The 144,179-nt window shown below is 44.5% G+C and overlaps 1 protein-coding gene and 1 long non-coding RNA gene across 5 annotated transcripts; one reads left to right on the top strand and one right to left on the bottom strand.

The window, feature by feature from the left end:
- Nucleotides 1–24,370: 24,370 nt before the first annotated feature.
- On the bottom strand, nucleotides 24,371–35,485 carry LOC116882592. Of its 3 annotated transcripts, XR_004385670.1 has the most exons (5): nucleotides 35,303–35,485; nucleotides 30,408–30,478; nucleotides 27,936–28,055; nucleotides 25,920–26,215; nucleotides 24,371–24,919 (listed from the first exon to the last, which is right to left on the bottom strand). It is a non-coding gene; the product is annotated as an uncharacterized LOC116882592 (long non-coding RNA). The 3 variants fall into 3 exon arrangements; XR_004385669.1 differs by lacking the exon at nucleotides 35,303–35,485 and having other exon boundaries at nucleotides 24,372–24,919; nucleotides 30,408–30,529; XR_004385671.1 differs by lacking the exon at nucleotides 35,303–35,485 and having other exon boundaries at nucleotides 24,375–24,919; nucleotides 26,090–26,215; nucleotides 30,408–30,529.
- Nucleotides 35,486–57,743: 22,258 nt separating this feature from the next.
- EDARADD (EDAR associated death domain) lies at nucleotides 57,744–120,124 on the top strand. Of its 2 annotated transcripts, none has more exons than XM_032883112.1 (6): nucleotides 57,744–58,102; nucleotides 67,898–67,956; nucleotides 71,657–71,696; nucleotides 83,287–83,345; nucleotides 107,936–107,981; nucleotides 119,593–120,124. In XM_032883112.1, the coding sequence occupies exons 1-6, from the start codon at nucleotides 58,039–58,041 to the stop codon at nucleotides 119,973–119,975; spliced, it is 651 nt and encodes a 216-aa protein (XP_032739003.1). In that variant the 5' UTR covers nucleotides 57,744–58,038; the 3' UTR covers nucleotides 119,976–120,124. The 2 variants fall into 2 exon arrangements, with proteins under 2 accessions (XP_032739003.1, XP_032739004.1); XM_032883113.1 differs by lacking the exon at nucleotides 57,744–58,102 and adding an exon at nucleotides 59,205–59,250.
- The last annotated feature ends 24,055 nt before the right edge of the window (nucleotides 120,125–144,179 follow it).

Below are 144,179 nucleotides of genomic sequence, written 5' to 3'. Positions count from 1 at the left end.
TATATGTAGAAGAATGAAACTCGACCATTCTCTTACACCGTATACAAAGATAAACTTGAAATTGATAAAAGACATCAACGCCAGACAGGAATCCATCAGAATCGTAGAGGAGAACATAGGCAGTAACCTCTTTGATATCAGCCACAGCAACTTCTTTCAAGATATGTCTCTAAAGGCAAAGGAAACAAAAGCAAAAATGAACTTTTGGGACTTCATCAAGATCAAAAGCTTCTGCACAGCAAAGGAAACAGTCAACAAGTCAAAGAGGCAACCAGGTGCCTGGGTGGCTCAGTGGGTTAAAGCCTCTGCCTTCAGCTCAGGTCATGATCCCAGGATCCTGGGATCGAGCCCCACATCAGGCTCTCTGCTCAGCAGGGAGCCTGTTTCCTCCTCTCTCGCTCTGCCTGCTTCTCTGCCTACTTCTGATCTCTGTCTGTCAAATAAATAAATAAAATCTTTAAAAAAAAAACCAACAACAACAAAGAGGCAACCCACGGAATGGGAAAAGATATTTGCAAATGACAGTACAGACAAAAGGTTGATATCCAGGATCTATAAAGAACTTCTCAAACTCAACACACACAAAACAGATAATCATATCAAAAAATGGGCAGAAGATATGAACAGACACTTCTCCAATGAAGACATACAAATGGCTATCAAACACATGAAAAAATGTTCATCATCACTAGACATCAGGGAGATTCAAATTAAAACCACCTTGAGATATCACCTTACACCAGTTAGAATGGCCAAAATTAGCAAGACAGGAAACAACGTGTGTTGGAGAGGATGTGGAGAAAGGGGAATCCTCTTACACTGTTGGTGGGAATGCAAGTTGGTGAAACCACTTTGGAGAACAGTGTGGAGATTACTCAAGAAATAAAAAATAGAGCTTCCCTATGACCCTGCAATTGCACTTCTGGGTATTTACCCCAAAGATACAGATGTAGTGAAAAGAAGGGCCATCTGTACCCCAATGTTTATAGCAGCAATGGCCATGGTCGCCAAACTGTGGAAAGAACCAAGATGCCCTTCAACGGATGAATGGATAAGGAAGATGTGGTCCATATACACTATGGAGTATTATGCCTCCATCAGAAAGGATGAATACCCAACTTTTGTAGCAACATGGATGGAACTGGAAGAGATTATGCTGAGTGAAATAAGTCAAGCAGAGAGAGTCAATTATCATATGGTTTCACTTATTTGTGGAGCATAACAAATAACATGGAGGACAAGGGGGGATGGAGAGGAGAAGGGAGTTGAGGGAAATTGGAAGGGGAGGTGAACCGTGAGAGAATATGGATTTTGAAAAACAACCTGAGGGTTTTGAAGGGGCGGGGGGAGGGAGGTTGGGGGAGCCAGGTGGTGGGTATTAAGGAGGGCATGTATTGCATGGAGCCCTGGGTGTGGTGCAAAAACAATGAATACTGTTATGCTGAAAAGAAATTTAAAAAAAAAAAAAGAATCTGTATTTTGGTTTGTCTCTTTTTTCTCCTTTATGTATGTATGTTTGTTTCTTCAATTCTGCACAAGAGTGACATCATATGGTATTGTCTTTCTCTGACTGACTGATTTCACTTAGGATGACCTTCTCTAGTTCCATCCATGTGGCTGCAAATGGCAAGATTTCATTATAATTTTTTGCCTGAGTAATATTCCCCTGTGTGTGTGTGTGTGTGTGTGTGTGTACACATCTCATTTCTTTTTTTTTTTTTTTTTTTTTTTTTTTTTTTTTTTAAAGATTTTTTTTATTTATTTGACAGAGAGATCACAAGTAGATGGAGAGGCAGGCAGAGAGAGAGAGAGAGAGAGGGAAGCAGGCTCCCTGCTGAGCAGAGAGCCCGATGCGGGACTCGATCCCAGGACCCTGAGATCATGACCTGAGCCGAAGGCAGCGGCTTAACCCACTGAGCCACCCAGGCGCCCCTACACATCTCATTTCATTCACCACTTTATCAACAGACACTTGGGTTGCTTCTGTATTGTGATCTTGTAAATAATGCTGCAAGAAACAAAGGGGTGCATGTATCCTTTTGTGTTCTTGTTTTCATGTGCTTTAAGTAAATACCCAGTAGTGTTGCTGGATCCAGGGCAACTCTATGTTTAACGCCTTGAGGACCCTCCATACTGCTTTCCAGAGTGGCTGCAGCAGGATGCTGTTCCACCAACTGTGCACGAGGGTCCCCTTTTTGCCACACCCTCCCAGCACCTGCTGTTCCTTGTTCTGTTGATGGGAGCCATTCTGACAGTATGTGGTAATATCTCATTATACTTCCGGTTTGCATTTTCCTGAGCTTGGGTGATGGTGAAACAGCTTTTCATGGGACCATTGGCCATCTCTATTTCTTCTTTGGAAAAATGTCTGTTCATGTCTTCAGACTATTTTTTAACCGGATTACTTGTTTTTGGGGTGTTGAGTTGTATCCATTCTATATATTTTGGACATTAGCCCTTTATTGCATAGGATATTTGCAAATATCTTCTCCCTTTCAGTAGGTTGTCTTATTATTATTACTTCTTCCTAGTTCTCCTGTGTGGAAACTTTTTATTTTTTTATATAGTCTCAGTAGTTTATTTTTGCTTTTCTTTCCTTTGCCTCAGGAGACATTCTAGAAAAATGCTGCTTGGTCCATGTCAAGAAGTTACTGTCTGAGCCCTCTTGTAGGGTTTTTATGGTTCCAGGTCTTTTTTTTTTTTTTTTTTTTTTTTTTTTTTATATAATTTTATTTTTTATAAACATATATATATATATATTTTTCCCCCAGGGGTACAGGTCTGTGAATCTCCACGTTTACAAACTTCACAGCACTCACCATAGCACATACCCTACCCAATGTCCATAACCCCCCCCCAACCCCCCTCTGCCCAGCAACCCTCAGTTTGTTTTGTGAGATTAAGAGTCACTTATGGTTTGTCTCCCTCCCAATCCCAACTTGTTTCATTTACTCTTCTCCTACCACATTAACCCCCCATGTTGCATCTCCTCTCCCTCATATCAGGGAGATCATATGATAGTTGTCTTTCTCCGATTGACTTATTTCGCTAAGCATGATACCCTCTAGTTCCATCCATGTTGTCGCAAATGGCAAGATTTCATTTCTTTTGATGGCTGCATAGTATTCCATTGTATATATATACCACCTCTTCTTTATCCATTCGTCTGTTGATGGACATCTAGGTTCTTTCCATAGTTTGGCTATTGTAGACATTGCTGCTATAAACATTCGGGTGCACGTGCCCCTTCGGATCACTACGTTTGTATCTTTAGGGTAAATACCCAGCAGTGCAATTGCTGGGTCATAGGGTAGTTCTATTTTCAACATTTTGAGGAACCTCCATGCTGTTTTCCAGAGTGGTTGCACCAGCTTGCATTCCCACCAACAGTGTAGGAGGGTTCCCCTCTCTCCGCATCCTCGCCAGCATCTGTCATTTCCGGACTTGTTAATTTTAGCCATTCTGACTGGTGTGAGGTGGTATCTCATTGTGGTTTTGATTTGTATTTCCCTGATGCCGAGTGATATGGAGCACTTTTTCATGTGTCTGTTGGCCATCTGGATGTCTTCTTTGCAGAAATGTCTGTTCATGTCTTCTGCCCATTTCTTGATGGGATTATTTGTTCTTTGGGTGTTGAGTTTGCTAAGTTCTTTATAGATTCTGGACACTAGCCCTTTATCTGATATGTCGTTTGCAAATATCTTCTCCCATTCTGTCAGTTGTCTTTTGGTTTTGTTAACTGTTTCCTTTGCTGTGCAAAAGCTTTTGATCTTGATAAAATCCCAATAGTTCATTTTTGCCCTTGCTTCCCTTGCCTTTGGCGATGTTCCTAGGAAGATGTTGCTGCGGCTGAGGTCGAAGAGGTTGCTGCCTGTGTTCTCCTCAAGGATGTTGATGGATTCCTTTCTCACATTGAGGTCCTTCATCCATTTTGAGTCTATTTTCGTGTGTGGCGTAAGGAAATGATCCAATTTCATTTTTCTGCATGTGGCTGTCCAATTTTCCCAACACCATTTATTGAAGAGGCTGTCTTTTTTCCATTGGACATTCTTTCCTGCTTTGTCGAAGATTAGTTGACCATAGAGTTGAGGGTCTATTTCTGGGCTCTCTATTCTGTTCCATTGATCTATGTATCTGTTTTTGTGCCAGTACCATGCTGTCTTGATGATGACAGCTTTGTAATAGAGCTTGAAGTCCGGAATTGTGATGCCACCAACTCTGGCTTTCTTTTTCAATATTCCTTTGGCTATTCGCGGTCTTTTCTGGTTCCATATAAATTTTAGGATTATTTGTTCCATTTCTTTGAAAAAAATGGATGGTACTTTGATAGGAATTGCATTAAATGTGTAGATTGCTTTAGGTAGCATAGACATTTTCACAATATTTATTCTTCCAATCCAGGAGCATGGAACATTTTTCCATTTCTTTGTGTCTTCCTCAATTTCTTTCATGAGTACTTTATAGTTTTCTGTGTATAGATTCTTAGTCTCTTTGGTTAGGTTTATTCCTAGGTATCTTATAGTTTTGGGTGCAATTGTAAATGGGATGGACTCCTTAATTTCTCTTTCTTCTGTCTTATTGTTGGTGTAGAGAAATGCGACTGATTTCTGTGCATTGATTTTATATCCTGACACATTACTGAATTCCTGTACAAGTTCTAGCAGTTTTGGAGTGGAGTCTTTTGGGTTTTCCACATATAGTATCATATCATCTGCGAAGAGTGATAGTTTGAATTCTTCTTTGCCGATTTGGATGCCTTTAATTTCTTTTTGTTGTCTGATTGCTGAGGCTAGGACTTCTAGTACTATGTTGAATAGCAGTGGTGATAACGGACATCCCTGCCGTGTTCCTGACCTTAGCGGAAAAGCTTTCAGTTTTTCTCCATTGAGAATGATATTTGCGGTGGGTTTTTCATAGATGGCTTTGATAATATTGAGGTATGTGCCCTCTATCCCTACACTTTGAAGAGTTTTGATCAGGAAGGGATGCTGTACTTTGTCAAATGCTTTTTCAGCATCTATGGAGAGTATCATATGGTTCCTGTTTTTTCTTTTATTAATGTGTTGTATCACATTGATTGATTTGCGGATGTTGAACCAACCTTGCAGCCCTGGAATAAATCCCACTTGGTCGTGGTGAATAATCCTTTTAATGTCCTGTTGAATCCTATTGGCTAGTATTTTGGTGAGAATTTTTGCATCTGTGTTCATCAATGATATTGGTCTGTAGTTCTCTTTTTTGATGGGATCCTTGTCTGGTTTGGGGATCAAGGTGAGGCTGGCCTCATAAAATGAGTTTGGAAGTTTTCCTTCCATTTCTATTTTTTGGAACAGTCTCAGGAGAATAGGAATTAGTTCTTCTTTAAATGTTTGGTAGAATTCCCCCGGGAAGCCGTCTGGCCCTGGGCTTTTGTTTGTTTGGAGATTTTTGATGACTGTTTCAATCTCCTTACTGGTTATGGGTCTGTTCAGGCTTTCTATTTCTTCCCGGTTCAGTTGTGGTAGTTTATAGGTCTCTAGGAATGCATCCATTTCTTCCAGATTGTCAAATTTGTTGGCATAGAGTTGCTCATAATATGTTCTTATAATTGTCTGTATTTCTTTGGTGTTAGTTGTGATCTCTCCTCTTTCATTCATGATTTTATTTATTTGGGTCCTTTCTCTTCTCTTTTTGATAAGTCTGGCCAGGGGCTTATCAATCTTATTAATTCTTTCAAAGAACCAACTCCTAGTTTCGTTGATTTGTTCTATTGTTTTTTTGGTTTCTATTTCATTGATTTCTGCTCTGATCTTTATGATTTCTCTTCTCCTGCTGGGTTTAGGGTTTCTTTCTTGTTCTTTCTCCAGCTCCTTTAGGTGTAGGGTTAGGTTGTGTACCTGAGACCTTTCTTGTTTCTTGAGAAAGGCTTGTACCGCTATATATTTTCCTCTCAGGACTGCCTTTGTTGTGTCCCACAGATTTTGAACTGTTGTATTTTCATTATCATTTGTTTCCATGAATTTTTTCAATTCTTCTTTAATTTCCTGGTTGACCCATTCATTCTTTAGAAGGATGCTGTTTAGTCTCCATGTATTTGGGTTCTTTCCAAATTTCCTCTTGCGATTGAGTTCTAGCTTCAGAGCATTGTGGTCTGAAAATATGCAGGGAATGATCCCAATTTTTTGATAACAGTTAAGACCTGATTTAGAACCAAGGATGTGATCTATTCTGGAGAATGTTCCATGTGCACTAGAGAAGAATGTGTATTCTGTTGCTTTGGGATGAAATGTTCTGAATATATCTGTGATGTCCATCTGGTCCAGTGTGTCATTTAAGGCCTTTATTTCCTTGTTGATCTTTTGCTTGGATGATCTGTCCATTTCAGTGAGGGGAGTGTTAAAGTCCCCTACTATTATTGTATGATTGTCGACGTGTTTCTTTGATTTTGTTATTAATTGGTTTATATAGTTGGCTGCTCCCACGTTAGGGGCATAGATATTTACAATTGTTAGATCTTCTTGTTGGACAGATCCTTTGAGTATGATATAGTGTCCATCTTCATCTCTTATTATAGTCTTTGGTTTAAAATCTAATTGATCTGATATAAGGATTGCCACTCCTGCTTTCTTCTGATGTCCATTAGCATGGTAAATTCTTTTCCACCCCCTCACTTTAAATCTGAAAGTGTCTTCGGGTTTAAAATGAGTTTCTTGTAGGCAACATATAGATGGGTTTTGTTTTTTTATCCATTCTGATACCCTGTGTCTTTTGATTGGGGCATTTAGCCCATTAACATTCAGGGTAACTATTGAGAGATATGAATTTAGTGCCATTGTATTGCCTGTAAGGTGACTGCTATTGTATATTGTTTTTGTTCCTTTCTGATCTACTACTTTTAGGTTCTCTCTTTGCTTAGAGGACCCCTTTCAATATTTCCTGTAGAGCTGGCTTGGTGTTTGCAAATTCTTTCAGTTTTTGTTTGTCCTGGAAGCTTTTAATCTCTCCTTCTATTTTCAATGATAGCCTAGCTGGATATAGTATTCTTGGCTGCATGTTTTTCTCGTTTAGTACTCTGAATATATCATGCCAGCTCTTTCTGGCCTGCCAGGTCTCTGTGGATAAGTCTGCTGCCAATCTAATATTTTTACCATTGTATGTTACAGACTTCTTCTCCCGGGCTGCTTTCAGGATTTTCTCTTTGTCACTAAGACTTGTAAATTTGACTATTAGGTGACGGGGTGTGGACCTATTCTTATTGATTTTGAGTGGGGTTCTCTGAACCTCCTGGATTTTGATGCTTGTTCCCTTTGCCATATTGGGGAAATTCTCTCCAATAATTCTCTCCAATATACCTTCTGCTCCCCTCTCTCTTTCTTCTTCTTCTGGAATCCCAATTATTCTAATGTTGTTTCGTCTTATGGTGTCACTTATCTCTCGAATTCTGCCCTCGTGGTCCAGTAGTTGTTTGTCCCTCTTTTGTTCAGCTTCCTTATTCTCTGTCATTTGGTCTTCTATATCGCTAATTCTTTCTTCTGCCTCATTTATCCTAGCAGTGAGAGCCTCCATTTTTGATTGCACCTCATTAATAGCTTTTTTTATTTCAACTTGATTAGATTTTAGTTCTTTTATTTCTCCAGAAAGGGCTTTTATATCTCCCGAGAGGGTTTCTCTAATATCTTCCATGCCTTTTTCGAGCCCAGCTAGAACCTTGAGAATCGTCATTCTGAACTCTAAATCTGACATATTACCAATGTCTGTATTGATTAGGTCCTTAGCCTTTGGTACTGCCTCTTGTTCTTTTTTTTGTGGTGAATTTTTCCGCCTTGTCATTTTGTCCAGATAAGAGTATATGAAGGAGTAAGTAAAATACTAAAAGGGTGGCAACAACCCCAGGAAAATATGCTTTAGCCAAATCAGAAGAGATCCCAAATCGTGAGGGGGGGGGGAAGGGGATAAAAAGAGGTTCAGAAAGAAAAAAAAAATAAAATAAAAAAGAAAAAAGAAACAAATAAAAAAAAGAAAACCAATAATGAAAAAAATATAAAAAGGAAAAAATATATATATATTGGATAAACTAGTTAAAAAAACGTTAAAAAAGAAAAGGGTAAAAGTTTAAAAAAAATTTAGCAGAAGAAGAGAAAAAAATTGAAAAAGAAAAAAAAATTAAATTAACTGCAAGGCTAAAGAATCATGGGGAGAAAGCCATGAGTTCCGTGCTTTGCTTTCTCCTCCTCTGGAATTCCGCTGCTCTCCTTGGTATTGAAACCGCACTCCTCCTAAGTGAACTTGGTCCTGGCTGGGTTTCTTGTTGATCTTCTGGGGGAGGGGCCTGTTGTAGTGATTTTCAAGTGTCTTTGCCCCAGGCGGAGTCGCACCACCCTTACCAGGGGCCTGGCTGAGTAATCCGCTCGGGTTTGCTTTCGGGAGCTTTTGTTCCCTGAGTGCTTTCCGTAGAGTCCGGAGGACGGGAAGGAAGATGGCTGCCTCCCAGTCTCCGGCCCGGAGGAGCCGAGAGCTGGGGTCCCACTCCTCAGTGCGCCCTCAGGGAACAGCGTCCAATTACTCCCGTCTGCCTGGCCTCCGGCTGCGCTCCGAGCTCACCGAGCCTGCGACCGGTTCAAGGTAACCCCGAGCTGAGAGTCACTCCTCGGCTCCGTCTCTGTAGCCGGCTTCCCCGTTCTAATACCTGCGAGCTCTGCGACACTCAGACACCCCGATCCTTCTGTGACCCTGCGGGACCTGAGGCCACAGTGGCCCCGCGTGGGCTTCACCCCAGTTAAGCCTCTGGAGCGATGTCCCTCAGCGGAAAAGACTTTTAAAAGTCCCGATTTTGTGCTCCGTTGCTCCGCCGCTTGCCGGGAGCCGGCCCCTCCCCCCGGGGTCTGTCTTCCCGTCCCTTTGGATTCATTTCTCCGCCAGTCCTACCTTTCAGCAAGTGGTTGATTTTCTGTTTCTAGAATTGCTGTTCTTCTTCTCTTCGATCTCCCGTTGGATTTGTAGGTGTTTGCAATCTTTAGATAAGCTATCTAGCTGATCTCCCGCAACCTGAAGTAGTCTCAGCTGCTACTTCTCCGCCATCTTGACTCCTCCCTGGTTCCAGGTCTTTCACTGAGGTCTTGAAACTGTTTTAAGTTTATTTGTCTGTATGGTGTAAGGAAGCAGAGTAACTGCATTCTTTTGTGCGTGGCTGTCCAGTTTTTCCAAAACTGTTTGTTGTAAAGACTGTCTTTTTCCTTTTTGATATTCTTGCCTGCTTTGTGGAAGATTAATTGGGCACAGAACTGCGGGTTTATATCTGAGCTTCTGTCCTGTTCCCTTGGTTGGTGTGTGTATTTTTGCGCCAGGACCATCCTGTTAGGATGACTACAGCTTTGTAGTAGAACTTGAAATCTAGAATTGTGACTCTTCCAGCTTTGTTTTCCTTTCTCAGCATTGTGTTGCCTGTTCAGTATCTTTGCTGGTTCCATACAGATTTTTAGGAGTGTTTGCTTGAGTACTTTTTGTTTAACTTAAATTCAATGAGGCAACTTAGAGTGCATCATTAGTTTCAGATATAGTGTTCAATAATAGATCAGGTGTGTGTAACACCCAGGGCTCATTGCATCCCATGCCCTCCTTAATGTCCATCACCCAGTTACCGCATCCCCTAGCCACCTCCCCTGCAGCAACCCTCAGTTTGTTTCTGTAACAAACCCAACAGTTTGCTTCTGTACTGAAGAATCTCTCATGGTTTTTCTCCCTTTCTGATGACTTCCCATTCAGCTTTCCCTCCCTTCCCCTCTGATCGTCTGTGGTGTTTCTTCTATTTCACATAGGAGTGAACCCATGTACCAACTGTCTTTCTCTGATAGACTTATTTTGCTCAGCATAACACCCTCCAATTCCATCCAGGTGGATGTGATGGTAAGTCTTCATCCTCTCTGATGGCTGAATAGTATTCTGTTGTAGATATGAATCACATCTTCTTTATCCATTCATCTGTCCATGAACATCTGAGCTCTTTCCATACTTTGGCTAGAGAGGATAATGCTGCAATGAACATTGGGGAGCAGGTGCCACTGTGTCTTGGGGTAAATACCTAGTAGTGCAATTGTTGGGTCATAGGGTAGCTCTATGTTAAAGTTCTTGAAGAAACTTGGTAACATTTGGCAGAGTGGCTGTACGAGCTTGCTTTTCCACCAGCAGTGTAAGAGGGTTCCCCTTTCACCATGTCCTCACCAACATTTGTTTTTCCTGGCCTTGATAATTTTAGCCATGCCAGCTGTTGTAAGGTGGTATCTCATTGTGGTTTTGATTTGTATTTCCCTGATGCTAAGTGATGTGGAGCACTTTTTCATGGGTCTCTTGATCTCTTGTATGTCCTTTTGGTAGAAAGTTGTGTTCCTGTTTATACCTATGTCTTAATCTAGGATAGGGGTGGCCCCAGGAGCATGGAAGGTGTGGTTTGCTTAAGTGTGGAGACCTTCACAGATGTCTGAATTGAGGGCTAGAGTTAAGGAGAGTATCGTGCTCAGGCTTTGCATTCAGTATGGTATGGCACTATAAATAAGCAGGGATTGGTTCAAGATTTCATTCAGATTTCTTCTCTAAATCCTTTCTGCAGTTCCAAAAGGCATGATTTCTGACTTTGTTGTAGGATGAGCCCTCTGCTTCGCTTAGGTGTCCCCATTCCCTGGGGATCTGGAGCCAGGCCTCTGGGCATGGTCCTTTAAAAAGGGTTAGGGTTGGGGCCTAGGATCATGGCAGGTTCAATCTGCCAGCTGTGTGGCAAGACTCTGAAGGGCTGAGATCAGGGCATGGTCAGGGTGAGTGTCAGGCTCCAGGTTTGAGTCCAGCCGGCACTGAATGTGGGGGTTGCCTTAGGTGGGCATGCAGATTTCTCCTGCTCTGAATCATTTCCAGAGTTCCAAATGGCATGGTTTCCTTCTGAGTGGCAGGTGGAATCCTCTGGATTTGCTCAGGTGTCCCTAGTCCCTGGGGCTTTGGCACCAGGTCTCTGGGAACAGACCCCTCTGAGCCCAACCTAGGGTCAGGGTTGGGGTCAAGTTTACGGTCAGGGTTTAGGGTCACAGGTTAGGGTCAGGGGTTAAGGTTAGGGGTTTGGGGTAGGTTCAGGGTCAGGGGTTGGGGTAGGAGTAGGTTTAGGGTTGTGCTAGGGTTAATTTTTTTGTCTTTTTTTTTTTTAGATTTTATTTATTTATTTGACAGAGAGAGATCACAAGTAGTCAGAGAGGCAAGCAGAGAGAGAGAGGAAGGGAAGCAGGCTCCCCACCGAGCAGAGGGCCTGATGTGGGGCTCGATCCCAGGACCCTGAGATCATGACCTGAGCTGAAGGCAGAGGCCTTAATCCACTGAGCCACCCAGGTGCCCCTTTATTTGCCTTTTAATACAAGATGTCCATGCTTAAATAAGACATTTTCTTAGAGCATTTTTATAGTGAGTAAGGTTAGCATGTAACCCAAATAGTTACAGAGAAGAACCAAATGTTCCAAATCAACACTTTAGACAATATTTCTTGACATTTGTGTTTTATGGTCAAAATAATGAAAAATCAAGTTGCTCTGTCACTCTTCTCCCAGATGGATTCATTGGCCTGTCTTTCTGGTCTTGGCTGAAAAGCATCTTCTCAGTGGGCTTCCTTAATGGGCCTCTCTGAATAGGATGGCTCTCTTAGCCCTCAGCCTGCATTCCTTCCTACCATTGATCCATTGATTGTATCCTATGTACTTTGCAAGCTCCCAGGTGGGATTAGAGCTATACATTTGCTCTAAGTAGATATTCCATAAATATTTATTAATTCAACAAATATGGCTTTCTTTTTAATCAAAAATATCCATGTTTTATCAGTGAATTTTTTTACCATTTCAGAATATATTTGGAGAAAACTATTGTTGCATGAAAACACATCTGTCAAGGCTGTGGCTTTCTTATGTTCTGTGTCATGCTTCCCTGACCTAGCCGAGCACTCCTGACCCATGTAGGAAGATCAGCTTCAAACCTTAGGGTGAGTTCTGTGAAGGCTCTCGGGGGTGTTTGGGGGGCTTGTCCTGCTGGACACCACTGTGTCATCTGGGGCCAGATGTGACATGGGCACCCCCTCTGTCCCTAGCTGCTTCCATCTTCCTCTACCCTCTGTCATCATGTGGGTTTCCCACCAACCGTATCTTTTGCAGACAAACTCTGAAATGGCCCATGGTTTGGGACTCCACTGACACCAAAGTCTCGGTATAGCCAGTGTCAAAGGTTTCTGTGGCACTGACATGACCTTTGTTCCCAGGATATGTCCCATGAAGAGTCCCATGAGAGTTGGGGAGTCCAGGAAAGATAAATGGGTGATTGCAGCTCTAGCAAAAGCCACTCTGGGGGATCCTGCTGGAGGCCATCTCCCAGATCATCCTGGCTCTTTCACTGATTTCCAGTATGACCTGGGAGAGTCACTTCATCGGAGCTTTAGGCTCATTATTTCTAAAATGATGGAATGTTTTTAGATTAATGGATTCATTCAAGACTATGGAATGAACTCCTAGGATGTTCTGGGCAACCCCCAAGATGGATTCTATCTCAGGAGTTCTGACTCCCATCCTTCCCACTCCTATTGAGTTCCTCCATTGGACAAAATGGCTGTTCCTTGGAAATTCCCCAGAGCAACACTGGATTAGCAAGGGTCTTCAGGGTGTGCCCCCATCCCATCTGATGTGGCCAAGGGGCCATGAGCAATTCTGAACCCAAACCAAGGCTTTGGCTGTGCTCCCTTACTTGCACAAAAATAGCAGTGCCTGGGTCAAGCCTTCACTGCAACAGCTGAGCTGACTTAGTGAGGACCTTGCCCAGGACACTAGCCCCCATGATGCCACGAGGGCACTTGGAGTCCACAGTTATGTCATGCAAAGCAGCAGGTGATCTACATCCGGGTAGATGATGCAAAGTATAGTTTCACAGCGAACATGATGAAAAACATTTAAATGACAAAATAGTATGTACTCTATATGATGGCAGTGATGGTAAAAGTCAACAATGGTGTCAGAAAGGGGAATGGGAGTTCCAAGAAGCAGGCTGGAGTAGTAAGGGGATAGGGGGTGTCTCGTAGAGGAAGGGACCAGGAGGCTTGTCATGGGTTCCAACAGTGCAGTATCAGGGTGTGCTCTCTGCCTGACCCACGACCCCCAGGGGCACCAGGGACATTCTAGCTCCAGAGGATCTACAGAAATATAAATTGGCTTGAGCAGAGCCTCTGTGGTCTGTCTTGTCTGTTCCTGGGTGTGGCTCTTTCTCTGCTCCTGGAGGCTGTTGATTCTCTTTTTGTTTTCCTCTGAGCTACACTATTTTGTATGGATTCAGTGCTGTGAGTTAACACAAATTCTTCCTGCAAAGAAGTGGAATAGAAGTCATCCTTGTTTCCTTAGTAGACCTGAATAGATTCGACAGTAATAGCCTTTTCCCAGACCCCTGGGCCTTCATCTGCTCGCCAACTCCCAGATTTTAGAAAACATCTTCTATTCTTAACAGGTTGAAAGAATTAGTTTGGTTTTTTCAAAATTCAACAAAGTCACACTTTTCATAATGTATACAATAACCGGTAAACATTGAATGAACAAAGTTTGACAGGGTGAAGGAAGAATTGGCTTTATAGTGGGGTTTGCGTTAGTGTTTACTCACTGTTGCCCCCGTGTGGCCATTCTCCAGAAAGCATGTGGCTGAACGAGTTCCAACTTAACAGATTCAAGGGAGAATAAGACAGAAGGTTGGTCACTGAATTCCTTAGCTCCTAAAAACCATCCTCTAACTTTTGACCGATATTATAAATTGAGTATATCTTAACTAGATATTAGGGTTAGGGTGAGGGTCAAGTTGCATACATTAACTACAAACAGTTTTGTATGCCAATCTTAACCTGCCTAAGATGTTTTTAAAAAATAAAATGGGAGAGGATATAGTCACCAAAACACTGAGCACATGTCCTGTCCCAGGACATAGATAACTAAACATACTGATTGTTTCATCTTAGCTGAGGATCAGGAGCTGGCCGTACAGGTACTTGGCAGGTAGCATCTGTGGCCAGCTGGCCATCTCCCCCTGACACCCACACCCGGCTCAGCCCATCCTCTGCTCTGCTCAAGGGCAGCAAACAGACGGACCGGGTGCAGGTAGGACTCCCTCCTGTCAGGCATGGCTTGCTTCCAACAGGTGGAGAAGTGGGCCAGCTCACATGCACATGACATGTTCTTTTGGTTCCTTGCTCTCTGCCTCCCCTTTCCGTCACCCTGGTCCTGAGCCTTTAGATTCTGGGAGAACTTGGGTTTTCAGATTTCTGTTGACATTTTGAAGTGTAGAATTGTATTGCCTTTGTTCCCTGTGCTTGGGTCAGAGATGAAGGCAGAAAAAGTCATCATACTCTGAAAGCAGAGTATGAAATATCCAGTGTGCTCTGCCCCCGGCACCTCAGGTTTGAAAGCAATGGCAAACTACGTACTTCATGTTCTACACAGTCAGCTTTAGGAACTCACGGATGCATGTGACATGAAATTGTACTGAAAGAAATCTCATTACTGAAATTTTTCTTGTAGAAGACAGTTTAGGGACATGGCCCCTCACCCGCCCTGTCATTTCCGGTCTGGCCAATGTCCAGTCACACTGACATGTGTAGCCACACAAGGGCACAACTGTGACATCCTGCTGGAGCAATCCTGGTCCCTCTGCCCACCGTTCTGACCAACCCTGCACACTCCCAGTCCTCCAGAGCATTCCCTATGGTGACATAGCTGTGTTCACCCTCCTGGAGCACTCCTGGGCCCCTGCCCCCAGTCTGGCCAACCCTGCATACCCCCACTTCTCCCGAGCATTTTCTGTAGTGATACAGCTGTGATCACTCTCCTGGGGCACTCCCGGGCCCCTGTCCCCCAGTCTGGCCAACCCTATACACCCCCAGTCCTCCCGAGCATTCCCTATAGTGACACAGCTGTGATCACCCTCCTGGAGCATTCTCTGTCCTCCTGGGAACCTGGTCTGGCCAACCCTGCACACCCCCAGTCCTCCTGAGTGTCCCTGTCATGGCACTTGTCACACAAGGCTGTCCTTTATTGTCTCTTGTTCTGTCCTTTCTGCTTGAAGTAGATCTCTCTCGCAGACGTCTGGCTGGATGACAGGTGGATGAATGGTTTCAGGATCTTTTGCCCTGGAAGAGCAGGCGTTGTTCAAAATCCTGATGGGCAGGGGAGTCTCTGTCCCTCTGTGTGCCCCCAGCCTCAGTGAAACATAGTGTCTAGGACAAGGGACTTGGGAGTCCTCCCAGATGAAGTTTGTTCTATGAAGGTGGCTTCCTTCTGAGATCACAATGCGACCACATTGCGTGCCATTCCTGTGGGACAGAAAGCATGCTACTGTATTATATCCTCCTTGCACACTGTGGCTAACAAAGGGGAAGCACATGCTCACCCTCACAAGTTCACACTTACACCTCTGTTTCTGAGCATCACTATCATGCACAGTGAATTCCTGTTGGGCTGCAGACATGTAGATGTGCCATTTAAGGTTTAAATAGAGGAGGATGGAGATGGAGTTCTGGCTAAAAGGATGGAAGTCCTTGCCTCTGGGGGTGAAGAAATTACATTTTACCCAGAAGGCGCTATGTTCTGTTCAAAGAAGTGACATGATCCTAGGATCTTTGAGATCAGGGATCGACACAGACTTTTCCATAAGGTCTTCTGTAAAGATTTTCTGTCAGGTTTGCTGTCCATGTGGTGTCTCTGACAATGACTCCACTCTTGCACTGTGGCTTGAGAGCAGCACCATCCATAACTCATGTTCCAGCCACACTTGATTGACAGAATACAGGAAGATGTCCCATTTGGCCCATGGGTGATAGTTTCCCACACTCCAAATCTGCAACATGATGGATGATGGGGGAGAGGGCTCTTCTTTTCCAGTGGCAGAGTGGGAGTACACTGGGATATATCCTGACTGACACTGGCCCCTCCACTTGAAAGGAAAAAAAGAGGATAGTGAGATTGGCCAACAATGAAGGCCTCAAGAATTCTCCTGCCTTTCTCTGTAGGCTTCAAGTTTGCCACAAGACGTTTGTCTGTGGTTGAACTCCATGTAGGTATTGTTTGGCTGAGTCAGTCCCCACTGCCTGGTGGGTATATCTTGCAGGTTATATACCACACAGATGGTCATCTTGTTCAGGCCAAGACCATGAGCACATTTAGGGTTCTCCTGAGTTAGCAGAGGATGTAGCATGTGTGGGCTTCAGGACAAGTCTGATTCAGCCCTCAGCAATGTTATGGAGCATCTGGCTTCCTGGGCCCTCTGTGGCACTGGCACAGGCCTGGCTGAGGCCACTTCTGCAGTCATGATGGAAAAACCCCCTGGCCTGGGCAGTTCACCCCATCCTTGGCCCTACAAGCTAAGACCCAAGGTTCCTCCCACCTCATTGGCTGGGACCAGGCCACATGCCCATGAGTGAACCAATCCCTGGAGCCAGGGAGTGGAGCCATGGAGGTTGGCACATGTTGTTAGAACCTCTGTTGTAATGACTTTTCTAATGGCTGTGGTGGCCAAGATCTTATGGGATGCATCTGTTAATAAAACGAATATTAATTTCTGATAGTAAGTGGGTCCAAGGTGCTGGCTTAGCACCTAGCACCTCAGTCCCAGCACCTCAGTACTGCTGTACTTCTCTGCAGAGACAATGGCTGAGGAGCAAAGTGGATGGAAACTGGCCCAGAGTGCACAAGGGAAGTGTGTGTGTTTAGGGGATTGGGGATAATAGCTCTGACCAAGCTGTAGTTCCAACTTACCTAGGTTCAAGAAGGTGCAGGGAATCCGTGGTGTTTCACCATTCATCATTTTGCAGGTGGAGAATATGCCTTTGCATAGAGTCTGGCAAGACTTGTTCCAAGTCTTCTGTAGTTGGTACGGAAGTCGGGAAGACAGCACCCTCCATCTGCTGGGATAGGCATGAGAGGCTGAGTGCTCTCAAGAAAGTGTCTGGCTTTCTGTGAGCCTGCACACAGGCCTGATGAGGACAGTTCACGGTTTTGTCCTGAGGAGGGAGTGGTGCCACATGTGATCCCGGGAAGGGGACAGACCTGGAGTCCGCTGTAGAGCTACTTCATGGGAGTGGGGGTGATCTGAAGTATCCACCCCATGAGATATCTGTCCTTTATTGAGTTCTGGGTATGGTTTCTGTGACTGTGTCCTAATGGCTGGGATTTCCAAGGAGCGGGATTTTTTGGCTTCACTATAAGAGTTGGTCCTCCCGGACTGGGCAAGTCCCATTTTGCTGCTGAGAATTATGTCTCCAGCGGTTGGAGTGTGTATTACAGGCCTAGAGGTCAATGGTGGGGTGGGTGGTTACAGTGGTCAGTAGACTATTGTTATTGATGATTTTTGTAAGTGAAATCTATAGGATGATATGTTAGATCTTATGGTTAGGGATCCACATTAGGTGCCCATAAATGGTGCTTTTTCTGAATTTCATATTTGGTATCTTTTTACTACTTCTAATAGCCCTCCTTGTACTTGGTATTCCAAGGAGCAATGCATTACAACATTGCCTGCATTGTGTTGATGAGGATTTGAGCATGAAAAGGTTATCAGTGCTTCCACAAGTTGTACACTGGAACAGCCAAAAAATAAAATTTTATTTTTGATACTAAGTAAGAAATATCCTGCTGTGATTCTTAGTTTAAACCAGGGGAGGGGTCCTCTTTTGGTACTGGTAATGATTACCATAGGCCTTCCTAGGGAACATTATCAGATTCTATTGGAAACTTGGTCTTTGTTTTTGTGGAAGAATCAGGAGTCAACCAGATTTTTGTCTCCTGTCTCATTTTCCATGATAGTTCCACAATATTTGGTTTCACACCTCTACCATTGTGAAATCTCAACTTTGGCACCAACTTGCCCTTCTCTGTCAAGGGCTGAGAGCCAAGTTTGAGCCAAGACAAGAGCCGCTTCTGGGTGACTGGGAGACTCTAGGATCAGAATGCTGTTGGTAGGGAGTTACTGGGATCCTAAATTCCAAACCAGCTCTTGACACCCAGATGAAATACATTTCTTTTTTTTTTTTAAGATTCTATTTATTTATTTGACAGAGATCACAAGTAGGCAGAGAGGCAGGCGGGGGGTGGGGAGGAAGCAGGCTGATGTGGGGCTCGATCCCAGGACCCTGAGATCGTGACCTGAGCCCAAGGTAGAGGCTTAACACACTGAACCACCAAAGCGCCCCCAGATGAAATACATTTCTGACTTAGAAACTTCAGATAAAAATTTTGTGTCCATGATGACAACTGAAGAAAATGTGTCATCCCTAAACCTAACCTTAACCCCTAACAACGCTGAAACCTAAGCTGACCTTAAAGCCCAAACTAGAACCCTGAATCCCAAACCTGAAGCAGAACCCAAAACCTGGACCTGAGCCCTGGATCCAAGTCCTGAACCATGAACCCAAACCCTAAACCAGGCCTCCAAGTCATGAACCACGAACCTAAATCTCAACATGAAGCCAAACCCCAAATTTGACCTTGAACTTTATCTGTATCTGAACCCTGAGTCTTAAAGCCTAAATCATAAACTTAAAGCCCTAAACTCTAACTCTGTTCCCTTGCCCTTCACTCTAAATCCTCACCCTGACACTAAACCCAAAGCCTGATCTAGAATTCTGACTAAAACGTGAACCTGAACCCAAATTCAAACCCTTCATCACACTTTGCTTATGCAATTGCCATTGATGGATATTTGGAGTTTCTACGTTTTGATTCTTGTGAACATTGTTTGGGTTGGGGGCTAGGGTTAGGGTCTTGGATTGGGTTCAGGTCCAGGCTTGAGACCAAGTTGAGGTCAGAGTGTGGGTCTGCATCAGGCCATGTTCAGTGCCACTGTTTGGGTCAAGGACTGTTGTAATTCCACATTGTTTCCAATTCATTGTTCCTTAGCTATTTTTGGAGAAGTTGGGGGATATTGGGCTCCATGCAGCTTGAATTTCCGGAATGAAATGGCTTCAGCTGGATCCCGGGAGTGAGCAGGACCTTCCACTGAAGGGTGAGCTCCCACAGTCCTGCACTGCCTTCCACCGCCTGAAGAGGGCGCCAGACCCGAGCTCCTGCCCTGAGCCCAGGCTGCGCAGCCACAGCTGGGACCGGAGCCCCGCCTCCTCAGGACCCACTGTGGAGACTTCTGGAGAATGTGGGGCGGCCCCCACCCTGACAGGACAAGCTGAGGAGGGTGTGGGTCTGCATCCACACTGACAGGACCCGTTGTGGAGGACACGCCCACACTGACAGCAGTCCAGCCTCCTAAGGACCCAACGCTGGAGGAGGTGAGGAGAAGCCGCCTGAGTGTGGACTGGCAAGCGGGTACGTGGTCTCAGGACCCCACAGAGGAAGGGCGCCCTGTGTAGACACTGGGGCTTCTGTCGTTTTGTGTGCGGTGACGTGGCGTCCTGCTGTGCTGTGCGCGGGGCTGTGGGGTCCCCCCTTTCTGGGCTCGGATGCTCCTCGGTCCTCCATCTGTGTTTGTGTGCTCGCGGATTTGGTTCCTGGGGCTCCTCAGATGGTCTGCAGTCAGGGAGCGTCCGCCTGCCTCGGGCCTTGTGCTCCCCCCACCTCGGCCCTGTGGCCTCCTACCAAGTCCACGCCCACTCCGGGCTGGCCCGGAGTCCAGAAGTTCAGGAGCCACAGCGCGGACTCTGTAGACAGTTTTGGAGAGTAGGTATTTTCCCAGTGTGGGTTCTTTCCTGAGCACAGTGCCTCCCCATCTCCGTGTGTCTCCCTCCTTGTCTGTCGTCATTGTTGCAGGGCTGTCAGAGGACAGGTCTGTCACCTCCTTGGTTCAGGGGACTCCATAAAGGTGTAAATGAGATTTTTCTTTTGGATGCAGGTGTAAATGAGATTTTTCTCTGTTGTCTCTTTCTGATGGTTCCTTCCGAGCACGTAGAAATGCCACTGATTTGTGCATATTGATTTTGTTCCTTGCAAGTTTCTTGAATTTATTAGTTCGATTTGCCTAAAACTCAAACTGCCAGTTATTTGACCAGCAGCGTGGGTTTATTTGGAAAGAGCAGAGAATGACAGTCTGGGCTGAGCAAGCTACGGTCCCATCACAGGCAAGTGCGAGAAACAAAGGAGAGGAACATTATTTCGTGGAGGAGGAAGAAGTTGGGAGGGGTGCTTGGAAGGAAAGTCCCCTGGAGAAAGGCAGGGGTTTGGGGTGATGGAGAATTCTCACCAGCTGAGCTGCAGGCTCCTACAAAAAGTCAGGAGATGAACCTCCAGCTTCCCCTGTGGGGCCTGGAATTGGTGAGTCTCTCCTGTAGGGGATTGCAATGTGGGGTCTGTAATGGGCACTGAGCACCAGGCGCCCCCTTCCAGCCTTCCCTTCTGGCGTCCCCAGTCCACTTTACTGGGGCTTCCCTTCCTGCTTTTGCACAGTTCTAACCAACTTGTGGTGGAGCGTTGTGGAAAACTGGAATTCCAAATCCACTGCTTCTACTGCACCCAAGACACGGGGGCCCATGATTTAATCCTCACGAGTCTCTTGCTAACATGTGGCCTCTCCACGTTGGGTGACCTGGATCTGGGAGGGCTTGGCCTCCATCCCAAAGTCTGATATCCTCTCTGCTTCTGTGTCATCGTGCTAACATGGATGTTTGGAAGAGTCATTTCCTCTGCGGTGATTTCAAAGTGCAGTTAGCTTGTTTATAGCAGCACAAATACGTGCTGTCTCCACACTCGGATTCCCCAACCATCATTTACCACGTTTGCCACTTCACATGGGATGCTTCAGTGTGTTTGACCCCACAGCAGGATAATGTCCTGCAGAACCACCCCATAACTGAAATGAGGAGATCATTACAGAACCCATCCAAGGGTTAGTGTTAGGGACTAGGGACATGGCAGGACTGACCTGAAGACCCCATGGAGAGCTGTCTGGGTGGCTGAGTTGACAGTGTAGGTGAGGGTGAGTGTCTGGCTCTGGCTTTGTGTCCAGGGGTCAGCTCAGTGTGGGTGTGTCCTCAGCTGGGCATGCAGATTTCTGCTCCTCTGAATCCTTTCCGGAGTTCCAAATGGCACAATTTCCTTCTGGGTGGCAGGCTGAGTCCTCTGGGATTGCTCAGGTGTCCCCTATCCCTTGTGCTCTGAGGACAGGCCCCTGGGAATGGACCTATCAGAACCCAACCATGGCTTAGTGTTGGGGCCTAGGGGCATGGGAGGACCCATCTGAAGGCTCTGTGGAGAGAGAGCTTCCCGGACTGCTGAGCTGAGGATGTGCGTCAGGGTGAGTGCCTGGCTCTGGATTTTTTGGACAGAGGTCCACTCACTGTGGGCATGGCCTCAGGTGCACATGCAGATTTTTTCTGCTGTTCATCCTTTCTGGAGTTCTACATGGCATGGTTTCCTTCTGGGCGGCAGGCTGAGTCCTCTGGTATTGCCCGGGTGTCCCCAAATTGTAAGGCTTCTACTGCAAGGCCTCTGGGGTCAGAACCCTGAAAACCAAACCAAAGGTTATGGTTAGGGCCCACCACATGGCAGGCCCGATCTGCCAGCACTTTGTCCATCTATCTTGGGTTGGAGTTGAGGGATTGGTTCAGGGTGAGTGTCAAGCTCCAGGTTTGCATCCAGGGTCCTGCTGAATATGGGGGTGTCCAGAGGTGGGAATGCAGATTTCAGTTCCTCTGAATCCTTTCTGGAGTTCTACATGGCATGTTTTTTTTTGGGGGGGGGGTGGCAGGGTGAGTCCTATGGTGTTCCTCACTGTCCCCAATCTCTGGGGCTTTGGAGCCAGGCCACTGGGGACAGACCTCTCAAGACAGAATCTAGGCTTAGAGTTTGTGCCTATGGGCATGGCTGCACTGATCTGAAAGCACTGTGGTAAGGATCACAGGGTCTGAGTTGAGAGCATGGTTCAGGATCAGTATGAAGGTCTGGGTTTGTGTCCAGGGGACCGCTGAATGTGGGGGTGGTCTCAGATGTCCAAGCAGATTTCCTCTACTCTGAATCCTGGTTTCCTTCTGGGTGGCAAGCTGAGTTCTCTGGGATTCCCCAAGGCTCCCCGGGGAGAGGGTGAGACAAGACCTTGCAAGGGCAAGATACTTTTTACAGTAAAATAATTCACCAGATGGGCTGAACAGCAGAAAAGATACAGCTCAGGAGTAAACCAGTGAACAGGAATATCATGCCGAAAACTTCTTTGAGAACACAATACAGAGCAAGGGAAGATAGGAGAGAAAGCTGAGATATAAAGGACAAACCCTCCAACTTTCCAACATCATTCCCTACTCATTTATTTCCAGTGCCGTCAGCTCCTTCCCAGCCAAAAATAAGTCACCTGAGCCAGCCTTTTTTCTTCCTGAGTTTGGGGCACTGCAAAGCCCACCAGAGGGGCCTAGGGCACCTCTGCACCTGCTGAGCTGAACCCATTTGTACCCCAACAGTGAGCAGGTACCAGCCTGGCCTTCTGGTGCCCCGTGGTCTGTGGTAGTCCTTCCTTCTGGACCCTGCTTTGCTGCTCTTCCTTCCCTAACCCTGGTCTCAAACTAGGGATTGCTCCTGGAGGAGAAGCCCAGGGAGATGAGGCTCAGGAGGGCCTCCCTGCCTGGAATCTCCGTGTGGGGAGTGCACAGCCCACACATTTTGCCCAGAGACTTGCAAAATGCAGAGAGGCAGATTTCTTTTCTCTTTTTCTCTCTCTCTCTCTAGCCTCACACCAACCAAGAGTTCTTAGAACTTTCTTCAATGACTTCTAGGTGTACCCTGGCCACTGTTTCCACAGAAAGGCCACTTGAGCATGACCAAACACATGTATAAGCAAATACATTTTTTTAAAAAACAACAAGCCAATGCACACAAACCTTTGACAGCAGCAAGACGCTCAAGGGACTGGAGTCCCTACCTTGGGCAATAGTGGCAGAGGCCAGGTTCTGCCACCCAGGACCCTGGACCTTTGGCAGTTTCCACGATTGCAAATCTAGACATCCAGAATCCTGAGGGACAACCTACTAACTGCAAAAGAGCAAAAATTCATCAGGATTCAGAGAGTGGAAATCCATTTGTACTGGAAAAGAAAGAAGCAGGCTTGCTGTGAATCCAGCGGGGAGGACAGGCATAGATAAAGGCTGCTGTATGAGTCATGGAAACTATTGTTTCTCAAGGATGCTGTCTCTGTTAAAATGCTATGAGGACTCTGTCTTGGGGAACTCCTGCTTTCCTACCAGTGATGCCCCCAGATTCTGCTTTGCTAGTCCCATGGATTCCTGGGGATACCCAGTTGCTAAGCTACACTGTCCTCATGACAACACTTGTTAATGGACTGAATGTTTGTGTCTTGCCCCAATTCAGATGTTGAAGTCCTAACCCTCAAGGAGTGTCATCAGGAGGTGTAGGCTTTGAGAGGTGATGAGGTCATGAGATTGGAACCCTTGTGAATGAGATAAAAGCACTTCTGAGAAAAGACCTGAGAGATTGTTCTGCCAGCTGTCAGCCATGCAAGGCTACAACAGGAATATGGGCATCTACAGATAATGAAGCAGGCTCTTGCTAGATATCAGATCTCCCAGGACCTTGCTTTTGGTCTTCTCAGCCTCTAGAACTGCAAGGAATAGTAAATGTTTTGCTGTTTCAGCCACCGAGTCTGTGATCATTTGTTGCAGCAACCTGAACTGAATAAGGCAGAACCCAAGTCCTGGTTAATCCCTGCTTCTACTCATTTCCCCTCCGAAAGAGCTTCTAATCCAGAACTGACCTCTGCTTTCCATACACCTGCTTTAGACTCCTTCTGTGAGAGCCCAGACTTTGTAAAAGATGCTTCCCTCCTCCCTCATGGCAACCAGCATTCTATGACTCCTGAGGAATGTCCTCCCTGACTGTATTGAATCAATAAATCTGATTTTGATACTGGAGTCCCGGGATCGAGTCCCTCATCGGGCTCCCAGCTTCATGGAGAGTCCACTTCTCCCTCTGACCTTCTCCCCTCTCATGCTCTCTCTCTCACTCTCTCTCTCTCTCTCAAATAAATAAAAATCTTTTAAAAATCTGATTTTAACAGGCCATAAGCTTGTTCTTGCTGGTCTTTGGAAGATTAGGCATTAGCCCTTCTGAGAAAGTTCTGAATGGCTGCTTCATGAAGGGGTGAACTGTGTCCCCAAAGTCTCTTTTTGCTGCCTTCTAATCACAGATGCTGAGACAAAACCTCCCAGGTGCTGGTTTCTCACAGCACTTAATGCTTTGGCTTTGAAGTTCCTCACTTGACAGTTCTGCTTTAATCAGTTTGTGACAAAACAGCCAATTGGTGCTGGATGCAAAGTGCACTGATAAAGTTAATATCAGGGAACAATTTTTCGAGTGTCAAGCGTGTGCATGTGTGTGCACCCACACATCCATGTGCTATGCATTATGGTAAATGTCTGACAAGAACCAAAATATCAAAAAGTCAGGATACCCCATTAGCTGATATTGTTATTATCCCTACGTCCTAAACTATGAAAAACAGGGTCAGAGAATAAGAAGTGGTGAAGAGAATCAAGATTTGAGGCAGTTCAACTTCACAGCCAGCCTTAACCAATAAGCATGTACACCTGTGTCTAGTTTCAGCTCTGCATAACCTTGCCATAACCTTGGATAAGCCTTTCATCTCTCAGGTTCAGGCTCTTGGTCCAAAGAGGGAAGGGGCACAGGTTGAGTACCTCCAATGGGACTTCCTGGCAGGCTTGTTCATCCAAGCATTCCCGTTTCAGTTTGAGGAATTGAATCTAGTCTTTGTTTTACCAAAGGCCAAGCTTGTCCAGTGTGTCCATGCCACCGGCCAGCAGCATTTGTCCACGCCATGTAACAACTGAGCAACATTCATAGGAATGGGGAAGAAAAGATGTCCATAGGTGTTGACAGATGTTCTGCATGAAGGGACAGGAGCTGGGGCCATCACCTGCTGTTTCTAGTGGCCTTCTCTGTTGAGTTAAAATAAATGGCAATTATTTGCAACAACTTGGATGGAAGTAGAGGGTATTACACCAAGGGAAATAAGTCAGTCAGAGAAAGACAATTATCATATGATCTCACTCCTATGTGGAGTTTAAGAAACAAAACAGAGAATCATAGGGGAAGAAAGGAAAAAAATAAAACAAGATGAAATCAAAGAGGGAGACAAACCAGAAGAGACTTTTTTTTTAAAGATTTTTATTTACTTATTTGACAAACAGAGATCACAAGTAGGCAGAGAGGCAGGAAGAGAGAGAGAGGAGGAAGCAGGCTCGCCACTGAGCAGAGAGCCCGATTCAGGGCTCGAACCCAGGACCCTGAGATCATGACCTGAGCTGAAGGCAGAGGCTTTAACCCACTGAGCCACCCAGGTGCCCCTCAGAAGAGACTCTTAATCATAGGAAACAAACTGAGGATTCTTGGAGGGGAGGGGGATGGGTGGATGGGGTAACTGGGTGATGGACATTAAGGAGGGCATGTGATACAATGAGCACTGGGTGTTATAAAAGACTGATGAATCACTAACCTGTATGTCTGAAACTAGTATTATATGTTAATTAATTGTATTTAAATTAAAAATTTATTTTAAAATAATTTAAAAATTAAGTAACAATCAAATCATGATCAGAGCTATCTAGCAGGGAGTATCAGATCTAGCAGTCAGTTAAATTTAAGGGGCTTGCCAAAGTTTAGGAGAGTCACATTAGGTCATTTTCCTGTGTGGGGAAGTCTTCAGGGGCAGTTCCAAAGACAAAGATTATTAATATTTCTCCTTCCCCCATTCCTCCTAGAGCCAAGGATGTTTCCTCCACTCACCCACTGGCCCTGTATGTAGGTGTTGCTTTCTCTCTACCAATCACAAGATCAGTGAGTAGCTATAACGTCACCTTTTCCAATATCCCCCTACCCCAACCTTTTGTTTTTAATGGCCATGGGCAACAGGGACAAAGGCATTTTTTAAAAACGTACAGAGATCTATTATGCTCTACTACCTTGGCTCACATGGGCCACTGCAAAGGCATTCTGCGAACTGTGTACTCAGATGAGTGGTCATTATCTTCAAAAAGGCAGGGACTGTGATAGACACAGGAACCAAAAAAGCAAAAATTAATGGACCATCAGAATAATGGAGTACCAACACTTTTTCGTCCTTGGCTTGAATCCTCAAGGCCCAGTGTCTCAACAGAATTTTCATTTTGGTCTCATCTGACTCACTTGTCCACCCCTGGGCCAGTTGGCAGTTATACTAAGAACTGGAAATTTTTCTTAGAAGAGGAAAAGAGTATTTGTCAGGTAAACCCAAAAAATGTCCATTATAGGAAATTAGGCCTTTTGTCATGGTACTCCATTAGCACCCTCTTGACCGTTAAAAATAAATTTGTGACACCCGTTAAAGACAGTAAGGAAGATTTTATTCAAGGGATGCTACTACGATGGGATTTTATTTTATAGTATGGGAGAGAGATCTGGCTCAGCTCAGACAAATGGAGATTTATAGCTAAAGAGCATGGTGGGGGTCACTGAATGTAAAATTAAGATGGAACATCAAGGGTAAGGATGAAGGGATTCTGGCTAAACCATATGGACAGTAATATTGTTGAAGGAAGGATAGGGTCATAAAATATTGAGAGCAGGGGATAAGGAATTTTTTAAAAGATTTATTAATATATTTTAGAGAGAGGGAGCAGGGGTAGGGAAAGAGAATTTTAAGCATACTCTTCACTGAGCATAGAGCCTGATGTGAGGCTTGATCTCAGGACCATGATATCATGACTGGAGCAGAAACCAAGAGTCAAACGTTCAACCAACTGCACCAACCAGGTGCCCTGGGAATAAGGGATTTGATCAGATATTAAGCATTGTAAGATACTGAAGCACCTGGGTGGCTCAGTTGGTTAACTCTCTGGCTTTGGCTCAGGTCATGATCTGATCCCAGGATCAAGCCTGGCATTGGGCTTCCTGCTCAGTGGGGAGTGTGGTTCTCTCTGTCCCTCTGCTACTCCCCCTGCTCATGCTCCCTCTCTCTGTCAAAATAAATAAATCTGGGGCGCCTGGGTGGCTCAGTGGGTTAAAGCCTCTACCTTCGGCTCAGGTCAGGATCCCAGGGTCCTGGGATCGAGCCCCGCATCAGGCTCTCTGCTCAGCAGGGAGCCTGCTTCCTCCTCTCTCTCTTCTGCCTCTCTGCCTACTTGTGATCTCTGTCAAATAAATAAATAAAATCTTGAAAAAAAATAAATAAATCTTAAAAAAAAAAAAAAGAGTGGTAAGCTACCAGGGGTGAGAGATAAGGAATTTGATCAGATATCAAGAGTAGGATAGGATATTGCTGAAAAATTGACTAAGCAGGTTTCTTGCTAAAACTGGGCTACGTGGGCAGAGCCTGAGGTCAAGGCCTGGACAGAAAGAGGACTCAGAAGAACCTGACTCAAGTCTGGTCAAGGAGAAAGTCTTCATCATCCATGACTCATTGTATTTTCTGCAGTCACACATTTTACTAATTCTTTTATCAGACATTCAGTGAACAAGAAACATGAAAACAGCAGCAATAATAATAACAAATGTAAGCTCTCTAGCAGAGACAAAGGCAGTACAGGAATCCGCCTCATCAGATTTAGAATATACATGACTCCATGACCGAGTTACTACCACTGTTTGACTTCACTGTTGAGATTAAGATGTAGTGTAGAGGATCAGAGGGAAGGGAGGGAAAACTGAATGGGAGTCATCAGAGAGGGAGTCAAACCATGAGGCACCTTTAACTATAGGAAACAAACTGAGGGTTGCTGGGGAGGGGAGGGGAGTGGGAGACATGGAATAACTGGATGATGGGCATTAAGGAGGACACATGATGTGATGAGCACCAGGCGTTATCCACAACTGATGAGTTACTAAAGTCTGTCTGAAACCAGTGATATACTATCTAATGGCTAATTGAATTTAAATACCTAAAAAAGACACTTAAAAAAAAGATGTAGCATAACCCACAATATCCTTTGAGTGGAAGAATGTGCGGACTTTCCACACCTCTGCTGCCCAAGTCCCATGGCTAGCAGCCACATGTGGCTAATGACCACTTAAAAGGTGGCCAGTTCAAATGGAGAAATGCTGTAAAAGCAGAATAAACACTGGCTTTCAAAGACATATTGTAACCAAAGGTCAGAGAGTATTGCCACCCTCACATCGCAAACATCACATGATTTCTACAGCTAATGAGAATGGGACCCAAGATGGGAGAGGTCAACCTGAAAGTCCATGATTCAGAAAGAACATGGGGAAGAAGGAGTTACAATCCTGGAGTGGATGGGCTGAGGACAGTCAGAATGCCTTTGGGGGGGGGGTGATTCTGTATACAAACAAAGAGAATTCACTGGAGATGACATCTGTATGCCTCACATTTTCAAGGGAAAATTATGAAAAAACGTATAGACCCACAGCCATAGTTTAATTATGTTTGAAATGTATTCAGACCTACTCTAGTCAGTAAATTGCATACTTTCACATTTAGCTTCTCAGTTTTCTCTTCGGCTCCTCCCATTCTTGAAATCCCTACACAAATCCCATCTCTTGCCTAAGGACCATAAACTACCTCACTATCAAAGGCCACAGTTCATTCATTCGATTCATTCAAAACAACCTAATCTTGAGTGATGTCTTAGGCGCTCTTCTAGGGACTGGTGACAGGGTGAACAAAACACGTAAAGATCTCACTTTCATGGAGCCTATCTGGTATTTAGGGGAAAATCTTTCCTTATCAACATGAAAAGACTTATTATGGATGTTGCTTAGAATTTCAGTTTTTTTCTTGATGATATCTCAGGTGATCATCTTTGAGGTGGTTCTCCTGAAAATCCCTTTGGGGGGTACTGATTCGACTTTCTGAGTCAGACGCTTTCCTAAAGACAGGGGTAACAGGAAAAGTGACAACTGTCACTCTTGCATTAAGAACAGGGATCACAATCCTTGAAACAGAGATACGCTGCTCAGCTGTCAGAAAGTCCACAAGGCTCCAAATGTGTGTGACCAACTAATGGAACCTGTCACTCAGAGGTTATCATCCTGAGAGCAATGGGAAATCCCTCTAGTTAAGGACTCTCCTTGACGGAAGCTTGACAATGGCCTTGATTCATTTACTATGATGTTTAAGTAATTATACACATTAAGAAAAGTGCACAAGGCACTTACATTTCCATGATACCATCAAGGATATTGTTATTCTATTAAAATGTTACATCTAGAGCTGTAACGTATAGAGTAGTTAAATCAATCACTATGTGGTACAGGTGAAACTATTGTAACAGCCATACTTCCATAAAAAAGAAAAAATTTTTGTGGTTTCTGATCTAGGAATCATCCAGTGAATAATTCTTTATCAGTGTACAGTTACCGGGCTAAACATGTAATTTATTTGTACTTCTGAGGGTAAGCTGAATTGTGATCACTGAGCCAGCTGTGTTCTAGTAACTACTCATTTACCCAACATAACAGATATAAGAAGGTAAAAGGCTTCTAAGGAGACTGATGATTTATATTTTGAACCTCATCTTGGCAGGTATAACTTGCAATTTGTGCTTAGTGATAAGATTTCTGATATTTACTTTCTCCTTCCCCTGGCAAGTCAAGTTAGTTAAAAAGTAACTAGAATTGAGTCCATTGTTTTTCTTAAATGTTTACAGAGCTATAGAACTCTCAAGCTTTCTTTACTAGACAGGATTAGATCGCATTAGTGATAAAGATCAGAATGATTTAGATTGCTAAAGTGAGAGCTGTCTGTCAATTTGGAGAAAGCTCATTTTTATAACCAACAGATTGGCTGGGCTAGAGATTAATGAGTGCTATGGGTGGGGTGACGAAAGTGATACAGTCAATGACCTGTGGAATTTGTTCTGTAATTTCCCTGCTCCTCTGTTCCTCAGAACGTCTTCTTCAGTACCCAGCACTGCCCATAACTACATTCAGAAAATCACTTTACAGAACCGGGTTATTTGTTTTGCTTTTTTTTTTTTTTTTTAATTTTTAAAACACTTTATTTATTTACTTGACACAGAGAGAGAGAGAGCACAAGCAGGGGGCGCAGCAGAGGGAGGGGGAGAAGCAAGCTCCCTGCTTGGTGGGGTTGCACAGGGGCTGGAGAAGACAGAATGGGAAGGGGACAAGGAGAACAGTGGGTTTCAGCTTCTTGGAAACAGAGCCCACATCTATCTCTATGTTTATCTCACTGCTATAAACCCAGGTCACAGCACAGTGCCTGCAGCAGAGTCATGGAAGTGCTCCAGAACTGATAACTATTGTATTTATACTACTAAAATTCCCTCCACAAAGGGCCAAGTGCCATAGCTTCTCCCAGTTCCCCACACTGAGCGCAATGAAGAATCAAACTATCGGATTAAAGATGGTGAGAGGCGTTTTCAGGACCCAGATCACAGGAGCCATATTGTATTGCAGGACCAGGGGTCTTACCAGTGACTAGGTATTCACTCCTTTTAAGAGGCTAGCTCCTTGGATCTCCCTCTTCAATCCTCTGAACCTGTCTGGCATCAGAAACAAAAGTAAACATTACTTATCGCCCTTGTTTATTTCTTACTATTATTTTTTAGAGAGGAAGGGAGATAAATCACAAGCAAGGGAAGCAGCAGGCAGAGGGAAGGCAGGCCCCCTACTAGAGCCTGGTATGGGATCCATTCCCAGGACCCTGGGATCATGACCTGAACCAAACGTAGACGCTTAACTGAGTAAGCCACCTAGGCATCCCTTATTGTCCTTCTTTAAAATTTAATGCATTCTCTCTCCCTCTCTCTCTGTCCCCACTCTGTCACTTATACACGCACAATCACAGAGTCACAGACAATAGCAAGATATTTCCCATTCTAATTCGCTAAGGCACTATGAGCTTAAGCTCAACAGAATCACTTTGCCAGCTGCTGCTCTATTGTGTCCTGACCCCTTCTCTGTCCCCAAGCTCGATCTATGACTCAAGTGTCATGGTGGTGGCTCTTTCTGCCCTCCCTCCACAAGGCTGTCATCAGCACACTCTTCCCCATGGCTCCACTCCCAGGCACTGGCTGCCTTTGGCCTAGTGGGTCTGCCCTCTCCTAGAGCCTTTCCACTCTCCCTGAGGGGAAGAGAACCCTTACTTCTCCCCAGTGGCTGTCACGTGTCCACTATATATTGTGACGATCAGCCCGATTAAGAGATTGGGAACTAAAAGACCTGCTTCTGGTTATGGATAAAACTAAGTCTGGGGCTTGGGACATGTGACAGCAGCACATGGTGGTAGAACTGAGACGGTTAGGGAGTTAATCTGCATTTTCACATCTGGTCAGCAGCAGAACAAAGAGGACACACCAGATCTCCTATCTCCCAGAACAGTACTCTTCAAGTAACTTACAACACCATCCTTCTCCAGCTTTGGGAGTGGCACTTTTCCAACCCCAAAGTCTTGATTCTAGGCAGCACTCTGAGAGATATTCCCTCCAGAATCACCCCTGGCTGGAAGCAGTGGTTGGCCAAGGCCTCCCAAATATCTTCCCTTCAGAGTTGCGCTTGCGTCAAACTCAAAACTGTGGCACATACGGGACTTTCCTGTTGGCCTCTAGCTCTAATGTCCTATTGGACTTCAGAGGTGCTCTTTTATACCCACTTACCTTATAACATCACTGTGTGACTCCTCTAGAATTCACTCCATGGTTTTTCTCCTATACTGACTGTTACGGACTGAATTGTGTCCCCACAAAAGTCATATATAGAATTCCTAATCTCCAGTGTGCCTCTGGAGATAGGGCCTAGAAGGAGGTACTGAAGGTTTGATGAGGTCACGGGAGTCCTAATCTGCTAGGACTGGTGTCCTCATAAGGGGGAAACACATGAAAGCACTCTCCCTACCTCCCCTCTGGGGGCCCACAAAGAAGAGGTCATCTGAGGGCACAGTTGAAAAGATAGCGATCGGGGCGCCTGGGTGGCTCAGTGGTTAAAGCCTCTGCCTTTGGCTCAGGTCATGATCTCAGAGTCCTTGGATCGAGTCCTGCATCGGGCTCTCTGCTCAGCAGGGAGCCTGCCTCCTCCTCCTGTCTCTCTCTGTCTGCCTCTTTGCCTACTTGTGATCTGTCTGTCAAATAAATTTAAAAAAAAATCTTAAAAAAGAAAAGATAGCGATCTACAGGCCAACAAGAAAAGGCTCACTGGAAACCAACCTTGCTGGCACCTTGATCTGGGACTTCTGGCCTCCAGATCTGTGAGAAAATACATTTCTGTCATTTAAGCCCCCCAGCCTGTGCTTGGTATAGCAGCCTGAGTAGACAAAAATATACTGATAAAGCCTTCTTTCAAGCTTTGGAGAAATTTTCTATGCACTGTGCTCCATGCTTTTGGGTCTAACCCTTCTCTCCATAGCCGTTGCTAATATTTGAGCCAGAGAAGTCATAAATACTAGGAATGTTGGAATTGGATAGGGGATCAATAACCATCTAACTCAGTATCCCCAGCTATGAAGAATTAACACACACACACACACACACACACACACTACAAACATGGTTATCCCACTTAATTACATCGGTGATTTCTTGATACCCAAGCCCAAATGCCAGCTCCCCTTCGGAGTACTAACCTCACTATATCCCTGTGACCAACCCACCTCCATGCAGACCCAGGACCTTATACCTCAACTCCTGCCAAGCTAACGACAAAAGTTTATGATTCAGGTCCTACCTCTCCTGCTTTATTCATGACCTCTTTTTTTTTTTAAAAGATTTTATTTATTTATTTGACAGAGATCACAAGTAGGCAGAGAGGCAGGCAGAGAGAGGTGGAGGCAGGCTCCCTGCAGAGCAGAGAGCCCGATGCGGGGCTCGATCCTAGGACCCTGGGATAATGACCTGAGCTGAAGGCAGAGGCTTAACTCACTGAGCCACCCAGGCGCCCCTTCATGACCTCTTAAAGTCTAGCGACCCCATCCTCCTCTTCTTTCCAAAAAACAAAACAAAACAAAACAAAACCCACCGCTTCCTGGGAACCTTTCAGATGTTTTTTACCTCTACAATCTACTGGAGGATAACAATGTACCAGAACCCTTGAGTGACCGTTAATGCCTACTGGTCACATTGTGTATGCTACGTAGGACCTTATTCTGTGTTCTTAACAATCATGGCTTTGACTTGTAGCTAAAGGTGGACTTTAACTAGAGTCTCTTGTGCAAATACCTGAAGCAGGAAGTCCCCTGCCCAGTGAATGAGGCATGCAGACTTCCAGAGGTCTTGAGGTCCTCTCTTCAAATATACACATTCACTTTGAACAGACATGCCCTCCCCGAGGGAAAAGACAACCATCCAAAATCAGCGTGTGACCTCAGAGAGTTGCTGCTAGATTGCAGGCAGTGTTAGCGTCCTCCAGTTTGTTGGCCTCTCAGTGCTAAAAATCCCCGTTTCTAGGAAAAAATATACAGTGGAAAAAAGACAGTCTCTTCAATAAATGGTGCTGGGAAAACTGGACAGCTATATGTAGAAGAATGAAACTCGACCATTCTCTTACACCATACACAAAGATAAACTCAAAATGAATAAAAGACCTCAAAGTGAGACAGGAATCCATCAGAATCCTAGAGGAGAACATAGGCAGTGACCTCTTTGATATCAGCCACAGCAAATTCTTTCAAGATATGTCTCCAAAGGCAAAGGAAACTAAAGCAAAAATGAACTTTTGAGACTTCATCAAGATCAAAAGCTTCTGCACAGCAAAGGAAAGAGTCAACAAAACAAAGAGGCAACCCACGGAATGGGAGAAGATATTTGCAAATGACAGTACAGACAAAAGGCTGATATCCAGGATCTATAAAGAACTCCTCAAACTCGACACACACAGAACAGACAATCATATAAAAAAATGGGCAGAAGATATGAACAGACACTTCTCCAATGAAGACATACAAATGGCTATCAGACACATGAAAAAATGTTCATCATCACTAGCCATCAGGGAGATTAAAATCAAAACCACATTGAGATACCACCTTACACCAGTTAGAATGGCCAAAATTAGCAAGACAGGAAACAACATGTGTTGGAGAGGATGTGGAGAAAGGGGAACCCTCTTCCACTGTTGGTGGAAATGCAAGTTGGTGTAGCCACTTTGGAAAACAGTGTGGAGATTCCTCAAGAAATAAAAAATAGAGCTTCCCTATGACCCTGCAATTGCACTTCTGGGTATTTACCCCAAAGATACAGATGTAGTGAAAAGAAGGGCCATCTGTACCCCAATGTTTATAGCAGCAATGGCCACGGTCGCCAACGGACGAATGGATAAGGAAGATGTGGTCCATATACACTATGGAGTATGATGCCTCCATCAGAAAGGATGAATACCCAACTTTTGTAGCAACATGGATGGGACTAGAAGAGATTATGCTGAGTGAAATAAGTCAAGCAGAGAGAGTCAATTGTCCTATGGTTTCACTTATTTGTGGAGCATAACAAATAGCATGGAGGACATAGGGAGATGGAGAAGAGAAGGAAGTTGAGGGAAATTGGAAGGGGAGGTGAACCATGAGAGACTATTGACTCTGAAAAACAATCTGAGGGTTTTGAAGGGGCGGGGGGTGGGAGGTTGGGGGAACCAGGTGGTGGGTATTGGAGAGGGCACGGATTGCATGGAGCACTGGGTCTGGTGCAAAAGCAATGAATACTGTTATGCTGAAAAGAAAAAAAAAAATTTTTAACATCAAAAAAAAAAATCCCTGTTTCTATACACAAGCTTCCTCTCAAAATTCTAACCAATTAATGGAGGCAACTGGGTAATTTTCTATCGACATAACAGAAGTCCAAGGCTATGTATTTTGAAACAAACAATTTTGTCCTCTATTGGGTTTGCTATTTTAGTAGAATTATGTGTAAGAGAGGCAGTTAGAAAGAGCTTTTGCTGTATAAATTTAAATTTGAACTTATTCTAATTTTGAACTTTATTCTCTTCCCTCTCCCTGGAGAATTTCTTTCATGTCCTTTTTTTTTAAAGATTTTATTTATATATTTGACAGAGAAGACATTGCAAGAGAGGGAACAGAAGAAGAAAGAGTGAGAGGGAGAAGCAGGCTTCCCACCAAACACGGAGCCCGATGTGGGTCTCAATCCCAGGACCATGGGATCATATCCTGAGCCTAAGACAGATGTTTAACAACTGAGCCACTCAGGCACCCCTTGTTTCATGTTCTTAACAGAATTGAGAGTTTTTATATAGAATATGGATGGTCACCATGATTCTATAGTGCCTTGCTTGACCGAGATATAAAAGTATACAAGCATCAACTTTCAAAGGATTACCTCCAGCAAATTCTTATGTTTACCATAATGTTAATTTTTAAAATTTACTTGTTTAGATGCAGTACAAAAAATAGATGTTTGTTATTTTTGTAGCAAATTATTACTGGTTTTTCATTCATCTTTGAGAGTCCTGGTGAAGATGTTTGGTTCCCCTTGAAGTACTGAAAAGAAGATACTAAAAAATATTTGGGGGTGACTGGGTTGTTCAGTCGGTTGAGTGGCTGCCTTTGGCTCAGGTCATGATCCCAGGATCCTGGGATCGAGTCCATCATCAGGCTCTCTGCTTAGCAGAGAGCCTACTTATCCCTCTCCCTTTGCCTGAAGCTCTGCCTACTTGTGCTCTCTCTGTCAAATAAATAAATAAAATCTTTTTTAAAAATTGGAAGGGCTCCTCAGACACTCTTTCTTACCATCCCCATTTGTACATAAGGAAAGGCGGTGCAAACCTGGAGGGAGGAGGCCAGAATGAAAATTAAAGAAATGAAAGAAAGAAAGAAAATGAAAGGGGAACTGGCTGAGAGACTAGAACTGAAGCTTCACCAAAGTATAGCCTTCCAGGAAGTAGAAAATGGGATGTTTGCTTCCAGCTTGGAGAGTATGGGAGCTTGGGTAAAAGAAACAAGCAAAGTCCCGATGATCGAGGCTCTGGAGGAATGGGGTGGGGTACCCAGGTGACCAGTAGGTTACAAACCCTGATTCTACCCATTTTCGTTAAAAAGAAAAAAAAAAAAAACAAAACCTGCAATTCATCTTCTTCATCCCCCTCCCTCCTGCAAACAGAGTAAAAAACAGTGACTCTTGAGGTACATAAAAATGAGTGAGACATAAACCAATAATCACAAACGTTTCAGAAAAATCAAGCCACGGAAAAAAAGAACAGCTTTAATATGTTTTATCCTTTCTTTCAAGAGAGAATATGCACCTAAGGGGAAAAAAAAGTGCTAGACATTAACATCCATGTAATTAAATTAATCATAGGGATCAGCCAGAATATCTTATCATGAAATGAGAGCAGGCAGTTATGAAAATAATTAGCCAAGATCTTGGAAATACAAATAGCAACCGCAGTAAAAAGAAACCTTTCAAAGAGATGGGCTGAATAGCAGAATGAGCACTGCTTAAAACCAAACCAGAGAGATGGAATATCAAGCTAAGGAATTCTCTAAGAAGTCAACCCAAGGAAGAAAAAGCTAAAAGCTCTGAGTGACAGGTAAGGAATTATAGAAGACCTAAAAGTTCCAGCAGAGGTCTACAGACATCCCATGGGTTTGTCATCTTTCCTGCTTATCTTCTCAGCCAAAAGTAAAGCACCTCAGCGCGGATGGACTTTTTCCCAGTTATTGTTGGCTTCCGGCTCGGAGTCTCAAAGTGCTGGTTTGGGCCGCGGGATTCCCCTACCAGCACCTGTGACTTCTTCAGACAGGCTCCTCCGGAAGCCCAGGACCACCAGCAGCTTCAGCGCTACCCAGTCCCTAGCACTGAGCCTCCTAAGCTAACACTTGGTTACACTCTACCCGTCGAGAGCCGATCGGAGGCGACGTCCCAGGACTCGAATGAGTCCAGCCGCCAGATGCCAATTCAGCGATGAGAAAGCTCCTGAGCTCCAGGAAGCCGCACGGGGACGCTGAGCCCCAAGGTCCCTGCATCATGGTCCCGCCCCTTCACTCAGACCCCGCCCCTTTATCGGCCACGCTCCATTGGAGCGCGGGGCCTTGTGGGAGTTGTGGTCCCCGCGCGGCCGCGAGCCTCCTGCGGGAAGGCGGGGCTGGCAGGTGGAAGAACCCGGGAACTACAGCTGCGGAGGACGCCTCCGCGTTCCCGGAGACTCGGGCTCTACCGCGGCCAATTAGGCAGGACCACGTGAGTCTCCAAAACAAGAGCAGGAGCGGGCCGCGCGCCTTCCCCTAGGCCCGCCGCCCTTCCCGCCCTCCAGCTCTCTCGCACTCCCTCACTCCCGCGAGCCCCCTCTCAGGTTTGGAACTCAGCCCTTCTGACCCGCACCTGCAACAGCCTGGCCAGGATTCGGCTCGGAGCGCCCAGAAGTAGGGCTCTTCTCCTACCCGTCGCCCTTGACCTCCTACCTCCCAGGCGCTTACCAGCCACGCCTCCAGGGGCCTGAGAACTTTTTCCACGTGGTGCGTGAACAGTCTAGGACTCACCAGCTTTGGGGTTTTTGTCTTATTTTGTTTTGGGGTTTTTTGTTTGTTTGTCTCAGATCATTGTTCTTTGGTGTAGAGTTACTTGAAAGCCATTGTTTCATCTCTCTTGTCTGTTTCGGGGCATATTTCAGGCTAGATAATGAATCGAGTCCGTATTACTGTAACTTTGCTGGAAGCAGAAAGTAAGGGTAGCTTTTTTTTGGATACTATCTTAAACATAATATAAAACCAACAGATCAGGATTCCAAACAATGCACCAGATTTCATACCTAGTGCCTGCTGATGAAATGATCCGTTTAAGTGTTCGCTATATTTTCGGCATTGGGGCTGGTAACATCTAATTTTGTGCGTTATACAGAATTTTACATACACACGGTAGCAATATTTTTCAAACGCCATACTGGGACGATTAGATTGCGATTCTTAGGCTTAATATTTAATAATTCATAGGAAGAGGACTGCTCAGACACTACTCTAACTACACATTTACTGATTCTGGTAGAAAAATGGAGAAAACAAAAGAGTTAAGACTCCTTCCCTTAAAAATTGATGGTCCATATGGTTTTAAAATTAAATACACTAAGATGTTATTTTCTTTTTAGAATCCTGTCCTTCACATCAATAATCTTTCACTACAAGTTCAGGTTACTTTTGTATTACTAAAACACATATTGTTAAGGGGGGGGGGGGGGAAGCTGTCTCCCACTGAGTGTGAGCTAATGAGTATAACAGCTATTCAGGTGATACCAAAAATCCATCATGGTTCCTCATTCCGGAAGAAGATTCACTGCCTTTGATGGGGAACAATAACAAGGTCATTCTGGAGGTGGAATGCCTGGCGATGGTTCCTCACTGGTCTGTCAAGCTTCAAACAGGGAAAGAATTCCTTACTGTAAGATGCCAGGTTTCACCACTGTCCCAGCTGCTTTTCTTGTAGCCCCTACACAAGTTTTGGATCTTCCTCCTTCAAGGACTTCTCCCTCCAGCCCAGTTCTCAAGAGCTAAAGGTTGCTCAGCTCCCTCGAAACTCCCTGGTGCCAGCTTCAGGCACGGGTCCTTCAAGCAAAGTCCTTAGTGACTCTCAGCACCTACTGCTCTCCTCTCCTGGTGGTATCTCCGGAAGGGGTCTTCTCTAGCTCTTCTAGCAGGAGATGGGCACTTCTCATCTGCCCCTGTTGCCAGACCAACCTTACCTATCCTGCAGGGTCAGGTCAGCCTGACTTTTTATCTTTTGTTCTCTTCTGAGTGGTTAGTTTGTCATAGATACCATGCTTTGCTTTTGTCAGGACTTACCCTGAACTATCAAAACCTTTTCTTGTGCCAGTGAAGCCTAAGAAACATTCCTGATGAGAGAACCAGGAACTCAAACAGATCATATTTATCCTGAATGTTCTGTCCAAAATGAAAAATACATTTCTGAGGAGCCTCAAGATCTCTGAGAAGGGAAGTTTCACCAACTCTGTCACGTAGTGGCATCAACTCCGATTCTGTGTCGATTTTCCTCCTTTCCCAGCTAGTAATTCTCTACCTCAGAAAGCCCACTCTCAACCGTTTCCTCTCTCAAAGGCAGTTGCTCTTAGAGTCTGCACATGGCACTTGGTGCCTGCTGGTAGTTGGCTACTGCCCTCTGTACCTTGGGTCTAACTGCTTCGGGGCGTCAAGACGAGAACGTCTCTTGTTCTAAGACTTAAGATAGTTTGGGGCACGTGGTAAGCAATAATCACTTTTTTTGTTGATCCAAGTGTTCGACCTTTCTTAATTATTCTAGTACCACAATTTACTTGTTCTAAGATTTGTCCTCCCCCCAATTTTAATATCTCTTAAGGTGGCACTCACCTTGCACTTGACATATCCTAGTTTAACTGACAGCATTTCTCTTTCTTAGTCAAACATAAACTATAGTGCATCTTACCCTTGATGAAAGCTAGGATGCAATTAAATACTCTATTATGGTTACGATTCTGCTATTTTAAATCCTCCAGTGGCTCCCTGTGCCCCCACAGTGTAGTATCTCACCTCCTCAGCATAGTATACAAACCATCTCACCCCCAATGTTAACCCCGGGGCTCAGCCTCCATCCCCAGGTGATGCTGCCAGATCAGTTGTCAGTTGTCATGAACTTGCTGTAGTTTCCCAAATGCACTGTGCTGCCTCCTGGCACTTTGAAACTTGACACATTCATCCTCATTCTTCTGCTTTGCCTTTGTGTATCACCTCCCCTGAAAATCTGTTCCTAAGTGGCTTTTCCCAGCTCCAACCTACCCTTGGCAGTCTTTTATCTCCCTGTGGTAAAGCCTGTCACACTGTACCACGGACATGCCCGTTGTCCCCCTGAGAAGAGAAAAGGGGCAGTGAGGGCCCCCGAGCATTTGCAGTTCTAGTGCAGAGCCCCATGCCTGGCTTGCAGGAAATGCCGGATCATGAAGACAAATGGAGATCATCCTCTGGCTAAAACCAACTCTTCTTTGCCTACCACAGGGTCTGGATCAATAAATAGCAGCCGGTTATTATTGCTGTTTTTCTAGGGATTTTTTCCCCATATATTTCCCAGGTCTTTACTCTTTTTTATATCACTTTAATTCAGGCTTCAACCACTTCCTAGTCAGATCAGGTGAAAGCATTTTCCTTCCCGTACCCTCGATGTATTTCATACCTAGTTATTTTTAATCAATGTGGATTTGCTGCATCAAATAGTTCCTTCTTCTTCAAATATAAATATATAAATATATTGATCAAGTGACTCGCATGTCTTAGGAGCATGTCATACCTTTAGTGGCAAACTTGAAATCTTGGCCATTGGTTTTGATTTTTGTTTTGGTTTGATTTGGTTTGGTTTTTATAATTTTAAAAATCCCTTCAGCCCTTGGCTCTGTCTGACCTAACTGCTTTCAGCTGTTTCTGCAACCAAATTGTCCTGGCAGCAAAAACTCTCATTGTTGTCAGTGGCGCCCCCTTCTGAACACTTTGTTAATAAAAAGCTTTTCTTTTCTTTTCTTTTTTTTTTTTTTTTTTTGGCTATGATAAATGTGTAACAACGATGAGGTATTTCAAAGAGGTGAATCACAGATAAATTTCTCTAAGGGTTGGGTGAGGGTTACTCAAAAAGGAACTTTACAAGGCTCTTAAAGATATTGATAATCATTATAACTTAACGTGACTTATTGTTACTGTGCTCTTAACTGGTCAAACACTTGTTGGCTTCCAGGAAAGACTAACATAGTTCTAGATGGTTCTAGTGGCGTTCTAGCACAGGGTCTCATGAGGCAGGGATTCTAGCCACTGGCTGTGCAAGGCATGAGGCCTGTTAGTGATTCTATTTCTTCCTCTGCAGAATGGGCCCCCAGGACCTTTCTACCCAAATAAATAATGTGGTGATTGTCTCAGTGAGTTGTACTTTTGGTTTAAACAACCAACTGTCTCTTAAAAGGACTTTTTTTAAAGTCCTTTTAAAAAAAAAAAAGTCCTTTTAAAAAACATCTTTTTTTGTTTTTTTTTAATCCCATATGTTTACTTCCATCCTGGAACTTTGTCGTTTTGACCTCTCCTGATTAAAATATTCTCTCCAAAATGTCAGTTATTTGCAGGTACTTGCACTGTAGACATTCTTTACATATTTTTTTAAAAATCCATTCATGATCCTTAGTGAAAATCTCGGGAATCTGAAAGACTACCATTTGCTATTCATTGAATAGTTACTGTCTCCACTAAGTGACAGGGCTTCAGAGAATGTGAGCTGACAAGAGATGTAGCCTTTTTTCCACTTTCTGCTACCATGTTCATTTCTTTGTTACTCAGAGGAGCCTTCTTTATAGAAACATATTATCCAATCTTTTAAAAGTCATAAAGCTGAATTTAAATTCTGTCCCTTCATTCCCCACAACACTTATAAAGCCAAGAAGTATTGGATGGGAAATAATTTTGTTCCATTTTTTAAGAGCCCATAGATGGCATTTTTTAATGTTGTGTTTTTGCGTTTTCATCACTATTTATGTTACTTCTACTTCATAGATAAACAATTGCTAACGACAATGTGAACTTCCTACAAATGTGCAACCAAAATCCCTAGGTACACATTACTCAAGGTCTTTGTTCCCTTTAAACATTATTTCCCCCTTGATATGCATTCTTGTTTTGTATTGTATTGCATTATAAAGTTGTTGTTTTTCTTTTAACAGACTGTATTTTTTAGAGTAGTTTGGGGATCAAAGTAAAATTCCCTTTCCCCACACACACACAGCCTTCTCCATTATCAACATCCTGTACCACGGTGATAATTTGTCACCTTCACTGACCCTACACTGACACATCATTATCACCCCAAAGTCCAGAGTTTACATTAGAGTTCACGCTTGGTGGGGCGCCTGGGTGGCTCAGTGGGTTAAGGCCTCTGCCTTCAGCTCAGGTCATGATCTCACGGTCCTGGGATCGAGCCCCAGATCAGACTCTCCGCTCGGCAGGGAGCCTGCTTTCCCCCCAACCCCTGCTTTCTCCGCCTGCCTCTCTGCCTGCTTGTGATCTCTGTCTGTCAAATAAATAAAATCTTTAAAAAAAAATCTGTTCTCATAGAGTTCACTCTTGGTGTAGTACCTTATGCATTTTGACAGCTGTGTAGTGATACATATCTAAAATATCATCATATCATACAGAACAGTTTCACTGCCCTAAAAATCCTCTGTGCTCTTCCTATTCATCCTCCTCCTGCCCCAACTGCTACAAACCGCGGACTTTTGTACCATTTGTATAGTTCTGCCTTTTCTAGAAGGTCCTATAGTTGGAAGCTTTTTCCGATTGACTTCTTTCAGTTATTATGATGAATTTTAAGTTTGTTCCATGCCTTTCATTGCTTGATAGCCTTTTCTTTTTATCGCTGAATCATATCCCATTGTCTCAATGGACCGCAGTTTATCTATCCATTCTCCTCCTGAAGGACATCTTGGTTACTTCCAACTTTTGGCACTTACGGGTAAAGTTGTTAGAAACATCTGTATGCAGGTTTCTGTGTACACAAAGTTTTCAGCTCTTTTGGGTGAGTACCAAGGAGCACAATTGCTGGATCATATGGTAAGAATATGTTTAGTTTTGTAAGAAACTGCCCAACTGTCTTCCAAAGTGGTAGCACCATTTTGGTGTTCTCACCAGAATAAATGAGAGTTTCTCTTGTTCCTCATTGTCAAAAGCATTTTATGTTGTCAGTATTTTGGATTTTAGCCATTCTAATAGATGTGTAGTGATATATCATTGTTGTTTTAATTTACAATTCCTTAGTTATACATGTTGTGGATCATCACAGCATCTTTTCATATCCTTATTGCCATCTCTATATCTTCTTCAGTGAGGTGTCTGTTCCAGTCCTTTGCCAATTTTTCAATCAGGTTGTTCATTTTCTTATGTTTGAGTTTTAGTATCTCTTATATATTTTTAATAACAGTCCTCTATCAGATATGTCTTTTACAAATATTTTTTCTCCCAGTGTGTGGCTTATCTTTTTATTTTCTTGACAATGTCTTTTGTGAAGCAGAAGCCTTCGTTGTTGTTTTTTTCCGAAGATTTTATTTATTTATTTGACAGAGATCACAAGTAGACAGGCAGGCAGAGAGAGAGGAAGGGAAGCAGGCTCCCTGCTGAGCAGAGAGCCCGATGCGGGGCTTGATCCCAGGACCCCAGGATCATGACCTGAGCCGAAGGCAGAGGCTTTAACCCACTAAGCCACCCAGGCACCCAGAAGCCTTCAGTTTTAATGAAGCCCAGCTTATTGATATTTTTGTTCATGGAGCGTGCCTTTGGTGTATATCTAAAAAAAAAAAAATCATTGCCATATGCAAGGTCATTTAGGTTTTCGCCAATGTTGTCATCTGTTTTAGAATTGAATTATATTTAGGTCTATGATCCATTTTGAGTTAATTTTGAAGGGTGTAAGGGCTCTGTCTAGATTATTTTTTTAAGATTTTATTTATTTATTCATTTGACAGAGAGATCACAAGTAGGCAGAGGCAGGCAGAGCGGGTGGGGGAAGCAGGCTCCCTGCTGAGCAGAGACCTGATGCGGGGCTCGATCCCAGGACCTTGAGATCATGACCTGAGCTGAAGGCAAAGGCTTAACCCACTGAGCCACCAAAGTGCCCCTAGATTTTTTTTTTTTTAATGTAGATAACCAGTTGTTCTAGCACCATTTGTTGAAAAGAATATTTTTGCTTCTTTGTCAAAGATCAGTTGACTATATGACTATATTTATGTAAGTATATTTATGGGCTATTTATTCTGTTTCATTGATCTACTTGTCTATTTTTTGCCAATCATACTGTCTTGATTGCTGTAGCTTTGTAGTAAGTCTTGAAGTTGATTTTTATCAGTAAGACTTTGCTCTTCTTCAGTATTGTGTTGGTTATTCTGAGTCTTCGACATCTCCACACGAAATATAGAATCAGTTTGTTGATATCCATGAAATAACTTTTTGGAACTTTTATTGGGATTCTGTTGAGTCTATAGATCAAGGTGAGAATTACTGACATTGTGACAATATTGAGTCTTCCTATCCATGAACTTGGAATATCTCTTCATTTATTTAGTTGTTCTGACATCTTACCTTTGGGTTTTATAATTTTCCTCATATAGATGTTATAAATATTTTGTTAGATTTATAACTAAGTATTTCATTTTAGGGGGTGCTAATGTAAATGGTATTGTGTTTTTAATTTCAAATTCCACTTTTTCATTGCTAGTATACAGGAGAGTGATTGACTTTTGTATATTAACCTTGTATACTGGAACCTTGCAATAATTGCTTATTATTTCCAGGAATTTTTTTGACAGTTTTGTTCCCTACATAAATGGTCATGTCACTTACAAACAAAGACAATTTTATTTCATCCTTCCCAATCAGTATAATTTTTATTTCTTTTTTTTTGTCTTATTGCATTACCTAAGACCTCCAATATGGTGTTGAGAAGGGACACTCTTGTCTTATTCCTAATCTAGCAGGAAAACTTATAGTTTCTCACCATTAAGTGTAATGTTAGTTATGGGGGATTTTTTTGTATATGTTCTTTATCAAGAATGTGTATTCTGTTGCGGTTGAATGGAAATAGTTGATAAATGTTGACTAGGTCCAATTGACTAATGGTGTTCAACTGTGTCCTTACTGGTTTTTCTACTGGTTCTGCCCATTTCTTTTTTTTTTTTCTGATTTTATTTATATTTATTTATTTGAGAGAAAGAATGAGAAGGGAGAAGCAGACTCCCTACTGAGCAGGGAGCCCCATGTGGGACTCGATCCTGGGACTCGATCCTGGGACTCCAGGATCATGCCCTGAGCCCAAGGCAGTTGCTTAACCTACTGAACCATCCAGGCACCCAGATCCACCCATTTCTGAGAGAGGGTGTTGAATTCTTCAGCTGTAATAATGAATTCATCTATTTCTCCCTGTAGTTCTAGTAGTTTTTGCCTCAGGCATTTTGACATCTGTTGTTAGACACATATATATTAAGAGTTGTTAAGTCTTCTTGGAAAATTGACTGATTTATTATTATGTAATGCCCCTCTTTATCTCTGAAAAACTTTCTTTGCTCTGGAGTCTGCTCTGTCAGAAATTAATATAGCTATTCCTGCTTTCTTTTTATTAGTGTTAACATGGTATATATCTCTCCATCCCTTTACTTTTAATTTCTATATGTCTTTATATTTAAATTAAGTTTCTTTTTTTTAAGATTTTATTTATTTGAGAGAGAGATGAATGGGGGGAGGAGCTGAGGGAGAAGGGAAAAGCAGACCACCCACTGAGCAGGGAGCCTGATGCAGGGCTCAATTCCATTACCCCAAGATCATGACCTGAACTGAAGGCAGATGCTTAATTGACTGAGCTACCTAGGCACCCCCAAAATAAGTTTCTTATAGATAAAATATAGTTAGATCTTGTTTTTTGATCCACTCTAATAATCTTTTAGTTGGTATATTTAGACAATTAACATTTAAAGTGATTATTGATATTTTTGGATTGATAACTACCATAGTTGTTACTATTTTCCATTTAGTGCCTTTGTTCTTTGTTCCTGTTTTTATCTTCCTTTCCCTTTTGTAGTTTTTTTTTTAAGATTTTATTTATTTATTTGTCAGAGAGAGAGCACAAGCAGGGGGAGCAGCAGGCAGAGCAGGAAGAGGGAGAAGCAGGCTCCCTGCTCAGCAAGGAGCCTGATGTGGGACTTGATCCCAGGATCCTGGGATCATGACCTGAGCCGAAAGCAGATGCTTAACCAACTGAGCCACCCAGGTGCCCCACCTTTTGTAGTTTTATTCTTTTATTTTTATTTTTTCCTTTTGTAGTTTCAATTGAGCATTTTATGGTATTCCATTTTCTTTTCTTTTGTAGCATATCAGTTATATTACTTTTTAAAAAAAAACCTTTTTTTAGTGGCTGTCCTAGACTTGTGCAATATAATAATACAAGCCACTTTCAAATAGTGTAAGTAGTGCAAGTACCTTATAATAACATAAGTAATCCTAATTCCTCCCATATATCCCTTGTATCATTGCTGTTACTCTTTTCACTTATACAATAAGCATACTAAACATATATATGTACATAAGCATACATAATTAAGTACATTGTTGCTATTATTATTTTGAGCAAATTATTGTTAGATCAACTAAAAATAAGAAAAATAAAAGCTTTTATTTTACCTAGATGTATTGCTTCCCTGATCGTCTTCCTTTCTTTATGTAGGTCTGAGTTTTTTACCTATATTTTTTCCTTCTAAAGAACTTCTTTTAACATTTCTTGTAAGGCAGGTCCACTGGCAATTAATTCCCTCAATTTTTGTTAATTTGAGAAAATATTTATTTTTCTTTCACTTTCAGAGGTTAAGTTTTCAGGGTGCAGAATTCTAGGTTGGCATTTTTTTTCCCCTCTCAACACTAAATATTTCACTCCACTGTCGTCTTGCTTGCCTGGTTTCTGAGAAGAAGTTGGATGTAATTCTTACCTTTATTCCTCTATACTAAGGTGTTTTTATTCTCTGGCTTATTTTTCCTTTATCATTGCTTTTCTGAAGTTTGAATATATTATGCTTCGGTATAGTTTTGTTTGTCTTGGTTGGTTTTGGTTTTTGTCATTTATCTTGCTTGGTGTTCTCTGAGAGTCCTGGATCTGTGGGTTGGTCTCTGATATTAATTTAGGAAAATTCTCAATCATTATCACTTCAAGTATTTCTTTTGTTTCTTTCCCTCTTCTTCTGATATTCCCATTACATGTATGTTAAAACTTTTGTAGCTACATTTCAGTTCCAGAATATTTTGTTCTAGTTTCTTTTTCTATCTTCTTTACCTTTTCTCTTCCATTTTGGAATTTTCTACTGTCTTATCCTGAAGCTCTGAATTTTTGTCCTCAGCCATATCCCATCTGCTAATGAGCCCATCAGAGGCATTCTTTATTTCTGCTACAGTGTTGTTTTTTTTTCCCCCTAGCATTTAAAAAATTTTTCTTTTGAGAATTTACTTCTTCCTACTTAAGTTGTCAATCCATTCTTGCCTGATGTCTACTTTACCCATTAGAGCCCATACCATATTGATCAGAGTTTTCAGTTCTCTGGCTGATAATTCCAACAATCTTGCCATATCTGAGGCCAGTTCTAGTGCTGTTTCTTCAAATTGTGTTGCCTTTTTAGTATGCCTTGTAACTTTTTCTTGATAGCCAGACATGATGTACCAGGTAAAAGGAACTGCAGCACATAGGCCTTCAATACGCCAGCCTTTAGTAATGTGGTGGTGAGTGTTGGGGAGAGGAAGCATTCTGTAGTCCTATTATTTGGTTTCAGTCTTCTGGTGAGTCTGTGTCTCTGGACTGCAAACCTCACAAATGCCTCTAAGTCCACTCTCGCCCCGAGATGAGACAAAATTGCTAGAGTGGGTTGGAGTTGGGTCTTTCCTTTCCTCCATGTGGAAGGTGAGAGCCAGCCGAGGTTGGACATTTCCTTCCTCAGGGTTGGTTAGGCTGTGATAAAACCCCAGTAGTTTCGACTCTGGTAGAATAGTTCCTCTGAGGGGGAAGCCTTTTTAATAACAGAATGCTCTGAGTATTTCAAAATGATTCCTATTCTCTTCTTGCTACTGATAGTCACTGTGAGAACCTGGTCAAACTTATGAGGTAAAATTCCTAAAAATGTGTGGTTCCCCATCCCCCCCACCCCTTGGAGTTTTTATTTCTCAGAAATCCACACTGAGCTTTCAGCAACTGAACAATTACAGTTCAGGTTTTCCTGCCTTCCTACAAATTCCAGTGAAGGTTTCTGTATGTGGCTTTCTGTTCTGGTAGATTGTAATCTTCTATATGGGCCTGTTGGTTTCTCCAATGTTGAAGGCAGTGGTTTGCCCTGTGACCCCACTTCCCTGATGGATCTAAGGAGGGCTGTTGACTTTCCAGTTTGTTGAGCTTTTTGCTTGTTGTCAGGGAGGAGTGGTGATGACTTTCAGGCTCCATGCTGGCCATTATAAAGTTTTAAGTATTTGAAAGCAAAATAATAATTTTATTGTTGTATCAGTATACTTTTGTGATCATCATTAATGTATCATAATTCAACCATTCTATTATTGAACACTTAGGTGCATCTACTCTTCCTTTATTTCTTAGTTATACTTCAGCTGAAATGATTATCTTCACACACTTGAAATTATTCTTCTTTGGATTATTTTCTTTTTATATCCAAGTTCACATCTATAAACCCCCAATCCCAAAATCTATCAAGAAAATGACTATAACATTCATGATTGATTGGATCTTTTGGTTGGGAAAGGAGGATGGAGGAGGAGAGAGGTGAGGATTAGTTCTCTTTCAACACTTTCAAATCTTTGCACTGATTGAAATGGAAAATGTCTGAGTATCATAAGGAGTTGCCTGCTGAAACAAGTTAAGCGACACCCCATTCTCTCAACTGAATAGTAAGGAGTCCTTGGGGCTTCTGGGTGGCTCAGTCAGTTAAGCGGCTGCCTTTGGCTCAGGTCTTGATCCCAGGGTCCTGGGATTGAGCCCCACGTCAGGCTCTATGGTCAGCGGTGAGCCTGTTTCTCCATCTCTTTCTGCTTGTCTCTCTGCCTACTTGTGTTCTGTCTGTCAAATAAATAAATAAAATCTTTAAAAAAAGAAGAAGAAGAAGTAAGGAGTCCTGAAACTGAGAAAGCTTGTATGGAAATGCTGGTGATGTGCATTTCTAAAATGCAAGTTCTCAATCATCACAAAAGGAAGGTCAATTAAATTCTGTTAATCTATGAGAAATTATATTCTACAATGTGCAACTTAAGCTTCCCCTTCTGTTTCAACTGAATTAAATTTTTCTCCATGCTAATTGTGTCAACTGTAACTTAGTGATAAAAAAAGTACACGTTTCAGACACATAAGTGTCACCAGAACTCTCAAAAGGCAGCTTTTGCCTTATATTATCCTGTTATGTATAATGTTTTGTCTATCATAGAAATAAAATTGGCTTTTCAATTAAAAAAAAAAAAGTACACGTTTCTTCCTGAAACTGCTGGAACAGATGTTGGTTTGAGATGGCTTACGCACAGGTCCTCTGTACTTGTGTTTGCCTTTGGTGACCTCTATCTTCCCTCTTGGTGCACTTCCTTGCTCCTCTTCATTATTTCCTCTCTTCCTAATGCTCCCCAGTTCCCCAGAGAAAACCTGATTGGCTAAAAATAATTGACAATAGCATGAAATTATTTGCCTTTTAAAAGAGATCAAAACAGTGTGACACAAAGGAATGGTTGGTATATAATCTCAGACAGGAAAGGCTCAAATCATTTCAAATATGCTAACCACCACTTAATTGTGTAAAATGGATAAAAAATCAATTATTACATTCATATTTATGTCATAGTCTGTGCATATCCCTTGTTGGGTATTGGATATTCTTGTATTTCTATATTTTATATTTGTGTTTATTGAGCTTTTCAGGATGCAGCTAAGTTACTTGAAAAGAGTTTGATCCTTTTGGGTCTTGCTTTTAAGATTTGTTGGGTGGAAATGGGGCAGCACTCGATCAGTCCAGGGATAATTATTCTTCTAATTCTTCTCCACTACTGAAGCAAGACTCTTGTGTGTACTCTGCCAAATTCCCATGAACTAGAAGGTTTTTCTAGTCTCATTGGTAGGACTAAGCACTATTCATGGCTCTGAGTGAGCACCACTCATTGTCCCCTCTAACTCTCTGACATAGTCCCTCTAATCATCCTTTCTCCAACTCTGGGTCATTTCCAACATGAATGCCTCCATCAGTAAATGTTATGCTGACTAGTCAAGAGGGACATTCCATGGATCTCTGAGGAACCTTCCGTGAAGTCTCTACAGCATTCTGTCCTGTGACTTCTAGCTTCATCTCTTCACATTAAGGAGTCATAGGGATTTGTCTGCGTTCCCGTTCTCTGCACTGCAACTGGGAAATTCCCTTAAGACAGTAAGCCGGGACAATTATAAGAATCATCTGCTTATATCCTGGCTCTTAGCACTGACATTTTTTATCTGTTGTGTAGTGCCTTAAAAACTCTTGTTTCATATATTTTACTTGGAGTTTTTGTTCTTATTTAAGGTAGAAAGGTAAATCTGCTTCCTGTTACTCTACCTTGGTCATAAGGCAAAGTTGACATATATCCATTTTTTAAAAAAATCGTACATGTAGTTATAAAGAACATAGATTGGCTTGTGTCTACCCCTCATATCACTGTGCAACTTGTTTTATTCATTTAGAAAATTTTTAGCTTATTTTTGGTAACTTCTGTAAAATATTATATTGCATGATTATATTATATATTTATTCATCCTCCATTGGTTGCCATTTATGTTGTTTCTAATATTTGCTATTACAAACAATGCTGCAACCAACATTCTTATGCGTGCCTCCTTGTATCACATGTAATGGATATCTTAGGTCAATTTTAGCAAATTTAGCAATTTTAGGCCAAATGCTCTCCAATGCGACATTATCACTTTACATTCCCACACTAGGAAGACCTCTTTCTTTGCAATTTTGCCCATATTTGATATCGGCAAGCTTTTAAGGTTTTGCCAATCTGCTAGCTCACTAATACTTTAATTTGTATTTCTCTTATTTATTTTAAAGATTTTATTTATTTATTTATTTATTTTAAAGATTTTATTTATTTATTTGACAGAGATCACAAGTAGGAAGAGAGGCAGGCAGAGAGAGAGGAAGGGAACCAGGCTCCCTGCTGAGCAGAGAGCCCGATGTGGGGCTCAATTCCAGGACTCTGGGATCATGACCTGAGCCAAAGGCAGAGGCTTTAACCCACTGAACCACCCAGGCATCCCACTATTTCTCTTATTTTTATAAGGCTGAGCACCTTATCATATTTTTATTGGACATTTTGGTTTCTCCTAGGAATTTTCTACTTAGTTTCTATCTAACCTTATATTATTTTTAAACATACTTTAATTTGTTTAAATGAATACTGAAAACTTTTGATCCTGACCTTTTATTTTATATACATAAATATATATTATATACTATTCTATTTTATAATTAGAAATATAAATATTTTAGGGGCGCCTGGGTGGCTCAGTGGGTTAAGCCTCTGCCTTTGGCCCAGGTTATGATCTCAAGGTCCTGGGATCAAGCCCTGCATTGGGCTCTCTGCTCAGCAGGGAGCTTGCTTCCCCCTCTCTCTCTCTGCTTGCCTGTCTGCCTGCTTGTGAACTCTCTCTCTCTCTCTCTCTCTCAAATAAATAAATAAAATCTTTTAAAAATTTTTTTAAAAGAAATATATTTTATAATTAAATTTTATTTTATATTTTACTATAGTTATAAAATAGAATATTATATATTTAATTTCTCTAAGTTTGCCCTTATTGTATAATTTTTTTTATTTTTTTTTTATTTTTCATTAACAGGTAACGTATTATTTGTTTCAGGGGTACAGGTCTGTGAATCATCAGCCTTATACAATTCACAGCACTCACCATAGCACATACTCTACCCAGTATCCATAACCCAGCAACCCTATCTCTCCCCTCCCCGCTCCCCAGCAACCCTCAGTTAATGGATGAAAGACCTCAGTGTGCGACAGGAATCCATCAAAATCCTTGAAGAGAACACAGGCAGCAACCTCTTCGACCCCAGCCACAGGAACTTTTTCCTAGAAACATCCCCATTTTATAATTTTTTATTGTCTTCTGGTGCAGAATTTGAATTTATATCCAGTTAGGCTTATCAGATTTTTCTTTTATGTCTGCTTATTTTTTGGCCTTAAGAAAGCCTTTCTGGGGTGCCGGGGTGGCTCAGTCAGTTAAGCAACTGACTCTTGCTTTTGTCTCAGGGTCAAGAGATCCAGCCCCATGTTGGGCTCAGCACTCAGTACAGAGTCTGGTTAAGACTCTCTCTCCCTCTCCCCACCCACCCTTCTTTCTCTCTCTCTCAAATAAATAAATAAATATTTTTAAAAAAAGAAAGCCTTTCCTGCTACTGAAGTTATTAAGACATTCTCTCCTTCTTAGTAATTTTAGTCTTTCTTAGTAATTTTAAAATTAAATGCTTTACAGTTAGATATTTAATCTGTTTGAAACTTACTTTTGTGTATAAGGTGAGGTAGGGATATAAATTGCATTGTTCATCTCAATCCAAATATTCCAATACTATTTTTGGACTATCCATCTTCTCACCACTTTTTTTTTTTAAAGATTTATGTATTTGAGAGAAAGAGAGCATGCATCTGCATGCATGTGAGTGGGACAAGGGGCAGAAGGAGAGAAACCCAAGCAGAATCCTTGCTGAGCACAGAGCCTGAGGTGGGGCTTACCACATAGACCCATGAGGTCATGACCTGAGCAGAAACCAAGAGTTGGTCCCTTAACCAGCTGAACCACCCAGGTGCCCCTCACCATTTAAATGTCTGTCATACAGCAAATTCCCAAAAGATACAAGAGTCTGTGCTTGAAATTTTTTCTGCTCCCCTTAATCTTTTTTTACACCAACTGTTTTAATTACTGTTGCTTTATAAATCTTGCTGTCTTGTAGGGCAAATCCCCCCTTTTTGTTATTCTTTCTCAAAATTCTCTTATTCACCCTCTTATATACATTTGCAACCCGTTTCATGTTCTAAGAAAATCTTATTAGCTTGATTGGGTTTTATTAACTCTATAGATTCATTAGGGAATCATGAGTGTCTTTATAATATTGAAGCCTCTTTTTTTTTTTTTTTAAAGATTTTTATTTGTTTGAGAGAGAGAGAGCATGAGCTGGGGGTTGAGGGGTAAGAGGGAGAGGGAGAAGCAGACTGAGCCAGGTGCCTGCTCCCAGGCTAGATCCCAGGGAACTGGGATCATGACCTGAGCCAAAGGCAGATGCTTAATATACTGAGCCACCCCGGGGCCCCAATATTGATGCTTCTTGCCTATTAACCTGGTATAGCTTTCTCTTTAGTCAGATTTCCTTTTTATGGCTTTCAGGAAAGCTCTGTAGTTCTTGCAATTTTTTTTTTAAGATTTACTTATTATTTTAAAGGCAGAGGCAGAGGGAGAAAGAGCCCCAAGCAGACTCCGTGCTGAGCACAGAGCCCTTTGTGGGGGTCAATCTCACGACCCCAAGATCACGACTGGTGCCAAAAACCAAGAGTCAGGTACTTACCAACTGCACCACCCAGGCATCTCAGTTCTTGCAATTTTTAAACAATGTTATTGAATTTATCTCCAGTAAATTTATAGCTTTATTTGCTACTGTATAAATTTTTTTATAAATCTTATTTATTTATTTAATGGAGAGAGAAATCACAAGTAGGCAGAGAGAGAGGGAGAGGGAGAAGCAGGCTCCCCGCTGAGCAGAGAGCCTGATGCAGGGCTCGATCCCAGGACCCTGAGACCATGACCCGAGCTGAAGACAGAGGCCTAACCCACTGAGCCAGCCAGGAGCCCCTTTATTTGCTACTGTAAATGGGATTGTTTCCTCTCCCCCTTGGTTATTGCTGGTCTATAAGAAAGCTGTTGGGGTTCCACTTGTTGAGCTTTCTCTCTCCTCCAAACTGAACTCACTTACATTCTAATAGTTTCTCAGTTGACTCACTTGGATCTAAGCCTACCTTATTGTCCAAGCTCAGAATAAATTCTAAATGACAAGTTGTTAAAATAACTTATTTAATGATGGATGACCTTGTAGATATCCAAGTCAGCAACTTGAGCCTGTGTTCCACTTTCTGGGGGTACATGATGGATGACCTTGTAGATATCCAAGTCAGCAACTTGAGCCTGTGTTCCACTTTCTGGGGGTACACAACACAGGAAACTAAACTCTGGGGTGCTTACCATACAAGCTTCAGCTTGTCACTGATAACACCGGGTTTTCTTCTCCTCTATTCTCTTCTAGCAGCAGAAACAACAAAATCTCCTCTGGCTTACTTTAGATAGTTGGGGTTCAGGTTTTAATATAGCAAGTCCAGGGGCATCTGGGTGGCTCAGTGGGTCTCTGCCTTCGGCTCAGGTCATGATCCCAGGGTCCTGGGACCAAGCCCTGCATCGGAGCCTCTCTGCTCAGCGGGGAGCCTGCTTCTCCCTCTCTCTCTGCCTGCCTCTCTGCCTACTTGTGATCTCTGTCTGTCAAATAAATAAATAAAATATTTTAAAAAAAAAATATATATATATATAAAGTCCATCCCTCTGAACAGATTTTTCTCTCAAAGTCTGGGGCAAGAAATCAATTGTTACATATGTATTCACTAAAAAAGCAGCTGGAAGATGCTGAGTACTATGGCCCATGAGATCAAGGCACCAGCACACACTTGTGAGTGGTGAGATCTCAAGGCTGGAGGAAAATTCTAGAATAAAGTGCTCATTAGAGAGCCATACCTTTTCTCCCGTCTCCTTACCTCTCTGCACTGCCCCCTTCGTATCCATGGCATTGGAAATGTTTTTAGCAACACACCATACTGAACCACCACACATTATGTGATTCTCTTGGTGGAAAACCAAACACTGCGCAAAAACTGTGGTTTTCTAGTTCATGCTTCTGGATGGCAAATAATTCAAAATAAGCTGATAGGAGTAGCCAAGAGAGATTTAATCTTCTGTTTGGAAAAGGGCTTCTATATAAGTGAGTAGAGGAACCTTTAAGAATTATGCATGTTTAGGGGTGCCTGGGTGGCTTAGCGGGTTAAGTCTCTGCCTTTGGCTCAGGTCATGATCTCAGGGTCCTGGGATCAAGCCCCGCATCAGGGTCTCTGCTCAGCAGGGAGTCTGCTTACCCCTCCCTCTCTCTGCCTATCTCTGCCTACTTGTGATCTATGTCAAATAAGTAAATAAAAATTTTTAAAAAAAGAATTATTCGTGTTTACATATATGCACCAGAATGCTATGTCCCTTGTCAAATAGGCTTCAAATCAGCAAAAATGATAATATTTTACTTAATAAGTTTTTTAATCCCTCTGTTAACATTTTGGAATATATCATTTTAATGCACATCTGCAAATTTGTAATCACTTCATGTGAGACAACGAATGCTTAAAAAGGTAGCCAGGGGCACCGGGGTGGCTCAGTGGGTTAAGCCTCTGCCTTTAGCTCAGGTCATGATCTCAGGGTCTTGGGACCAAGCCCCGCATCAGGCTCTCTGCTCAGCAGGGAGCCTGCTTCTCTCTTTCTCTTCCTGCCTGCCTCTCTGCCTGCTTGTGATCTCTCTCTGTGTCAAATAAATAAATAGAATCTTAAAAAAAGAAAAAGGCAACCAAAAAACATTTACAGTTTTCAGACAGGAGTTTCCCTCACGTTTGGATAAGGATGCAAATTCAACTTCATAATAAATTACAGTGTATCGTAAAGATTAAATGCACTCAGGGATTGCATTCTCTCCTCCCTCCACCCTATCCTACACACAGCTGCCCAACTAATCCTCCAAAAACAACAATTTTCGTGTGCTGCTTTTCAAAACTAGCTTCCTGGCTTCCTGTTGCCTGAAAAAAATAGTCTCAAATGCTTTTGTCTGGCATTCAGGGCTCTCTATGATGGGCACCCTGGCCAACACATCACTCTGCTCATTTGTTCCACCACACACAAGTGGATCTCAGGCTAGTTATTCAGAAACCCACCTCCCCACCGACCCAGCAAAGGTCTCATGCGTCTCCTAAACTCACGGCTCACTCAGTGATGTTCTCAAAGGCCATTAGTGAGTCACATGCCAACTGCTAGAGTCAGGAGCCAGGGTGAAGTTGCCGCTGCCTAACTGCATGGACTGAAAGTGGAAACGTTGATTCTCCAGGAGAAAACTGGGGCATTATTATGAGAAGGCAGACAACAAAACCACCCAGGTCCCCTATGACTGCTTTAACACACTCTGGACAAAATTTAAGGAGATAAGCGAACATATTAACTCCCATTTTAGGCTGTAGCAAGCAAATGCAACTGAGGGAAGGCATTGTCTCATTCTGGAACAAACCATTTAGCTCCAGCTACTTTTATAAATAGATCAGACCCTGTCCAGGAGCCCACTTAGCTGGGTTCATTTGTATACAATGTCCATACCCTCAGGAATATTAACATTTTATCTCAGATTGCATTAATTTAAATAACACTTAACGAAAATGGTGTGAAATGAACAAAAACACCATATTCTGTGATGAATCAAATGAAATACATTTTCAGTTGTTTTCCCCATTTAAAGATAAAATTTCAGGGTGCCTGGGTGGCTCAGTGGGTTGAGCCTCTGCCTTCAGCTCAGGTCATGTACCAGGGTCCTGGGATCAAGCCCCACATCGGGCTTTCTGCTCAGCGGGGAGCCTGCTTCCTCCTTCTCTCTCTGCCTTCCTCTCTGCCTACTTGTGATCTCTATCTGTCAAATAAATAAATAAATAATCTTAAAAAAAAAAGATAAAATTTCTGGTAACTGTCATTATTTGTGAAAAGACACAAGACCAACAGTTTGTGTGTATGTGTGTTTTGGTTTTTTGTTTTTGGTTTTTTTCTTCCCCTTAAGGCTATAGCCATATTGTCACTAACAAAGCTCTCAAATTTGCCTGGAAGCTTTCATGCCAAATTGTCCGTCTGAGGGTAGTCACCACCAGCCAAATGGCTTTATACATCATCAGTGCCTTTCTTCCACACACATTCTCTTCCTGGTTTAAACATTAGTTACCCTGGTTCTACACTGACAGAGTATTTGCATATCTCTCCTGTCCATAAACTCCTAAAAGTTGGGGACCTCTCACTTTGGTTTCCCCAGGTCTTGACATTTTATTTGGTGCTGGGGGGGGGGCAATGGGCAGTTCAAGAAGTATGTTAATACTATCACTCAATGTATTGATCCATGCTATGCACCAACAGTGTAATAAATATCGTTCATTTCTTGTAACAAAGGCAGTAGGAACTTCTCCCAAGGGATGGAATTCCAAGGACAGAATGAAGGCAGGAAGGGAGCTGGTTTATTTGTACCTACTTTGTGAGAGACACTGGTTTAGGTATTTTTATATATACATTATGCCACTGAACTGTCACAATCCTGCAAATTCTTACATGCTTGGGTTTATATGTAGCAAGTTTAGTAAGCCACCCAAATTCACAATGACAGGCCCGTGAGTCAAATCCAGCATGCTTGACTCCATGATTGTCAAGTCCACTAGCCCCATATATCATGAGTTTGAGATTCATGAGTATGTAGGTGCTATCAGGAAATGTCAAAAATGCCCATTTCTGGGACACATGGATGGCTCAGTTGGTTAATTGTCTACCTTCAGCTCAGGTCATGATCCCAGCATCCTGGGATGAGTCCCCCATCAGGCTTCTTGCTTAGCCAGGAGCCCGCTTCCCACTCTCCCTGCCTCTCCCTCTGCTTGTGCTCTCTATCTCTCTGACAAATGAATAAATAAAATCTTTTTAAAAAATCTTGTAAAAGCCCATTTTAAAGAGTGTTTTAAAACACTGTTTGGACAGCAATAGAAGCGAAAGCAGAATGACATAATGTAACGACAGATAGTTTATATGGGAGCCTTTTGGGTACTCTGGTGGATGAATGTTTTTAAATTAGTTTTTGGTAAACTGCGAAAAAAGAAAAGCACTCCCGTTTATAGTGTACACTTTATAGTTCACAAAGCACGTGGCAACAATAAAGATAATGATGGGTTACGGTTACAATTCATAGAAAAGGAGGTACAGGGAAATTGAATGAAAGGGAATAGCAAAGTAGGTCCATAAGTCAATCTTCCTTGTAAAAAAATTAACCCGAAAGTGCATTTCTGCCACCTCTCTCCTGTTTGATATGATAAAGAATGACCACGATACATGAATTATAGTTTGGGGTTTTGAAAAGCAAAACAGCTTTATACCAACACTTGAGGTTTTTTTGCTAACAAGATCGCTCGATTTGATATGCGGTTCCTGACAACCAACTTCAGAAATAATTCCATCTTCATGAGAAGTCAGAAAGAACCACAAACCAAACCTCAAAATAGATTCAAAGAGAAAATACTCTTAAAAAAATTTCCCTTCCTATCAGAAGCAGACCAAAGGGAAGTTTATCCTCCCACTAACAAATTCCCCAGAAAGCTTCATCTAAAAGGTTGTACTTTCTTCAGACACCCAGCAGGACCTTCTTCTCTGGGCCTGGTATTTCTTCAATGGCCTGTTCCAGAGAATAAGACACTAAACTACAGAGCGCCATGGGCCTCAGAACCACGAAAGAGATGATGAGGGGCACAAAACAAGCCTCTGGTCACCAAGAGGGTATGTAGACGTTTGCTGCTTTTCTGCATTTTTCAAAGCTGAGTTTTTAGCTGGAGGCCGCTCCTTTATGATAAATTGCTGATACCGTATAGTAAAAGCTATTATATGATCTTTTACAAACCATTTCCTACCTTTGCATTCTCACGTGCCAAGACAGACACGGATTATTTAAAACCCTGAAGAGAGTGCTATTACATTTAAATTGCCTGTAACCTTCGTGTAATAGATTTATGATTGATGATAGATTTAGTTAAAATATAACTATTTTAAATATATATTCTCGGTAAACTATTCCAACCTGTGCTCACTTAAGTAACTGGTGCATAATCCCTTTTCAATTAAACCGTAGTGCTGCTTTTCTTTTAAGGACCAATTCCGCGTTTCCTAGAGAACCCCAAACTATTTTTCTAGAATGGCCGTATGCGTATGTATCAGGCGTCCTCTTTTCACTCCCTTTGTGGAGCACCTACCCTGGAGGTCATGTAATAACCAATGACCAAAAAACAACAAAAAAAAAACCATCCAGATCGAAGTTATTCGCGTGTGCCATCATGCAGCGGCAGACCCTGCCTGAAGACGAGGAGACTGCTTAAATAGATCGCGGGCAGGCATCTCAGCCGAGGCCTGTGCTGGGGAAGCTGGTTCCCGGCTTTGGGCGCGATTAGGAAGCCAGCAAAGTGACCCGAGAGGGCAGCCCGGGTTTAGGGCTGATGATCTTTTCGCAGCCAGGCCGCGCGCGGACACCCCCTCGGGGAGCCTGGGCGCCAGGCTGGGAGGCCGCCCAGCGCCGGCGCTGGAGACGCTCGGAGCCCCTGGGGGCTCCGCCCCGCGCCCCACCCGGGCCCGCGCCTCAGGAGGGAGGGGGGAGGCGGCGGCGCGGAGAAGGGGCTTTGCTAATTGCCGAAGCAGGAAGTGAGCTCGCGGAGGACGCGGCGGAGAGTCTGGGAGGAGGTGGAGGGACTGGCGGAGGAGGGGCGCGCACCGCCGCGGTGCCGTGCTGCGGCCAAGTCGGGACTGCAGGACCCACCGGCCTCGCCGCCTGTGCGCTCCCGCGCTCCAGCCCAGTCCCCGAGGCCGCGCAGTCCGGCTCGGGCGCCCGGCTGTCCCTCCCCACCCCATGGCTTCTCCAGACGACCCTCTGCGCGCAGGTAAAGTGACACCGCGCCGCGCCCTCACCTGGAGAGGGAAGCGCGGGCCGCGAGCTCACGGGGGTGTCGGGGCCCAGCCTCCCGCGACCCCCGGGGCACCGGGACCATCCCGGACACCGCGCCGCACCCGGGTCCGCACGGGGTCGGGCCGGGGACGGCGCCGCGCGAGGTGCCCCCCGCGAGCGGGCGCGCTAGTCCCCATCGTTCGGCACCCCCATGCGTGCGTGCGGAGGACTCCCCACTTCCCTCCACCCGCGCGTGGCCCCGCCGCTTTTGTTCTGGACTTGGAATCCCAGGTTGAAACTAGTCCCTCAAACCTCCCTGGCAGCAAGGAGCGCAGGGAGGGATTCTCGGTTTTTCCGACCTGGCTCTTCCTCTCTCCCCACTCACATGCCTTCTCGCGTCCCTTTCCTCTCCTCATTTTCACTTTTATTAAATGGTTTTGTTCTGTATGTTGACCCGCAGAGCTGTTTCATGAACGAATATACACGAAACCGAGAGTCGGAGCCTACCTGTGAGAGCCCACCTGTAGAGGCCTTTAATTAGAATGGTCTCTGGTTCTAGCCTCAATTTAGAATACTGCGTGTACCTGAGGACTGAGTCCAGATGTTTCTTTCATCTCTTACTTGAATTTGAAATCCTCCTCAGACTTCAGCTTCCAGGATTTCTCCCGTCCTTGCTCTCCCACAGTCTTGGCGGGGATCCGCCATGAGTGTTGAACACAGGAATGAATGAATGATATATACCCCAGATCACTGGGGCTTTTTCTTGTTTTGCTGAGGTTGGAAAGGCTAGGGAGAGACCCCTGGTATACAGATACAGAGCTGCATGCAATTGCTTAGATAAACGTGTTCCTCACTTAACTGCTTGGGCATTGAACATTCCGCCCTTATTCTGTGGCTTGAGCAGTTAGGAGGAGACAATCTGGAAGTGAATCAGAAGATGGCTGAATCCGCATGGTGGTGGGCTGGGTTTGGGAGATTTTCCTGGAGATTCAAAAGAAAGATCTAAATTCTTCCAGTGGGGAGTGGTAAACATTCTATTGATGGGAGATGGAAAATAAATTGTCTGGCTAACCTTTCCCTCCCCCTCAAAACCCATTATTTGAAAAAACAAAAAGGGAAGTGAAGGGAGAAATCCTCCCACTCCCATCCCCACTCACCTCCATAGCCACCTCCTCTTCCAAGAACCTAACAGACAAGGTGCCAAGAAGTGTTAGGCCAGATTTTACCAGCAGTGGTCTCAGATCTCATTCAAGGATCACGGTGAAAGGCATTCAAAGAGATTCAAAGGCACAGGGATCCAATGAAGGGGGACAAGTTTAAGGTTTGCCTGGTCCCCTAAAATTTAATGGCACCAGAAAAGATGAGCCTTGGGAACTATAGCTTAATGGATACAACGTGTAAAAAGCTCCAATGAGTCATGGTGGGAAGAGGCCAGGAGGGCAGCAAATACAGTCTTAGATGATGTTATTAATAGCACTACAGGGTCTAGATTTCCTGTGGTGGTGGTCTTGGCCAGCCCAGCCCCGCCAAAGTGGATACTCACAACCTAGAACAGAGGGTCTTGGAGATCCCAGCACGTGAGGCATGATGAGAGGGTAGAATGATAGGAGGTGTCCTTTGGAAGGACTGTCTCCTTGACTTTAAAAGGGAGAATCCAAATCTGTTGGTGAAATCTTTTTGGCTACAAAGAGGGCCGAGGCCTCCTAAGGTCAAGGTCTCCTTGTCACTTGCAAAGATGTCAAAGAACATATTCAGACATTTCAAAGATGTCCTCATGTCCATCAGTTCCCACTCTGGAATTCTATCAATAAGGTGAGAGTTCCTCTAGTTAAAAGAAAGATCTAAAATGACTTCCCTTTCTCATATAATTTCTGTAACCTCCAGGACACGCCCACCTACCCCTTCCAGCGCTGTAATGAAGCCACAGCTGGTGCCAATTTGTGGAACTCATTAAAGGCCATTTTCCCTTATATACACCCCCGACCAAGTTCCCATGCTCCCTCACCTGATTTCCTGCACTCACCTCCCACCTGGTGTGTTCACACCTGCACGTGCCTTTTACCAACCCCTTTGCCAAAAGGCAGCCAGAGTGACCTTTCAAAGACCTATCAGTTCCTGGCATTTGTCTACGTAGAAACCTGCACTGATCTTCTAACAAATTCTCAGCCTCCAAAGGCATCCATAGTCCTCCCATCCATCTCTTCCTACCCCTCCAACTGACTGATGCCTGTTCTGCCCCGGTCTCTCTGCCCTTCAACCACACTGCCTCCCTCTTCCTTTGGAGACCCCTCCTGGCGCTTGCCTCCAAGCACAGGTGATTCCCATTGATGGGAAGACCCTCTTCCTCTCCCCCGTCTCCCCACTCCAGTTACTCCCACTTATTCGTGAGCTCACAAGCCCCATGGTACACACTCTCCATGCAGCCTGCTCTCTCTTTTCTAGCACTGACCTCCCTTTCTAGCTGTGGTTGTGTCACGGGTGACCCTCCCCAGCCAGCCTCCAAGCTCTCTGTCCATTTAGCTCCAACACCTGACACAGTACCTGGCACGTAGTAAGCCCTGGCTAGCTTCTAAGAGCCTCACTGAGTGACTGAAAGCGTTTTTAAAAATGTCGCCACGTAGGCTTCAAACTGTAGGCAGAAAAAGCTTTGCCTGGATTGACATTTTAGAGACGTATTCGTCTAGTTAGATGTGTTCACTGACTTTACCTTGTAAAATTAAAAAAAAAAAAAAGACCTCTGTATCGGTTCGCATCTAACGAAGGCACATGTATACTATTAGACCACGTTATGAGCTTAATGGAAGGAGACAAGATTTTTCGCTAAGAAAATGTATAAGACTGTTGAGGTCATGTGGGAGGAAAATAGTCCCTTCATTAGAGCGTTGCTATCTTACTCTATCACGGCCACTAATAAAAATCTGACACGGGATGAGTCAGAATTGTCTGTCAGAAGTGAGTTAGATCTGGCTCATGTTCGCACAGACGTGAAAGCCAGGAACGAAGAAAGAGGCTTTGAAAGCCTGGGTTGAGGAGGCGGTGCAGTTCACTGCGATGAGCTAAGTGCCCAGGGCCACCGGCAGACATGCGGGCCTGTGTCCTTCCTTTGTTCTGGGGTCCCTCTTGCACCATGTGGCGAAGCTGGTGGCTAGGAGCAGCTCAGGACAGGACCAGGTGGCATCTTACCTCTCCCACCCTCCTGTGGGCTCCAGTGGGTCCCAGGGGACAGCCTTCCTTCCTTGCAAAGCCCAGTAGCACTGGGAGCAGAAACTGGGACCAAAGAGTGAGTGCCCTGTTTGACAAGCCGGACCAGCCACCTCTTCTTCAGATGCAGGGGGAGCCTTGGTGTGCTGACTTCTCCCTTCTCCCTTTCCCCTTCCCTCTCTTCCTCCCTCTTCCCTTCCCCTCTCTCCTTCCCTGGTGGTGCCCTTTCCCAATGCCCACTTCATCCCTTTTCCTTTCTTACATGCTTGTCTTCTAGATTTTCTTCTCTTTCCTCCCAATTACTTCCCCTCATCTGAATCTCCTCTCTGGTCTCTTTGTCCCCGCTCTCCGCTCCTCCTCCCCTTCCCTGGTCCCTATTCAGCTCCATCCGGACTGTAGGCAGAGCTGGACTAACACCCTCACTCGCTAGCTCGGCCACCTTCCAGAGGATTCACTTTTCGGTGGCCACCTTCCTGACCCCCTGGTCCTTTCTCCACTCGTTCAGCTATTGCTCTGAAGTCTGAGGAGGACAGAGCGGGGCTGCCGCAGAATCAGGCCAGAGGAGAAACCAAACTATGTGTGCACACTGCCCCCCGGCACTGCTGCTCTGAGAGCTTTCAGAGTCCTCAACAGGGTTAGGACTTAGGGGCTTCTTCAGAACCGGGAGTGAAAACAGCTATAGGTCAAAAGAAAAGCTATGGCCCCCACACAAAAATAATAATCACAAATGAAAACTAAGTTAACTCTGAAGTCCCAAATTCAAAGAATTGCCTTGAATCTGTCACTAGAAAGCACCCAAGGCCTCACTCTCTGGGCTCTGGTTGCCCTGGGAATGGCAGGAGGCTCTGACCCCCTTCCCTCTTTGTTCGCTCCCAAAGAACGTCCTCTGAGGTGGTCTTCGAACTTCCTCGGAGAAACTGTCTCTGGGAACTGTAGGCCCTCGGCTGCTGGGACTAATGAGGGTGATGTCAGGACCGCGCAGCTGTTGGGCAGCTTTACCAGGAGATTGTGGCTTCTGGATGCGGTCCTCGGGTCCCATGCTCTGGGTGAGATCTCGATCTTCGAGTGGAGGAGGACAGATGAGATTTCAGATTTAGAGTTGATGCTGGAATGATTAGTGCTTTGGGGGGCATTGGGTGAAGGTATTTTGCACATGGGAAGGACACGAATTTGGGGGGCCAGAGAGTGGACTGTTAAGGGCTGACCTGCATTTCCCCCAGAAACCTTGCGGCTGTCCTCATCTCTGGTACCACAGAACGTGACTTTATTTGGAACTAGAGTCCTTACAGATGCAATCACGTTACAGTGAGGTCATTAGAGTGGGCCCTAATCTCTTGTAACTGACATCCTTATGAAAAGGGAAAATCTGGGCAGAGAGATGCCCCTACTGTCAGTGGTGGGTAGTGCATGAACTTCTAGAACCCTGACAGTAGTGGAAAATAGACACAGGCTGGGCACTAGGTAAATGGGAGCTCTAGCAGAATTTCAGATGAAGATGCTGTGGACCTCAGCTTCCCGTGTCATAGTGACGTTAGCCTGAAGACGCTCTTTTGACCCTGCGACCCCCGCTTTTCACCATTCACTGACTTTTAAAGCTGGAAGGACACGTGGAGGCTCTCTGTTTACCCCTGAATATTACAAATTAGGGACAGGAATCCCAGAGAAACAGATGACTGCACAGCCCGCCTAGCTGGCTCTCACCTGTGGTCTCCAAGAGCGAAGCTGGGTGCCCTCTCCAAGGGCCACTGCGTGAGTTTACCCTGGGCCTTTCTCACACCTTTTGAGAACTGTCCAGAAGATGTGCGTATAAATTAAACATCATTCTTGCTGCCATCAGTGAGATCCTTGATGGTTAGTTGCCAGCTAATTTGGGGTGGTATATGACTTGCTTGGAGTCCCCAGTCCAGGAGATGTGAGGTGGCTTTGGGAGGAAAGGACCTACCAGGACAGCAGAGCTCCAGCTGAGGGCTAGAAGAGGGTCCCTGTGCGGCCCCAGCCTGAGCTCCCATGGTCCGCCTTTCTGCTTCGGTCCTTCCTGTGCCTCTCGTCTCATCTGATATCAGAGCCCTGCCTGTGTTTCCTGGGGCCTGTAAAAATAAACATTTTAATGCTTCCAAATGATTTGACGTCAGACTTAATAATATTATACCGTGCAGCTCCAAGAGCTCTCAGAAATCCTTTAGGACAACTTCCTCCTTCCAGACCAGTATCAAATAACCAGGGTCAGCCCTCTTCCAAATGATCTCTTCGGTACACAGCCATCCGGGCCTCGAAAACAAAGGTGATTGAGTGCAAACCATGAGGAAGACGCAGGGTCAGGCAGAGCACGTTGGGCACCACGTGGGCCTGGGTCGGTGAGCGAACTTGGCAATGATGCGCCTGGAAGAACTTCCTCCAGGGTCTGATCCCCATCAGAGGCTCCAGCAAACATGATTGAAAGTCCTGAAGGTGCCTCCCTGGCTGGTCACGAACCTGTTTCTTTTCCCAATTGCCCTTTGGCTTTGCGGCCGTGACTCAGAAAATGAGAAGCCTAAATTCATTGTCCCCTTCCCATCAGAACTTCCATCTATTATCAGAGATTTCAAACAAAGCAAGAAACTTTGGGCGGCCAGATAGGTGCTGTCATTGGCTTGGCTATTCCTGTTCGCCTGACAGGAGACATGCTCAGATGTGACCCAGAGTGGGGTCAGGGTCAGAGGGTCAGAGCGGAGCGGGACAGGGTTCCCACTTCCGGCCTCACCAGAACATCTCTCCTAGGTCCCCTGGACTGCAGGTTACAGGGGAAGGAGCCTGAGGCAGCAAGCACATACATGAGTCATCCAAGGGTACACTGCAGGCCTCATCCAAGGTCACACCCTTGGACTTGTTCAAGGTCAGACCGCTGCTCTCCATAGTGGCGTGTCAGGGAGAGCCAAGGCCTTCTGCACCCAAGCCCACTGTGCCTTCCTTTTGACTATGCTGTCAGCATCCTTGCTGCCACTCTTGGTATAATTCTGCCTTTCCCAGCAATGTCCTCTGTTTCTTTCCTCTCATGCTAGGGTTTCTGTAGGAAACAGAACTTACTTGTCTTGAATGCAGTGGGTGGTGTCTGCGTGGATCTTGTTGAGAGTTGTTTAGAAACCACCTCCCTCTTACCCCTCAACACGCACACCCCAGCTCCCCAGGCACTGCACAGCCCATGGACCTAAAATTCCACTGTTGGCACCTGCTAATGTACACCCCACACCCCTGGTGGGGGCATGTTTTAAAGTATTACTGTCCAGCTACACTTCAGTCAAAATGGAATTGCGGAGACAAGGCTGCGAGGGGCGGGAGGGGCGGGAGGAAGGAACTTGAGGTGGCCTCTGCCACCCACCCTCCCCGCAGCCAGGAACCAGAACGAGAAGGATGGAAAGGAAAAACTCAAAAACCAAACTCCATGTGTCTGGCTGGACATATCTGAAGCACACTAATATGTCGTGTTCTTTCTCATCTCTTAGCCTTCACCCGTGCTGTTCCTTCTATCTACAATGCTTTTCCCTACACAACCCCTTCTCCTGGCTCGCTTTAGCTCCTCCTTCCAGGCCCAGCTGTCGGTTCCCCTGCAGGCTCTTCTCTCCTGCTGCTCTTCCCCTCTGCCCCTGGCCCTGTGCACCCCAGGCTGGGCAGGGGCTGCCCCTCTCATTTCCATAGCATTCTGCCCTTCCGTTACTGAACTCTGAGTGCCCTGTGGTGTAAGTGCCTATTACCTGGGCCGCAGAAGCCCTGCCAACTCAGGGTGGAATTAGCACAAGTGGTTCTTACTTTCTTTACATGGATTTAAATCCATATTCGAGTCTGTATTCTACTGGGCTGCTAGGAGATTCTATCTCAGTCTGAACTGGGAGCCCTGGTGCCCTCTTTAGGGTCACACAAGGATGTGAGAAGATGATGTGCTGCTGGGAAAACCAGGGAGGCAGCTTGGTAGGCATCGATATCCTCAGGGTCTGAGCCATAGAAAACCCTTGAGCTCCAGCAACCCTCTGCTTTGGGGCCAGGCACACATCATGGGTTTCTTTGCTAGTGCAGGGAAGTCCCCTTTGTGCATCCCCTGATGTGGCCTTGCTACCTCTGGGCCCTGCCAGGGACCAGGGCATTGTCCCTGCTTGTGCGACTGCAGACATCTGTCCCCACTTCCATGGGAGGATGCTGGCAGAAGGCTGTCTCCGTTTGTCCTCACTCCTCTGGGCCACTTCGTTTAATCTCCCTAGTGATGAGGCTGTCGTAAAACAAACAGATGTTCCCTTCACACTTCACACACATTCTCTTCTGGGCATTTTCAACACCCGCCAGGCAAAGTCCTGTGGAAAGCCCAGACACATTCTAGAAAGGAGACCGTGAGGGAGAACAAACGTAAATGAATATATCAATAAATCGTCTTGATGTGCTCGTTTGGATCCCCAAAGGCATTTCCTGGGCCTGGTGCCTCGTCCACAGTGTTTACTTAATTCAGCTTAAGTTGACTCTTGGCTGTTTTAAGGCTTACACTTAGGGTTTTGTAGGTTGTGCACTACCCAAATCTAGAGGGCTGCACTCAAACAGATTTGGTTCTTCATTAACATAGTTTTCTGACAGATGTCTGGTCAGGTGTCTTGGAGTGTGAGCTCTTTTCTACTTTGAACAAATTCTTCAGATCTAGTGGTGGCCTCAACCAAGGCCTATACCTTTCTCTCTTTTTCCTCATTCGGTTTCTTAAATGCAACAAGTGATAAATAAGAAACAAAATTTTGGGAAGTGAAAAATCACTTTTTGTTTGATGATAATCCCAGGAGATTGCTGACTATTAATTTACCTAAACCACAGCCAGAAGTTTAATATTTTAAAATGATCTAAAAAAAAAAAGTACAGAGGAGTGGGAAACATGGAGAAAAGAAGAAATCTGGGTCATGTCATTCCTGCTCAAAGTTATAATCAAATTATACCAAAGAGGGGCGCCTGGGTGGCTCAGTGGGTTAAAGCCTCTGCCTTCGGCTCAGGTCATGATTCCAGGGTCCTGGGATCCTTGCATTGGGCTCTCTGCTCAGCAGGGAATCTGCTTCCCTCTCTCTGCCTGCCTCTCTGCCTACTTGTGATATCTGTCTGTCAAATAAATAAAATCTTTTTAAAAAATTATACTGAAGAGTCATGGGTACCACATCTGCATATCCATAGTTATGTAGAACTCCGAGTGTCTGTAGATCTCTACAAGTGAACTGTCTAAAATATGGTGTGGGTTTTTTTTGTTTTGTTTTTTGGGGTTTTTTTTTAAGAAAAGTTTGTCTTAATCTCTTTCTTGGTGCTATCTGACCCCATTCCTTCCTGTTTTGTTTCCAGTGACTAGGGTAGCTTGCATCGATAGGAAGACAGTTCTCAAAGGACACATCTGTGCTCTTACATTAAAATAATCTCCATTTTTTTGTTTTGTTTTGTTTTGTTTTTTACAGATCAGATGGCAAAGGAGCCAGTGGAGGACACAGACCCTAGCACGTTATCCTTTAACCCGGTAGGTTACAATCTTTACATCAGTGGTGACAACCCTTGTTATTTCTTTTTTCCCTTTGTTACGTTTTTATTGCTCAGTATTTACACGAAGATCAGAAACCCCAAAGTCAGGTTTTCCCAAGATAAATTTCTTTATCGCGGTGTTCTCTGTGATGTAATGAAGTTTGGGTTTCTCAGGGCTAAAAATGGTATTGGATTCTGTTCTTGTGATCTTCTTAGATTATATCAGGTCTTTGTATTCTTGTCTATTTTTAATACTTGTCAGTCCTCTGTTTAACTTCCCCTTCTTCAGAGTTCAAAATATTTAGTGTGAGATGGAAGGCAAAAACAGGACTAGTATAGAGTTACTGGGGGCCTGCGGGCACAGATGTTTGATTCACTCATGTTACTGCATTTATTCCCTGCAATAACCCTGTAAGGTAAGCACTGCCCATTTCACACATGAACAACTGAGACTCAGGGGTTGGGGTAAGTCGCCCACATTGGAAGCAGCCTAGGTGGGATGCAGACCCAGCAGCTGGCTTCCGGTCCCTGCCCTGCCCTCCCAGAACCACGCTGTGGCGTGTCTGCTGCTTAAGGCTTACCAAGGACTTCACATACATGGTTCTTCATCCTCCAGGTCATCAGTGAGATGGGAGGACAGCCACCCCATTGTACAGGTGAAGCGAAGAAAGTTCACAGATTCATAAAAAGTCACCCAGACAGGAGCCCTGCTCTCCTGTGTGGTACTGCCTCTTGGTTATGACCAAATCCATGCCTCTGGCAACATTACATGTGTTATTGTGCATATAGGGGGTGACACACTCCTTTAAAAAAAAAAAAAAAGTGTTTGGAGGAGAAGAACTGCACAGCCCATGAAAAATCCTGATCAATGTAGTTAGAATGATGTAAAAGACACACGTCAATATCATTAGACAATATAATTTGATGAAATGTCCTGAAGTCTTTGGTGATTCACGAGGCACCTCAGTGTTTTGAGGAGTTTGTCCTTAAGTCTTGAGTCCCCACTGCATAGTTCGTTGGGGGTAGCGTTGGGGACAAAGCTGGACACACAGTGGAAATCAAGAGGAAAACATCCTCTGTCCTTGCATTCCAGAAAGACAGAGCATGGGCCAGCCCTGGGGCTGTCGCTCCCCATTCCCTGTGCTGTCATCCTGAATGAGGGCCTTTGGCTACTAGAAGGTGCCCTCAGTTTGTCCTTCTAGTCCCCTACCCAGCACCCGACCCGCACTGCTCTTGGACTCCTGCTCTCTTCCCGCCTAGGGTCACAGCCGTCTCCACCTCCGCTCACTTCTCCGTGCCAGGGCACACTGATTTCCCCAAACCTTCCCTAGGTCAGTTTGCTGGGGCTGTCACAACAGAAGACCACACAGCGGGTGACCTAAGTGCTCCCCATGTCTGCAGGTTGGAAAGGGCAGAGCCCTTCTCGTCCCTCCAAAACTGGTGGAGAAGAATCCTTTCTCGTGTGTGGTGGTCAGCAACCCCTAGTGGTTCTCAGCTTCCAGCTGCATTCCTCCAATGTCCTTGCTGCCTTGGCCCGTGGCCGAATTCTCCCTGTGGGCGGCCATCTCTGTGTCTCTTCTCTTGTAAGGAGAGCAGTCCTGTTGAATTGAGGCTCCCTTACCCCAGTGGGATCTCATCCTCACTAGTCCTCTAAGTCTGTAGATGTCTAGCTACCCTATTTTCAAATGAGGTCCCAGGTAGAGGTACTCAGGGTTAGGACTTCAGCACATTTTTGGGGGGGAGATGCATGTCAGCCCAGAACATTCCAGGGGCTCCTGGGATGAAATCTGTGCTCCTCATCATGGCAGATGAGGTCCTCCATGACCTCATCTCAGCAGCCCTCCCGATGAGCCAGTCGTGTGTAGCTCTTTGCTGCGCCTGAAATACCCCACACCTTCTCACCTTCCAGGGATACTAACACTGTTCCATGCAGTGAGGAAAATCTCCCAGCTTCCTCAACTAGGGAACTCGTGTGCTTCCTCCCCAGCGACGCTCTCTTTGCTTCACCCTGGGGCTTTGGGAGGCTCCTTTCTCTATAGCCTAACCCCTGCTTTTTAATCACACTGTGCTGGAATTGTTTGCTTGTGTGAGTTCCTGCAAGACTGTGTTGAATGTCTTCCCATATTCAGCGCAGGACACAAAGCAAAGGTGGACAGGCCAAGCTTCCCAAGAACCTGGAATGGCACCCACCTAAATCTTTTCACCTTGCTTCCAGAATCTTCCATGTAAATTGGCTCTGTCATTTCCTATCCTCCGCTGTCCTCCTCCAGCGTGCCTCTCTGCTTCTACACTTGTCACACTTCATACCACCTGGACTTGCTCCCCTGGGCCCACCACCTGTGACCACTGTGCTCCTTCTTCTTGGTCACCCGAGTTCTTGGGCATTCTGCACACCAAGCTCAAATGTCAGTCTCTCCAGGAAACCTCCGTTTGCTCCAGCCTGTGGGTTCCCTCACACAGACTTCTGGTAGATATTTATTTAACACCGAGTCAAAATGCGGGGCTGCAAAGATCATAGTTCCTTTTTCTTAAAAAAAAAACTCATGAGTCTATCTGAGGAAATAGGCAAGTCCATACTTTAAAAACAGCCTGATAAGTGTTAGCGTACAGGTGTGTTTTCTGTGCTCCAGGGACCAGACTATCTAGAAGAATCTAGTCTCAGGGAGAATTTGACTTTAAGTTCTCCGTAACTGATGACTGATTGATTGATTTCTTCTGTGGAAGAGGAGTTCAAGGCTTCTAGAGGTTCTGAAATTTCACTGTTCAGCTCCAAAGAAACTGCAAGGAAGGAGTTTTAAAACAAAATCCTTGGTTCCACATTTGTTTGTTTTTCTCTTCTGTCAGAGGAAGACATGCGTGAGACCTACAGGCAAGTTGGAAGGTGCAGCCTTTTTTTTTTTAAGGCTGGAGGCATGAATCCAAAGGCCCAGATGGGGAGTGGGAGCTGCGCATGGGTTAGGGACAGGATAGGGAGACTGGGCACATTCCCACTCTGCTCATAGAAGTCATCGGAGAATTACCACATTGTTTAATCGGAAGTCAAAGTTTCCAGAATACCTGCATGGAGGTACCAGGAAAGAAATATGTGATTGCAAGAGCCTTTGCTATTTTGAATTCCCTCCCATGGTACTGCCACCAGCCAGTGCACTGAGCAACTGTGTACAATTGTGCGCAATGAGTAGATCTTTGTAGATCTTTGTGCGGTGGGTAGGCTGGTTGGCTTTTGAATCCTGTCCTACTCACTCCAGGACACAGCTCTACATGAGTGAGATACAGCCTGGCCCACGGGCTTGTTGAGCCAAAGGAATGCCACAGAAATGGGGACAAGAAATGGGTCTATCCCCATAATTCACGATAACAAATGCTCCTCAATTTTAAACTACAGGAAATGGGTGGGGGGGAATAGCCCAGCAGAAAAGAGAGGAAGTGTGGTTTAGCGGTCAGAGCTGAAGCAGTTTGGAAGCCTTATTCTGTTTCATGTTCCAACATTAACTTCTTGTCAACCTTGATTCCATTTTTATAGACCGAGGATAAAAACGAACAATGGGTCAGGCCTGTTGATAAATCCATGGCTAGAAACTTGCAAGGCTTTAAACTAAAATTATGACTTTCCCCAAACAAAGATTTCTTTTCACTTTGCTCTTATAACCGAACTATGTGGTTTAAAAATAACTCTCTTCTTTTGTTGGTTTCCACAGTCAGACAAATATCCCATTCAAGATACGGGACTCCCTAAAGGTATGTACACTTAATATAACTACTTGAACTTGTGATTATTTTAATGTCTTGAACAAAGCACTAGTGAAAGTCATCTCTCGTTCCTTAAAGTTGTTAAACAGAAGAAACATACTGACAGTTTAGCTTTTGACTTGTTGACTCTCTCGGGCATGGATTTTCTTATTAAAATCTACAAATTATTTCATTACAAATTATACATTAAATCCGTGTGGTGTTTTTAAGATGGATAAAATGAAGAGAGACAGTGCTCTGTGTTGCAAATGACAGAAACCTAACTCAAGCTCGTTTTAAAAAGGGATGGGACATACTGGCTCAGGATACTGCTCTTTGGATACTGTGAGGTGCAAATTTGAAGGATGCTCTCAGGCTCAGTCTCTGTGTGTCTCTCATCTCATCTCTCTGTCTTCATCTGTGTTGGCTCCATTTTGGGGCAGGCTTTCCCTTCATGGCTGGAAGGATGGTCACCAACACCTCCGGCTGTACACGGTGCCCATGGAGATGGCAGAGCAAGGGTGTGCCTTTCCCCCAGTGCCCACGGCACAATTTCTAGGGATGGATGTCATATGGGGAGTTTGGGTCACATGGCCATCTGTGACTCGTTGTTGCCCTTAGGAGGATGGAGGACGTGTGTCAGGTTTGCACCTTGAGGTTGGGTGGGGGAGGGCATGCAGTTATTCTACCCAAACCACAGGAAAGAGGCTCTGTTACTAGACAGAGGGGCAAAGGATGCTTGTCAGGCCCCAAAGCAAAACAAAACAAATCCAAAAAACCTATCTTTTGTAATTCATAGACCAATGGTTTAGCCATGGTGTAGACATGGCCAGGCTCAGCCTCTCGTGATTTCTTCTGTGGGGCAATCTGTTGTGGGGTCATCTGGTTGCCCTCTTGAGTCTTTACCTTGTGCTCCGCTGACAGGCCAGAGAGGAGGGGTGGACGGGGTGAGGGACAATCTGATCTGAGCAGCTTCAGAGATGGCAGGGGCCCCCAGCTTCCTGGAAAGGTGGGACTTCCCAGCACCTGCCGCTGTGGGTTTTCCTGGCAGTCCTTGTGACCGAGTAGCTGTAGGGTCACCCAACTGGAGGGTGAGGAGGGAGCTCCTTGCCAGGGTCCACTTGGGGTTAGGTCCAGGGTTCTGCGAAGGTTCCCCTCCCTCCAGTCCTTACTGGCTAGACACTTCTCCTTACATCCAGAAATTAAACCTCCAGTATTTCATTCCTTTTGCCGTCTGTGCATATCCTGGGAGTGGCAGTGATGTGGAAAAAGGAGACCAAAGGCCAGGTTTGAGTCCAGATCCTGGCTGTATTCAGAGAGGCTTGTGGCAAGCTCCCCTTCCCCTAGTGGTGAGTGACCTCTAAGTGTCCCGAATCCTCCAGTCCATGATTCGATTCTCCAGTTCAGCCAGAAGGTAGAAGACGCAAACCAGGCGACCAGGGACATGGGAGGTAGTCTCAGGTGGTGTGGCTTCGACTTCAGTGTGCCGTGAAGAATTATTGAGGGCATGGGGGGAGCTGTTGAAAATCCAGATTCTGGGCTCAGTGGCTTTGAAATCACCATGTGGCAGGTGTGGTACCAGGCCCAGGAACCTGTAAATGCATACCTGAGTGGCTGGGAGGCAGACCTCACTTGAACCGAAGAAGCTCAAGGATTTGGTATGTCCACCAGGGAGGCAGATAGACAAGAGAACCAATCTGTAGCCAGACCACTAGCTGGACTCTGAGTGCCGTTAGAATGGTGGCTGCACCTCTCAGGGTCTCAGTTCCCTGTCTCCAAGTGCAGGAAGGACAGTGTACTCCTCTCCTCCCAGGATGCTAAGGAGAATCCAATGAAATGAGTACAGGATGGTGCCTGACACAGGCGAGCCAGATGGTGGAGGAAAATCGGGAGAAGGAAATGTGCAAACTCAGGCTTGAGGGTTCTTTCCCAGTCCCATGACAAGAATGGCACTGCTTGAGACAACCACTGAGCTGCAGTGACTCTGAAAATGCAATGTCACAGTTTGATCTGTCTAAAAGATCTTTTTTAACACCCTTAAAAGTGATTTCCTGTTTTGGAGGGGAAAAAAAAAGAAGACTGGTTGTTTAGCAACCTGATACTGCAGTAACTGTATCATTGGGTTTCTCCTGGAATTCGAGATTCACAAAACCTTAATTAAACTGGTGAAGATTTTACAAGTAACATGACTGTGAAAACCACGTTTATGGGAAATGTGACTATATCTTCTATCCTGATTCATGGAGAACTAACTAAGCACGTGGCTTTTTTTTTTTAAGATTTTATTTATTTATTTGACAGAAAGAGAGATGACAAGTAGGCAGAGAGTCAGGCAGAGAGAGGGGGAAGTAGGCTCCCCGCCGAGCAGAGAGACTGACTCGGGGCTCAATCCCAGGACCCCGAGACCATGACCTGAGCTGAAGGCAGAGGCCCAACCCACTGAGCCACCCAGGTGCCCCAAGCACATGACTTCTTATCTCTAAAGAAATACATCATCTTATACATAATGTCTAGAAGTTTATAAACTTACTCTAAGGGCTCCTGGGTGGCTCAGCTGGTTAAACGTCTGACTCTTGGTTTCAGCTCTGGTCATGATCTCAGGGCCATGGGGTCGAGCCCCTGTGTCAGGCCCTGCTCCGCACAATGTCTCTTTGAGATTCTCTCTCCCTCTGCCCCACCTGCCACTCACTCACACGCACACATGCATGCTCCCTCTCTCCCAATAAATAAATGAATCAAATCTTTTTTAAAAACTTCAACATTTGCATTCAATAATATCTATGACTTGGGATGCCTGGGTAGCTCATTCAGCTAATTATTTGCATTTGGCCCAGGTCATGATCCCAGGGTCCTGGGATCGAGCCCTGCATCGGGCTCCCTGCTTGGTGGGGAGTCTGCTTCTCCCTCTGCCTCTGTTGCTCCTCCTGCTTGCGTGCGGTCTCTGTCTCTGTCAAATAAATGAGTAAAATCTTTTAATAATAATAATATCATCTATGACCTGATATTTGCTAGTATTTTTAAAAACCTACCAATGGGGCCAATAGCACCATTAAACATTTATGGTAATTTTTTTTATAAACATATAATGTATTATTAGCCCCAGGGGTACAGGTCTGTGAATCACCAGGTTTACACACTTCACAGCACTCACCATAGCACATACCCTCCCCAATGTCCATATTATGGTAACTTTTTATCATAAATGTTTTTAGGGGAAGAACCCATATGAATCAGTGCAGAAACAAAGTATAGATTCAAAAGCAAATATAATCTAATTAAGTCCAACCTTGGACTCTAACGTTTAAGTGAATTTTAGGGGGTCCTGCTTTCTTTAACAGAGGATTTACCTGTAATTAGCTTCAGTGGTTTCCATATGGTTAAAAAGTCTTCAAATTTTATTTTTTTAAGCAGACTAACCATATTTCACAAAATATGATGCTTCTAGTATATTCCTGCTGTCTCCACGGGCAGTATAAAACCATTCCTCACACAGTCCTGAATGGAGGGGTTCTGAATTAGCTGCTTTCACCATAAATCAACAGTGAAATCTAACACAGCTCCAATGACCAGCCTGTTTTTGAGATGAAACATGCTGCTAAACTTGTTTTCTTATCAAGAACAAATGTGTAGCTTCCACCTCCCCTGATTTTAGAGATTTCAGGGTTCATTCTGTCAGGCCTCTTTTCTGAGAGCTATTCTGGGAGAGTCTGCTGGCACTAAGGACTAATATAAGAGTGAGGTTCATTTTATTAAGGTTTTTTATTTGAGTATTGTTGACACGTAATGTTACATTAGTTTCAGGTGTAGGGCATAGTGCAAAACAGCATGGAGCTTCCTTAAAAAAATTAAAAATAGGGGCATCTAGGTGGCTCAGTGGGTTAAGCCTCTGCCTTTGGCTCAGGTCATGATCTCAGGGTCCTGGGATCGAACCCCGCATTGGGCTCTCTGCTCAGCCGGGAGCCTGCTTCACCCTCTGTCTCTGCCTGCCTGTCTGCCTACTTGTGATCTCTCTCTCTGTCATATAAATAAATAAAATCTTTAAAAAAAAATTAAAAATAGAATTACCATATGCTCCAGTAATTCCACTACTGGGTATTTACCCAAATAAAACAAAAATGCTTATTCAAAAAAAAATATATCCACTCTTATGTTTATAGCACCATTATTTGCAATAGCCAAGCTTTGGAAGCAACCTGCATGTCCACGGACAGATGAATGGATGAAAAGATGTAGGGAGGGGTGTGAGTGTGTGTGTGTGTGTGTGTGTGTGTGTGTGTGTGTGTGTGTGTGTTAGAATATTACACAACCGTTAAAAAGGATGAGATTGTACAGTTTGCAACATGAGTGGGGCTTATTTTATATCAAAGAGCTCCTGGTATCTTGTAGAAACTGCTGGCTTAAGTGTTTTTGAAAGAAATGTGACTCTTCACAATTTGAGAGAAAGTGTGTTTGGGAAAAAATTCTCATTTTTGAACCACTACTCCCAGTGAGGGGAAATTATTCCACATAAATACATTATAAAGTAATCAAGATTTTATCTCCTTTTTCTCTAGGGTTCCTGCTCTTTTATTGTTCAAAAAATTTTGTGGTGAATTTTAAGTTAAAAAGAAGTAAAGTAGACTAATTCTATTGTTGCTAAATTTGAGGCATAGGAACTCACACGTAGATAATACTTGGGATGTTTTAGAGCAATTTGTCAACTAAATGTAGAAGTAGTGGTTCAATTTGAAAAAGTGAGGAGAAAAACAAATATGAAGGAATTCACTAAAATAATTCAGAAGTAAAAATACTTGCCCTAAAACTCACAAGCCAATATGCTGTATTATATATGATCTTTCCCCTCATAGATTGAAGCATTTTGTTAATAGGCTTCCCTGTTCTAAAAGGAAGCCAAACACCCCTCCTTCTTGCATGATTTGCTGTGTCCTGGTCCTGCTCGTTCCATAAGTTCATGGCCTCCCACTCAACCTTGACTGGGACTCCTATTATAATAAACTCCCAAATCAACCATCCTTCCCCAAATTAAGATTTGAATACAGAATTGACCATCCTACACCATTTTTAAAAAAAGATTTTATTTATTTGAGAGAGAGAGAGAGAAAGCACAAGCCGAGCAGGGAGGGGCAGAGGGAGAAGCAGGCTCCCAGCGGGGAGCCCAACGTGGAGCTTGATCCCAGGACCAAGGGATCATGACCTGAGCTGAAGGCAGATGGTTAACCCACTGAGCTGCTCAGGTGCCCCCATCCTGCACAGTTTTTGTTTTTTGTTTTTTTTTCTTTTGAGGAAGGCAGAGAGGAGAGGGAAGGATATGACCACAGGAGTGTTTGGGGTACCACTTCACAAAAGTACATAAGTTCAAGTTGTCCTCACACTGGTGAAAAAAAAACATGCTTTTATAAAAATGCCAGCTGACCATTATGATAGTAGCCATTTTGAGAACCGGCGTGACTGAAATCACACGTCTGTTACTTTTTGCTGTGGTGCCTCAATTCTGTGGGATGCCTGTTGGATGTCAGATTTCCAGAGACCCCCGAGATTCCAGTTAAGTAAGTCTGGTGTGGAGCCTGGAATCTGCATTGTTAGCCAGCATGGGAGGTTCAGACGCCGGAAAGCTGGGCTCTGTCTCTTGAGACGCACAGGCCAAGGCAAGATCTCTACTGCTCTCACTTCAAGAGATACCACATAGAATCTTAGTGAAAAACTATGCCTTTAGTTTAAATTTCTCAGATAATACTATTAAGGGGTGGGGGGCAATGTCCTTTAGTTGGAATCATGTGGGAGGCCATGAACGTAGCCCCTTGTTTGAACAAATCCAGCACCCTGCCACTTACTAGGTAAATGGATGTTAAAGAATGTAAGAAAGAGATCAATCAACCAATCTCTCATTCAGTCTTAACTCTTGGCCCCCGATAAATGATTCTTTCTTCAATGCTTTATAACTCTCAGAGTTTGCATAAGCCTTTCTTTCATAATGTTCTCTATGTCTGTCAACTTTCAAGTTGAGAGCGCAGTGTTGAATTCTACAAAGGTTCCAATCTGATGGGACCAAAATCTGATTTCCACGTGTTGGTGCCGTCCTCACCACAAGTCGGGGAGCTGCAAAGTTAACCCCTGTGTCAAACAACCTAAGAATTGAGGTTTCCTCCCCAAGTCAAGTTTTTGGAAGGTGTTAAACATGGCACCTGCCTTTCAGGTTCCTTTAACTTTCTCTGGCAATCCGCACTTGGACAATAGAGCTGACGTAGCTTTGCTCTGTCCTCTAGGAGGCTGAGCTTTGAAGACATGTGTCATTCCCACTGTCTGCTACCCGCCAGGCATAGAAAAGTGCCCAACAAGCAGATGAGCTCAGTGGCATCTGCTGTGGTGTTAAGCAGAGGGAAATGTGTTTGGAGTGCCATTTACTCACCCGGCTGGACAGGGAAGGACCCTGCCCTTGGTTAGGCGGACAGCCACACATACCTGACACTGGATGGATGAGATGGACAGCAGTTTATGAGTCCCTTATCCTCACTTGGGGGAGGGGGATGCTGCAAGCCATGCAGGGTCACGTGGGGTTGCCCTCGGGAGCACGTGAAGAAGCAGGGGCTGCAGTTCTAAGGGTGGCAAGAGGACAGAGGGCCCTGGTTCCCCAGGGAGGATGTGACTGGCTCATCTGAGTAATTCTGTGCGCCAGCAGGGACCTGAAACTCAGTACTCAGGGCTGAGTGGGGACAGTGGCTTGTGTTTAGCTAGGGGGCCATATCCATGGAGCAGAGCACCGAGAGCTTGTACCTTGGCCGTTCCAAGTCCTCCTGATTTACCAGATATGAAGTCAGCACAGAATATTGAGTCTTAATCTTAGATCTTTTACCCCAGTTGACTCCATGGTGCCTTGACATCAATTTTTATCTTAGTGATGATTGAGACTTACAGGGTAGAGGAGGGCCTCTCTAAATAGCAAAACAATCACTTGGCCAGGAGAGAATGGGCCATGTGGTGTGGCACTGGGGGAGTGAGTGCCTGGCCCCCAAGGGCGTGAATTCAGACAACCAATGCTTATGGCAATAGTGACCCCAGGCAAAGGCTCTGTTTGCACTTTGTAACTAAAACAGGAATTCTGTGAGGGGCCCATTATACCTTTTGAGGTAGCCTGTTGCCTACAGAGTAAATGGAAGTTCCATCCAATGGCTCCTTTTAGAGCCAGGCATTGTGCATTCTGAGAAGTGAAATGAATGTCTTGGTCCCTATCCAGTAGGGACTCTCTATCCCCTGGTCTGGAACTGCAAGGGGATAGAGAGTGTTCTAGAAAGGCTTTATATTTGTGGTCTTACTAGAGGTAGAGACCTTTGCTACCTTGATTTATATTCTGTTCATCTGTGAGGCAAGAGATTCCCAGGGTTCTTTACTTCAGAGTGGACAAGTCTTCGGCAACAGTTCAAGAGTTTGTAAATAATAATATTAATAGTAGTAGTAGTAGCAGTAGTAGTAATAATAATAATGATAATGATAATACTGATGGGACCATTTGTTGGCCAGGCATGTAGCACTGAGATGACAGCCTGAAGTCTGGCCAACTGTGCTGACTCTAGAATCCTGTCTGTTATCAGGGACATCCTGAAAGGGCTGAAAAGCACAGGTCTCCATGAGCTCCATCATGTCTGGTGGTGGCCATCTCATCTGTAGTGTCTACAGTCTCCCACAGCTATTCGCTCAGTTGGTCTGAAGGGGGCCCCCCAGGTAACCCAAACATCTGGGGAGAGTGACCTCTTCCAGCACCATGGCATCCGGCAAGAGACTGAGGAGAGTGAGGGACTCCCCCTCCCATAAGTGGAATATGCCCGAGGGTCCAAGTCTGACTCCACTAAGCAGCAATGCCACAGAAGCCATGTCAAGCTTGTAGGGTGTTGCTTCCATGACCCAAGGCAGAATGGGCAGCAGTGCCTGGAGCCTCACAGGGACAGGGTCAGTGAGAGCCTCTATTTCCAGAAGAGCCCAGCCTGCAGCCAGCGATCACTGCTCTAATGGTATAGAGAGAGAAGGGCCTAGGAGGGTGGTTTCTTGCATCAGAAGCCTATGGAAAGCTTAGGACTATCATGGTGGTCCAGAGACTTCGGGAGGAATACGAGGAAGGAGATTGAAACCCTGACAGTGAAGGGGTTGCTGAGAATGCTCACTGTAGACTTTTGTTGGAAGGAGCCAAATTCATGGTGGACCCATTTGCAAGTAACCTTGGCAATGGGAGTAGGAGTAAGTGAAGTGTGCAAATGGGGAATGGGTTGTTTCCAGAATTCCAAAAGAACTAAAAGATGTTGGACTTGTATTAATGTGCAGTACTCAGAGGCCCCATAACTCTTTAATGGACTTGTCAGAAATGAAGCAGCCCTTAGTTTACCAGAAAAGTCTTAGGGTTAGGGTTGAACCAAGCGGTGCACTGCCCTGGAGGGCAATGTCCTGATCCCTTTCTGTGAGCTCTTTTACAATACTTATGTGGTTTGGATGACTGCATCACATGGATGTCCTCAGAGGAGGATGTGAACCTGTGAACCTGGAGAAGGGTGGGTGTAGATAAGATCTTGCCTGCAAAGTCCGTGTGCTAGAACAAAGCTGTTAGGAACGCCATGGGTATCCTGGTCACCACGTACTGGGTGCCTTTGCAGACGAAGAAGGCACACTGCAGCTGATAGGCTGCTCAAGTAGACACTAGACAGAACATATCAGCCAAAACTGTAATAGCCAGGTATTTACTCGTGACTGATGGGATAGAGTCAGTAATGTCAATAACACTGGGCATAGGGTGTAGGGCTTTCATGGATGGGACCATGGCAGTAAGGTTGCAGTAATGCACTTTGAGGTGCCATTCATTTTCCTCCAGGTTTAAGACGAGGTCGCATTCAGCTATTAAATGAGAAGCAGGAGATAATCAGCCTTTCACTCTTCAGGTCTTATATAATAAGTTTTGATCTTTGGAGGTCCTGTTTTTTTTTTTTTGTTTTTTTTTTAAGATTTTATTTATTTGACAGAGATCACAAGTAGGCAGAGAGGCAGGCGGGAGGGGGGAAGCAGGCTCCCTGCTGAGCAGAGAGCCCGATTCAGGGCTTGATCCTAGGACCCTGGGGTCACGACCTGAGCCAAAGGCAGAGGCTTTAACCCACTGAGCCACCCAGGCACCCCTGGAGGTCCTGTTTAATTTACATTGGGCCATAGTAGTTATTTGAACTGAGAAGTCTATGGGGTCCCATTTTGTTAAGTCAACTAACTGGGAAGATTTAATATGAATTCATGGGGTCAGAGCAGCCATGCCCCCATGAGATGCTCTAAGGCAGTGTGTGCTGTGACCCTGGGAAATTGAGGCCACATGGTAGTCCTCATGGTCAGGGTATGGCATGCCTGTCCTCTGTTTTACCTTCAGGAGCTCTCCTACCATGATGGGGGGTACACCGTGGTGACATTTAGTGGCATCTCCAGGTGTAACTGTAATTTGAGCCCTGGTGCTGATAAAGTCCATGAGGGTTGGCCAATTCAGATATTTCGGCAGGTATTAAAGCTAATTCAGAACCTACGTGCACACCTGCAGTGGCGGGGGGTGGTGGGCAGAGGGAGAGAGAATCTCCAGCAGACCCCAAGCTTGGTGCGGAGCCTAATGTGGGGCTCGATCTCACCACCCCGAGATCATGACCTGAGCTGAAATCAAGAGTTGGATGCTCAACCAATAGAGCCACCCACCCAGCCCTCTTTCATCTATTGCCTGTGTAAATTATTGTAGTAAACGTTGGATTTGCCATTGGGTCACACCTCGGACCTCTGTTTTCAGTTCTTTTTTCTTCCTTTTATCTCCTCCCCAGTATCCAGGTTTCTTTCCATCTTGCTTTCATGTCCCCTCCCCTTTTCTTTTTGCATCACTGGATAAACTCTGGGTGCAAGTAGGTGGGGGAACCCTCCGCTTCCTCCTCCACAGAGACTCAAATCAGTACCATGGGGGTTGGGGTCTGCCACAGCTGCCTGCCACAGGGCAGTGGTGGCTTTCTTATGGTTTTGGAACCCCGGGCTTGCGTCAGGCTCCAACCAACTCCTCGTCATGCGGCTGGGGGACCGTGGGTGGGTTTCCCCTGTAACTGAGGGTCAGGATCCTCACTGCAGACAGGCAGAGGTGGCCCACGGGCCCAGCGGGCAATGGGCTGAAATGGGTTTGCTACAGCCCTGCCTTTTCTTCATTTCTTTTATGCTTTCTCTACAGATTCCCTTGGAATATTTTTATTTCTACCTGCATAAAGCCCCAGCATTCACTTTCTGGCCATTCATGGTGCAGACTTTCTGGGGACTTCTAGGGATGGGCTGGGAAGGCTGACGGCCCACCTCATAGGGAGCCATCTCTTCCTCCAAGGAATGTCAGTCATTCTGCTTGGGGCCAGGGTCCACCTCCAGGAAGGTCCCACTGCTGAGGGGTTGGGTGTGGTCCGGCAGGCCGGCGATCCAGAATTGGTCCTTCTGCACACTGTAAACAGCTGCGCTAAGCCCAGACACACTGGCTGGGGGCTTGGCATGGGGACAACAGCCACGTGCCAAATGCTTCTTCCCCGTTTCCCCCAGTTCCTAGGCCACGGGCTGCCATGGTCATGTATCCTGATGTCCTTGGGGGTCAGGAGAGCACATGTGCCAGCAGCAAGGGAAGCCACAGTGTAGGATACAGCAGGGTCACCATTTGTGTCCAAATAGCCGCAAGCAGGGCTCCATGTTTCATTCACCCTGGGATGGTGATCTCATGGCTTTCTGCAAAACTCCCAAAGCGCCATCCCCACACCCATACTGGCCGTGTACGATCACGGTGCTGGTGCGGCTGTACCCAGGTATCCACCAGGCTGGACACAGCTGCCGGAGAGCTCTAGCCCAGCTTGTGATAGCTGGGACTTAAGTAGTGACCAGCCAGGGTGCTTCGAGTTGGAATTCTCCAAGCTCGCCTGCCAAACATCAGCAGACCCCAACAACACATCATACTGGGGGACAGACTGTGAACAATGGTTTTCACCTTGAGGATGAGGACATTTTAACTGGGAAGAGAGGACAGATGCCACAGTACTTGGGCCGTGCTGTTCCTGATGTCAGTTGTCACACCACCTCCCATTCACCCGGCTGGTGAGGGAAGGACCCTGCCCCGGGGTTAGGTGGACGGCCATATATACCTGACACTGGACAGACGAGATGGACGGCAGTTTATGAGTCCTTTATCCTCACCTGGGGGAGGGGACATTGCAAGCCATGCAGGGTCACATGGGGTTGCCCTCGAGAGTGCATGAACAAGCAGGGGCTACAGGTTGTAAGGGTGGCGAGAGGATGGAGGGCCCTGGTTCCCCAGCGGGGATGTGACTGGCTCAGCTGAGTAATTTTGTGTGCTGGCAGGGACCTGAAAATCAGTACTCAGGGCTGAGTGGGGACGGTGGCTGGTGCCCTCCCAGGCAGTGGGGTGTAGCTGAGGGGCCTTACTCAAGGCTGCAGAGAGGGCAGAGGCCTGAGGCCTTCCTGATTTCACCAGATGTCCAAGCAGCACATAATACTGAGTCCTCGTGGTAGACCTTACACCGCAGACCGTGTTCCTTATCAAGCCTGTGTCTTTTTCCCTCCCCAGCTGAAGAATGCGACCCCATTACTTTGAACTGCCCAACAGAGTCTGACGTACAACATCAGGTAAGACTTGTTTCATTTATATTTTCACACTTGGCTTCTTGCTAATCCATCTAGAATTTTTTAGAAATTCTCTGCCAGAGCTTTGAAAAAAAAGAAGAGGATTTTTAGGTAATAAAATAAGTCTGGAAATGATCTTTAAATAGCCCAGTGACAGAGTACATGCATACAACTTCTGTTACTTCCAGTAACTATGGTAGCTTTAATCCATTCTTCAAAGAAAGCATTTGTCTGTAGGCTAAACACCAGCAATGTCAATGAATGAAGGAGCAGAGCCTGCTTTCTTCCAGATGGAGTTGGTATGCTGTGAATGGGAAGCTTTTTGTAAGCCACAACAAAACTGGACAGTCTAATAACATTTTTGTAATGTTTTTATAAAACTTTACCTTTTTTCAGGAACACTTTATTTGTTTATTTATTTATTTACGGGGGGTCTTTTCCCACAACGCCAAATCTAGGGATTGTTTTCTGATTATAAAAGAATGTTTGTTATTTTAAACTTCAGATAGGACAGAAATGTATCCCCCCAAATTGAGATTTGCCTGTCATTCCATTTTTTACTTTTGAGGTACATCCTTCTAGAAGCTTCCTTGGGTCACTGTGTGGTTCAGTTACTTCTGGTACTGTCCAGCCCGTTCCTTTCCACTCTTTCCACTCTTTCAAAGCTCATTGGCAAAATTGCCCAAGGCTTCACAGCAGCTGAACTATATTTAGAGTATCAAATGTCTCAAAAAGCATGTCTCACCTCAAGATGGGCTAGTTTGGTCCTGCCCGTTCCATAAAACCAAGGTGATTTTTAGCGAGACAAATTAAAAGTTCTGTTTAGGCTTGCTTGTCAAATGTCAGTCTGTCATAAATCATTAATAGTGATGCTCTTGGGTAGTCAGATCACTTTTGGAAAAAACAAAATTATACTGTAGTTGATAGAACAGCCAATTTTAATTATACACAGCTCTCTCGAAAGTTGTCAGTGATGCTGCTTTTAACTTTGGTTTGGGGTTCTTGGGTCACCTACTATGAACATCATATTTTTATTTAGTCATCCTTAGTGTTTTCCTTGGAATTACGATCTAATGATTGAGTTTGGTGCTGACTAAATTTAAACAATTGTAGTAAACTCAAAGTATGAAATTTTCTCTTCTCGCATTCCTCAATTTGTTTAACCAAGTCTTGCTCCTCACATGTTTTGTAACATGATATAGACTCAAGGAAGAGGCAAGAATGCTACATGGTTTGTTTAGCCTGCTTTTAGGGATTTTCCAAAACCAGTTAAGATTAGGTACAGAATATACCTTAGGACACTGTTGAGAAGCTGTTTAATTTTAAGTCATAGTTCTAGCTATAAGAAGTAAAGACTCTCCTAAAAGATGAAAATAGATCTATCAATGAATAAAAGGGGCAGAAACCTATTTGAGATTTTTTTTTTTCAGTTCTGTTGTAAAAGAAACCGTCATATTCCTATGAAAAGGAGGACTGTACCTAGCTAATTCAGTTCGTTATTTCTTTGTATAATCTATAGGATTTGTTCTAACTGCTAGATATCCAGAGGATTCTTTGAAACCAACTTGGCAGTTAAAACAAAGAAAACTTACTAGGGGAGACACGTTTAAAAAAACAAACAAACAAAACCCCCACAGTCCATTTTCTAGAGCTCTGACATTAAAAGCAAGCCAAAAATATGGTCTTCAGAATATGTTAACATTTGGTGTGTGAGTGCTTTTTATCATTTGAAAACTAAAATCTACCTCTTTGAATGAAGCAGATGGAAAATAATGTGGCATCCTGGTGTGCAAAGTCAAGTCTGACCTCTCACACAAAATTTCATAAAGAATCCTTTACTTTTAGGAACTTAAAATCCATACCCCATCTGCTAGAGCCTTTCCTACTTCTGCAGTTTATTACAAGTGGCATTTGTTGAGTGGATGTTCTGAGACCAAACCTGGACTGGATGTTCTTGGGCATAAGAAAAAGCAGGAGTGGGGGCAGGGGGTGAGAGAAAACCCTCATAGAGCTTACAGACTCATTGGAGAAGCAAGGCCCCCAGCATGAGATTCTAGGTGTGGGGATGGTTCACAGGGCTTAAAAACGTTCATGGAGGGGCACCTGGGTGGCTCAGTGGGTTAAAGCCTCTGCCTTCGGCTCAGGTCATGATCCCAAGGTCCTGGGATCGGGCCCCGCATCGGGCTCTCTGCTCCGCGGGGAGCCTGCTTCCCCCTTCTCTCTCTGCCTGCCTCTCTGCCTACTTGTGATCTCTGTCTGTCAAATAAATAAATAAAATCTTTAAAAAAACAAAAAAACAAAACAAAAACGTTCATGGAACTTGGGGCAGCTGGGTGGCTCAGTCGGTTAAGTGTCGACTCTTGATCTCAGCTCAGGTCTTGATCTCCGGGTCGTGAGTTCAATCCTCATGCCAGGCTCCACACTCAGCATGGAGCCTTCTTAGAGGGGGGAAAAAAAAAAAAGAAAATGTCTGTGGAACTTTATGTTCAAGAAAACACTTTCCACAACTTTAGCCAACAATGAAGTTTCAGTTATGTGGACTACATACACAAACATCAGGCAAATGAGAATAAGGCAAAATTTCTTCCAGTCTGTGGCCAACAATCTGTGCCAAGAGGAAACTGGAGTAATAATAAAAATAATAAATATCAGGTTGCTAACTCAGAGTTAGAGGTTATAGAAAAAATGACATTCTCTTCTATTTAAGTAAAAGTTTTATCTTTTAAGTTTTAAAAACTACATGAAAGTACTGGGTTCATTTAGTTGTGACAAAAGTATTGTACTAATGAAAGGTGTTTAATAATAAAGGAATATGGGGTAGAGGGTATATAGGAACTATATACCATTTTCTCAAGTTATCTGTAAGTCTAAAACTATTCTAAAATTAAAATGTATTTTATCTCATTTAAAGTTTTATTTAGAGAGAGTACGTGCCGGTGGGGGGAGGGGCAGGGAGCGAGAGAGAGCATCACAAGCAGACTCCGTGCTGAGCGTGGAGCCAGATGTGGGGCTCAATCCCACGACCCCAAGACCTTAGCTCAAATCAAGAATTGAGAGCTTAACCAACTGATTTACTAGGCAGCCCTAGAGTAAAAATGTATTTTAAAAACCACACTAAGTAAAATTTAGACTCTAGAAAAATGCAAAACCTCATTCACAATTCCACTACTCTACTATAACCATTTTTTTTTGTCATTTGTATGTATTCCTTCATACATTTTTTTCATGTGAATGATTATAAAAACTGTTTGTAAATATATCTTGCTTTTGTCATGTGATGTTATTTCACAAACTTTATCCAGCTTGCGACATGGCTGTGCCATCAGTTTGAACGGCTGTGTGGTATTACCGTCTCTGACATGGAAGTGATTCTGGGATGCGTGTCTGAGGGCAGGACGGAAGCATCCCTGCTACAGCAGTGGTACCTGTCAGCGCTCTGAGGAGAGAGCCACTGACAAGTACTTTGCCTGGATTGAAGTATTATAAGATCCTAGATGAGGGGTGCCTGGTTGGCTCAGTCAGTTAAACGTCTGCCTTCACTCAGGTCATGATCTCAGGGTCCTGGGATCGAGCCCCCGCATCGGGCTCCCTGCTCAGTGGGGAAGCCTGCTTCTCTCTCTTTCTGCTGCTCCCCCTGCTTGTGTGTTCTCTCTCTCTCTATCAAATAAATAAATAAAATCTTTTAAAAAGAAGAAGAAGAAGAAGATCCTAGGGGATAAGACTGAAGGATGAGTTGGAGCCCAGGCCCCAGAGCTTGAATGCCAGACACAGGTGGATGCAAGGTATTGGGTGTGGGGAGTGATGGCCCAGTGGCCATATCCAGGAGCCCAGGGGGATTATAGAAAAGATGAAGGTAAATTTTAAGCCTGTAACTGGGAGCTGTTCGTACCAAAAATACAGAGAATTCAGGAAGAAGATGAGATTCATGTTGTGGGGATTAAGTTCTGTTTGTTTATGGGCTGTGAGACAAGATGTGAAGGTTTGTTAGAGGTCGGGATGTGTGAGGTTTGTGGCCATGCCCCATAAATGCTACAAAATGCAGCTCTGGGTCCTGGTTTAGGCCTCTTGCATCTTTAGGTTACAGCTGAAGCCTCAGGAGTAGATGAGACTGCCAGCGACGGAAAGAGGGGAACCAAGGATGGAAGCTTGAGGAACATGTCATGTTAGAGGCCAGAGGAAGAAAAGGAGCTCAGAAGCAGAAATCAGTCCTTGGGACAAAATGCAATTGCTAGGCTTAAAGAGTGAGTGGGTGAGGGCGCCTGGGTGGCTCAGTGGGTTGGGCCATTGCCTTCGGCTCAGGTCATGATCTCAGGGTCCTGGGATTGAGTCCCGCATCAGGCTCTCTGCTCAGCGGGGAACCTGCTTCCCTCTCTCTCTCTCTGCCTACCTCTCTGCCTACTTGTGATCTCTCTCTGTCAAATAAGTAAATAAAATCTTTAAAAAAAATTAAGGAGCAAAAAAAAAAAAAGAGTGAGTGGGTGATAAGAAAGTTCATGCAGTCCTGTCAGATTCCTTAAGGGAGCAAGGAAAAAATATCAAATTCTTATTTGAGTATGTTAGAAAGTACAGTAAAAGCTGATTCTTTTCAAGATGAGAAACAGTGGATTTTAAAGGATAAGGTATCACCAGGAGTGGAGTGATCAGAAACAGGAGAAGGAGAAGTGACAATTAGTGGGCTTGGTTTTCCTTACAGGATTAATGTTCCTCAAAAATACTGATGGATAATGTGCTTGAAGATGTTCTGTGGGGGTACCTGGGTGGCCCAGTCAGTTAAGTGTCTTACTCCTGATCTCAGCTCAGGTCTTGATCTTAGTGTCCCCACATTGGGCTCCACACTGGGTATGACACCTATTTAAAAAAAATGTTCTTTGGGGAACACCCAATATATTGGTTTCTTTCAAGGAATGTATAATCTGGCAGGGAAGATAAATGCAAACATATATTAGATAAATAAAGTTATTCAATGCACATATTGATGAGTTAGCATTATAAAGTAAGAATTTCAGGGTGCCTAGGTGGCTCCGTTGGTTGTGTCTGTCTTTGGCTCAGGTCATGATCCTGGGGTCCTAAGATCGAGGCCTGCATCAGGCTCCTTGCTCAGTGGGGAGTCTGATTCTCCCTTTGCCCCTCCCCCTCCTCATGTTCTCTCTCTCAAATAAATAAATAAAATCTTCAACAATAAATAAATAAAACTAAGAATCTCAACTTTTTCAGAGACAGGATGAAAAGAAGCCTGGATAGGTAAAGACACAAGCCTTCTTTTTAGATGTAAAGATTCTGGAAGCTGAGATAGCTGATGGCAGATTTGAGTTGCGCCTTGAATGGTGACCCCTGAGTGGGGCAGAAGGGGGGAAATCTAGTGAGGAGATTGGAGGTTAAATGGTATGTTCCGTCCATACAGCAGGGAGACCAGAGGCCATCGTGAATGAGGCAGGGGCGTGGTGGCATTTGGTAAGTTGGAAATGGATTGCGACAGGATAGATAATGCCGTATCCGGTATCTGTCCATCCGTCCATCCGTCCAGTCTTTGATACGACCACTTTCTTAGGTGCTGGGGATATAATGGTGAATGCTTGGAGCTCCAAAGTTAGCATTTGACATATCCAGCCTGGAAAGCAGAGTAGGAATGTTTCAAGATGCTCTGTAGGCAGGTAAGCTGAGAAACTCTCCCTTATGTTCTCAGAGAGTCTCAGCGCATCTCCATCAGGGAAGGGATAGAGAGGAGACTGCTGGTTGAGTTCGTTTGACAGGTAAGCAGACGTCTCTGAGCAGAGGAAGAAGCCTTGTTTCTCCCACCACCTGGGAGAAACACCTCCCACATCCCACGACTGTTAACCCAGGCATCCGGCGGAATTCCAAAGCTCCACTTTGCAAAGTGCTGCTCTGGGCAAAGCAGATTTGGCCTCCCAGACCTGGGGAGCTTCCTAGAAGAGTCTCCTCATAGAGTGATGGCACAGAACAGAGTTTTAGACAAGTCTTCACAGCAGTGGCTCGTCCAAGGGAGGGCTCGGGAGAAACACGGAGGCAATGGCGCTCATCCAGGAATGGGGTCCCCAGGGCTCAGGTACAAGACATGGAGGGTGCCATTCTGAACATCCGTGCTGGTGTCTAGGGCTGCTTTGCCACTCTGGACCCTGCAAGTCCAAGGTGGATCCTTCTGCGGGCGCTGGGGGCAGGCTCTGCACTTGCTTGTCAATGGCCATCTCCTCCCTGCATCTTCCTGCCATCTTTCCTCTGCGTGGCTCTCTGTACAGACGTCCCCTTTGCCCAAGGACACCGGTCATACTGGTTTAGGGCCCACCTTCATGACCTCATTGGAACTTGATACCTCTGTAAAGAGCCCATCTCCAAACACAGCCATGTTTTGAGGTCCTGGGTGCTAGGACCCCAATGTGTTGGATCTCTTTGTGGGGGGTACCTAAGTCAACTCCTAGGAACATTTGCAAACAGAACAAAATGAGAACAAACGACAAGATGTTTGGAAGGAGGTGAAAGGGTTTGGCATCCATCGGGGCAGATTGGGACTGAAGAGAAGGGAAGCTGGTGACTGCTGGTGACCAGGCGCATGGGGGTCACTGTCAAAAATAGGAAAACACTAATCTGAGCAGTGGGGGATGAAAACAAATTGATCTTTTTTGAAGCTCTTAAAATGTCGTGCAGCACATCACAGATGCTTTATGGGCGTGGAACTAGTAAGTAGGACTGATGAGGAACAAACGGTGTAATATTGAGTGTTTCTTCTGGTGATAGTGCTCAAGGCATTGAGTTCAGGGGTTCAGTCGTGCTCCTGCTCCTCGAGACTAGGACTCTCTCCTGCACTGGGTCAGTCCTGTTACCCAGGGGAAGGGAGTGGAGAGGCCTTAGTGAGACCACCCTGCTGGCCATCGCTGAGAAGAGAGGTAGGCCTGGTAGAGACAAGGGAGTGGGACAGGTTGTAGGAGCTCTGAGCTTCCAGAATAGGGAGAGGGAGGGCAGAACCTTCCCAAACCTAGGAGTAGATTCTAAAAGCCCCCTAGGTGATTCTGATGCACCCCACTTCCTCTCATACAAAACAAAATCACTGAATAGGAGTCATGGCATCCAGGCATGGGTGAAATTCATCTGTCCCGCAGCAAGGCTGCTGTATGAATAATTTTGGCTCACATTAACATAAATCTGCAGTTGCAGTTACTGGGAGATTGATCACAAAAGTACCTCTTACCCTTCATCCGCCATACCCTGTCGCCACCCTACCCATCTTGGCCATTTTTGGATCATCCACAAGCCTGGCATGTGATTTTGCAGAGAGAAGGGGCAGGGGTCCTTCACAGATCAAGTACGATCCGACACTGCCGGCAGGAATGAGAATCCTTAGGGACAGATTTACAAAATGCGGAAATACCTCTTAGTGACCTACAGAAAACAGATTTAAATTTTCTTACTAAAATTAGGCCCTCCTACGATCTGCTCAGCCCAGTGGATCTGGACCCTGACTGCACATAGGAATCACTTGGAGAACTTTTTTTTTTTTTTAAGATTTTTTATTTCTTTATTGGACAGAGAGAGATCACAAGTAGGCAGAGGAGCAGGCAGAGAGGGGTAGGGGGGAATGCAGGCTTCCCGCTGAGCAGGGAGCCTGATGCGGGACTTGATTCCAGACCCTGAGATCATGACCTGAGCCGAAGGGAGATGCTTAACGCACTGAGCCACCCAGGCACCCCACTTGGAGAACTTTTGTGATACTCCAGTGCCTGGCTTCCATCCCATAAAGATTCTGACTGAGACGGTTTGGTGTAGGCTTCTATCATTGCTAGCCCTTGATGCCCCGGGAATTTCACTGCGAGGCATGTAGATAGACCACGCATCCATGGCATGAGGGGTCCAGACATGCCCACAACATTAACTCTTCATTTTCCACGCATGCAGGCTGCTCCCACCGGCTGCCTCCAGGTGTAGCCCTATGTGGTGCCTCTCTCCAAATGTCCCCTTTTTATAAGAACGCCCATCCTCTGGGATGAGGGTCTTCCCTAATGACCTCTCTTTAACATGATTACCTCCATGAAGACCTTATTTCTGAATACAGTCATATACTGAGGTTAGGACTCCAATATATGAATTTGGAGCGGGGGTAAACGGGGCACAATTCAACCTTTATCAGCATTCAGTGATTTGGTGTTGATTATATTACAGCATTTATCTTGGAATCTGATACTCGGTAGGCATTTAATATGTGGGATGGACGGATGAATACCTATCCTCTAGCACCAGGGGTATTATGTATGCCAGCCGCTAATCCGTGCACAAAACATACACCCTGATTGTTTACATCCTCTTCCAAGCGGAAAGCCAGAGCTTTCCCAACTAACTAACCTCCAAATAAAAGTCATGTTCTTATGAAATGAAGAAAAGGGAAGTGTTGGGGTTGATTCCACGTTAAAACCTGTTAAACCCCTAGGGCCTGCCTGGGCCTACTTAGTCAAAGTGACTCCATGTTGCCTAGGTAGACATTTTGTTGTTTAATAAATGCCTCAGCAGTTACTGATATCAGTTCCAGGTAACTGTTGCTAAAACACGCAGGTAGGAGACATCCAATCAGCCAAAGCCACATACATAGAGGTCTGCGGTTGTGCCCTATAAAACTAACCCGTAAGACCAAGGAGGGGTCGCTCTCTTTGGAGGCGGCCCTGGCCGGTCAGTCTGACTTCTAATGCTTGGCATAGAATAAAGCTTTACATAACTTTTACTTTGTCTCAGCCTCGTTCCCCTGGCCGGTCAGTCTAACTTCAAATGCTTGGCATAGAATAAGGCTTTGCATAACTTTCACTTTGTCTCAGTCTCGTTCCTTTGATAACGGACCCGACAGAAGTATTATTTCCTCTTTTTTTCCCCTTTATGAGGATATAACGATTTTGTATGTAGTTGTAATCACACTGTACAATGTAATGTTTTTTTAAAAAAGATTATTTATTTTAGAGACAGAGAGAAAGTGCAAGTGGGAGAGGGAGAGACAATGTCAAGCCTACTCTGTGCTGAGCAGGGAGCCCAACACAGGGCTCGATCTCACGACCCTGAGATCGTGACCTGAGCTGAAACCAAGAGTCTGACTGAGCCACCTAAGCGCCCCTCCTTTCTCAACTTAGTACAGTGTCCTAAGCATTCTATGAGGTTAATGGGATGTAACCGAAAGAATAGTAATGAACATTTTTAAGGCTAAGACTTATTCCAAGCCCTGACCTGTATGAATTCATTTAATCTTCCAAATGACGCTGTATGAGACGTACTGTTACTGTGCCCATTTTACAGATGCACATTGTGACACAGAGAGGTTAAATAATTTGTTTAAGGTCACTCAGCTACTGAGAGTGGAGCCAAGATTTGAACCATGCAGGCATATTGACGCCAGACTCCATGCTTGCGGTTGCTACTGGCCTCACCACGGGCCTTGGAGCTAGACAGACCTATGAGGCCCCTGTCAACTTGAGCTAGTTGCCTGACCTCTTTGTTTCCTCCTTCCTAAAATGGGTACCAGTCTCCTGGCACATAGTAAATGCTCAATAAATACCTGGTTAGTATTGCATTTATTAATTTTTTTAAAAGATTTTATTTATTTATTTGACAGACAGAGATCACAAGTAGACAGAGAGGCAGGCAGAGAGAGAGAGAGAGAGGACGAAGCGGGCTCCCCGCTGAGCAGAGAGCCCGATGCAGGACTCGATCCCAGGACCCCAGGATCATGACTTGAGCCAAAGGCAGAGGCTTAACCCACTGAGCCACCCAGGTGCCCCTAGTATTGCATTTAAATGAACACCATACCATACCTCATTAACTCTTCACCTTCAAACTCAAAACTTTTCTCCTCACCTCCTCTCTGCACCTGAAATTTTGAGGCCCAAAGAGATGTGGACGTGTTTCCCCTCTCCTTCCACAAGTGAGAACACAGCGCTGTATAATAACATGGTGTGGACAGAGCACTCCCAGCCAAATGTTTACATCCGCCTGGAACAGCCAACCCCAGCCACTTCTCCCCCAGCGCCATTATCACACCGTCTTACCTGAGTAGGGCTCTTTCAAGATGGCTCCCATCCACTTGTCCACTTGGCCATGAGGAACTTGTCAGGGACAGGGACGGCTCCCTTGGCACTTCCTCATACCTGTAGGTGAGGACCTCCCAGGCCAGAGGGTTGGGCCTGGAGTATCTACACATCAGTCAGCTTCCGATCAAGGAGTGAGAGGCTGGTCTCCCCCTTGCTGGCAAGGGTGGTGATCCGGAGGCCCCCTCACCTGGCTTGGGTGGGCAGAAAGGCTCCCCTTCTTCCTAATGGCCGGGGAAGGGGAATAGCCACAGTGTTCACTTCTTTCAGTTCCTTCAAAGAAATCTCTTCTTACATAAGCTGAAGGTGGAGGTAGAGTAATTAATGGTCACACTACCACTTTTGGCCCCTTTGTAGCTAGTCCTTTGGGATTTACCTGGCCCCTCACTGGGGAATGGATGCATACCATTGTCCTCCACTCGGGGCCCCAGTCACAGCTCTTGAGACACTAGGAGAATGTCCATCTCATATCCTGTTATATTCTTGGCCATAGCGTAATTGCAGAGTTTCCTTATTGTGGAACTTGAGGTTGGTTCAACTGTTTTGCTCTCTGAAATATTGCTGTGGTAAACGTCCATCCCCTGCCTCTCCCGCCCCCCACAGAAGCTGCAGATTTCCTAGACTACATTTGCATCTGGATTTGCAGACTAGACCTAACAAGACAGCCCTCCAGTCTCCTCTTCCTCCCAACAAGTTATGAGAGCTCGCATCAGTTCCTAGTAACAAAATGCCACCAAATATAAAGATGCTGTTTTATCTGTTGAAAGCCTCTCAGTAACTGATTTCTTTGAAATTGAACAAAACCTTTCACAGATAAAACTGCACAGTATATTGCCCAGAGGAGATGGGCAGGGGGCCCACCCCAATTTTTAAGCCATGGAATGCCAAGTGTGCTTGTTGATAGTGTTATGCCAGGTACCCTACAAGGACCAAGACTGAAGTTCTCAACCCTTTGCAAGCTGGAGAACTGTCTTAGTTAATGATGGATGCCCAAGACATTGTGGGTAATCTTGGATCTTGTTTATTCACCAAAGAAGCAGAAGTCTTTTATTTCCAAGGACACATGTTTTGTATCTTTGGTGGGACATTCCCCCATGGCTTTGACCCCTCAACTACCATCCGTGCCTACTCGTCTTCTTTTTTTTTTTTTTTTAAGATTTTATTTATTTATTTGAGTAAGAGAGAAGAGAGCAAGCAGGGGATAGGAGCAGAGCAAGAAGGAGAAAAATTCTCAAGCAGACTTCGTGCTGAGCACAGATCCCCAAGCAGGACTCGATCCCACGACCCTGAGATCGTGACCTGAGCCAAAACCAAGAGTCAGCCACTGAACCAGCTGCACCATCCACACCTCTCCATGACTTCATTTTCGATCTCTGGGTCCTTACCTTCCTCCCAGCTCCCAGAGATCCTGACAATTTAGAACGTGGGTTTGGGCCCAGGTGTGCAGACAGACACCTTGGCAGGGTTTGAGCCCAAGGGGCCCCCAGAAATCATGTTGTTCATGGTTTCTTTTGTTTTACAGCAGAGAGAACCAGAGACCATTGATGAGGGACAGAGTTGGGACCTGTGCCTTGTCCTGGGTCGCTTCGCCCCCGTACTCCCTCCCCACCCTCAATGCCCAGCATCCCTAAGTCAGTCACAGCCGCTATCCCCAGTTGATGCTGGGCCTCTTGCCAGGGTTGATGTTTGGCTTTTCCCACAGTTCTAAATGCTATCTGTGTGGCAGCACAGCGAGGGTCAAAGCGACTAGAACAAAACTGGTAAACGATGGGGTTGCTCTTCTCTTTAAATTGGATTGAGAGGTAGTTGGCAAAATCCTTTCCAGCCGCCTCATTGCCTTGGCAGAGCCACCGATCCAGCAGACTCTGCAAACCTGAAGCAATTATGTGCATTTTAATAACAGGGAACGGACCCAGGCAGCGTTTGCTGCAGATGGTATCTGACGGGAGGTGGCCCGGCAGGCCACCACCTGCCCTCCTGCCCCGATCCGTTCAAGCACCAACAAGATCTGTGCAACAGATCAGTAAGCCCTCGGGTTTGTTCTTGGAGGGAAAGGCAGATAGTTCTGGCTGTCGGAAATACTCGGTCGGCCCTCTTTATCCCTGAGACCACGTTTGGAGAATGAGGAAGCAGTGCTGTTCGGTAAAACTAGAAAACTTTCCCTGGCACCGGAACTTGCTGTTTTTAACCCTGGTGAGAGGGACTTCCTTTGGCTTTGCGGTCACTAGCTGCCAGTCCAAAATAGAGGGCCCCTTCCTGAAACAGGCTGGGAGAGGGCTCTCAAGACGCAGCTTTCTAGGCGTTTCGAGGAAGGGGAAGGAATTTCAAGGGTGGGTTTTGCTGGGATGGAAACCACCTGTTCTGTAAATAGAAGTATTCTGCAACTCCCCTGTCCCCTGCAGCCTCTCTCCTTCCCCACCCCACCCCCAGTCTGCACACTTGATCGCCTCACCTCTACTAAGGGGTTTGGGGTGCCCCATGAGGGGAACAGATACATAAACCCCAGGAAAGTTAAACTTAAGCAATACCAGGTGAATTTGATTAGGATCTTTCAAAGGATTTGATCTTTTCTTTGTCTTGAAATGCTACATGGTTTTGCCTAAAACACATAAAGATCTGACTTTGTCTCCAAGGATAGAATTTAACTTCCTCAGGTTGTACTATCTTACTTGCTCTAGACTAAAGTTGTGTATCCAGCAAGGTGACCTTCTGCTGGCCCACCTCCTCACTCTGCTTGTGCCATCCCTGGGAACCACAGCAGGTGATGCCACATCATCACAGGGAGCGAACCCTCTACTCAACCCCCAGCACACACCCAAACTTGTCCCTTTTCCCCTCTCCCACCTCCTCCCTGGCCCTGCCTGCAGGCTCAGCTCTCTACAGCCCTCCCCTTGTCAGGCATTTCTGGCTGGAGCTGCCCTTGCTGATTTTCGGTAGAACCTGTCTTGCCTTGCCCTTGGCTGAGGTAGACCAGGACCATGTGTATCCTGTGTTTCTGAATGCCGGACACAATAATGAGATGTAAACTGCTGTCCCCATAACAAATTGATGGTGTCCCCTGCAGTCATCATTCCAGGGCCTTGAAAATGTCTTCTTTAAGAAACTTGGCCAGAGAACTCCCAACTTAGGATGGGCCAACTTAATGGTTTTTTTACTTTATGGGGGTACAAACGTGACATGTGTTCAGTAGAATTGGCACTTTGGAGTTTGGATTGGGATCTTTTTCCCAGGCTAGCGATCGCCAGTACGATCCTCTCTCCCGATGCCGGCCAGCAGCCCCAGCTCCCAGGCAGCCACACAACCACAACGGGTCAGCAGCCAACACACCAACAACCCTTCCACACCCACACAGTTCTGCTTCCCCCTGTCAGTACGGTGCTCATCCAGTGACATGAAATCTTCAACACTTTCTTATCAAGTAGGCTTCGTGTGAGATGTTCTTGCCCAACTACAGGCTAACATAATTATTCTCTCTCTCTCCCCCACTTTTTTTATTTTTAAGATTTATTTGAGAGAGGGGCGCCTGGGTGGCTCAGTGGGTTGAAGCCTCTGCCTTCGGCTCGGGTCATGATCTCAGGGTCCTGGGATCGAGCCCCGCGTTGGGCTCTCTGCTCAGCAGGGAGCCTGCTTCCTCCTCCTTCTCTCTCTCTGCCTGCCTCTCTGCCTACTTGTGATCTCTGTCAAATAAATAAATAAAAGTCTTTAAAAAAAAAAAAAAGATTTATTTGAGAGAGTATGTGGGAGGGAGGGGCAAGGGAGAGAGAGAAGCTTAAACAGACTCGCTGCTCAGTGCGGGGCTTGATCCCACAATCCAGAGATCACAACATGAGCCGAAACCGAGTCTGAAGCTTAACTGAGCCACCCAGACTCCCCGGCCAGTGTAAGTGTTCTGAGCACCTTTAAGGTCTGCTGGGCTGAGCTATGATGTTCGGTAGGTTAGCCATAGTATCGCATTTTCAATTTAGGATATTTTCAACTGCCGATGGGTTTATTGGTATATAACCCTGTTGTAAGTCAAGGAAGATCTATACTCTAATTTGATAGTCTAATTTGATGTTTTATTAACTTATTTCTACTTTTGGGGCAAGTCAAAATAATTTATTTGTGGTCAGACACATATGAGCCAAAGGGCAAAAATGCCGGCTTTCTAGCACTTAGTAATTATTTCCCTAGGAACAACATAAGAGGAATTTATTAATCACTAAATTATACACTCCCTCATTAGATCCACTCGAATTGTTTGACTTAAAGGCTTCTGTTCTCATTATCATTCAGTGCTTTATTGACTGTAATGCCTTTGAATTTCACTAGTGAGTTAGAATTTCACTTAGACTTCCCGTTGATGTGGGTGTTGGGGTGTCGTTACCCACATGCACAGTTGAGAGTGGAAATTGATACTCCAGAACAGTGTACGGCAGCATCTATTAGTCATTGATCAGGCAATCTCCCTTCAAGGATCCTACAGATATCATACAGAGTGTGTTTGAAATCGATACAAATTGCAGATGACTTACATGCCCTTCTGTAGGGACTGCTTGGATACATTTTAGTACTTTGACTTAGTACAGTTAAAACCATTTAAAAAAGGAGAGACATGGGGTGCCTGGGAGGCTCAGTGGGTTAAAACTTCTGCCTTCGGCTCAGGTCATGATCCCAGGGTTCTGGGATTGAGCCCCGCATCGGGTTCCAGCTCAGCAGGGAGCCTGCTTCCTCCTCTCTCTCTCAGCCTGCCTCTCTTACTACTTGTGATCTCTCTCTTTCTGTCAAATAAATAAATAAATAATCTTAAAAAAAAAAGATGAAGAAGGAGAGACCAATGGCCTTAAAAGATATCCGTAAGATACTGTTTTTTATTTTTTTTTTAAAGATTTTATTTATTTATTTGACAGAGATTATAAGTAGGCAGAGAAGCAGGCAGAGAGAGAGGGAGAAGCAGGCTCCCTGCTGAGCAGATAGCCTGATGCAGGTCTCGATCCCAGGACCCTGAGATCATGACCTGAGCCGAAGGCAGAGACTAACCCACTGAGCCACCCAGGCGCCCCCAGATATTATTTTTTAAAAGATTTTATTTGTTTATTTGAGAGAAAAAGAACACGAGCAGGGGAGGGGGAGAGGGAGAAGCAGACACCCCAATGAGTAGGGAGCCCGATGTAGGATCCCGAGATCATGACCTGAGCCAAAGAGAGCAGTTTAACTGACTGAGCCACCTGGGTGCCCTCCATAGGATATTATTAAATAAAACAAGTTGTCTTGTTTTATTATTATTAAATAAAACAAGTTTTATTTATTTATTATTAAATCTATTTAAATTTATTTATTTATTATTAAAATCTTTAAAAAAAAAAAAACAGTATTTTATTTTATTTATTTATTATTAAATAAAACAAGTTGTCTCAGTCTGTTAAGTGTCTAACTCTTGATTTCAGCTCAGATCTTGATCTCAGGTTGACATCAAGCCCCACATTGGGCCCCACACTGAGTGGGGATTCTGCTTAAAATTCTCTCTCCCTCTTCCTCTGCTCCTCCTCCACTTAAAAAATAAATAAATAAAAGGTGTAGACTGCTGTGATTTGGGGCTAAAATATTGTCTCAGTCTTGGTTCCTATGACTAAGGAGTCAGGAAGGACATGCCCCAGATTGTAACCAGTAAGCTCTGGAGGAGGAGATGGTCTGAGAGATTGAGAGAAAGATTTTCACATCTCTTGTAGCTTTTTAAAAAAACATTTTGGGGGCACCTGGGTGGCTCAGTTGGTTGGGTGACTGCCTTTGGTGCAGGTCATGATCTCAGGGTCCCAAGATCAAGCCCTGCATCGTGATCCCTGCTCGGCAGGGTGCCTGCTTCTTCCTCTCCCTCTCTTGCTGTCTCTCTGTCAAATAAAAGAATTTTAAAAATAAATTTTAAAAAACTGTTTGAGTAACTATTTCTTAACTTACAGTGAGGTTATGCCCTCATAAACCCATTATAAGTTAAAAAACAAAACAAAACAAAACATAAGTTAAAGATAAATTTAAGTTGAAAATGCATTACTGGGTGCCTGGGTGGCTCAGTCAGTTGGTCATCTGCCCTCAACTCACATGATCTCAGGGGCCTGGGATCAAGTCCTGCATCAGGCTCCCTGCTCAGTGAGGAGTCTGCTTCTCCCTCTGCCCCTCCCCTTCCTCGTGCACATGCTTGTGTGTGCTCTGTCTCCCAAAAACAAAATCTTAAAAAAAGAAAAAGTGGGAGAGAGAGAGAAAACACTTTTGTTAGCTTATAGTTGGGCAAGAACATCTCACACGAAGCCTATTTGATAAGAAAGTGTTGAAGATCTCATGTCACTGATTGAGCACCGTACTGACAGGGGGAAGCAGAACGGCTGTGTGGGTGTGGAAGGGTTGTCGGTGTGTTGGCTGCTGACCCGTTGTGGTTGTGTGGCTGCCTGGGAGCTGAGGCTGCTGGCCGGCATCGGGAGAGAGGATCGTACTGGGGATCGCTAGCCTGGGAAAAAGATCCCAATCCAAACTCCAAAGTGCCATTTCTACTGAACATGTATCACTTTTGTACCCCTGTAAAGTCGAAAAAACATGGACCTTTTTTTTTTAAATCATCAGTCAGGAGCCATCTGGATTTTTTATTTTGTGAGTATTTTTGGTATTTTTTTTCAAATTAAAGTCGTGGAATAACTCATCCAAACATTTGGATGGTATTTAGGCCTAACCAACTTCCAGGGGCACCCGGGTGGCTCAGTCAGTTAAGTGTCTGCCTTTGGCTCAGGTCATGGTCCCAGGGTCCTGGGATCCAGCCCCGCATCAGGCTCCCTGCTCAGTGGGGAGTCTGCTTCTCCTTCTCCCTCTGCCCCACCCCCACTGATATTCTCTCACTCTCTTTCAAATAAACAAATAAATAAATAAAATCTTTTTTAAAAAGTCCTAACCAACAACAACAAAAAGGCCTAACCAGCTTCCACGTATTGGCCCTTGGAACCAAGTGGTGTGTCTTCAGCCCACACGTAATTATACGGCATGGGAAGACGAGAGGGTGAACTGCAGCGTAGGGAGTGTATGGCTGGTCTTGCAGCCTTGCACGAGTCTGTGGTCCCGCATCCTGGGCGTCCCCCGCCTGGGATCTGTGAGTGTTAGGAATCTGGGTGGAAACCCCCTCCCTCTCCGGGACAGCCTCTGCCCCTGCATGTGCAAACCATAACCTCCCGGGAAACACTTGACGATATTTCGGAGCAGTAATCAACCACACTTCATGCTCCAGGGGAAAACCCCTCCCTCCTTCGCCTTTGAAACCGTAGTGAGGGTATGAAATGACACCTGCGCACACCCAGCCTCCAAGCCCCAGGGGCAGCCGCTCCAGGCTTTGACCCCCACTTCAACTCCAAGAATAGCAGGTCTTCCTCGCAGTTGGAGAGAACCTCCTTTGAACCAAGTGTACACAAACCCACAGGTTCGCTCTCACCCCAGCAAAGCAGTGCAGCCTTTATTCCAAATTTCTATTCTTCTGCATTTCGTTCTTTCATCCTCGATGAAACTTTCCCTGTTCCCTGAGGTCTCACTTGAATTCCTGCCCACCTTTGTGCTCCCCTGGCATTCTCTCTGTGCCTTTCTAACACGTTACTCATTCCTTGTGGTGTCAATATTTATGCTCACATCTTTGTTTCATTACCAGCTTGTAACCTTGAAGCATGAGGGTATGGATTCTTTGTCTCCATATTCCAATCTTGGATATTGAGTTGGTGCTTTAGTAAGCATATTGTCAGTTAAATACGTTTCTAAAGGCCAGTTTCTGGAATATACTTTCAAGTAAATAGATACGCCCAACTTTTATATATAGTGTACTTCAGTAAAAGTGCAAATAGTTAAATGTAGTAATCATAATTAATTTGTAGAAAAAATAATTAAGTATAAATTGCTTTAGAAAAATACAACAGGAGCCTCATAGTCTATTCCTAATGAGTACAAGTGGATAACAGATAAATACGTTCAGGAGAGTTACACGGGTACCTGCTGTGTGTTGGGAATTCACACCACTGAAAGTGGCTTGAGTTTCACTGGCTGTGTGACAGCAGAGAGTCTAGAACAGTCTAAATCCATGCTATAGAGCATTTGTTACTATTGCACACCCACTTCTTAAAATCATATTTTCAAAGCCATTTGCTAAAATATTGTCTTAAAGCAGAGAGATCAAGATTTAGCATTGGTTGTTCTCCCAAAGAAGCTACTTAAGGAATTTGCTTGAACTGGTACCTCAAGTGGGAAAGTCATTTGCATGGAAGGTAGCTCTTTTCTGACTCTTTGGGTAGAATTCAGGATTCTGCCTCCAAGTGAGCCGTGATAACTTGGTTTTGGTCTTCGTGGTGGTTTCCAGCCAGACTCAGGTGAAAATCAGGTTAACCAACCTGCTAAGTGCTTTCCCACCCAGTTATCTTTTCCCTACTTTACAAAATAACAAAGAAAGAACTCTTTATTAATTAGCTAAGCATAGACATTTAAAGATGGAACTAGACAGTCCGGAAGAGCATGTTTTGTAGAAGACTAGCTCCTAGGTACCGGTTAGTACCCTCCCCATCAATCTGTCAGCGTCTTCCGCCTCTCAGTCCATCCCCACATGGGATGCACATTCATCTCTTAGGAGAAATTTTTCCCCACAGTGCGTTCTTGGCCTTGGGGTTTCTGCTGCTGTGTGAAATCTGTGTGAGAAGTCCAGAGCCCTATGTGAGCCCTGTGTGAAATCTCCAGAGGTGGCTTCTTGTCACCTAGTGCCTTCAGCTCCAGAAGCAGAAATGGGACCTGGCAACCAGTTTATAAGCTAACTGAAGTACAGAACAAGTGTAACCTAGCCAACTTTCTGCTCAGAGAATTCTTGGAGCAGTTAACACCTTTTCCCAAGTATAAGGTAATTCCCCACTATTCAAAATGAGAAGGCTTTATAAAAGAGGGATTTTCTTTAGCCTCCTGGGATATATAAAACGTTGGTGTTCAACTTTGTGGTCTCTTCAGATTTCCTGAGGAGATTAAGAAAAAAAATTATTGTGGCAAAATACACATAATATTTACCATCTTGACCATTTTTAAGTATATGGTTCTGTGGCATTAAGTTCATTCACACTGAGCAAAGATCACCAGTATCCATCTCTAGAACTTTCTTCCTAAACTGAAACTCGATACCCATTAACAGTAATTCTCCCTTCTCCACTCACTGCCCCCCAACAATCACTATTTTACTTTCTGTCTTTTGAATTTGATTCCTCTAAGTACCCCCATATAACTGGACTCATACAATATTTGTCCCTTTGTGACTGGCTTATTTCACTTCCCATAATGGCATCAAGGTTCATCCATGTTGTAGCCTGGGTCAGAATTTCCTTCCTTTTTAAGTCTGGGTCATATTGGACATTTGGTTAACCCATTCAACTGTCAACGGTCCTTTGGGTTGTTTCCATCTTTTTTCTTATCTAGACCTTTCTTTTTTGGCACACAGATCCAACCATACCCAGAAGCTGCTCTTTCCCACAAAACCAATGGTTTATACTTGAACTTCATTCATAATTAAAACAAGGCTTTTATGCAGAAATCTTTTTTGTCATTTGTAAATGGTAGTTCTTCACTCCTGAGAAGTACTTGGAGTAGTCAGTGAGCTAACCCAAAGCATGACGTACCTAGCAGATAGTATCCACTCTGTAGCAGTAAGTCCTTGAGAAGTCTGGAAAGAATTAAGGAAGAAGAAAGCAGTAGAAGGAGAGGACTGGTTTCAGATGTTGGCTTAGAACAGGGGAGACTCATATGTGATAGGAGCCCTTGGCTCATTTCCCCCGCTGTCCTGCTTGGTCAAAGCTAAGTCTGGTGCCTGTGTGACCCATGACTGTCCTCCATGTTCCTGGATCAATTTTAATGGGAGCAGCGAGATGTCCAGCTTGTGCAACTCAGCACCATTCATTCCTTCAGGCCCCAGTCCTAGGTCCCAAGGATGCCACAGGCTGGGCCTCCGTGCTCAAGTCACAGCTCCCCCGGTCCCTTGGACTCCCATTCCCTAGAACTGGGCTTACATTAGTTTCCCATCACCAGCACATCTCCTGAGGGCTGATACTGGCCCTGTCTGCCACCAGGGATTATCTGTCCACGTTTTCTACTGGTATGTCATGTACCTCTGATATCCAGGTGGAGCCCACAGTCTCCTCTTGGAAATCCCTCACATCAGCTGTTTTCAGAACCATCACAGAACTTGCCACATCCTCTGTATCCTGGGCCTTGTCCATGAGGTGATCCTCTTCCTCCTGGCCCACCGCAGACCACTCCTCAAGGTTGGTCTGATCCTGGAGGCAAGTATTGTGCTATAGCAAGAGGCCCCCTTGCAATGATTCTGGGTTGAGTTATATTGAACTAACACTTCTGAACACAGCACCAAAGCTCAGTGATAGGCAGTGATAAGATATGTCCCACCCTTCCTGGTATGTGCCATTAAAAACATATGCACAGGACCATAGTTCAGGAATAAAGGTTGGCCCTTGAAGATGAAAAGATACCATCTCTTCAGAGATAGGAGAAAAGGAGAAGAGTGGGGACAAATACACTGGCCCAGCCCCTTCTCGGGGTAAGAGACACAAATGGGTATGAGGCCTTCAGCTGGGTGGAAGAGGTTTGGAACAACACCCAAGAGGGCCTTAAGGGAGACAGTGGAAGAAAAACCAAGCATGACCGAGGAGCAGTTGAGACCCTGCTGAGATCTTATAAATGTGGGAGTTTATCACTTCTTTTTCCCCAAGCAATAGTTAGCAGTTTAGAGCAAGATGGGGAAGGGAGGGCAGAGCTAAGGACTGGCCAGGGGCCCACAGCTGACGGACAAGCCTAGGGTGTTTATAAACACATGGCTAAGACACTGGACCATGACCGAATGGACAGAAATCCAGGTAAGGCCAGGACAGTGGAGCAGGGGTGAAGACCACAGAACCAGTGACTGAGAAGGTAAGGCCAATGAGTAGGATCAGAGGGCATGAGCGAGGCATGGGAGAGCATCATGGAGGACGGCAGCTCCTCCCCTGCTCTGGAGACCACAGACTCCACACCATATTTGTGTCTTCTTTCCTTCCTCCCTCCCACTCGCTGTCCTTTACACAGATATTATGTGTTATCTGTTTCCAGCGTGCTCATCACAGGACAGTCTGGACAAGGGCCCTTGCCTGGCAGTCTAGAGTCTAGTGCGGAAGAGAGACACTTGAACCCCCAACAGCCAGTGTAGCAAGCATCCCGTGGGGTGCACAGACAGGATGCCGTGGGAACACCCTGACAAATGACCCACCTTGGGAGTTTGCAGAAGGCTTTTCAAGAGGAAGTGATGTCCGAGCCGGGACCTCAACGATAAGAGTAGGTTAAGCAGATAGAAGGGTTGGGGGAAGGGTAGCACTGCAGGCTGACAACCTCTGTCCTCGTCACCCACCTGGTCGGAGCTGGCTTTCGTATCCATCTCTTGGCTGGAACTGCCTTCAGATGTCACCACTCATCTCCTCACCAAATATTGTCTGGCAGGACCCACAGAGCTCCTGAACTTTTCCTGGCTTGATATTGTCACCTCTTGCTTTTCTCCCTCCTCTCTGACCTCCCTTCTCTGCTTTGCCCCTCGTACCCTCCCTGCCCCCAAAACGTAGGTGTCACTGTGCTCCTCAAGGCTGTGATCCCACATTTTGCTCTCCAGCCATCTCTCTCTTCTTCCATAATCCTATCAACATCCATATTTTCTTCTCTGGCCCTGACCTCCCTCAAGGACCAGCACCATGTTTTCAGCACCCACGGACATCTGGTGGTCTTATCCATCACTCTTCCAAACTCTCTTGATTTCTTCTTCTTTGACCTTGTGACTATATCTCTACAGTGGCTCTGGCTTTATTCATACATTTCCCAGATGAGTGGTTTGGGGTCTCATTAATCATCGTGTCCAAGGCCATCTTGCTTTCCCCCACCCCCGCACCCCACAGTCACCTGGCATATGCAGGCTCCCTAACTGCCATGTTCCTGTGCTGCACACACAGCCAGGTGGCACTTCCTGCTCTGCTTCTGGAGAGAGCTCCTGAGTGACCCTCCAACCCCACCCTGTTGTCTGTGAGCTGCAGCCCAGCTCCTTAGAAGGCCTTCCAGACCTCAGTCTGGCCTCAGCATCTCCCTCTATCACCTCTCATGGCCTTTGCTTTGGACAAAGTGCCCTACAGGCACCATACTGCCACTTCTTGCCGGCTCACCTGAGCCTTTGGCTCAGTGCCCTTGCCTCCAAGTGCCCACCGCCAGATCCTCAGAAAAGCTCATCTCAAACATCTCTGGTTCCAAGAAACCCCCTGTGGTTTTTCTCTGTCAGAGGAAATGTCTCCTCTCTGTGTCTACACCTCCATATTGGAACTCCACACCATCTGCCTTGTATTCTAGTTAGTTGTGTGGGTCTCTGCTTCCCCAGCATGTGAGGGCAGGCCTTGAGGTCAAGGGTTCAGAGTTCTTAATCTTTGTATATAGGTTCCGACACAGGGAACTGGTACATACTGGGTGCTCCAGCAAGAGACGTGGAGTAAAGGCATGAGTGTGGTTTCGCGGGGGGGGGGGGGGGGGGGGCATTTTTTTTAAAAATGCAAAAAGAAGTCTCTTCTGACTTCACTCTTAGAAAACTTAACCTAAGAAGTAGTATAATAATCAGAGCAAGAACAGAGATCATAGATGTTATTCTATTATTCTGTCTCCACCGACCTTCACAAGTCATCCCAAGTCACGTCATGTCCCTCGTCTCTGTCACAGGGATGATTCTGGCCAGACATGGTCTTTGGTAAAAACGTTCTCCAGGTCATGATATGAGAGGTCACCTATGCCATGTAACGTAGTCTCGTGTGAAAGGAAAGCGCGTGGGGGAGTGGGGGCCTCCTTTGTCCCACGGAGCCTGTCAAGTTTCCACATTTGTGTCTGTCAACACCAGCTGAAGGGGCTGTTTGTGTTTGCTCCGTGCGCATTTCCAATTCGGTGGGCAGCACCGTGACTTTGCTGACAGAAGCACGCCTGCCCGGTCCTGCCACCATTGCACAGATGTGGGAAGGCAGGTCTCTGCATGACCCGTCCAACAGTGGCCCTCCCCTTGGGGAGCTTCTGGGGTTAGCCTTGTAAAAGTTAAAAAAAAAAAAAAGATTTTTGTTCTTTCAAAAACTTCTTATAACCCTGACTCCCTGTATGCACAGAGCGAGCGGGTTGCTTTTCATTCCAGTTAGGACAATGGTGAGGAGCAAGACTCAAACAGAAACAAGAAATACTTAGATTCGTTGCTGGGGGGAGGAGGGGGTGGGGATCTGGCTGGTTAAACATTGGAATGCTTCTCGTGTGGAAAAAAAAAAAAAATGAGGCTCCTAATTAGACAAATGTATCTACAGTGCTGAGACATGGGGATTTATGAGCTTGGAGGGAGGGGGAGGGCTTCTAAGACGATGAAGAGAAAACACCGTTGAAAAGGCTCGACCCCAGGGAGTTAGTGTGACTTTCAGGGCAAAACTGAGAAAGCAGAGCACCTTAGTGATGAGGCAGTTTGTGGCCACCTTGACCTACAAATGATGATCCAGAAAGCTGAGCTGGTACATGAGGTCCTTCAGGTGACCAGGGCAGCTGGACGAAAACCCAGGGCTTTGGAGTCCATGCCTGGTACTGCTTCTGGAATCCAAATAAAGGGGTCCTGCAGGCTGATGAGAGAGGCTTTCACTGTCTGAAGGTGGTGTTAACATAAACAAACATGTCCTAAGGATGGTCTCTGCTGACTTCATTGAAAACACACACACACACAGAGCATCCAGCAGGGTCAGAGTAAATCCCTCCATCGAGCCTATCCCATAGCACAGCCTTGCTTCTAAAAACAGAAGCCCCAGGAGAAGGGCAGAAACGCGGTCATCTCTAGAGATATGGACACTGTCCAAAGAGATCAAAATATGTTTTTAAAAAATTTTATAGATACATGGGGCGCCTGGGTGGCTCAGTGGGTTAAAACCTCTGCCTTCGGCTCAGGTCATGGTCCCAGGGTCCTGGGATCGAGCCCCGCATCGGGCTCTCTGCTCTGCAGGGAGCCTGCTTCCTCCTCTCTCTCTCTCTATCTGCCTCTCTGCCTACTTGTGATCTCTGTCTGTCAAATAAATAAATAAAATCTTAAAAAAAAAATTTTATAGATACAGAAACGAATTACCACCTAGACTGACAGCAAGCCCAAACAAAGAGTAAATGGGGAATAAAATAAAAATCATCCCTCATGTGAAGTAAAAGTAAAACAATAGCACATTGTTTCATCCCCTGGGGTCTGCTGAGTGCCAAACACTGTCCTGGGCACAGAGGACCCAGCACAGGGAGCAGACAGACCAAAGCTCCTGCCTTCCAGGAGCTTCTCTTCCATTCCCTTCCCCTTACAGTACTGTTGTTGAGATCCATCACCTCCTGCCCTGCCAGGTTCTGGTGGAAACTTAACTACATTGGAAAATTGATACTATCTCCATTCGCATCTGAGTATGATTCTAATGAAGGTTGCTTTCTGGTTGACAGGGAGAAGAAAACGGCTTTCCAGACAGTACTGGAGATCCCCTTTCAGGTAAAGGATTGACTCTGCAGATGTCTGGTATTCTCTGATAACTGGCATATCAGAATTAAAGATAATTTGCAAATATGTTTATCATTAACTTTGAAAGTCTGTATTACAGGTTAGAGGAACTTTCCAACCACAGGCCAAGGGGAACTGGAAGGAAATGTTAACCAGATTTCACAAACGCCTTCAAAGAGTACTTTCTCTGAACTGACCCTACATGAGGGGCTCAGCTGGGTTCTCAGTAGGAAAAGTTTAGGAGCAGGAAACAGAACAGAGAGGAGCCTCCTCTCTCAGAGTCCTGGGAGCCTTGGCACTGACGGAAAACTGCCAGGTAGAAGAAAGCCACGGGGCTGGGGCCAAGCAGTCCATGTGGGAAGAGCCAAGCCACTGCCCTCTCGGTGCAGGGGTGCTCAGTCAGCCAAAGGTCCCCTCCCGCACCGGCCGTATGCTCGTCCCTGGTCTCCTGATGGTGTATTTAACCAGGGAAACACTAAATCTGTCTCCTTCCCCACGTGTTACTGTAAGCTGGAAACTTTGGCAATCTTCAGATTTCTAATTAATTCATCATGGAGAAAATCTGGAGTGAGCATTAAAATAAGCTACCAAAAAGAATAACTAAAAAATATAAAAACCTCCCTAATGTTTTCTGTACTTTTAAAAACACATATCAAAGGATCTGAGTCATCAGGATTATGTATCTTTCTTTTTTAGGGGGAGGGTGGTGGACCCTAACACCTTTAAGATAATCTCTCCCTGATCCTACCTAGACTGTGCCCGTGTAACTCTGCTGAAAATCAGAACATGGGGTGTACAACACAACTTTCTTTATCCCCTTAGAAACATGATGTGAGCGGCACCTGGGTGGCTCAGTTCACATTCCACTCTTAATCTCAGCTCAGGTCTCAATCTCAGGGTCATGAGTTCAAGCCCCACATTGGGCTTCACTTAAAAAAAATGAAGGAAAGAAACATGATGTTAGCAACAGTTATCTCTGGGTAGTGAGATTCCAGGTGATTTTTTTCATTCAGTAGATTTTTATTTATTAAGGACCTACTGTGTGGGTTCCAGAGCAAAAGTACAGCTCTGGGAGGCAGAAGTTGGGATCCGGGTTTTAGTCCAGCCACTACCCTGCTGTGATTAGAGAAGTCAGAGGGGAAAGTGAGTTAGCTGAATTTGCAGTGGTGCCTTCCCACCAGGTTTCACATGACAGGGCCAAGGTCAGTGTCCCGTCTGGATACCCCACTGGAACTTGCCTTCCCTGGCAAGTTCCTATCCACCGCTACCAGAGGCTAGGACCTCTGGCCAGTAATTATCCCCTTTCCACAAATGCTGCAGCAGACAAGCTTCAATTAGAAGCACTAGCTGGGTGATGTGAGGAAGAGAAAGCATGTTTGCATCCAAGCAGTCAGTTTTTGTTTTCTTTCCACTCTCCTATATTTTTAAAATTCCTAACATTAGTAGATATCAGAAAAAATCTCTCCCCCCAAACTCTAACTTGTATATACAAAGTGTATATAACCAATGATCAGATGTAAACACAACATGTAAAGTAACCAAGGAAATCCACAAAAGGCTACTGAGTGACCTCGGTGGTAAGAACATGAATTCTTTTTCCCTGATGCTCATCTGAATTTTCAGATTTTCTGCAATTAGCACATATTTCTTTTCTAACTAAAAAAAATCTGTATTTAAACTCTTAAAAGACTAACACCCTATACACTAACGTGAGACGTGAGCTAAAACGAAAATGGATAAAGTATGCTATTTAGGAATATCTATAAACCTTTATAATTCAAAGTTGTTATTGACTAATGGATTAACTTTAACCAAATTTCAATTGTCTCTTAAAAAATTTTACCCATGTCCAAATGAAATGGAAGACTTTTGCAGAGAATAAACTTTTCACAGTGACCACAGGTAAATTGATTGAGAGCATATGATGCTCTTGAAGTCAAAACATTTCACACCCAGCTTGCTGCTTTGCACACGAGAGTGAGTGTTCAGGTGTTTGGTTGGATTTTTGGTTTTGTTTTTGTTTTTCATAAACAGGATGAGAGACACAGACTTAGTTTCTTTGCTCTTGGATAAACTGGCAAAAGCTGATCCGTATATTTTGGTCTTTGAGTGAGAGTAGCTCCTTAAGTAAGCTTTATTTTATCATTTTAGTTACAAACACGAATTTAGCACTTACTGTATACCAGGCCCTGTTCTAAGCACTTTAAAGATCTGCTTAGAAAAACTGCCCATGACAGCTCTAAAGTTGTCTTCCTCACCAGGTGGAGGTTACAGAAGTGATGCTGGGTCATGTGGCTGGTGCTGGGTCACATGGCTGGTGCTGGGTCCCAGGAGTCCTAAGTGGGAGCCCAGTCCCAAACACCACACCAGGCTGCCTCTCTACTAGTCAGAAGCATTGCCCGGGTAGTCCACACATCGAATGCTGAAGTGTCATACAGAGGGGTCAGGGTCAACTATCTCAGATACAGTCTTAACCTGGAACAGAGCCAAAGCCCGCGCATTACCCCCTCAACCTCCACCCCCAAAGTCAGTCTCTAAACCGCTGTAATCCTGTCCACAAGAAGCTCGCTGCTTTCCCTAGATCAGGCCCTCGGGCCTGAACTCAGAGCCTGGGTCATATTTTATTCTTGTCTTTGAAAACCTCAGTGAAGGGACGCCTGGGTGGCTCAGTGGGTTAAGCCGCTGCCTTCAGCTCAGGTCATGATCTCAGGATCCTGGGATCGAGTCCCGCATCGGGCTCTCTGCTCAGTGGGGAGCCTGCTTCCCCCTCTCTCTCTGCCTGCCTCTGTCTACTGTGCTCTCTCTCTGTCAAATAAATAAAAATAAAATCTTTAAAAAAAAAAAAAGAAAAGAAAAGAAAACCTCAGTGACCTGTGATCCCACTTATAGCTGGTTAAAACAAGCAATGTGGGGAGAATGGAAGGCACCCCCGCAGAGGGAGAGATTAGACAGACATGAGAAATGACAGCCAACGGTTTATAAACGAGGAAAGAAAAAGAATACAAACCAGAGTGACCCAGCACTAGAAAAGCACAGCCTCCTTCCCGGGGCCGGTGCCTCCAGAAGCAAACGCCCAAGGGAGGCAGAGCACGAGAAGGAAGCCCCTCATTGTGGTGTCCGGGACTAATACATCAACCCACCTGCTCTCGGCCCCTGGCCAGTTTCTCAAGGAGAACTTTCTGACGACCCTGCATAATTCAGCACTTGCCCAAACTAAACCTAATTTCCCCACAGAAATGAAGGTCAGATACGACTGTTACTTTTTTTCAAGTTGGGTCCATTACAGGACGCTTTGTTCCTATGTATGTGTGCCCTAATTTCAGAACCCGAATGGCAATCCAAACATGGCATTCTGTGCTGATTTTTTTTTCTTCAAGTGCCTTCTACACTCCGGCTTTGTTTGATGACAAAATCGAGGCATGGCTTGATCTCCGAGCCCAGATCCTTCCAGTCTGTCAGTTAGACTCCCCAGTGCTGCTGCCAACTTGATGTCTCCTTAAAAGGGTGTTTCAGGGAGAGAGAGAGAGAGAATGAAATTGTATTGTTTTTTCCCTCTGGTTAAAAGATCAAACGCCCACCAAAAGCCCTTGGGTTAGTTTCTTGGGAGATAAAAATAGTTCTTCATCATTTTCCAGCTCAGAGCATATAAACTACCTCCAGTGAAAAATGTGGTGTGTGTGCACCCTAGTGATATATCAAAGCCATAAACTGACATTTTAAATGTATTTATTTCCAACCACACTGGAAACCACACACACACACACACACACACATAGAAAAAAGGCCCAAGTTTATACATAACTGCAGAAGTGTTTGACACCACGCTGACATTTTGTTGGTATTCTGCAAGCTCCAAATCTGATAATTTATAAACACCTGGGATGGACTTATTTTACTTCAGGACCACAATATTGTCCTGTTTGCAAAGTTGCCAATAAAAAATGTTTACCGTTTAATTGTTTGAATTAACCCAAGCCCTCGTTACCCTGCCGAACGTTATTATAAATGATCTAAGAGCTCACAGTGGTCCTGAGCACACCGGAGGGAAACACCCATGTGGTAATAGTTCTCGAAAAGGCAGAGTGTACAAGATAAAACGGCATCCACCCTGCAGGGAGACACATTAAGTCAATCTGTGATCCATTGCCAGCATCCTGACTGGAGCCAATCTCTAGGCTCAAGTAATCATGACCTTTGTGAATCCTGAATCTTGTTCCAATTCACAATTAACTGTTAATTGACCAGTATTTTCAAACCCGCCAGCCCCGTACCGGACTTAGACACTGCACCGTTGGATAAGAACTTCTCACTGTCATTTTAAATGTCATTTCCACGCCTTGTCGGCAAACATTCTGGAATCCTGAAGGCTTCTTTAAAGTCTGTGTAAATGTGTGTCTGAGAGAGGAGGAAGAGTAGGGGGAGAGGACAGAAAGCACCCCACAGGAAAATCCATTCATCACCGTTGAGTGTGGGGGCACGTTATCTCTTCAAAGACTTAATCACGGAACAGACTCGCCCTCTCTCAAAGAAAAGTAGCTCTGATTCCAAAATGTAATTGTGGCAGGCCCTTCTGACTAAGAACTTACTCTGTGGATGTCTTTAAGGCAATGGTTTTCAACCCTGGCTGCATTTTAGAATTCCGGGGGGGGGGGGCCTTTAAAAATTCCCAGGTCCCTACTGCACCCCAGACCAATTAAATAAGGATTTCGGTGGGTGGGGCCAGACAGTTGGGAGTGTGGGCGGGCGTTCTGCCGGGAGGAGGAGTTCCATCTTGTGGCCAAGGTTGAGAACTATGGCTTTAAGAAAGGCTGTTGGTTGTGCTTCCTTACCCACAGCTATGAACCCTTTGTTGCCTGCCCACCATGCCATGGGATGAGGCTTTAATCGATCTCACACAATCCTTGCAACAACCTTGTGAAACAGACCTCACTGTCCCTGTTCAAAGAGTGAGGATATGGCCTCGGAGAGCTCAGTTACCTGTCCGAGCTCAGTTACCTCGGAGAGCAGAGTTGCACACCTGCGTCATGCTAGCTGGTACTGACAGTCCTTTGGCATGCCTCTACAGCGTTCCTAATCTCTGTGGTACACAGGCTACTCCTTCTGCATAGCGACCATGCATCATTCTTCTGCTTTCTATATGCTCAGCACTAAAAAAAAAAAAAAAAAAAATAGTTTTGGTTGATCTGAAATTTTCCAGATAGCTCTCAGGCTGCCCAGAGATTTCTGACTATTTCTCTATGACAGATTCTTCATTCATTTGATTGACTCAACAAAAATTACTGAGCGCCTACTGTGTGGCTGGGATGAAATGGCGACATTAGATACGAAAGTCTCTTTCCTCTTGGTGGTTATAAACTAGTTGGGAGTGACAGACGATAAACACAAATAAGGCACTATGTATGGTGGTTGGTGTGCCTTGAGGAAATAAACGAGTGTAATGGGATTTTTGCCTGGGGAGGATGCTGCTTTAGCTGAAGAGGTACACGGACACCTGAACAATGCAAAGAAGCCAGGTGTGAAAATGAGGAAGGAGGACTCCAAGAAGAAAAGCTAGCTGGTGCAAAGATCCTGAGGCAGGCCTGAGCTTTAGCGATCTAGGGACGAGTGCAGGCAGGGAAGAGCAATGGAGGAGGAAGTGAGCTGGGAGGTATCAGTAGAAGCCAAACTACATAGGGACTCTACATAGGGACTCTTTTCTTCTCAGTGTCCTTACCAAAAAAAAAAAAAAAAAAAAAAAAAAAGACCTATTATCTTTACATAAGACCTGACAAAAATGCTTTCACATCCTATATAATATTAAATTCATGAGATACAGAGATTACCATTTTCATTTTAGGGATTAGGAATCTGAAGTCTTTGGAGGGTTAGTGCCTGGAGAAGTCAAGCTCTAGGAGGTCGGAGCACTGAGATTTGATGAGCCCCAGTGACACAGGTCAGAATGAGACAGGATCAAGTGTTCCACGCCTGGGTGGTCATACGGTAGTCCTTCCATAAATGACAGTTGGTGTGATGCAGAGACACTGAGCCCTTCCTCCCCTGACAAATTCTCCCCAAGTATAAGCCGGTACTCAGACTAGACTCACAAAGAGTGAATCTCCTAGGGCTTTGGCCTCTAGAATAAGGAATCATCATACATTAATGATGTGTTCCATTCTGGCTTTGCCTCAGCAGAAGACACACAAGTCAAGCTCCAAAATATGGCAAGTGAGGACTCTCATTAGAGAATCTGAGTGACTTCTTATACATCAGTAACTTCCTTTTTGAAAGAGCCCTCTCCTCACCTCCCTCAAATCTAGGATCAATCCATTCTCTTGTGTTTTAAGACCAATGCTGAATTGGTTTCCATCCATATCTGTTTATCACCAGGAGACATCTGCAACATTCCCTTTCCTTTTAACTTTCTCTCCTCAGGTCATAAGACTCATCACACAATAATAACAAGTCAACTGGGAGCACCTGGCTGGCTGAGTGGGGAGACAGTGACTCTTGATCCCAGGGTCGTGAGTTCAAGCCCCACATCTGTTGTAGAGCTTCCTTAAAAATAGCAAGTGTCCCTTGTCTCCTGAGGAGAAAGCTAGTTCTTCCTCATTCGTTTGGCAATTTCTGAGCTTCAACTATACAGCAATCCTATGCTTGTTTTTTGAGAGACATCAAATAATAATCCCATTTTTTCCCCATTTCTGATGAAAGCTTCTTTGGTCCTCTGTCTCTCTCTCTCCCTACAATTGTTTCTTCCCCAAGGCATCACCTAGCCTAGCCTTTTATGTGCACGATTACATGATAGGTGTTTAAAGCAGGGCAGGACAAAATATATTTGATACAAAACAAAACAAAACATGTTTCTCCACTTAAGTCCGCCAGAGAGCTAATTATAGTTTATGATTCTAAAAGGCAGGTTTAAATTCACTAGTGTTGGCAGTTCATGGAGATTGCAGTTCAATAAACGGTTTGTGGTTTGTGTCACAGAAAATACGAAAGGAAAACACTGATAGATTTTTGGCACATCCTTTATTTTCAGACAAACTAATAAATGGTCAGTGTAATTGTTCAAAGAAAAGCTTCTTTTACACCAGAGGGCTTAAAGGAGCTTCACAGAAACCTTACTGATGTCTTTCTTCTTTATATTATTTATTATTATATTGTTTTTATTCTTCTTGATACCAAAGGAGAAAGCCTTGCCAACACTGAATCTTACAAAGGTGGTATCAGAGATTGCCTTTGGGCACCAATACATTTAATTCTGGACTTCAAGATTTAAATCCTCCTTTCTTTTTCTGTGACATTTAAAAATATTTTTGAAATATCCAAAGAAACACAATCATTGTAAAAAATTAGGAAATACCCATCGGTAACATTTTTGTTATACATGCTTCCAGGCTTTTTCTATGTCTGTGAATATGTATACAATATATGCTTTACATGGATATGAATGACTGTTGTTTTCTGGTCTTTTTAAAAAAGATACTATTCATTCATTTTTGAGAAAGAGTGGGAGGGAGGAGGGGGAGAGGGAGAAGCAGACTCCCCACTGGGCAGGAAGCCTGGCTTGATGCAGAGCTTGATCCCTGCACCCTGAGATCATGACCGGAGCCGAAAGTAGAGGCTTAAGGAACTGAGCCACCAGGTGCCCCTACTATAGTGTTTGTTTTTACAAAAGCAGAATTAGACATACTTTTTGGTAACCTGCTTTCTTAGCCATTTAACGGAGTATTGTTCATTTGACCCTACCTTTATATAAAAGCAAAGAAAATTGCAAGATATTCCTTATACCCTTTTTTAGTAAGAAATCACTTTCACCATTACAAAGTTCCTTTTTTAAATAAATAGACTTCTGTCCCATTATGCTGCTAACGCTTTACTTTTTTATTTGTTAAGATTTTATTTATTTGCGAGAGAAAGAGCACAGGCAGGGGGGAGGGGTAGAGAGAGAAGCAGACTTCCCGATGAGCAGGGAGCCTGATGTGGGACTCCATCCAGGGACCCTGAGATCAGGATCTGAGCCAAAGGCAGACGTTTAATGGACTGAGCCACCCAGGCAGCCCAAAGCCTTACTTCTTAATTCATCATTATTTTTTTTAATATTTTATTTATTTATTTGACAGACAGAGATCCCAAGTAAGCAGAGAGGCAGGTAGAGAGGGGGAAGCAGGCTCCCCGCTGAGCAGAGAGCCCGATGCGGGGCTCGATCCCAGGACCCTGGGATCATGACCTGAGCTGAAGGCAGAGGCTTTAACCCCCTGAGCCACCCAGGTGCCCCTTTAATGCATCATTATTAATGTGGCTTGAGAACAGCTATGTTACATAGAGATGTAAGGCAGCATTTTTAAACTCTAAGAGGTAGAGCACACTGCAGAAGGACCCAAATCTGTTCTCGGGGCATTTAAGGTGTCACAAGGAACAAGAAAACCGCGCAGAATATCTCACCGCAAGGCACAGTTAGGAGACACAGATAAAATGATGGGATTCTGAATGAGGCAGCATTCTGGGCTGGAGCCAGGGAGATTTCATGCAAGGTGGGTTTTATAGGATGGAGTAAGTTCCGCAGAGGAAGTCCTGGGAGAGGGAGAGAGAGAAGAGAGAAAACTGATCAGAGAGAAAAGGAAAGACATGGAAGTAGAAGAATTAGGAGGCCCAATTTCCCACCTGTGAAACCGACAAATATTGTTCCCTCGGTGCTGACATAGGTCAAGTGAGATAAGCAGCATCGCTGTTCCCTGGTTGGAGTGTAAATTAGTATCACCTTTATTTCTGGAAAGCAGTTTTGGGCACATGCATTGATAGTCTTAGAAAGCTTATACAAATTTTGGGTCCAGTAATCCCATTACTGGTGTGATGAGTAGAGATATGGCCAAAAATATATATGTGAGGGTCTGCATCAAATTGTTCCTCTTAGTCGTGAGAACCTGGGAAAACTTTAAATGTTCAATAGTTGATATAAAATCTGTGATTGTCTATAATTTCCAGTTTTTCTACCCTGAGCCAGTATTAGTCTTTCTTTTAATGAATCTGAGGTAGGCTCTGCAGGCCGGTTGAAGTTTGGGGAACGGAGGGGTCCTGCATGTTTGGAGTACAGGTTATCTTTAAGGAGGTTCTGGGAAGGAAGACAGGAACTGTAGCATGGAGAGCTTCCAGTGGATGCCGTGACATGGTAACTGGTTGGATACAGTGAAAAAGTCTCCGAGGACACCTAGGGAGCTATAAGTGTCTTAGGGGAGTCAGAGTGCTTTTGATGCTTAGTGGGAGACATTTCTAAGGACTGTTTTAGGTCCCCTGAGTTGGAGATGTCATCTGGACATCAAGAGGGGCTTCCCATGGTCATGGTGGAGCCCAGAATAACAGGCAGGGCTCCGCACTCATTTATTTACTCATGCAGTCACTCACTCATTCAAGAAACATTGCTTATGCATTTGCTGTATGCCAAGGGCTCTACACGGTCCCACAGATGCAAAAAGAAAGGGCCTTCCATTCTCATGGGAGTGCACAGTGGGGGTTTTGGGAGTGGAGGAGGTGACCAAAGGGAGGGAATGTGGGAAGGGAGAGCTTTGGGCTAAAAACCAAAAGGGAGCACCTCCTTGTCCCTCTCAAGGACTCGGGAGTGAGTGAGACAGGCTGGGATCTCAGCAGCCAGGTGATAGGGGGAGGGTTACAGCTGGGACCTGGGGCCTGGTATTTGGGGTTTGTCTGTCAGAAGGCAACCTCAGGAAGGATACACCCTACTGTGAAATAGACGGTGTCCGAAGGGGCAAAGGAGCTTTGCCCAGTTGGCAAAGACAACCTTGCCAACTGGGCAAAGGCAGCTGGAGCTTGGGCCCAGTTCCAGAGACAGCTGTATCCGAAGGGAGCTGGTTTGAGAGGGACATTAGATGCCACAGGAGATCCAGGTGACCCTCAAAGTCAGGTGGCAACCTGCTTGTCTGTGTAACACATTGTGTTGGTTACCACAGAGATAAAATACCCCTGGAGAAAGTGTGGGAAACAGAAACAATCCTAGAAGTTAAGACAATAGCTATTACTATTGTTGTGCATTTCCTTCTGTAGTAATAGTAACAGAGTTTTCACATAGTCCTAACATCAAGGACACACATTATGTACATCTTGCGTTTTTCACTTGACATTACAGCACATGCATTTTCTGGGTCCCTGCATAGTCTTCATAGGTACTTCAATAAAATTCCATCAAGAAGTACAATAATTTATAATTATTTATATATATATAATTTATATATATTACATATATATAATTATATATATAATTATTTATAAATTAATTTATAAATTACAATAATTTATTCCACTGTCCCTTAGCTTTGCCGTTTGTTTTAAAATAAAATGGACTGTAATTAAAATCTGTCATATTCTAGATTATCTCCTTGGGCTGCATTCCCAGAAGTAATGTGAGTAGGTCAAAGAGTAGGAACAGGATTTTTATGGTTCTTGTCATCTTGTCATTTGTACTTCCCTCCAGGTGGCTGGTCCTCAACTTTTGGATCACCGAAGACACTCCCTTTCCCCAAATTCTTTCCTTTCCTAAATGGGGAAGTCCAGGGCTCAGTATAGTTAAGGTCATTGTAACCAGCCTCCCGGAATCTTCCAAGCTAGTGATCTCTGGCATAGCCTTTGGCTGTTACAATGCTCGGTCAGAAGGGTCGGGAGCCCCAGTGCTGATGCAGAAGTTAAGACACTCCCCTTGCCATGTTGTGCAAACACCACTTAACAACTTAATTGTAAATGACTTGCCAGCACTTCTTCCCTCCTCCTTCATCCTCCCCCTAACATGCTTCCTTGAAATGAGGCTAAAGATGACTGATGGGAGAATGCTTGCCCTTCCTCTGGGCTGGGGCTGTGCCCTTCTTGATGAGGCTCATCTCAGAAGCCTCCTGTTCGTCCATCCCACGGCACCCACCTCAGGGCATTGGCTCCCCTTCAAAGGGAGCCCCATGGTGAAGCCCCATGGGTGAAGAAAACGCAGATAAAGGCAAAATGATAAGGTGGCCATAAATCTAAAAAAGTAAGTTTTCTGGCATTATCAGTTATCAGTCACTCCGTTTCAAACATGTGTATGGAGTAGATATTCCAGTTTTCAATGTGTGAGTGTGTTTAAAGGTCTTTTAAAGAGCTGTGCAATCCTTCCTACCCCATTGTGCGGTGTTTGGCATTAAAAAGCTGTCAGGGCTGACTTGTATCTTGTAAGGGGTAAGAGTGGAGGTTCGGGCAAGTCTGGGCTGGTTTACCTGTGGGACCGTGGAGTGTGACTCCCGCCGGGGACCCACCCCCAGAGACAGCCCCGCTCCTCAGAACCCACATTCCAGCCAGCAGCCTTGCAAATGCACCATGTGAGACTCAGCCTCCAAAAGAAAGGGAGCCTAGCTATGTAAAACCCCACTGGTGCTTCCAGCAAAGCCCCCCATCCCTTGGCTGTCAAGAATGCCCCCATTTGTTGTGCGAGGCTCTAGGAATGAGTATCCTGAAGGTATCTGAGTATCGATAGGATCCACGCGCACCGGCGCTGTTGGCATGTGAGCAGGATAATCGAGGACGGGAGAGATGGACACACGCGGTCACTTTCTGGCTGACCTGTGGGCTGTATTGCTTGTCCCCGCAGATGTAAGCAAAGGCGAGTCCTGCAAGGAGAACTGTACTTGTCCCTCCTGCTCTCTCCGGGCTCCGACCATAAGTGACTTACTCAATGATCAGGACTTACTTGACGTCATCAGGATAAAGCTGGATCCATGTCACCCGACAGTAAAAAACTGGAGGAATTTTGCCAGCAAATGGGGCATGCCCTATGATGAACTGTGTTTCCTGGAGCAGAGGCCTCAGAGCCCCACCCTGGAGTTCTTGCTGCGGAACAGCCAGAGGCCAGTGGGTCAGTTGATGGAGCTGTGCAGGCTGTACCACAGGGCCGACGTGGAGAAGGTCCTGCACAGGTGGGTGGATGAGGAGTGGCCCAAGAGGGGGCGTGGAGACCACCCCAGGAACTTCTAGACCTCTGCTTCTTCGCACTGGCCTCTTTGGACCTGGAGACAACCACAGGTTAAGGAGGAATGGGGATCTGTTCTTTTTTTTTTTTTTTTTTTTTAAAGAGTTTAGGATAAGGACATGGAACCGTGGACATGGGTTTTCCCCAAAGCTGGGTTTTGTTATTTTGTTTTTTGTTTTTTTGGTTTTTTTTTGGAGGGTTAGGCTATGTTTTGGTGGTGGATTTTTGTTTGTTTAGTTTTGCACATCGGTTTTAATTTAATATCTGAATCCAGAACCAGGAAAGATACTTTGTAGACTCCTATAGGGACTGGGGTCGAAGACTACAATCGGAATGGATTCATGCCATGATGAAAATAAAATTGCCCTTTCCCTTCAATGCTGTGGAAGCCTGAAATAAGAACTAGGATTGTTGATGGTCCCATGCGATCATCCCCCGTGGGATCCTTCATGATGGACAGCATTCCCACAGCTTACAAGAAAACGGCACAGAGAAGTTACCTAGTTTGTACCTTTTTCAGTCATAAAGTACTTAGGTGAAGTGGCAGGATGTTGGTATTATGGGCCACACCTTCAGACGTATGTGCCATCTTTTTTATTGATATACTTTGGTAACCTGCACACTATCAAAAATGGCATTCGTTCAAGTGTTTTTTCCAAGAAATGCAAAATTGGTGGTGGGAGGACAGAGTCCAGAATCAGCAGGGGAATAAGGACCTTGGGCGTGGTGTTTGACAAAGAGAGTACCAAAAAATGCCCTTTGTCACCCAAGATTTTTTTTTAATTAACTTAATATTTACTTTTATGTCTTTTAGATAAGGCTGAATGTTTCACCCCTGAGATCAAGCTCAGTTAAGAAATAAATAAAAATCACCTGGCCCGTGGTTGAAGTATAACCAGTCTTCTAGCCCCTGTCCAGGGCCACTGACAAACACTACATAACGTTTAGCCAAGAACAGGGAATCGGTATCAAAATCCACACTTAAAAGGATTTTAAACCAAATGAAAAATTGGGTCAAGCAATATCTGATGTTCTTATTTGATGGTTTAAAGGGAGGTGAAGTGTGGAGGATGGAAGGTTTTGTTACTGGAGAGATCCAATTTTCTCGATTTTTTATAGGGTAACAGATACAAGGCTTGCTTGAAAATTCCAGAAAAGGCACTATTTGGTTTTGGCTGTGGGTTCAGAAAATTAAGGCACTTGTTACAGTTTGGTGGGATTCTGTATACACCCTCCATTCAAATAAGCAAAAATGACGAAGAGCATTGATGGGAGTCCAAAAAAAGATTAGGACTAACGCAAAAGAAAATTATTTTCTCAACCACCAACGTATTTTTCCATGGACGGTTTCAGTGGTTTTTATTAGGTTGCTAATATATACAGTCAGCTTCACTATCAAATGTAAACTCTAAGCTAGGAAAAGCTACGGAGATTTCCTCATCACTTCTCATCCAGGGTTCTTTGCACCCAGCTCATCTTCCCTTGTCTGACTGATCCGATAAATGTCAGGTTTATCACAGGATGTATTTAAAGGAGCAGCAAGTAATAAAAGGTGGAGATTTTTAAAAATAGGTTCTTCTGCAGTTGATGTCCAATGAGGGGTTGTTAAATATTTATCGTCAGCCCTGCTCTAGGCACCGTACAGAACTCATTAAGGGGGCTCCAGTCTTGTAGGAATTTGATTTTATGTTCCATGTTCTCATTAAGTTTACATGTGACACGCCCCTCCCCCAATACGTTAGCCCAAAATTTGCTGTGGGAAAATACAGATGAGCTTTCGGCATTCGTTCCTGACCTGTTAGGGAAGGGGAACAGAAAAGTGTTGTGATTATTCAATGCAGTATGGTATGGACCCCCAGTGGGGGATGCTGTCACCTATGTCCCGCCACCCTTGGGATACAGGGAGCCTGACAAATGTCCGACCGACTGCTGCCTGGCCAGGTGCCACAGGAAGTCCCTTCCCTCTCCGTGCTGCTGGGGAACTTCACATTTTTATTACAGTTCCCCCCTGCCCATCTCTATCCTAGCAGACTGGTCACCCCAGCTCAGCACTAGCGGGCTGTGGGGGGGTTCTGACCAGGTAGAAGGGGCGGGGGGGGGGGGGGGGGTGGGGAGGGAGGGAGATGGGAGGGAAAAGCCCTTTGCCTCCCTTTCCTCAGCCTGCTCCTTCCTCCTCCAGCCTCTAGGTCACCACCTCCCCCAAAAAGAGACCCAAAATAACAGGTGGTAGCGCCACCCCTACCCCCAGCCATCATTCCTGTTAGGGGGTGGACGTGGGGGGAGGACAGGAGGTTTCCCTTATTTCCAGAGACTTCCTCCGCCTCCAATTCACACAGAAAAGAGGTGCAATGGGAAGAAAGAGCAACCTAAAGGAGGAGAGGATTGGAATAATACCACCCCCACTACCCTGCCCTGCCTCTGCTGCTGCCCCCACCAACTTCCCTGGTCTTCCCCTCTCCCTACCCCTGGAGTTCCCAGCTCAGTGGGTGCCCAGCTCTATTGACCCTGGCAAGTCACAGAACTCCCCTCCGCCCTCCCCCCAGTGCTTTGAACAGTAGCGAGGGGGGAGGTGGGCTTCTAAATTTCCTTCTATTAGGGCCACACCTGCAAGTTTTAAAAAATGTTTAAGGTCCTAATTAATATCCCAGATGTGAAATCTGGAAAATACTGTGACAAATTTTCCCACAGAAACACAGTTATAGATGGAGATCAGTCTCTTTAGAACTGATTTCACAAGTTCCTGAATTTAAAGTTTTTTGTAAGCTGGCTTGGGAACGTGTGTCCGCACATCCCTGTTGGCACTGCTTCTGGGGGGCAGATTTCCAATTCCAAACTCAAACTTTCAATTTCAAAACTGACTTTCAACAGAACTTATCAACATATGTATCTTCAACATGGCTGTTGTTCCTAAGTGTCTGCTGAACTTAACTTTGAATTAGATAAAAAATGTTAAGACAGAATTCAGGGGATTCAGGTATGGGTGGAGTGGTGTGGGCTCCTTTACGGTCAAATTCAGGAATTTCGGGAAAAGCATGTGACCACAGAGTCATCCCCCCACCCCCCAATCCCCCCATTTGGCATCATTACTTCCAAAGACCTCATTGAGAATAATTTCCAATCCTAGCTATGAAAGCTTAAAATTCCTGTTTATAATTGCATGGGGGAAATGGCAGGGTAGACAGTTTTTTGTTTTTTTTTTTTTAAATAGGGGAGTTGACATGACTGTACTGTTTGAATTTGATTCTACCGTTATTTGCACATACTGCCATCTCTAGCGATTGGCATTTACCTTATGGTAAGTTTGAATTATTAGAAATACATTAGCAGAGGGGCACCTGCGTGGCTCAGTGGGTTAAGCCTCTGCCTTTGGCTCAGGTCATGATCTCAGGGCTCTGGGATCGAGTCCCGCATCAGGCTTCCTGCTGAGCAGGGAGCTTGCTTCCCCCTCTTCTCCTTCTCCCCCTGCTGCTCCCCCTGCTTGTGCGCTCTCTCCTATCACTCGATCTATCAAATAAATAAATTCTTAAAAAAAAAAAGAAAAGAAATATATTAGCAGACAGAAATTCAGCCAAGAAGTTTTCTTAAATACAAGTTCATCTGGACTCTAGACTTTGATTAAATGTAGGGTGACTTTTGTCTCTGTTACATACAGGCATATCAAAGAGTAATCTTCAACAGAAATAAAACCAGAATTCATTTGTGTAATAACCCAAAATACTTTTTAAGTTAATTTTCAACAAATACATATTGTAAGAGCAGGACACCTGGGTGACTTAGTTGGTTAAGTGTTGGACTCTTGGTTTCTGCTCAGTTCGTGATCTCATGAGTCATGGGATCAAGCCCCGTCTGGGGCTCTGAGCTCAGCAGAAAGTCTGCTTGAGGATTCTCTCCTCTACCCCTCCTGGGTCATTCTCTTTCTCTCTAAAATAAATAACTTTTTAGCACAAATACTGTAACAGCATAAATATGCTGAGACTTCACGAAAGTGGGAGTGGAAAGGAAGGAAATCACTTGATAATTAATTGATCAAATAACTGTTAAAATGTAAGTTCATTAATACGTAAGAGTTTTTCCCATGATATGTTCTGGGGATCTTGGTTAAATTGTCCATGCTACTAATGAAACTGCTTATGATGAGGTCTTTTTGCCAGTAGAAAGATGAAATCACTTTAGCTACGTTCCAGGATACAGTCTTTCAAACAGCACTTGCGTACTGCTGTGTTACGTAGTGAGGCTTTATGTTATGAGCCCAGTTTATTTGCTTCCAATACAAAATGTGGAGATTTCACGTGAGAAAGGGAAGCAAAGCCATAATAAACACCACACACACCCAAGATACATACACGAGGAGGAAGGCTCTTGGGAGAGACTCAAGCCAGGCTTTCCTTCAATTATAAGACTTAAAATGGTTAGGGCTTCAGTTGTTTGCCAGGATTGCCCACCGATATTTCTTTTTTAAGATTTTATTTATTTATTCATGAGAGAGAGAGGCAGAGGGAAAAGCAGAGGGAGAGGGAGATGCAGACTCCCCGCTGAGCAGGGATCCGGATATAGGACTCCATCCCAGGACCCCAGGATCATGACCTGAGCTGAAAGCAGACGCTTACCCGACTGAGCCACCCAGGTGCCCCCACCAATACTTCTAGACACCCTGTACGGAGAAGGCACCCATTTTAGTGGTACCAAGTAACAATCATTCAACAACATAGAAATTTTGTGGTAATAGAAGAGAGTACATTTCAGGTTCTCCTTGAGAGTAATTTTTATGTGGTGCTGCCCTCTCCTGGAGCATAAAATGGGCACACACATCCTTTCTGGTTTGGCTGTTGTCCTAAGTAAGACCAGCCCAGAACCAACCTTGCATTCATTATAGTTTGCCACCTACAATGATGAAAGATGGGAAGAGCTCAGTTATTTTCCAGAAGGAGGCTGGCAGAGCTGAGATGAGGGTCCAGTAGCCCCTTCGTCCTCTTGTCAGTTGTGTGATCAGCCTGCTCTCCGAATAGGTCCAGGCTCTGGGAATTAGTCAGTGAGATTTTTCCTCCATGTAGTTCTAGAGCTCGCTGTTTGTGGATGTTTGCTCTTTCTCTCTTTCGACTTAGCGGTGCTCTTCCGTATTCAGGGAAGTGGCTGTGAGCAACAGTGACCTTCCTGCAAAAAGGCAAAGGCATCACTCTCAGTTACAGCAGCCGTCGACCACGAGCACTAGCTTGCTTCTTCCTGTATAATTTAAGTACAAAAATATATTCTTTTAAAATATATTCTTTTAAGTAAAAACATATTCTTTTAAAAACAACATTCATTACTAAGGTCTAGCAGATTTCCTGTTTTGTTTTTTTTTTAAAGCAATAGATATTTTGTTTTGAACCAAGACCACATCCTCCTTATAACCTTCTCCGCTTCTGCCCTTCCTGTTCTATACTTTCCCTTTCCTGCAGCCCAGGTTTCTGCTTTGGGTTCTTCTCTTAGAGCCATTCACTTGTTTCTGAGTCAGATTTCCTTGCTGCGCCCACGGCCCTCTCCCTCCCAGGTATGGACTAACATCAGCTTCCTCTGCTCACTTACATAAGCAGAAACGATGCTTTGGGTCATTTTTCATAATTTAATGACACTTTGGGCCTAATATTGTTCAAACCGTTTCCTACCCTTGTAACTGAAACACACATAACTACGTTCGCCCAAAGAAGGGAAGAGAAATGGTCACCCTGATTTGCTGCGTGATTTCCTGCTTAGGAATTCAGACTGAAGCCTGTGCATTTGGGTATAAATGGATGAGGGCAAGTCTTGCTTCCCTGGTGTGTAGAGAAGCTCATGGCCATGATCCTAACCCTTGTGCTGGGCCTGCTGAAGCCTTGGGGTGCGTGGGGACCCCAGTGGGGTGCTTCCCACCTCAAAGCCCACAACAGACAAGAGCCTGTTCTCTTCCCTCCTGGAGCTGTGCTTGGCTGAGGATGCCTTGTAGAAACCAGCTCCACAGCTGACCTGAAGTCATCAGTCAACAGTGCAACTTGAGATGAAATGATTTCCAAAAAACGCTTTTGGAAATGTTAAAAAGGGGGGTAGCTTCTCTTGACTTCCCAAGCTGAGCCACACTCTTCCATGTTATGTGACAACCAATGACCCCTGTTCCTTTGAGGCACGCCCTCAGAAGCTTCCTGGAGGACATTTCTTTAGCTGATAAAGGCGATGCTTTTAAACGACTGAATTTCTGTGATACTCCATTTATATATCTTAATGGTGTACTTTTTAAGCTGCTCTCATTTTGATGTCCTGTATGATTTTGTATTTTTCTTATAAACAACTGAAGATTATAATAACTCTAACAATGGGTACTGCAACATTGGAGACTGATGTCAACCATTATCTTGGACTGGTGCTTTTATGTGGATTCCAACGCGATCATTGGTTCATGTGATCTGTTGGTCAGTCGTCAGTCAGAAAACTAGTGAGTTTCTTAAAATGTGTTCTGGACACTGGGGATGCAAAGATAAGCAACACCATCCCACCCTCAAGGAGGGTGTAGAGAGGGTGAATCCCTGTACACCATAAGAGATGTTCTTGGGAAGAGCAGTGTACCTGCAGTCTAGGAATGGGCAAACAAAATTGAGAATCACTGAGATAGGAAGAAAGACAGGTAAATAGACACTCTGATATCCGTACATGAAGGATGATTTTATGGTTACTTCCTGCCTCTTCTACCTTTCTGTCTCTGGCCATGGCTTGTCCTCTAAGCTGCCAGATATCCCAAACTAATGACCTTGACCTTTCCACACAGATGCGTCCTCAAAGTCAACCTGTCCTAAAGTGAACTTGTGACCCTTCCTTCCAAACTTCTCACCAGAGTTCCCTATCTCACCACTCACCCTGTTGCTTAAGTGAGCATAAAGATCTCCTTTCCTGCCAAGTCTACCTCCCTAATGTCGCTGAAATCTCTTCCCTCCTCCCCATCTTCATGACTGTTATCCTAACTCAAACAGTCTCCCTTCCTCACCCTATAAGGGCCTCCCAGCCAGTTTCCACATAGTGGATGGATCCTGTCATCACCATGTTAACCTCTTCTATGGATTCTCATTTGTGAGGTAAGTTACTGTGAGACTACCCCCCACCTGGCACCATCTTGCTCCGTTCTCCCATAGCTCCTGGTGCTTCAGCCTCACTGGATCCTAGGTCCTCAAGGTTGTCATTCCTTTTCCTGCCCGTGTCTTCACCCCATGCAGCTTCCTCTGCCCTGTCCACACATAGCTGAACTAATAGCTGGATACAGCACCCTTCCCAGCTGACCCTACTCAGCTCCAGGCTTCACCCTCAACACCAATAGCTCAGAGAAACCGCCCCTGACTCCCAGAATGGTTGTCTTCCTGTCATCTACTCCACAGCCCGAACCGCAAAAGTGACCACTTACTCTACTCACCTCTGGGTCATCAGTACTAACTAGCCTCGAAGAGATTCTAAATATGCTGAATGAATGAAGTGGAATTAGTACATAAATAAAGATGCTAAATAAAGCCATCTTTCTTTACACAGCCTGCGAGGGGGAAAAAGTTTTAAATAGAAAGTACAAAACAAGGGGCTTCCCTCTCCAATCCGTGAATGCCTCTGGACACTAGAACTCTTGTTCTTCTCGAGGTTCACCCGTTCCCTCCTTCCCGTGGGCTTAAAAGGTCAAAGCAAAAATGTGGAATTTACAAAGTGGTGACGGGCCCACAACTTTGTGAATATTCTAGAAGGCACTGAATTGGGCACTTGAAAATGGTTAATACGGTGAATCTCATGTCCGGTAAATTGTACTCCAAGTGGGGGAGGAAAAGAGCTTAAAAAATCATCACTGCTGCCCCCACAGGAGAAAGTGAGGCGGAAAGACCAGCTGAAAGACAGGAGCCTGCAGCTGGGGGCGGAGAGAGGGCCAGGGAGAAGACAGGAAGTGGGGAGGCCAGCAGGAAGCTGGTTGCAGACCGAAAACGAATGTTAACATGCTGTGTCAACTACAAAATTTTCTTTTTAAAATAATAAAATGAGGGGCACCTGGGTGGCTCAGTGGGTTAAAGCCTCTGCCTTCTGCTCGGGTCATGATCCCAGGGTCCTGGGTCCCAGGGTCTCTGCTCAGCGGGGAGCCTGCTTCCCCATCTCTCTCTCTGCCTCCTCTCTGCCTACTTGTGATCTCTCTCTGTCAAATAAATAAATAAAATCTTAATAATAATAAAATGAAATATAAATGTAAAACCAGAAAATGAGCAAAACAGGGAGCTGGTCTTAACAGCCAGTTAAGACTGCTCTGTGACCCCTGAACCAGGCCAGTTGTGGCCCATCTCCTTCGTGGCAGCAGGGTGACAAGAAGCACCCTGAAGCCCTGCCTTCCTCTTCTCTCCACGTGCCTCAGAGCTGAAGATCCGGTTCCTCAGAGGGTCTGTGTAGCGAGGGACTGTGCTCCCAATGCCACCATGCATCCAAAGACCGTATCCTGATGGCACCTTGGCCGCTCCCTTTCCCAGGTCAGAACAGGACAAAACACCAAAGAAGCCCAAGTGATCATGGCTGTTGCTGTTGGATTTGTACAAGTTACAGAAAATCATCGTATGTTTGGTATAGACTCAGTAAATAATGTAAGAGAACCAACTGGACCACAAAAACAGAAGGGAGTGTAAACTGAAGACAAATAAATTATGGTATTTATTTTCCATTCAAACTTCTCCCACTGTAAAAACAGCAACAACAACAAAAAAAAAAAACCCAAGTTTAACTTCATGGTTGCCTATAGCTGCCTACCATCTACATCTTTCTTCTCTCCTTCACAGCCTAGCCTGTTGAAAGAATTTGTCTGTTCTTTTGGTCTAGAACTCTTAGTTTCCCATTGGATTCATTGGCTTGCTGGAGTCTGACTCCAGTGAAAGTATCTGGCAGAGGTGAAGAATGAACTTCTAACTACTGAGGCGTCCACTCATCCACACCAGGCCTTATCCTTATGTAGACGGGAGCTCATCCTGCTCCGTGCGTGGCCTCTAGTGTCCACTGGCGAGGCTCACATCTGTTGCCAAAGTGGCAGCACAGATCCAACAGAGAATGGTTTCACGGGATCCGAGGAGCTGCGGAGCTGAGACTCCAGCCCTGGCTACTGCTGGCTGGATCTGGACAAGTGGGAGGAATGCGACAGGCCTTCCCACAGAAGTCATATCTGCAGGGGCCTCCCAGGAGAGAGCACAATCTGAGAAAAGGAACTGAGTGTACAACAAACTCCTAAGCTACCAACACATAGTCATTGGAAGGAAGTAGGAGTTTTCAGCATACTATAGTGAGTGTTTCTAGAATATTCCACCAGTGGATGCCCCAAACCTGGAGATCCCATCAACAAATACCACACCTCTGACAAACTGTGGCTCAAAGGGGAGGGAACGATGCCCCCTCACTCTATCACACATTCCCCTGGAGCTTTGGCACCCTGACTGCCCAGGCTGGCTATGGCAGAACAGAACCCTGAATAGCTGAGTGGGGACCAGGAGGGCCTTTGACCCCCAGAGCCACAGCCATGTGACTGGAGAAGGGCCCTCCATGCCCAGGGGAGAAATGCTTTATCCAGAGAAGGCTGAGAATCCCATGGGAGAGAAACCTAGAGGTGATGTCACCAGTGACTCCCAAGGAAGCATTTCTGCCTGGAGAGAACTCAGCGGGTGCCAAGGGCCTCCTGTCTGCAGGGAGAAGTGAGAAGCTGGGGAAATTTTTCTTTCTTTCTTTCGTCTTTCCCCTGGCTTCTGAGACTCCATTTTCTCCCAGTTCTTTTCTACTTCTCTGATTTTTTTTCCTTCTCATCCCCTTTGTGACCTCCTCTGCCTCAGTGTCTCACTAAATGGTTGTGGCTCTCGGTGTTGCATTTTTCTTTCCCTGCCCTTCTCATGTTCTACTCAATCTCTCCAACTTCGATTACAACCTCTCTGCTAGTAACCCACGATCCCATTGCTTAGTCCTGACCATCTCCTGTTCCCCCTATACAAAATGCAACTGTCCACTGAACAAGTCCCAGTTGCCTCAAATAGAATACATCCAAAATGGCAGACATCATATCCTGCCCAATATCTGTTCTTCTCCCTAAATTACCTCAGAGAAGAGTGCCCATTTACTCCAGTGATGAACTCGGAAGTCAGGCTTGGCATTGCCCTCCTTCGTGACCACATGCTAGTGATCACTAGTCCCATTGGTCCTGCCTCAGTCCCTACCACCCAGACCAGCCCAGGGGCTCATCTACTCTTGTCCAGCCCTATTGCTGTCATCATAACTGGTCTCCCCAACCCCCAGCCAGTTTCCCTTTATGCCTCACCACCCCAAGTCAGATTACTATTCTGCTTAAATTCCTTTGTTTGCTTCCCCTGCACTCTACTATCTCCCACCCCCAGCTAAATCAAATACCTGTCCCCATCAGTAAAGGTGCTTCAACTTAACATTTAAATATTTAGTGAGAAAACTTTCAAATGGAGGAGGGTGTTCCCTGGAAGGTTGCTGAAAGCTTCATTCCTTTCACAAATAATGCTGTTGTGTAAGCACCATGCCAGACCCTGGGGAACTGGGTAGACGTGATTCTGCCCTTCTGACCACGTGTCCATGGATGGGGCAGCCCACCCCAGCATCACTGCCCAATCTCAGCCATGTCCCGCCCCCACTAAGTGCTAGATCTAGCAGCTTCTGGTCTACCTGGCCAGGTTCCCCCCATCATAGCTAACAAAGAGGCAATTTCCAAATGCATGTGTAGTAGGGTTCTTAAGAGAAGCAGAACCACTAGGGTGTGTATATTAATACAAAAGGAGACTTATTCTAAGTGATTGGTTCATGGGACTATGAAGGCTGACACATCCCAAGATCCACAGTGTGAGTTGGCAAGCGCAAGACCTGGGAAAGCTGGTCATGTTAAGTTCCAGTCTGGAAGCTGATGGGCTCAAGACCCAAAAAGAGTAATGTTTCAGTTGAAATGTACAGGCAGGAGAAGATGAGTCCCCACTCAAGCCCATCAGACAGGAGGAGCTCCCTTTTACTTGTGGGCGGCTCAGACCCTTGTATTCAGGTCTTCCCTGGATTGAATTGGGCCCACCCACCCTGGGGAGGGCAATCTGCATACTGGGTTTGCCAAGTCAAATGTTAAACTCACCCAAAAACCCTATTACAGACACGCTTAGAATAATGTTTGACAAATGTCTGGGCACCCTGTGGCCCAGTCAGGTTGACACAGAAGGTTAACTCATCACAGCACATCAATATATTTGACTGAACCTAGAATACTTTTAGGAAATACCAACCTCTAATACACTTAGAAATTGGTTTACTTTTTAAAAATGATTGAGGGCTTAGGGAAATCATTGAAGGTAGGTCCACATGGATGGACCTTGAGGACATGGTGCTAAGTGAAATAAGTCAGACAGAGAAATATGCTTATATATGTGGAATCTAAAAACAAGCTCATACAGAAAAACAGATACGTGGTTGACAGAGACCAGGGAGGAGGACGGGAGGGGGGTGCAAAATGGGTGAAGGGACTCAAAAGGTACAAACTAATAATCATAAGATAAATAAGTCATGAGGATGTCATATACCACAAGGTGACTATAGTTACCAATACCATACTGTATATCTGAAAGTGGCCAAGAGAGTTAATCTTAAAAGTTCTCAATATGAAAAAAAATTTGTTTATCTATGTGTGGTGATGGATATTCACTTGACTATTATGATCATTTCACAATGTCTACATATATGGAATCATTATGTTGCACCCCAGAAACTAATACAATGTTAACGTCAATTATACCTCAATGAAAAGGAAGGAAGATACACAGATGGCGAATAAGCACATAAAAAGATGTTCCACATCATATGTCATCAGGGAATTGCCAATGGAAACAACAAGAGACACGTCTTAGAATGGCCAAAATCCAGAACACTGACTCCACCAAATGCTGGCAAGGATGTGGAGCCACAGGAATGCGTCTTCATTGCTGGAGGGAATACAAAACAGTTCAAACATTTTGGAAGACAGTATGAAAGTTTCTTACAAAATTAAGCATGCCCTTACCGAATGATCCAACAATCACGCTCCTTGGTACTTATACAAAGATCTGCACAGAAGCCTGAACACACATGTTTAACTGATTTTTTAAAAAATATTTTTATTAATTTATTTGACAGAGAGAGATCATCACAAGTAGGCAGAGAAGCAGGCAGAGAGAGGGCAGGGGAAGCAGGCTCCCTGCTGAACAGAGAGCCCGATGCGGGGCTCGATCCCAGGACGCTGAGATCATGACCTGAGCTGAAGGCAGAGGCTTAACCCACTGAGCCACCCAGGCACCCTGAACACACATGTTTGTAGCAATTTTATTTATTTATTTATTTATTTATTTATTTATTTATTTATTTATTTAAAAAGCTATACCTCCAACTGTGTGTGAGACAAACACTTTAGTCAGAAAAGAAGGACTTTATAACCTTGAATGAAAGCAGGAACACTCTTCTTAACTCTAGCTAAGTCAGGAAACCTGAATGACAGCTCTTTATCGCTGTGTTTCGATTATGCTTTTGAGAGGTGCCCTACTGAGGTGCCTGGGTGGCTCTGTCAGTTAAGCGTCTGCCTTTGGCTCAGGTCACGGTTCCACGGTACTGGGATTAAGTCCCACATTGGGCTTCTTGCTCAGCAGGGAGCCTGCTTCTCCCTCTACCTGCCACTCCCCCTGCTTGTGCTCTCTCCCATAAATAAAAAAATAAAATTAAAAAAAGAGAGTGCCCTATTGATCAAATTGTTAGATAATAAGCTAATTCTAAGAGCCACATATGTGAAGTTGTATTTTTTTCATTCTCCATATCATGAAACAGAATGACTGGCACAAGGATGAAGATATAGTTATTCAGAACACAAGAAGGGCCAAATGCCAAGGGTATTTAAAGAGTAAGACCCTCCTTTTCCTTGGAGAATCTAGAGCCCAGTCTTGGCTCTGGCCTGTACATCCCTCCTAAATCCCCATAACTGGTGGGGATAGTGGCTGCCTGTCGTAGGATTTGAGTCAGAAAACGTTTCCACTTCCTGCCACTTCCACTGGTGTGGTTCTCCTAGCCTATCTTATTTTGCAAAAAAGACCTAGGCAAAATCTGATAAAAGTTCAGTGAAGGTATAACCTACTCTTATTTTCTGTTTCTATGAGAGAAATTTGGGGGTACCTCTGGGATGTAAGAACTGTGGCACTTAAATATGGCAAAAGTCATCGCCAAACCAAAAGGCACCTGGGATTTCCCGAATTTTAAAAGTAATGACAGCTAATGTACTTACATGGTATTTATAACTTGTTCATATATGTTACAGATAATTAACTCCTTAAACCCTCAGGGCCCTATGAGGTAAGTACTCCTCTTATCTACATTTTATGGATGAGAAACCCAAGGCACAGAATGGTTAAGTTATTTGCTTAAGGTCATATGGGTGGCAGCATCCAGATCCCAACACGTGGTCTGGTCCCAGAGGCTCTGCCCTGTACCACTCAGCTCTGCTTTCACAACAACCCAAGGACAGGAAGTGAAGAAACACTCATGCAGAAATGACTACCATGAGGAAGTCACAAGATTCCTGGAGTATCTCCAATTTTGTTCCTCTTGTTATTTTTCAAAAGCTCTGTCGGTTTCCCTAGAGTGAATCCAGTAAAATCTTGGAGGGAAGGAAAACAGAACGGAAGGAAGGAAGGAGGGAGGGAGGAAGAAAGGAAGAAAGGGAGGAAGGGACAGGTAGGTGACAGGAAAGCTGGCGGGGGGGCGCCCTAGACCGGTTGCATTCTCTTCCACCGTCTGAAAAGATTGTTGGTGGCCATGTAGATGGCAGCAAATTTAGGAAAGCAAAGGAAAAAAGGTTCAGCCTTTGGGGCTTTGAGGAAGAAAAAGGAAGACTGGAGCCTGGCTTACCAGAGAGAAGGTACACTGAATTCGCAGACACACGTCCATTAGCACCCATGAATCCCGTATTTCTGAGATCACATTAGCCAGACTGCCTTATGATGGAATCTTCAGGCCAAAGAAATGATTTGCTTTGATTGCCGTTTCCCCCTCATGCAGCAAGCTCCTCGAGGGCCAACCCCTGACCCATAACACTTAGCATATACCCAGAGCAGGAATAACAGAATTGCCAAGCATGACAGCCACGTGGGGAAGAAGACATTTGGAGTGAAGGGGGCCTTCAGGAACGATAGTGGCCCAAGAGGGTGGTAGGAAGTTTTGGTTGTCTGGCCAATAACATTTAAAAGTTCTTAAACAGCTACTTGATTTCATACAGAGGTTTGGAAGAGAGAGGTTGCTTCAAAAAATTATGTGAACTGCATTAACAGTGCATTTATAAATTATCAGTAGAAGCATAGACATTTCAAGAAACAAACCACATGATTTTCACACACCTCTAATAACTTGGGGTGAAGTACTTTTGTGGAGGACATCTGGGACTACTCTTAGGGACACTTAAGTACTATCATAATTATCCGATTTTTCTCAAACCACAGTAGTCCTACATTACACATGTGAAAAGGTGATTAAATATTTATAAGACCTAGATTATTTTATTTGTTTATTTTTAAAGACTCTATTTATTTAAACAAAGAGCCTATGAGAGCAAGAGCAGGGATGGGGGCTGGAGGGGGCAGAGGGAGAGGGAGAGAATGAATCCCAAGCAGACTCTGCACTGAGCTCAGAGCCCAATGCCCGCTGATCCCGCAACCTTGAGACCATGACCTGAGCTGAAATCAAGAGCTGGACACCCAACCGACTGAGTCACCCAGGAGCCCCAGACCTACATTATTTTAGAAGATGATTTTTTTTAAAACTCTGCGAATTGGATTAATTTGTAGAATTTTACATAAAAAGATGATGTTGTAGAAAAAGCACAGCATCTTTATCGACGTATGAAAATGTTCATTCTTTGTGTTTGCCCTGGGTATGTGATGCGTTAGTGTTCTTGTTTATACGCTGTTTCTGTAAGAGCCTGCTGACTTTGTACTAAAAATGCACAGTAAAAATGATTTCATTAAAAACAAAGCAATAACTACAAGAACTCCCTTACAAGAGAAAGTAGCCCTTGGACTTTCGAATTGAATGAAACAACAAAATTTATCCCAGATTATAAATGTCTAAAGGCTCACTCAGGTCTCATGGGCACAACAAGAACTGTAAACCCAATTAGCTGTACGATCAAGATTGCAAGTCTCGGCATCTGTGGCCCCCAACCCAAGTCTCAAAGACTTGGGTTTGAGTGTGCATCAGTGAGCAGCAGGGCCACAACTCTGTTAAAGGAAGGAGCAGCCACGAACAACACAGAGATCAAGACACAAATGGGTGTGAAAAATCAAGATATTCAGGCCAGGCACTGAATTTTTCTTTGATGAAAAAAAAATGTTGCATTGCAAGGCTGGCAGAGACGAACAAAGATGGGAGAGGAATCGGGTGCCTTTTTGGGAATATTTGGAGCTTCACGTACGCTAGCGTATTGGACAGGACTGTGCTAGGCTCACGGCAGGCTCATCAGGCTGCTCTGCTGGCAAAGCCCAGAATTCGAAATCACTCATCCAGAATTTATCTTCACTATTTGGACATGATATTCCCCCAACAGATTGGTTTGAATATGCATCTGCTGGGATAGAGACTTAAATAAACTCCTCCTTGGTTGTTATGGCCTTCTTGTCATAATACTCTATGTTAGGGCTGGGCAAATAATTATTTTCCTCTGCACACACATCCATTGTATAATCTTGCCAGTGTGTTCAGATGGACAAAAAAGGAATAATAAGTGTGTGGTTATTAGGAACACATACCGAACTAGCTGGGCGGGGGGAGGGCTGGTTTACCTACGGAGGAAGAATTCCTTGATGAATTTTTTAAAAGATTTTATTTATTTATTTGACAGAGAAAGATCACAAGTAGGCAGAGAGGCAGGCAGAGAGAGAAGGGGGAAGCAGGCTCCCCGCTGAGCAGAGAGTCCAAAGCAGGGCTCCATCCCGGGACCCTGAGATCATGACCTGAGCGGAAGGCAGAGGCTTAACCCACTGAGCCACCCAGGTGCCCCTCCTTGATGAATTTGATGAGCCAGGTGGCTTTGTAATTCTAGCAGAGAGATGGCTTGTTAATTTGAATTTAAAAAAATAAAAAGCAAGAAAATAAAACCACTTCTCCAACATGAAAAAACAAAAGAACCTTAAAAAATCTGAAACTCCCATTTTCACCTAAATACCTCCAGATATAGATCATTTCCAAAGAGCTAAGATCTCAGACAGATGTGTCTTACCTTTCAAGATACACACATGCCCAAAGGAAGTTGAGATGGCACATAGATATGAAGTATTAGCTGGGTTTCATCTGTCTTTTTTAAAGCAACATACGACTCCACTGTGGGGTGGCCTTCTAGAAGGAAGGGTGCAAGTGTATGGGGTGAGGCCTGCAGAGGTGGCAGGGGAAGTGGGATTCTTTATTTATTTTTTTTTTTTTAAACAGGTGTTAGCAGAGGAAAACTCCCAAGCAATAAATCAGTTGCTCACTGAGTTAAAACAACACAGGACACTGTTGCCTTATCCCAGGTCCCAAGAACTGGCTAAGCACCCACTTTAAATAAATGTCCAGTAAGGGACTTTGTTGTTCTCAGTCTTCTTCACCGCGCCCCTTTATCCTGCTGGCAGAAGTCAGTCTTGGCCTGCAGCTGGCCCCACCATCAGGTTTTGTGCTAAAATTGCCCTATTTCTCTTCTTCCTACAGCTTGTCACTGAAAGTTGGGATTAAGTTCTAGAAAAAAGGTATCTGGGCATTTGGGATTATATTAGATTAGTAATTCAGTGGTCTTCACCTCTTTCAAAATACTCAGTTTCTAAATGAATCCAGCTTTATTTTTTTTTTTAAGACTTTATTTATTTGACAGAGAGAGACACAGTGAGAGAGGGAACACAAGCAGGGGAGTGTGAGAGGGAGAAGCAGGCTTCTTGCCAAACAGGGAGCCCAACGCAGAACTTGATCCCAGGACCTTGGGATCATGACCTGAGCCAAAGGCAGACACCTAATGACAGCCATCCAGACACCCCTGAATCCAGCTTTAAATGTCTGGACTGATTCCTGCACAGTCCTGCTTCCCAAATCTTGGGGTTTCATTCATGAAAAACCCTCCAGGGGTATTGGGCTGGTTCTCTGAACACCCGCTCTTTCATATGAATAATCTAGAATGATTTGACCCTTAAGTTTAACTACTGTAGTTTAACCATCACACTAACCACCCGAAGTGCTAAAGGTTGGACTGTCTTTACGACTCACGTGGGGGCCTATACAAGCAAAGGGCTCTGTTCCTAGAAACAGATCAGCTTCCTGATCACCTATGGCCAGAGCCTCTTCTCCTCAAAGATGCTATGTTAGAGTCTAGTCTCTGTGCTATGAGATATGGCTCTCAGGACCCCACCTCACGGTACGCCGAATTTTGACAATATTCACACTTTGAATAGCTCTGATTCTGAGTGGGGCTTATAGCTCTTAGTATAGTTCTCTGCCCCCAGCGCCTACCTAACACACCCCAATGGGTTTGTTAATAATGTTGGTTGGCTATTAAATGATAGATAAGGAAGAATGATAAGCAACAAGAGAGCTGGTAGCCTCAAATTCCAGCTCCTGGGCCAGATTACCTGGGTCATTATTCTCCTGATTCCTTCTAAAAGCCACACCCTGAAGGGGTCCCAGACACATTTTCCCAACCTCTAGGTCAGTATCCAACCTGGGCCACCGATGGTTTTCCACAACAATATTAATAGTTTTTCAAGGAATTTCTTGCACAGATTAAAAGGGTGATGATCTGCAGGTAACATGAGGAGCACGGGGTTCCTTAGGGTTTGTGGTTGTCAAACCCACATGACTTCTTGCCTAATCATACAGATTGAGAAGTCCGCAGTCCGCTCCCAGAAGTGCTTGCAAAACACAGACGTCAACATCCACAGCTTTATACTGTCCCCTACATGTTCTGTACGATCTGCCAAATTCGTCAAAACTCCAGTGAATCAGAGCTTATTTTCTTGTGCAGATTTTGGATTTATAACTAGGGGAAAAAATTAGACACACACAGAAAAAAAAAAAAAAAGATCTAAAAGAAATTAGACCGAGCCAAAGAGAAATAAGTTTGTGATGAAGTAAACATTTCAACCGCTTGAAAATATATTTCTGCTTTCAATGCACTACTATTCATTACACTGCTGTGTAAAATAATATTTGAATAAAAAAAGAAGCTGGTGGGGTTCCTGGCTGGCTTGGTTGGTAGAGCATGTGACTCTTGATCTCAGGGTTGTGAGTTCAAGCCCCATGCTGTGGGTGAAGCCTACTTTAAAAAAACCCTGGTGAGGGTGGGTGGGAGGCTCAGTGGGTTAAAGCCTCTGCCTTCGGCTCAGGTCATGATTTCGGAGTCTTGGGATCGAGGCCCGCATCAGGCTCTCTGCTCAGCAGGGAGCCTGCTTCCCCCCTCCCTCTGCCTGCCTCTCTGCCTACTTGTGATCTCTTTCTCTCTGTCAAATAAATAAAATAAAAAAATCTTTAAAAAAATAAAAAAAAAAACCGCTGGTGAAAATGTGGTAGTCTTGTGAAAATTGGCCATTAACGGTACGCCTATGGTAATTCTAATGCATGAAATTATGCATACACATAATTTTAGAACCAGAAGTGTTTCTGGAATTCATCAGGAGACTGATTTTATAGCTGTAGAAACTATAACAGCTTTCAATTCAATAAAATACACTTAATTGGACATTCATGAGCATATTAACTCTCAAACAATTTTTATGAAGAATTCTTCCTTTGCTCGCTAAGCTTTTCTTTCTTTTGGTCAAGACAATAATTTGTCTTCATTGAGCTCCTTGGGGAAATGGTGGACCTTAGGCCCAAGGAAACACTCAACCAGAGCTTTGTGATGGCCCCACATGGGCAACAGTGCAAATAAAAACAATGGTTTGGCCCATTTTTTCTTTGCTTCTTCGTCCAAGTGTCTTTCTCTAAAATGAACCAGCTTGAGTAAGAGCTATTTTTCTTAAGTGCCAGATTTGAACTAACTGTTTTCACTTCTTTTAGATGACTTCTGTTTCTAGTTTTAATGTTGCACAGGCACTATTAGGAGAAATCACATTAATTCAGTCAACAAACATTTCCTGATCACTTACTGTGGTCAGATCCTCTGCTATCTATGGTTGACAACGGACAGTCCCCCAACCTCAAGGGACCAGCAAGTCCAGGAATGAAGACGGATAAGAAAACAGGCCACTACAACTCAGTGGGATAAAGGTATGTTGCAAACTTGCAACAAATATCTATCCCTTATCTTAATGATCAGTGATAGGTTTACTGCCAGTAACAGTAGCAAAAGAATAAATCCAACTCCGAAGGTGTTTGCCTACTGTGTGCTCACATGGCATGATGTGTGTGAGCAGTTCACACGCCATCCTGTTTCATCCTCACAACTCCAAGGCAGGTTTTATTACTCTCCATTTTATGGATAAAGGATCTCACCTAACCTCACATGAGCCAGCGGTCTTCCAATCGGGGTGTGCGCATCTCTGGACGTAGACAAAGACTTGGCCTGGGGTCCTCGGCCAGGGATCATCTATTTGCAATTGTACTCTTTCTTGACATTGACCCTCCTGAGAAAGTAACCACCTGCTCTGGCGCATCAGGCTGACCCTTCTCCTGCTCCCCATTTCAGGATTGCTCTTTTCCCACTTTACCAAAACTTTCAGTCTTCCTATAGTTTATATGGTGCATTGCCCTGAGAGATAAGAAAAAAAATCCACCTTGTCAAGTAAAAGAACAATTCAAATCAATGCCTGCAAACCTCCTTTCATAAACTCTGAAACTCCTTCTGGCCCATCAAAATAATCATCTTTGATAAAACTTTATGTTTTTTTATTTACAAAGTAATAAAATTTGTTGGTGTCATTTGATCAATCAGGTACAGGAAACTATAACAATAAAGAGATTTGTGAAAACTCAATGTAGGAGAAAATTTAATAGTTTGAGCCTTATGATCATAGGATTGAAGAAAAGTTATATAAATATTTTGCTGCAGAGACATAGGATGGATAGAAAATAAAGGCTTTCAAGCATTAAAATTTCTTATACACAGATGAAATTCTACAGGAGAAATGAAGTGGAAATGATTTCATGAGAGAAAAGAATAATGGGAAAAAAACTGTAAAATAGAAGTTTGGTCATGATTTCTTCATTGGATGATGGTGGATATCAAATCACTTTGGTATTTATATTCTACCTAATACATTTAAAAGAGTAATAAAACAAATTTATTTAAAATCTCAGTATTTGGGGGGCATTAGGGAGGCTTAGTCAGTTCAGCGTCCAACTCTTGATCTCAGCTCAGGTTCTGATCTCTGGATCGTGAGTTCAAGCTCCACGTTGGGCTACTTCTGGGCATGGAGCTCACTTAAAAAAAGTAAATAAAGGGGCGCCTGTGTAGTTCAGTCAGTTGAGCCTCTGGCTCCTTGTTTCAGTTCAGGACATGATCTCAGGGTCATGAGATCGAGCCCTCCATCGAGCTCCATGCTCAGCATGGAGTCTGCTTGGGATTCTCTCTTTCCCTCTGCCCACACTCCTGCCCACGCTCTATAAATAAATAAATGAATAAATAAATAAATCTTTAAAAAAATAAAATGTCAATATTTGCAATATGCTAGAAATTATATTCCTTCTGACCAATTAAACCAAAACATCCATGTAAAAAGTGTGAAAGCTTACAGAATTTACTGTTTTTAAAGACCTCATTTTTTTAAAGCAGTTTTAGGTTTACAACAAAATGGAAGGGAAGCTACAGAAATTTCCCATACCTTCTGCTCCCACACACACACATAAAGACTCCCCCATGACCAACATCACGCACCAGAATGGTACTTTTTGTGCTAAGGAACACTAACATGTCATAATCACCCAGAATCCATAGTTTACCTAAGGCTTCACTCTTAGTGTTGTATGTTCAGTGGGTTTGGACAAGGGTGTAATGACACAGATCCATCATTAGAATAGTATACAGAGTATTTTCACTGCTCGAAACATCTGTGCTCTCCCTCTTCCTCTCTTCCCCACTCCCTCAGCTCCCCACCTATCCTTGACCTCTAGCAACCACTTATCATTTTATTGTCACTAGTTTTGTGTTTTCCAGAATGTCACATAGTTAGAATCATACAGTATGTAGCTTTCTCAGCCTTCTTTCACTTAAAAATGTGCTAGTAAGGGTTCTCCAGGTCTTTTCATAATGGCTAGCTCACTTGTTATTAGCGCTGGTTACCTATCTGTCCATCAACTACTTGGTTGCTTCCAAGTTTGGGCAGTTATGTTAGAGCTGCTATAAACATCTGTATGCAGGTTTTTGTGTGAACAGAAACTCTCAGTTGTTTTACAGTAAACACCAAGGAACATGATTGCTGGATCATCTGGTAAAAGGATGTTTTGCTTTGTAAGAAACCGCCAAACTGTCTTCCAAAGAAGCTGTGGCTTTGCGTTCCCACCAGCCGTGTATGAGAGCTTCTGTTGCTCCACATCCTCACTGGGATTTTGGCGTTCTGGACGTTGGGAATCCTAATAGGTATGTCATGTTATTTCATTGCAGTTTTAATTTGCATTTTCCTAATGACATTTGACATCAAGCCTCTTTTCATAGTCTCATTCACCATCTGTCTTTCTTCTTTAGTGAGGTGTCTGTTAAGGTCTTTGGTCCATTTTTTAAATTTGGTTGTGTTTTGTTGTTGAGTTTTAAGAGTTCTTCGTAGGGCACCTGGGTGGCTCAGTCCGTTCAGTGTCTGCCTTCAGACCAGGTCATGATCCCACAGTCCTGGGATCAAGGCCTGCTTTGAACTCTCTGCTCTGTGGGATCCTGCTTCTCCCTCTCTCTCTGCCTGTGTGCCCTTCTCCCCAACCCTCTTCCACCCCACTTCCCCAGCTCATGCTCTCTCTCTCAAATAAATAAAATCTTGTGTGTGGGGGGAGTTCTTTGTATATTTTGGATGACAGTTCTTTATCAGAGGTGTCCTTTGCAAGTATTTTCTCCCAGTCTATGCTTTGTCCTCGCATTCTCTTGACATTGTCTTTCACCACCAGAAGTTTTTATTTTTAGTGAAGTCCGACTTGTCAATTATTTCTTTCATGGATCGTGTTTTTGGTATTGTATCTAAAAAGGCATCACCATACCCAAGATCATCTGGGTTTTCTCCTTTGTTATTTTTGAGGAGTTCTAGAGTTTTGTGTTTTATGTTTAGGCCTATGATCCATTTTGGATTAATTTTTGTGAAAGACATAAGGTCTGTTTCAAAATTTATTTTTTCATATATGAATGTTCATTTGTTTCAGCACCATTTGTTGAAAAAACTATATTTGCTCCATTTTATTGCCTTTGCTCCTTTGTCAAAGACTAGTTAGCTGTATTTATGTGAGTCTACTTCTGGGTTCTTTATTCTTTTCTGTTGATCCGTCTGTCTATTATTTTACCATTAACACACTTGATCACTATAGCTTTATAGGAAGTCTTGAAGCCTATTAGTGTCAGTCCTCTGACTTTGTTCATCTCCTTCAATATTGTGTTGATGATTCTGGGTCTTTTGCTTCCCCATACAAACTTTAGAATCAATCTGTACAATAGCTTGCTAGGATTTTGATTGAGGTTACATTGAATATAAATCTTGATAATACCGAGTCTTCTTATCCAGGAACATTGAATATCTCTCCATTTATTTATTTTTTCTTTGATTTCATTCATCAGAGTTTTGTAGTTTATCTCATATGTATTTTGTTAGAGTTATACATGAGTATTTCATTCTTAGGGGTGCTCATATAAATGATATTATGTTTTTTTTAAGATTTTATTTATTTATTTGACAGACAGAGATCACAAGTAGGCAGAGAGGCAGGCAGAGAGAGAGAGGAGAAAGCAGGCTCCCTGCTGAGCAGAGAGCCGGATGCGGGGCTCAATCCTAGGACCCTAGGATCATGACCTGAGCCGAAGGCAGAGGCTTTAACCCACTGAGCCACCCAGGCGCCCCTGGTATTATGTTTTTAATTTAAAACTCCACTTATTCATTGTTGGTATATAGGAAAGCAATTGAATTTGGTACATTTACCTTGTATCCTGCAATCTTGCAAAAATCGCTTTTTAGTTCTAGGAGTGTTTTGGTTGATTCTTCCAGATTTTCCACACAAATGATCATGTTGTCTGTAAAGAAAGACAGTTTTATGTCTACTTCCCCAATCTGTACACATTTTCTTTTCTTTTTTTCTTCTTTTCTTGTCTTATTGCATTAGCAAGGACTTCCAGTACCATGTTAGAGGAAAGATTACATAGTTTTTAAAAATTCTGGTTAGAGGTTATGTGAGCAGAAATGTTTGCAGAACACTTATCTAAACTAGCATATGGTCAAGCCAGCCCTCAGTTCCCTGTCTTTCTCAGCTCTAAAGCTCAAAGCTCATTAAATAAAGCTCTATATCATCTCCAGGTAATGCATGGTTTGCTGTTTTCCTGACTCTCCCATCTCCAAATTAACAAAAGTATCAACATGCCTCACCTCTCATAACACAGGTTTCACCAGTTGGCAGTCACAGTCTTCCTTAAAAGCCATTTTCATTAAAAAAAAATATATGTATTAAAATAAACCGTTTTGTTAAAATAAACAACTCCTTACTATGGTTCAAATGCAAAAGACCATAAAACTTAGCCTCACCTTCCTCCTAGAGATCGTTCTAGAGTACAATATTAGAGCCTGAAATATAACTAAATTATAAAGAAAGAAGTGAATATAACCACTTTGGTGGAAGGACATTTTGGATGGATGATTGTTGTCCATTCTGCATAGCCCTTAAACCCAGCCAACCTGAGTAAGGTTTGGTTGGGCCATTTGGCACCTTTGTGCAAATTTAAAGAAGGTGGTCTTCCCCCCACCCTCATTGCTCTGCCCCTGGAGATACAGCATCATGCCTCTTTGGCGTGTAAGGTAGAGACTGCATTGCAGCTACCACATCTGAATTCAGCTAGTTGTCCTTGTACAAACACGTGCAGTGACTCCTTGTCAGCCAGCCAAGAAGAGAATGTGGAAGAGCAGCACTCTTCTGGGTTAATTACCTTGGACCTTTCCCCCTTTGTTCCAAACCCATTTGCATTTATTATTCCTGCACTTCTATTCCTGGATGAAAGCTTCCATATTTCCTCCTGGCCC

This window comes from Lontra canadensis, unplaced genomic scaffold (genome assembly GCF_010015895.1).
Source record: "Lontra canadensis isolate GAN:19392208 unplaced genomic scaffold, GSC_riverotter_1.0 scaffold85, whole genome shotgun sequence".
NCBI classification, from domain to species: Eukaryota; Metazoa; Chordata; class Mammalia; order Carnivora; family Mustelidae; genus Lontra; species Lontra canadensis.
This window is presented reverse-complemented; position numbering and strand designations above follow the sequence as displayed.

Bases quoted from the DNA above. Each gene is read 5' to 3' on its own strand.
- EDARADD (XM_032883112.1), top strand. From the start codon at position 58,039: ATGGGCCTCAGAACCACGAAAGAGATGATGAGGGGCACAAAACAAGCC. The intron at 67,957-71,656 runs GTAGGTTACAAT...TGGTTTCCACAG, and splicing joins GCACGTTATCCTTTAACCCG to TCAGACAAATATCCCATTCA. The intron at 71,697-83,286 runs GTATGTACACTT...TTCCCTCCCCAG, and splicing joins AGATACGGGACTCCCTAAAG to CTGAAGAATGCGACCCCATT.